The sequence below is a fragment of the Copadichromis virginalis genome, linkage group LG2 (assembly GCF_057382275.1).
Source record: "Copadichromis virginalis isolate Kocher_CV1m ecotype Utaka linkage group LG2, C_Virginalis_male_GT1.1, whole genome shotgun sequence".
NCBI lineage: Eukaryota > Metazoa > Chordata > Actinopteri > Cichliformes > Cichlidae > Copadichromis > Copadichromis virginalis.
The window spans coordinates 34,471,170-34,597,676 of NC_140619.1; the positions used below are offsets into that span (position 1 = coordinate 34,471,170).

Here is a 126,507-nt window from a genome sequence, read left to right on the forward strand (position 1 = left end):
CAGTGTGACGTGAAGCAACAGAGCCCATAAAGATGTGGGGCAGTTAAAACAGACAAACAGCCAAAAATCTTTTTGGATCCACAGAAGTCGCCCTTGCAGATGTCAGGCATTTCACCCTGAAACCCTGAAGCTACGTCCATCTTTTATATTGCCTATGTCTAACCAGAATGCATTAAGTCACAGTTAAATCTTCTGCTTTATTGTAGCAGCTTATTGTTACAAGACAGCAATGTCTCCTCATGCAGCATCTCCTGAGGTCTATCCAGGATTACTCAATGAATTATCAGATGATTTAGTAGGGTATTTTTTCCCCTGATATAATCTCCTGATTTCATATACACCCCCACATACACTGATTCTTTCTCCCCCTATTTAAATCCTGTAAATCCCCGTGGTTAGCTTGAGGTTGAGGTTGGAGCTCTGCACAAGCTAGTCAGCCTCTTTCCCTAAACCAAAACTAGGAGCCTCATTTCTTTATGGAAGTATAAATCACATGTGGTCTAAAATAACATTGTATATTGTGCCATTAACTGAGAAGACTGATTATCAGACATGATGATCAGTCCTTGTGATTAGTCACAAGGAAAATTACTGGTGTCTCTAAAGGAGGAATGGTGAGAAAACCAGAAAACCTGTGTTGAAAACTTGGATGGAGTGTTTTTTTCGCAGTCTTTTAGCAGCCTTTGCAGTCTTAATGAAAATGCCTGTTAATGTCAGTAAACAGGAAATCAAGAGCAAGGCATGAACAGCCCCTGCTTGAAAAACAAAACAAAACATGAGGCCAGGGTGTCTTTATATCTCTGCATATACAATGCAGGCCTAAAATCAACTCACCTCCTAATCTCTAACCTGAAAGCAGACTAACTGAATAACTTTCACATGCAAAAGCTGGAAATGCTCCTTTTTTAAACTCCAGGTATCAGATTAATATCATATCAGATTTATATCAAAACTACCAAGACAAGGGTGTATTTATAGCCGATGCCTTAGAGCAAACTACAACTAACTACGTTGTGGGTGTCATGCTAAGAGCTTCTTTCGTCTAACAATAAATATATAAGAGAAGAACTGATGATAAATCAGATGACAGAGGACTTTTCCCAAACATAGGAACCTGTGGTAGACTACTACACGGACAACAACTACATCACTTAACCTGACCTAAACATACCTACTACACAGACTTGGGTTTATTTTGTATGTTTGTTAACTTCTGCTTTAAAATCAGTGTAGTTTCAGTTTCCTGGATGACATTGCTCATTTATTTTCACTACTTTTGTTGTTAAAAAATGTTTTATTTCACCTTAGTTCATTTCAAAGGTTCACACTATAGATTCGATAGTCCCCCCCCCCCCCCCCCCAAACTACCGTCTACTGTTAATTTGATTTGAATTTACTAAAATGTTTTTTGCTTGTTTTCTCACAGTTGCTTGAGTTTTTAGTTTAAATTTAGTTAACCATCATAACCTCAGCCAGTGTGGGCAGGGGCTGTCTACACCAAGCAAAATGTCAAAAGTGGGAACCTGCCTACCCACAGTCATTTTCAGTGATATACCAAGAAGTGCTGTTACAGTACAAAATACTGTTTTAAAGGTGAAGATTTATTAATAAGACTGTAAATGTGTCTTTTGTGGGCTGGAAAATAAAAGTATTTCTCATCTGTTTTTCTACCATAAACACACTATTTTGAACAGGTATAGCTACCTTTATAAACAATGCCAAGATAAAAAAAATATATTTTACTTTACCCAAAATAAGTTGAAAAGAACCTATCCTGACCTTCTTGCTGTACTAACCTTCACAGCAGGAAGGTCCTGGGTTTAAAACCACTGGGCAGGTAGGGACTTTTTCCCTGTGACTGGGTTCCCTCTGGATACTCCAGCTTCCTCCCAGTCCTAAGACATGCATGGGGTTAGGTTAATTGGTGATGCTGAAGTGGCTGTAGGTGTGAATGGTAGTGTGTTAGCCCTGTGATGGGCTGGTGTACCCTGCCTCACACACCATGACAGCTGTGGTATGTTCAAACCCCACCATGACCCTAAAATGGATAAACAGCTAAGAAAGAAAAGTAATGACTTTTGTAAAATTCCACAATCAGGAACCACGTACAGGCTTTGTTGGTGGTCTAAACAATATAGCACCTCCTAATATAACGTAAAAATAAGACATAAAGCCATTCTCCTTATTGAATCTTTTTCTTCTTCTTGCGACAGCTCTACTTCTGTCACAAATCATGCCTGACACTCTTCTCTACCCTCTCTGCACTCTCAACTTCACCTCTCTTGTGCCCCATCTGTTGCTTTGGATGGTTGACTCCAGGTATTTAAACTCGTCCGCCTTCACTACCTCTGCTCTTTTTAGCTTCAGTGTTAAACCTGTCTCCCTCTCATACACACGTGTCATTTCTTGCTTCTACTGAGTTTCATTCCTCTTCTATCCAGAGCATACCTCTTCCACCTCTTCTCTACTCTCACTACAGATCACGAAGTCATCTGCAGACATCAGAGTCCACAGAGACTCCATTCTGGCCTCATTTGTCCACCATCACTGCAAACAATTAGGGCCTCAATGGTGATCCATGATGTAATCCCACCCTCACCTTGAAGCCATCTGTCACTCCAGCTGCACACCTCACCACTGTCTTGCTGTCGTTATACATACCCTGCACCACCCTCACGTGCTTCTCTGCCCCTCCACTCTTGGTATTGATCATACCCTTTCTCTAGACCCACAAAGACACAGTCCAGCTCCTGAGCTCCTCTACACTTCTCCATCAAAAATCTCAAAACAAACATCACATCTGTATGTGCCCTCTTGGCATTGCTAATCCCAGTGTCTCTTTTCTAAACCTAACTTTAACACCTTTCCCCACAGCTTCATGGCTTAAGTGTTGCTACAACTCTGCACATCACCCTTGTTCTTTAAAAATTGGCACCAGCACACTTCTCCTTTCCTCATTCTTCAAGATTGCGTTAACAAATCTGGTTAAAAAGTCCCTCTCCCCTAGACATCTCCACACTTCTACAGGCATTCAGTTGCATTTCTACTCTTCCTCAATCTTCATAGCTTTCTTCACTTCCTCCTCACTAATCCTCTGAAATGGATAAGCAGTTAAGACAAAGAATTAGGATGCATCTAATTTCCACCCTGGCATTATTACATATAATCGTGTTTAGTATAGTGCTTTGTTTGTTCTCTTGTTTGCTTTTTCTTCTCCTTGTTTGTCTCTTTTTCTTTCATCTGTGGACTTTTTTGCAGTTCTGTTTATGATGTTGATGAAAATAAAGTTGGGGGAGGGGAACCTGTGCGTTCTTGAAGTCTTTAGTGGCAGCTAAAATAACACGGAGTGCTCCTTCCTAGTAACTTTCCCGTCCCAGGGTAAGTTAGTAGTCCAGCCCCGCGGTCTGCCCGGCCTGTTTTCGCCTCTCTCTGCTCGGTTGTTTGCAGATGTTCATTAGCATTTGGAGCTCCGCCCCCCTGCGCTCTGATTGGACGCACTGTTACTGGAGCTGTCAGCTCAGCTGCAGGAAGGTTTTCGTCTCAGTCCGGTCTGCAGCTACAGACTGACAGAAGCCAGCAGAGGCTCTCTGCCTTTGTTAGCTAGCTGGTAAAGCACCAAGAAAGGACGTAGCCGCATCCATGAAATAGCACACTTTTTTGGAAAATGATCTTCTGTACGAATAAAATGGAGTACCCCCTGAGAACCCAGTGCCAGCGAGTCCAGAAACAGGTAGGTTATAAGGTTAGCTGAATTTCGACAGAGAAGGGGGAGGGGGGTAAGTTAGTTTTAGGACAATTGAAGCTAATAGCGGCTAACTCAGTAGCGTTCATTCATTTGCCTAAGGGATCATTTATATCAAAGAAAACATCTCCTTTTTTTGGCAGCTCTTGAATTCACTCTCAATGCCTTTTAAAGCTTAAAACGAGGTGATAGACGACGGCTAGCTTGCATTTAACTGTTTTTCAAAGTTTTTAACGAACGGTTGGCTAACATTAGCGACCAAAAAAAAAGGAAAGGGAAAAAAACAGTCGCAGCAAACTTACGTTGTAGCTCGCTAACGCTTAACAGTTCACAAAGAAAACTAGTTTGACTTAGATGACATTTTGACGGCGGAGAAGTGGGGTTTTAGTGGTTGAATATGGGGGTTAGGACCGCACTGAGCTCGGTTTCCATCTCCAGCCGTTAAAGCGTCACGTAAAGCTTGCAGCGCTTTCTCGCTGTTTTAACGCTTAATTTTGACCGATTAAAGCTACAAATTTACCTGTTTCTCTTTTTGGGTTTTTTTCTGTAAATAAAACCAGGCCCGAACACATTACCCTAACCGCACAAACTGCGAGATGACGGCTCTGCCTTTGTTCTGCCACAGGAGGGAGAAGATTTAAACGCTTCCTTTTAATATTTGTGTTAAATTTGGCGTCGCTTTTGCGGATTATTAATGTGTCCGTGCACTAAGAGCCCGATAAGACGGTGCAGTGTGAGGAGAAAGCTGCAGGTGACGATGACATCATCTGAAGGTTTGGGGAGAGAAGTGGCTGTGAAGTAATGCAGCACCATATATTTACTCCTAAATAACACACAAGCACGGGTTTTGCAGGACACATTCAGCGTGTAGACATACCTAATCCTCAAGGATTGACGGGCATTGTGCGGGTTTTGTCGCTTGCGGTGCCTCTAAATGTTGGCAACTTTTTTTTTTTTTTATTGTGCTGTTTTTTGCTGGCTTCAACTGGACTGCCAATCAAAGTTGTTTTTCTCCTCTGCCGGTGTTTTTCCACTTCACAACAAAAGGGGGGCGCTGTCCCAAGTTGTAGCCAGAAAGAGACGTATTTGCTGCAGATTAGAGGTCCAGAAATGGAACAAAACAAGCAGGAATGTGAGCAGCTACTTTGTGTTTAAAGACTAATATGCGTTGCTTTTTTTTGTTTGTTTTTTTTTGCTTTTTTTTTTTTACTGCTGCTATACTTTTACATAAATTTGCTGCAACTGGAGACAAACGATAAGCAATATATGCTGGCCGTGCATTTGCCTTTTGATTTGATAACCTTAAACCTTTTGCTTGTTTGTGAGACCTAATTATCAGGGAAAGTCTTTTCTACCCCTACAGTGTCCTTGCTCTACCTGCATGCCATGTTTTCTGACAGGTCCCATCATTCATGTGCAGTATGTATGCTCGCCTTTGTTCCCCCCCCCCCAATCATCCTGCAGCAGTGTTTTGTTTATCTTGGTTGTGTTGTATGTGAAGCTCCAGCTTCTTTCCCTTCCTTCTCCTTTTCCAATCTTGGCTGCAGCTGGTTTGTTTTGCACTACTCCCCAAGTTCAGGTTGCAAGAGCAACACCTCCCCACCCCCCCAAGCTGCTTCTTCTGGTGATAAAGGTGGGCGCATGATGAGGTTGAACCCCTCCCAGACTCAGTAAGGAATGCAGATTGAATGTCCTTCTCCTATATCTGCAGCAGCCCCCTCCTGCAGCCCACCACGCACCAACACACTGAAGCGGCTGCTGGTGTAATTTTCCTCTCTTTGTGTGTCATCTTAGTCCAGCGCTCTCCTTCCTAGCCTTGCTTGTTTGTCAGCCAGCTATCAAAGCCTGTCTTTGTCTCCCTTTACCTTTCCTCCTCTCGGTGACGTCATCCCTGTTTTTCATTTCATCCGTAGTCCTCTCTGATCAATACACAAATTATCTGTCCTCTCCCGTGTTGAGGAAAAAGGAGATTTCTTTTGAATGTCAAATGATCTGCACCTGTGAATCTTTTTCTTTCACAACAGGCCCTACTGTGGGTTGTTTATGTTAATATTTTGCAGGCAAGCCACAAGTTTGACTGCATCTTGTGATTTGAATACAGCAACGCTCTAATGTCACCCCCTCAGGCCTGTTTTTGACTACAAAAAATTGCTTTGTTTCTGCGTGTACTGTAAGCTGAATTGATAGGCTTCCGAGTGTATATGTGAAACCACAATATGCTTTGTAATAGCATACACAGTTGCAGACATGATGCTGCTTTATATGACCACCCACCCTTACTTACCCTTTTTTCTCTCTTCTTTCAGTGCAATTTTTTTTTTTTTTTTTTTTTTTGTGTTCATGTGGGTGGCCAGTAAGGAGTATATCGCCTTGTCAAAGCTATGTGCAGCTTCTCTGGGTTGTTATCAGGCAATAACAATAAAGCTGGGTATTGGGACAATAATACATCTGCCTAAAGCTTTTCCCACAGCGCATATAAATCAGAAAATGTTGATTAGTTTGGATAAAGATAGATCACTTTCAAGACAGAGCTAGGACATGAAAAAAATAGCAAAATTTAGGATTTTTTGAAATGAAATGTATTGATGAGCATACTGTAAACTCTTTGTTTTCTATTTGATTTCTGCTTCTGTGTCCTCAACAGACACCATAAACCTGTAGGATGTGTCATTTCCTGCTTTCTGAATGCCTTCACATCCACTGTAGTTCCTGTTTCAGTTTGACTTATTACCTTGTATTTGTCCAGACATGTTTGAAAATTTGCAAAATACCAATTTCCTCTTTGATTATGTGATGGCAAATCCCATCTCCTCAGTCTCTAAAAGAGTAGGTTTGTTGCTTATTTTACTTCAGATTTGAAAATTAACAGAATATGACAATTAGAGGGTTGCTTTTTCTGATTTCTGTGTGTTTCTATGAGTGTTGTCAGTATTTATCTGTGTGATGACGAATGCAGGGTGTTTGCTAAAATTTGACAATACTGCTTAGCACTGTGGGTTTTTAGTTCTTTGCACAAGTCCTTAATTTTGGCTTTGACTTCTCTAACGGTAACCTTTTTAGCTGAAGTAATCACACCGAGAAAAGATGCATCAGCAGGGTGAGTGTCAGTGCCATTTTCAGGGTTAGTTTCCTATTTTGCCGAGGGTTTGTCATAATGTTGATGGGATTGTAGACTGGTGTTTAACTGTTAACCATACCCATCTCTGATTTGAAATACTTTCCCTTTTATATATGTTTACAGTTGCTTATTTTTCTCATGGGAGTATTTAAAATATAAAATCACACCCTAGCATAGACAGGTGGAGATACACAAACATGGAGATGGCTTCAGGCTCTAAAACGAGAAGCCAGTGCATTCTTTCTCACAGCTGACAGTGTTGTAAAAAGATTAACGGTCCTATAGAAATGGATTGGAAAACAGCCCTTGGACCCTCTAAATCATTAGAGCTGTTTTATAAATTTTGGTCATTTTAAGTGTTAAAAGGATAATCCAGGATATGTTCATTGGTTGACAAGTTGTGATTGAGAAATTGTGAGGTTTGCTGCCACAGTCAGTCTCCTGCTCATATAACCTGGTTTTAAAACACCAAACAATCGGCTGCCTTACATTCCTATTTTATACTGTCTGTGGTGTGGCTGAGCTTGCTGAGCCTCGTGCACAGTCTGAGGGGTCAGAACAAGATTTTGTTTTTGGGGTTTTTTGTAATATACTGAAAAACTTCCAAATGGCAGCAGCCACAGCTCCTTTCTTGGTGGCAAGTTATTTTGTAGCCTCTGTGCTCTCCTCCATCATAATCCTAACCCATCCTGAGCCCTTTCCAGCTTGTTCCTGATGAAATGGTGTCTCACTTTCTTATATCTGATTTATGTAATATGAACTGTGAGGGAGAAGGGTATACACTTGAGGCAGGATTCCTCTTTCATCGCAGGTACTAGTGCATAATAATATAAAACAGTAATTTTAGCAACTTGAGTGTCCCCAGTGGGTACTTTATCTGTTCACTGAGTTGGCAATATTTCAAAAAGTCACAACAGTACATCTTTTATATTGTCCAGCAAAATTACTTGGAAAATAATTAGTCCTATAAAGAAGTTTTCTGTGCTTGCACAGCTTGGTCATTGTTTTTTGTATTTGCCTAAAAGTATGATCGATCTATGTTGGAGTCCATTTCATGCCGGAATGAAAAGACTAGGGAAAAAAAACAGGCGCAGATCTCCTTACATGTTAATTATTTGACTGGTGCAGGCCCCATCGAGCCAGTTAGTGCTTTGATGGAGCTGTAACCTAGATTCTGCAGCTCAGCATACTAATCAGACCTACTCTTGTGAATGTGCTCTTGTCAGGTTTTGATTGGCAGGCACCTGTGCACTCTACATTCCCATTCAAACCATTTCTCATGTATGATGACAGATAAATGAGGGTCAGGGTTTGCATCTAAGCTTGCGTTATTCACTGCCAGCTCATTTTATTCCCTTGCATTCTCCTTAGAGTTAAAATAACTCGTAGTTTATACAAATAAGTCAGTCTCAGTGTGACGTTTGTTAAATCTGTGTTGTCTTGACATGTTTTTTAAGATCTGAGCATGGAGTCTATAATAGGTCAAGAGGTGGAGCCTCCTTCAGGATCAGGAGGAAACCCTGGTCGACTGCAGGGAGAAGTGAAATACCACATGGAGCTGAATACCAAAGATCTGTACAAGGCTAAAATTAAGCAGCGAGTCCTTCTAGTCGCCATTTGCTACGACTATCTGTGACATAAGCTGAGGCGTCTGTGATTTGACAGGACAATAGTAATCCTTGACAGACGTTCAGCTGTTAAAGGGAGAAGTCTTTGCCAAACTGGAGTGAAACATTTGGCTTTGATGAGTGCCGTCCACACTCGGGTTTCACATACAGTGGAGCTGATTCCTGCTCATGGCTGAGTTCCCAAACACCTTTTCCTAGAACCGATTGTAAGATGGTGACAGAGGCTGTGCCCATGAGGGCGATCCAGCTCCCCTCTCCGCATGGGTCTGTTTCTCTTGGCCTCTGGCTCCTGAGCCCAGTCGCTCCCTTGTTTGTCTGTTAGGGCTTATGAATTTCTTTGCTGCTGCTGCTGCTCATGAGCTTCCCTCTTCAAGGCCTCTTAAGCTCAACTTTCACATTAGTTGCTTCGTCTGTGCTTCCTCCCAGCATGTAAATCCCCTTTTCTAAGGAAAACATGGGTGTTTTTTTTCCCCCTGTAGTTTTAGCAGGCTGCTGTCCATTTTCATTTCACAGAAGTAGAAGTACCTTTGGAAGAAAAAAAAAAAATCCACAGTGCTGCTTCTGTGTTTGATAATAATGAAGTGGTGTTGAACTAGGAAGCATCTGGCCCTGCTGCAGCCAACCTGCCATGGTGTCTGTTTGTCTGACGAGCTCTCAGCTGAGCTACTGTTGTTTGCTTGTTTTATTTGGAGAAGGAATAATGCAAGGAATGCGCTCACTTGCCAGTGGCGCCTGTATCACTGCTGTTTTCCCAAGGCTGTTTTTCTTTCAGCTGATTTATGGGGGGATAAAACAAGTTCGGTCCATGTCACGGACACAGAAGTCTAGCCTGTTTTTTCCTACAGATCTAACGATTACTCCAAAAGAAAGTCATCCTCGGGTTACTGAATTATTTTTATTTTTTGTCCCATATATTTATTTATTGCCAGTTTTAAATAATAAAATGTGTTCCCATTGTGGATTAACTGATTGCTTTGTCTGTAAAATGTCAAAGTCGCTCTTTAGTGACGTCCAAACTCCACCAAAGAGCCAAAGATTTTGGATTTACAGTGGTGTAGTTCAGAGCAGCTTCATCCAGCATAATTTTAAGATTTTTCACAGCCATTAATGTTCTCATTTTTTTTTTCTTCTGTCAGCACTTTGTTTCAGCCATTATAGCTATTTCCCACAAAATGGGAGAACTATATCTTATGGTACAATATGGTTTTAAGGTCCCTCTTCCAGAAACCAACAGTCTTTCTCGTCCTTGTCACTGTTTCTGCAGATGATGGTGAATGGTGAGAAGGAGCGAGTGTCACTGCTGGTCAGCAGGGGGAGTGTAGATGCCGTGTCCCAGCAGATGGCGTCTCACCCTCAGTACTTGGAGAGCTTCCTGCGCACACAGCATTACATCCTGCACATGGATGGCCCCCTGCCGCTGCCATACCGCCATTACATCGCCATCATGGTTAGTGACCTGGCTTTTCTCTCTAGGATACATCCAAACCCCTCACCAGCTGTCATCATGCAGCCAAACATACACAAAGCTTTTTTTTTTTTTTTTTTTTTTTTTGAGTTTTCATCTTTGTTCCTGTGACTAACAGGCTGCAGCACGTCATCACTGCAACTACCTGGTGTACCTGCACTCAGCGCATTTTCTGAGGGTGGGCGGGGATCCCAAGTGGTTGCAGGGTTTGGAGGTGGCACCCCTTCGCCTTCGGCTCCTTGACAACATTAACAAAGTGCTGGCCCACCAACCCTGGCTCACCGCCTGCTCGCATATCCAGGTACAGCAAAGACAGACCACGGATAAAATGTAACATTTACATAAGTATTTAAAAAAAAAAAAAAATACTTTGATGCTTTGCTTTATTTCATTTCCTCGTTCTAAATGTGTGTTTGTTTTTGCCTCTGCTCTCCAGACGCTGCTGAAGGCGGGCGAGCAGTGCTGGTCACTGGCTGAGCTGGTGCAGGCCGTGGTGATCCTGGCCCACTGCCACTCCCTCTGCAGCTTTGTGTTTGGATGCGACACAGACGCAGACTTTGTCCCTCTCTCCTCCAAATCTCCCAACGGTACTCCGCCGACCTTCTGCCCCTGTGACGCTGCCAACGGCAACACCAATGTGCCTCAGTCCCTCGCCACTCCCTCCGAACACATAACACGACGACGGGTAAAAATATACTTATATACATATCTGAAGCTATAAACTGAAATTAGTTCATAAATAGTTAGAATAGCTTTAAAAAAGGGACCAATATGTGCAATACTGGTATCACTCAACCCACTGGTGCTTGTGGAAAGGAATAAGAAGAAAAAGGCCAAGATAGCCAAAGTAAATATCACCAGTTTTACCAGATGAAAATGTATTTTAGGAGTGTATTTTTTTATTTCACTGGCCTTACATCATATAATAAGGATTGGAAAAAATGTTTAATAGTGTAAAATGACCGATTAATTTGTTCAGTATTTTTCCTTTGATAAATATCATCAAATTCAGTTGGATATTTTCTGATGTTGCATACACAATTAGATTATTTCTGTACCCTTAGCAGTTGCTTTAATATATCAAACTTGATGAGATACTTTTTTTTTTATCGACAGTCTCTGGACTCAAGTGGTGATGTGACGTGTCTGAAGGAGAGGATCCAGAAGTCCCAGGAAGAGCGTGAAAAGCAAACACTCCAGCAGACAGGTAACACCACCGAGACATTCCCACTCACTCTTCGAGCATTAGTGAAGTCGCACAGTGTGAAACCTGAGCGTTTACCACTCCTTACTTAGCCTCATCATCTCCTTTGCTTTCATCATTTCTTTTAAAGACACGGAGGAGGAGGAGGAGATGATATGCCTCGCAGATCCTTCGCGTTTTATCACAGACCCTGACTTTTGCTATCAGGAGTTTGCGCGCAAGGAGGAGGACCACTTCCAAGTGTTCAGAGTTCAGGTGAGTGTCTTTATAGCAGTGAACGTGTCAGTGTGATTATGTGTAGGGTTTTGTTTTTTGTTCTGAGTTTCCGATTGTCTGGCTGGTGTCTATTAAAGACATTAGCACAGTTTTATTACTCTCCACTGCTGAAGTGCATCTGTGCCACAGTCTGAAGCACTTTGAGATGCTGGTAGCCAAATTAACATGTAAATTTGGTATCAGGCAGCCCGAGGCAGAGTGAGTTAATCAGTACTTTCTTTGACATTTTAACACACTGCTTTGGCTCACAGACCAACAGGAGAGGAATAACTAACAAGATGTGAGCTGAAGTTTTTTCCCCTTCATATTTTAATTAGATGAGTTTTCTTAATCATGGTCCAGTTCATAAGGCACAATATAAAATGAAAATAGATATAAGAGCTTTTAGAAATGTAAGTTTTGTGTAAATTACCAGAAAATCTGTATTTGTTAACAGGAGAAGAAACAGTACAACAGAGAGCTAGGAGTCTCTTTTCTCCAAGTCCTCTACTTTTTTTCCTACTTTCACTATAAAAGCTAAATCCCACAGCTCAAGCTGCCCCCAAATGGCATCATTTAACTTGTCCTCCATTTGTGCTTGTTAGTGGCATCATGTCCTCTCTGTAGGGGCGGCTGAAAGATGTTGAGGACCACCACAATAGAGACCTGGCTTGTGAGGCAGCTGCTCAGGAAGCATATGGCAGGAAGAGCCCGAAGCTTGTAGTTTAGCAGTTACTAAACACTGAAAACAAAGCGAAGGTGATGTCCGCTAATAAATGTATCGCAGAAGGCATAATTCTCTGATGGGAAGCAGCACGGTGACACAGTTGACTGTTGCCTCAGAGCAAGAAGGGCCTGGGTTTCTATCATCTGGCCAGGATCTTTCTGTGTGGAGATAGGACTTAGTACATATCTGGGAGAAATCTTGAAGAATCATAACAAAATCATATTCTGCAACGCTTTTGGATCATTTTACAAATGAATGCCTCTAAAAACCACAAAATGAAGAACAGCATGGTACATAGATTGGTGGGGCTAGCCTTAGGGGATCATCATAAAACAAAAGTAGAGCAAATAAAAGCATTACTAATGCTGAAAAGTAGTTTCAAATATTTACTACTTAAGCTCTATAGATTAAAGGTTTGGCATCAATCACGAGGAAAAAAATGTTATGTTCTTCTATTTGACTGCAATTTTCAGAACTGCTCACAATGAGGAAAACTCATGTGACCCCTTTTTTTCCCCTCTAGGACTATTCCTGGGAAGATCACGGCTTCTCCTTAGTCAACAGATTGTATTCTGACATTGGGCACCTCCTGGATGACCGGTTCAGGAGCGTAGCCACCCTCTCCTCATTGCACAGTGACGACCTGAAGAGGGCGATCTGGAATTACATCCACTGTGTGTTAGGAATACGGTGAGGCTGCCACTTCGTGCCGAAACAAAAATAAAAAATACAAGAGACGTACAGAAACCTGCTTTTTTGTGTGTGTGTTCAATAGTTAAAGTTGTGTTTGCTTTTGGTCGCAGCTACGATGATTACGATTACGGTGAAGTGAACCAGTTGCTGGAGCGAGATTTGAAGCTGTACGTCAAGGCTGTGGCCTGTTTTCCGGACTCCACCAAAACTCCAGTGTGTCCGCTGAGATGGACTCCACTTAAGACTTCAGAACGGGTAAGACTATTTTTTCGTGTTACGAAGAAAGTTGTCATGTCTGCAAACAACGTATGACGCTAGAAGTGAGAGCCGCAATATTTAATTTGGCACAAATGCAGCAAAACAAGGATCTGGCAGGATCAGCAGAGCTTTCGCTTTTGAACTGAGGTCATTATCAACTAAAACTAAACCAAGAAACGCTAAAATCAGGTGGGAAAAGAACTGCATTGACTCGAGCCACATTGATAAAGGTTTATACTTGGTCTAAGGAGCTTAAAAAGAAAGCGACTTAAGTTTCTTGAAGATGTTTCACCTCTCATCCGAGAAGCTTCCAGTTCAGGTATTTTATGCTCGTACTGGTGTGCCTGCATTGCTCTGGGATTTCTCTCTCCAAGCTGGTCAGTTCAGCACTTTTTCTGCCAGCTTTTTTCTGAACCAACTGAAGAGCTGGAAACAAGAGTACTGAACAGGCCATTAAAGTTGCAGGATGTTGCAGGTGGATGTCAGGGTGTAGGGTTATGGTGTATCTGCAGTGTAGATTTTTAAATATATTTTGTGATTTTTAGCTTTTAGATGGGAAAGCAGGGACAAAGTGCAGAAGGATGAAATGCATTGTGGCTCATGGTTTACATGTTCAAACCAGGGAGTAATACTGGCGCCCCCTACAGCACAGATTTGAACTAGAAGCATAACTCCAACAAATGTGCGCATTCCCCGTCACATCAACCTGTCCACTCAACACATTCCCAGAAACTGTTAGTTATCACTAGCATCAGCCCTCGGTGTTAATGTTTAGTTTTTTCTCTCCTCAGATACACATAAACTTACTAATCATGGAGGCCCGGCTGCAGGCGGAGCTGCTGTACGCGCTGAGAGCCATCACTCAGTACATGATTGCCTAAGAGGATGTAGAGGCACGTCATTAAAACTCTTCGCCGGTACAGAGAGACCCGGAAACAAGAGGATGAAGACATCTGAAGAGCAGCCAGTGACGTGGGGTGAGAGCGGCACTTTTAAGGACACAGAGCTGCACTGTTTGCAGCTGTGCCTCTTTGAATGTGCTTTTTCTCCTCAGATCCAGTATATTTAAACCATAGCGTGCCACACCCCTCCTGCAACTCATCTTATTGTGAAGTCCTCTTATCAGACATCTTGGCTCTCGAAGGTTATGTGCAATTATTGCTAGTTATTTTAATTTTTACCTGTCGTCTTGTGTTCCAGTCGGTCGCAGCAGCAGTGTGTTACCAGTGGCCAATACTCTCCTCTTTAGTTTGAGAAGTCTCCTTTTGTATTAACTATGCTTTTCCAAAAACATATCTTTGTGTACACGTTGAATGAATGTTAATGGGAGACCAGTTCTTTGGGGGTTTTTTTTTTTTTTTTTTTTGTGGACAATCCTTGTCAGTGTTGGAGGAGGACTGTGAAGGACGACCGTTTTGCTCTCCCTGACATTTCGTATTAATGCTGGTCAAGAACAAAAATGAGAATGACACTGCTGGAAGTTATCACATCACTATAGTTTCTTTTAATAAGCACTTTTTTAAACTTTATATATTTATAATGCAAGGTAGCTAATGAGTATACATACTGAGTTTGTGGGTCTCGTCTTTATGACGTGTTTTAAAAAAAAAAAAAAAAAAAAGAGAAAAAGATTTGACTGTTTGTCCTCAAACTTTCAGACTCTGCTTTTGTTTCCCAGCCCCGATTTCTGAGTGAAGGTACGCGTTTCAGGATATTTTAGTGAAATATTGCTCTAATATTTTCAGTTTAGCTCTGGCACAGGGACTCTGAAACTAATCTGAAGAAGTCAGTAAGCTGTTTCTTACAGCGACGAGTAAGCTGAGCCACGTTTTTTTTTTTCTCTCCCCACTGACACGCTTCAGAGACGATCAAATCAGAGACTAAATGTTAGACCACGGGTCCTTTAAGACCTCAACCTTTCACAAAAGTACAAAAAATCAATTGGAGCAATTTTAAAAATAAATAACACTTAAGGTTGATCTGTGAGTTCAGATTTTTGTTCGGGGATTTGTGTTAAAGCTTTTCTTTCTTTGTGTGAACTGTATCGAAGTAGATCATCACAGCAGAGAACCCGTGGTACACTTAGCAGAGCGATGTGCAGAGCGATGTGCAGAGTAGCTGTTAATAACACCTGTATCTCCTTTCTGTCTTTTCTTTTTACAGTTTTTTTTTTTTTTTTTTTTTTTTTTTTTGGTAGTAAACTTTTGGAGTACTTTTTGTTTTGTTTGTTTCTGGGTGACAGTAGGACCTACTTGTCATGCTGCGGCCTGGGTAGTTGTAGAAGTGTGACAGACTGTAGATTTAGAATTGGTAACTGCAGGATATAGAACAGAAACTGAAGTCCATATCGACTAAAGCAAAAAGCGCTGTTAACACAGGTGCCTTCAGGCTAAAACTGGAGTGCTGCTGAAGTGGAAGGATGTGACGACTGGAGGCTGAACGTGGGCCGGAAACGAGCCCGGCTGACAGGCGGGAAAGCTTTTCCTGCCCGAGTGGGAACAGTTCTTGTTTTTCTTTCTTGGTGTAGGTCGGAGCCGGTTCTGATGAACGTTGCAGCTGTGAACGCCCATGTTTTCTAACAAGACACCTTCTACAAGCCCCAGCAACTCAGCAAGAGCCTTTGACACAGATGGATGTTAAAAATGTTCAACTTTAGTAGACTTACAAAAAAAAAAAAAAAAAAAGGACCTTACCTTAAAATAAATAACCTAAAAAAGAATAAGTGCAAAGACAAAAAAATGTTTTTTTTTGGTTTTTTTTGGAAAATGTGAAGAAATGTTTTTCTATAAAGATGCTCTATGAAAAATAAATCTGCCTACTGTTGTCTGTTCCTCCAAAGAGAAAAGCCTGAGGCTACTTAGTTTAAAAGCTCTGTGGTCCACCCAGACATTTAATTTCTTATAAATCCTTTTGCCAGCTGATACCTTTGGCTCAGTTTTAACTCTCTGATTCACAAGTCGTATTTCAAAAGGTGTGATTTAAATCTTATTGGTTTCTTTTATTTGATTTTTTTTCCCGTTTATACTTACAGTAATTGAAAACATAATTGTATAAAAACATCTATTTTACATAGGCCACTTGCAGCTTCTTGAATGCCCACTGGGGGGCAGTGCTATATCAGTGCTGCTGCTATCAGTTCAGAAACAAGCGCTCATAGCCTGTTTTTCTGTTTTCAGCTGTTTGATTTGATGTCTTATCACTTCCTACGACATCAAATATGTTTGAATTACCTATTTTTAGGTAAATGGGGCATCACATATCATCGGCACAATCTGAGGTCACTGCAAAGAGACTGCTTGCTTCTAGTGATAGATTTCATCAGTGATAGTGCTGAGTGCCAGAGAACTGGCCAGTGTACTCGTGATAATATATGATGATATTTCGATCTCTCATTTCTTTATATTTTCTATTTGGGAAATAGGCAACGGAATGTATTGAAAAGTACAAACATGCATGGAAATACAATATGCAAGGCAAAAACAGTGTTTGTACGAGTCAATATTTAGTATGACCTTTATTCTTCAACACAGCCTGAACTGGTCATTTCTTTAAGTCGTCTTCAGGAATAGTTCTCCGGACTTCTTCGGATGTTTGCCGTGTTTTTTTTTCTGTTCTCTGTCAAGATTTTTCAATAATTCTGAGGTTCTGGGAATGCCAGTCCAGGACTGAGTTCAATTGTGAGTTTTTCTATCCAGGTATCCTTTTATTGTATTGGCATTGTTTGGGATCACTGTCACGCTGAAGAATTAGGCTGTTGCCTATCAGATGCTTTCCAAATGGTATTACATGGTGGATCCCAAGACCAATTTACAAAGTCCTTGGAGGCTCAAGATATTTGCATAGCATATCCTCCTAGGAAAAAATATTACTAGGTCCTGGAAAGAGTTATAATTGTAGGCTTACAATAAGTCTTTGAGGTTGTTTTTTGTTTTTGTTTTTTTGAATGACGGTGTTTAAGTTTTAATTTGTGCATACTCAGGAAGGCTGTGACGTGGTTTTAAGATGAATAACTACCAGCACAAAGTGCATACCTGTACGTAAGTGACGGGATCCTTGGATCACAGCGGCCTCTAGTGGAAGACATGCACAAGTGCACCATGTCTGAAGCGTCACAAGTCATCAATGAGCAGGAAAAGTGGGTTAAACAGTTTATTGAATCGATTTTTGCTGTTCAGAACTGTTTGTCATCTCTGGCTGACTTTAACAATGTGTAAAGAAAGAAAACTAATAAAGAGGGGCGCAGGGGATGAAAAAAAACTATCAACATGATTTAAAAAAAAATCATTAACATAATTGGCTTATGCACAACTTCCCACCCTCCCCAATGGAAAAAACAATTTCACCCTTACCAAATGCTACAATACTGTATCAAATAGGGGCGATTTAAAATGTAAAAACATGAAGGGACTAACTGCTACTTAAAAAAGCTGAAGGATGAAGAATATTCACAAAGTTACATAAGGGGAGACACAAGAGAAGTAATAACATCACACCTGACTGCTTCAAGGAGGCAACAGTAAACTAGAGACATCAAAGTAGATTCTCACCAACCAGCCGCCGCTCCTTTAGTCAGATGTTACTAAAATTTCCCCAACTGTGGAACTCGGTTAAGGAAAAAAAAACAGAAAAAAGGGTGCAAAACATAATAACAAAAGTAATCGTGTTATGATTCAAAATAAGTGCAGTTACCCTGCTTTTAGATTTAAAAGACCAGGTTGGGTCGGGTTTATAAAAATAAAAATAACAAGGACGAGGAAAGTATGGAGTCTTTTTTTTTTTTTCAAATCTTGTCTGCAAAATATAAATTACTAGTGCACACAAGGTAAATAACTCCTGCAGGAGATAAATAACTCTTGCACGAATTAAAATAACTCCTGCGGACATAATTAACTTGTGTGCACATGATAATATCCTCACACGGCACAGTAGGGGTTCTGTATTAATTCCTACTGATTGCGTGTGAACTTCTACCATAACACCAAGTCGTTATCCTTGTGCCGTATACAAAAAAATTCCCCCGATATGCACCCCTTGCATTGTGGCATATTCCAGGATAACATCACAACTGATATGACATCTAGCACCATTACAAAACCAAACAAATGAGAATTTTAAAAAAAGGAAATATTTGTGGGTGACAAAAACAAAACAGAAAGAAGAAGAGTGCTTTAAACATATCAGAGGCTAACATATTCACACAGCTACAGCGAAATGATGAATAATAAACTCCAGGGATTTTTTAAATTAAATTAAAAAAACGAAACAAAAACACAAAAAGTTAGTTAAGAAAGGGGAGAGATGACAAAATAAAGCGTCGCTACAGAGTAAAGTCGTGCTATAGTGTTTTCAATATTGGCAGAAAAACAAAACAAAACAACCGAGGGGACAAGCTAGCTGTGATTTACATGGCTGAGAAGCTAAAATTAAAGGTGAAGTCAAATTTGGGATGCGAGGGGGGGAGCTGTGAGTTGGTTTCCAGTCTGCATACAAGACAAATTGTGCAAAATAAAGTTCATTTATTCATTTTTGTTTATTTTTTTGCCGGCATCTGATTAGGTCTGTGCACAAGTGTTGTTTTTCCTGAGAGATAACGGTTGCATGAGCCTCGTTTTGAGATGAAAGTTTTTTTCCTATTTGATGCATTTTTTAAAAATCGTTTTTTTTACTTGGACTCAAAGAAAGAAAAAAGAAAACAGGAAGCACGAGGCAGGCGGCTGGAAATCTGCTTTAAAACTGTCAAGTATTTGCCTCTTTCAACTTTTAAAGTCACCTTACAGGTATCTCTCGCTTATATATATATATGTATGTATGTATGTATGTATATTTGCTGTTTTGCAAAGCTTATGTACACTGAGTATACTCAGGCCCAAGCGCTCCCTACATGCCATGCCAATGCAAATATTAGTGTTCCTTTGGTTATGTAAAAAAAAAAAGAAAGAAATCTACATGCATCTTATTCTTTACAAAAATAAAAGTATAGAAAATTACAGTTAAAAATGATCTGAGAATGCTTCTTCCAATGTGTAAAAAAACATCACTTGTCATTAGTAATATATTCATACGTATTAATATCTGATTTCCATCTAAACTGTATATTAAAACTATCATCAAATATATTCTTTTTTTGTACTTCTCACACAGTGAATTAATTTTTCTTTTCCAACGTTAGTACTGAATAATAAAAGAAAACGTCCAACAATATATCGGGAAAATGTTAAATAGCAAAAACAAACCCTTGAGGGAGGGACTTTTTTTTTCTTTCTCAAATTTCCTTCAAAAGATAGGTCTGCATAGCATCGTGTACCTGCGCAATTTGTACATTTACAGGATCATAAACTCTCTTCTTTTGAGATGGTACAACCTAATATGGATGCATCTTTTAGTGTGGGGTCCCTGTGTTGCAGGAAACCTAAGTGCTTTGAAAATGCACAGGCTCGAGGGAAATAAAGGAAGAAGAAGAAGAAGAAGGAGTCAGGTTGGACAGTGGAGGCATGTCAGCTGTCTAGGACAATGTAATACTTGGCCAACCAATCACTCGTTAGCGTATGGATTTACCCTTGAATGCCCCGTGTGTAAATTCACAAATCCCATTTCTTCATTTTGTTAGTTCAACTGCACATCAGAGATTAAAAAAACAAAACAAAACACCCTCTATCTGACATCTACCTTAACACAATGGATTGAAGTAAAAAAAAAAAAAAGCCAAACTGCAAGTACATACCCTCTCAACTCTTTTCTCTAAAATCATGAATTTAAAATCGTACATTTAATCAGGGCAAGATGTGCAACCACATGTTTCATGCCTCCGGCCGTCCCATCTTTATCTTCCACCTGTTCACAACAGTCCTCTCGCTCGCTTTATCTGTATTGAGGTCGGTGCAGCAGGGCAAGTGTACCTCATTCAGACGAGCATTTGGTCTGGCAAGTCACGCCGAGCGGGAAAACTGGCCATTTCTCCAAAAATCAAAACAAAACAAACAACAACAACAAAAAAACAGTCCATCAAGTCTCTCAAACCAGCGCCTTTGAGATCCGGAGTACCATATCCGCCCTAAAGCTTTTGTCGTGTAACATAACTAAAGTGGAAACTCATTCCAGCCAGAGGGAGGGAGGGAGGAGGGGTGGGGACGGGGAAATAGGTGATTTGTCTTGTCAATCTAAAAAAACAAAACAAAACCAAACCAAAAACCATCAAGTCACACATTTTAAAAAAAAATCAGTTTGCAGTGAAAAAACAAACAAACAAAAAAACAAACAACAACAACAAAAATGGCTAGCAGCCCAATCGTCCGAGTGTTATTTAAAAACCCCCAAAACAAAACAAAATAAAAATAAACAGAAAGTTGTGCATAGTAGCCTGAATCTCCTCCGCTTCCTCTGCATGTCTTGGCACGTGATATGAGTGAGGTCTTCGTTTGTAAAAGTCCAAGAGAAACGGCGCGCTTTGAAGACAAGCATCTTCGGCCAGCAGGGAGGAGGGATCAACCGGTGGTTGCGTGACGTTATCTTGATGGGAGATTAGTTTCCTGCAAAGACGATAGAGAGGATCATTCACCTCGCTGTCGCTTAAAAAGGCCGTTTGAGAAGATCTGTTAGCCATATCTGCATGCAATGCTGTGAGTAATGAGCAGATCTTTGTGAAAAAAACTAAAAGGGGTGGAAATATTCAATCTACAGTGACAGAAAAAAACAGAATAAAGATAAAAACGCTTTAGATTAGAAAGTCGGAAAATACTGAAAATATTACGTTTTTTTCATTTAATATAATATAGATTTTTTTTAAGGAACAGTTGATCACCGAAGGTCATTTTCACTAAATCCTGAATTAAAATGCTAAATATTCTCTAGATTTGCTGCTTTTCTTTACTTCGCACCACCGTGAATTGAATATATTTAAGTTTTCAACACCTAAAGACAATTTTTTTTAAATTCTTTAGACTAGTAAATAGTTCGTGTCTCTGACAGTGGTTGGTGTACCTGGCTAACACCGTGTGGTCAGGTGAGTGATTAGCTGGGCACCCAGTTGTGAGCGGAGCCCTGCGTGGTGGTCGGTCCCGGGTAGCCTTGGCCTCCAGGCAGCATGGGGTCGAAGTTGAAATCGAGGCCGTCTCCGTCCATGAGGTCACTGTTGATTATGTAGTCCACATCGCAATCCAGGTTTTCGGTGAACATGTCAATGTCCAAGTCCGTAGGGAGCCGACCCGGACCGGTGGAGAAGCAGGACGGCACTCCAAACTGACTGATTCCCGGCAGGGTGGTGATGGGCCCCCCGTGTTGCGAGCCAACGGCTGGTAGCGCGGCGTGTTGGGCTTTGAGGGCAGAGAGCTGTGACGGGTCCTGAGACAGACCTGAGAGGATCATCCCCAACTCCATCTGAGAGTGATGCTGGTGTTGTTGCTGCTGCTGCTGCGCCGGTGGTGGTGGCTGCTGCTGCTGCTGGTGGTGAAGGTGATGCTGCTGAGGCTGCATCTGTGCCTGCAGCCCGATGGGGGACACGGTGTTCGGCTCCAACCCCTTACCCAACCTCACTCCTGCAACAGACGTGCCCAAACCTATCATTCCCACCCCTCCAGAATTCGGCATGATGGAATCCACTTGGGCCATCAGGACATCGCTGGGAGGAGGGGAGTCGGAGGTGAGCAGCGCTTCCAAGCTGGAGGGTACGTGGGCGCTGTAATGGCCGCTCCCACGGGAGCTGGGGGTGGGCATTGGGTTGAAGAGGGAGTTGCTGAACGTCGTCTGCTCTTTGCTGCCGGGCCCGCAGGGAGACACGGAGGTTGTGGCCCTGGTGTGGGTAGGGGCCTGTGGGAGGCTGGATGAAAGCTGATGGAAGGAGGGGAAGCTGGAGCCTCGAGGCAGCAGGGTGGAGGCGGAGGGCAGCGGAGTGGGAGGTGCTGGTGGGGCTGTGCTGGGACTGGCCCCTCCCTGCTGTCCAGTCATCAGAGTGAGGCCATCGATCAGGTCCAGCTCCTCCATGAGCGTCTCGGTGAGGGTGGGAGTCAAGTTACTGGCAGAGAACCGCCCCAGCAGGCCGTCATCAGGCAGGTTGTCGTCATCCTCCTGGCCCGGAGCAATGGGGGACAGACGTCCGCTCAGGGTGCTGGCGTTAGAGCTCGTGCGCGGGCGGAAGGTGGTCCACATATCCGTGTCGTCCAGGCTGCCGCGGGACGAGGGGCTGCTGCTGTTCACCCCCCATTTGGAGAACTGCTGGGATGAGTTAGGGCTGTCCGCGCCCGCCGAGCCCGTGGCACCATCGCCCTGCAACACACCTGCGGTGCCTCCCAGGCCGGCCGCTCCCGCCTGCTTCTTGGTCTGCTTGGCCCTCATGCGGCTCTTCAGCAGCTTACTGCTGTTGTCCATAGATGCAGCCCGGCGACGCGGCGCCTTGCCGGTCTTGCCTCCTTCGGGGTTGAGCATCCACCAAGAGCTCTTTCCGGTCGATTCATTGTGTACCCTCAGGAACTTGTTGTGGAGTGACAAATTGTGGCGAATTGAATTCTGAAAATCAAAAGGTAAAAAAACAAACAAAAAAAAAAAAACACAAAACACAACAATGAAGAGAGAGTCATGAATTGAAACTCACAGGAGAATCCAGCAATAGAAAAGATGCCGACTGAATGAAAACTTTCAGGATTAAAAAGCATTTTAAACCTTATTTTGGAGCAAACTTTTCTACTTTTTTTGTGTTTTTTAACAGATTTGACTTTTTATTCCGTGAATGCATTTTTACATCCAAGTAGCCACTGAAATTAAAGTTTATTTATTAAATAATGCTTTACAATAACTCCCCAAAGGTGTTTCAAGTTGGTTGCAGAGTGGTGAAACTTGCTTTTATTACACTGGTGATTTGCAGATTAATCACTTATCTTTAAATGAGAATAATAAAATTAAAGTATGGCTACTGTGGATATAATCTTTAGTAAAGGATTTTCAAAATAGTTTTTGTCTCATCTTGGATGACACAAAATGTATTTATTATCTTTGAAAAGGGTTTATACCAAAACAGACGATCTTAGACGGTAATAAGCCCGAGCAATTACAACTTTGTTTCGAAGGGTTTCACACCAACGCTTGCTGGGAACCACCCGTCTGCTAACAGTAGTACAAATGAGTGTGGCCTCAGCTTTAGTTTTATTGAGGAGGTATCTGTCTCCTCCTAGCATAACAATATCAGAAGAGGTATTAAAATACAAACTCAACATGCTGTTTAGGCAGCCGGCGTGACGCAGACACCACAAGTATGAATAAACATCTGCACCAAAGCCTCCTGGTGCTTCTTGTAGCTTGACAAAATTGTCAAAAGTGTAAAAATGAAGATGTTTCCAGTGCTTTTTATTTAACTTGGACTGCTTCTTATTGATCGCTTCTTTACTCGAGCACTCAAAGCATGTACACAACATGCCTCATTCACACCAGCACTTCTTTTTCTACCTGGGTGCCTCCTATCTAACATTCAGGCTGTTCAGGCCCAAGGATAATCAGAAGGTTGGTGGATCGATCCCTGGCTGCTCCAGTCTCCATCCCAAACATCCTTGAGCATCCCTGATGCAACCATCAGAGTGTGACTGTTAGATAGAAAGCACTTAAGCGTTTGGGGGGTGTTTGTGTAAATGAGGCATGTTGTATGAAGCGCTCCCAGTCCTCAGGTAGAGTAGAAAAGCATCTTTTTTCACCCAGTGACAGTCAACAACCAATGCCAACCACCTAGCAACTAGTAGCTGTATCACCTCCAAAATGTTTACAACTTTTAACAATGTGCACGAGGTCACGTGATTAACCTCAGTACTGCCTGTAAATGCCATCCAGGGGTTTTCCTGCCCACTAAAAGGAAAATAAGCAGAACTGTGATTAATAATATGTTTAACCACTTTTCCCAAAGCTTATTTACTTAAAGTTAAGTATTTTCGTTTATTTTTAAAACTAGGACAACCAGAATGGCTGGCCTATGCACAAACTTGGGTTAAATAAGGAAACACACACACTCTCTGCCGTAACTCTTAATGCAGCTCTGTGGTGTGCCAGGAAAAACTCTTACTGACACATTTACCTGGTGGACCTAAGTGTTTATTTTATTACAGTTCAGCTTAACTCTTAAAACTAAAAGGCCCATAAACATAAAGATAACCTTGGCTGTGTACTGACTCAGATGATTCCCTGCAGATGAAGCCCTCACCTTCCAGCCGGCGGAGCTGTTGCTGTCTCCTTTGTCTCTGAAGTAAGGCACAGTTTTCACCATCCACTCATATATCTGCGCTAGCGTCAGCCTCTTCTCGGGTGAGTTCTCGATGGCCTGGCTGATCAGGTCCGCGTAGCTCTGGTTCCCCCACGCGTTGCGCCGGGAGGATCCTTTGCGCGGCGTCGCTCCGGGTCCGCCCACGCCGGCCACGACCCCGCCCTCCACGGACGCCGCAGCCGCTTTCTCGGGCTCGGACGCGATTTGCTGGGGCTCGGGCTTGTCCTCGTCAGCGGGCGGGGTCCCGGCGGCGGACTCGGCGCCGTCCGCCCCCTCCGACTTGACAGCCGTGATGTCGGGCCTCGGCAGCGGCCACGTGCAAGAGCGAGGTCTGCTCTGCGGCTCAAAATCTGGGTCAATCGGGGGCACTGGCGACTCCTCCATGGCGGTCCTCTGAACTTCCACTCAGAGAGGTGTTCAACTTAAAACATTTAAAGTTTGACAGGTAAGTTTGAGCCGATGACACCTTAAGAGAAAACAAACACACCACCTTTAAAATAAACAAACAAACAAAAATAAACAAACAATATACTTCACCCTCCGCGGGGGTGTCAACCGAAGGGCCTAGAAAAGAGACGTAATAATCTGAACACGCCAATAGCCTCGGTTAATCCTCAGATTGGAGATTAGGGAACCCAAATAATCTCCTTAATAGTAACTATCATAAACCTTCAGATTTATATAGAAATAAGGAGGGCTGGGGCGGGACTCTCTTTGTTTGAATGAAATCTAAAAAGATAGTCGCACAATGACAATAAGCACCAAAACATCTGGACCTAGACGGGGTTTGGGGCCGCATCTGGAAATTATTATTATTAATAATAATAATAATAATAATAATAATAATAATAATAATAAGAAGAAGAAGAAGAAGAAAAAAAATATATATGTGAACATGTGTGGCTAAAAATAGAAATTGAAGCCATTTAAAATCGCTTACATTGCTATATTTTACTTTCAAGGAGAGAGTGGTTTATATGCGGGTGGAGATTTTGTAATTATTGCGGATTAAATTTGTGAACTCACACGTGAAGTTTTCTTGTGAAACTATGCAGTATGCATGCGAGGATTAGCTGGCTGCGGTTACAAAGGAGCTTCTGGCTGTTCTTGTAAACAACCGGGCAGTCTGAGGTCTCCACAAGACCAGAAAAAGGGAGAGAAAACGACCAAAGTTCATTTATTTATTTATTTTAAGTTCCGCAGACATCCACTAACCGGTGCGGCTTAGTCAGTCAAAGTGAAGATGTGCGGCGGCTGACTGTCCGAGCTGGCGGTCTGTTCAACACTGCCCCGGTACGCTGGCACACGTCTCTGTCTGTCTTCTGGTGGGAAAAACGAGCCTCCAGCGAGGATAAGATGTCAGTAAGGACGCTTCGGGATTTGTTTATAACACTAGAGAGATGACAGAAATGTGCAAAGAGAAGTCCGCGCCTCAGGTCTGCACGGTCCGCCACATTGCGGTCGGGCGCATGTCACCATCTGCCATGTTTCCCCACAGTCCTGCCGCGGCACACGATACTCGAAGAAGCGGGTTTTAAAAAGCCCACTCGACCGCAGCCCGGAACTCAGCCGACCCTCGTCTCGTTGTGTCGCTAACCAAGCCTCGCAGTTTCTCCGCAGGCGCTTGGGTGAAACTGGGGTCGCCCGCAGGTCTGTCGGCTCCCACTCGCCGCACTTTGAAAACAGCACCGATAGCCTCCGTAACGTTAGCCGCTTAAGCTCCTGCTACTCCAGAGTTTACAATCCGTGGAAAAGTCCGTGAAAAGCCTCCGATAACTTCATCCAAGTTGCCGTTTCTAGTCCGCGCTGACTTTTGTAAAACTTCCTGTTGTTGTGTCGGTACAAATATTCACTCCTTCGGGATCTTTTCGACTTATTTTGTTTTGTTTTGACTCGAGGCGAAGACTCCCTTCTGACGTCTGTTTACCACTGTCAGGCAACGCACTCTGCGCCTGCGCACAATGGAATTCTGGGAAGGCGAGTCCTGTGTGTGGCAGACGGTTCCGACGTAAACAGCCGCGCTCGATGGCAACATGTACCTGTAGTGGAACATTATGTAACAGTTTATGAAAGTGTCCTAAGTACTCTTAGGCCATTTAAGGTATTACCGGTAATTAGAAACACGAGACAAGAAAAGACTGCAAAATTACATTATTTCCAGAAACAAACAAACAATAATTATAACCTTAAATTTTAATGTTTACTCATACATAAAGGTCCCTCTGAATACCTCCTCAAATTTCCAGTTTTTAATAATACATTTAGTAAACTTGTATGGATTCTGTTTTATTTAGCTTTGTTGAATTTGACTGTGCTTTATTACTTTATTACATGTGATATTGCTTAATAATTTGTTTTAACTTTAATGTAGTTATTTGTGATTTATTGTAATTTTCAGATTAGTTACATTTTACTGAGCTATATCCTAATTTAAGCTATTCGTTAATGCTATTTAAAAACATCTTGTCTTATTACCTGGGAAACGAATAAATAAGATTTTATGGCATTTTATAAATAATTATATTAATTAGCAATATGTACACTCAGGAGGAGTAGAGACACCAATCTATTAGGTACTGCATCAGTTATGTGTAAAACTGTGCCAAATCAAATATGCAGTTCTACCCACTGTGGCTACTACAACTAAAAAACAATTTTGCATCCATAGGTAATTCAGAACCCACCTTAAGTGTGTTAAAAATCTAAATCTATCCATTTTCTTCCACTTATTCAATTCAGGTTGGGTTGGAGCCTATCAGTTGCCACAGGGTGAGAGGTGGGGTACACCCTGGACAGATTGCCAGTGTATCACAGGACTAACACATAGAGACAGAGAACCATTTACATTTACATTAACACAGACACGTGAAGAACGTGCAGACTCCACACAGACAAGGCCCCAGACTGGATTTGAACTTTAAATATGAAATCGAAATGGATGAAGAGCGACATAGTCTTCATTATAGGCCTCAGGCCAGAGTTAAATGCAAGGATTTGGGTTGGAATATCCAGTTTGGCACAGGCCATGCCACCACTGAAGGTCTGTGGTTCAATAACTTGTTCTTTCAGTTCACATGTTGGAGTGTCCTTGGGCAAGATGTCGCACCTGATGCAAGCACCGAAGAGTGAGATAAAAACATTATAACGTGTACCGAGTAAAGCTTTGTATGAATGTGAATGGCTGGATGTGGATACTAAATACCAGTCAATTAAAATTAAAACCTTGATATTCCTATTACCAAAAACATAGGTATATTCATTTATTTATTGGTTTATTTATATATCATGACAGAGTAATATATGTGGAACAATAGAGTAGTCTGTGTTATAAATGGAATGAAACAAGAGATATGAGAAGGGCACTTACATTAAACCTCATGAAAAACCTGCTCTATTTTCAACTTAAACTTTAAGACTTTTTGTGAATTGAAAATGTGATTATTGCTTTTAAGTTTCCACTCAGGCACAGTGTATCTCTGCATGTATTCTGTAAGTTATATGTTCAGTTATTTAAAACATTAAAAAAAAATGCTTGGGCCAACCTAGTTTTTAGGTCTTGGATGATCCAGGTATGCTACAGGTGTGTGTCTTAACCACCGGATACCCGATGCTCCGTGTGAAGCTAATGCATACTCAGTAACCTAGGCTCATGGCTGTTAATCCAGCTTTCTTTTACTAGATTTATGCTAGACTTTAGTCACAGAAGTCTCCTCTCTCACAAGCCAGAGTACTCCCTGTGCTGCCCGGATAAATGGCAGGGTTGTGTTAGGAGGGGTATGCAGTCTAAAATCTGTGGCACATCAAACACGTGAAGACCCCTGGGGAAATAATGGAGCTCCACAGAACTGTACAGAGGACATGTGGCATCTTTATAGAGGGAAGGGACAGAGTTGTTCTTCATGCTTTGCTATGGCTTTCACTGGGACAAGACCTCAACCCCAATAAACACAAAGAGGAGATTTTTGGATCCAAATCAAAAAATCAGGAAATATCTTTTAAAGAATGGTGTTGCATCTCTTCAGGAGACCTCCAGAGACACTTTATAGGGTTTTTTCCTTTAGTCTGTCACCCGTCTGACTCATGAAGCAACGACACATAATCGAATACAGAAGCATTTTTTTTAAGAAGACTCAACTCTCAGATGGTGTTTTCTGTGTTTTGGTCTTTGTGTGGTGGGAGCTTAATGAGCAGTGAAAAACTTGTAAATTAGGAAGTGAGAAAAGGCTTAGCTTACTCCACCATTGTTTATTAAAGGCAGGTACATTAGCCCGTCTGATCTCTCTTTGAATGGTTCGTGCTTTCACCTCCACATACCTTTTTTTGTGGTAATCCTTTTTCATTTTGAATACTCGTGTGGCTTCCTGCTCATTGTGATGAAAAGTAACACACCCCACCGATACTGCGCTTAATCTCCATCTTTAATGTTTGTCTTTAAATCCTGCACCCTTCCTCATTAGCTGAGTCATAATTCAGAGGAGGTAGGTAAAAGGCTTCCTGTGTAAAATGCTTCAGTGGCACCAAGTGTCTGACTGCCAGGTGCAGACAAAGTTTGTCTGCCGCTCTGCTATGACTAATGCTCTGTAAATGTACATGCTCAACATGTGCAATCAACATGTCGATTAGCTCTGTCTGTGTGTGGCTGTGCACCCTTTAACCCCAAAAGCAGACTCGGTGTGAGCATTTGTGGTGTTTTAATTCACATTAAACACATTTTTGTAATTCAGTTTTTTGAAGTTAAGGCTTCAACAGGGGCTTACAACAAAAAAGGTGAATGTAGCACACAGGCCATGAGTCTGCACAGGAAAGGGGTCAGAAAAAGCTCCTCTATATCACTGGCTTATTTTATCCCATCTCATTTAATTACTTGGTCCACTGCCATGTTCAGTATTGTGCAAGCCTAAAATTTGATAACCTGGTTCAGCGGGAAGTTTCACAGTCTATTAAAAGCTCCAAGTGTATTTTGTATGAACACTCTTCCTCAGCTGTCATCTGGTAATTCTACTGCAGTCCATTTATATGAGTTTACCTGATAACACTATATGGAGCGGCAAATAAAACATCGGTGATAAAACCTGTGAAAGTTTACTGCCCTTAATTTCTTTCTGGGGAATTCTCATAAAACAGATAAAACATTCACTGTACCAACGCTTATTTTCTATTACTCTGTCACTGATGTTAAATTAGTGCAGCTTTGAAACTGTGATTATATCTCAACGCCTTGATTCATACCATTCAAGTGGCCCTTAACAACTTGCATGAGGGTGGGTCAATAAACCTCAGGACCACTTTGAACGAGACAGCCCCGTGGTGGCAGAAATCTCTTGAATGAGAAGTGAAAAACATGCATACCATCATTACTCAGTGATCTCCTGATGGTGGACTTGTGAACAATGGCATTACTCAGTGCGATAGAGGCCTTTGGTTACTGGAATCCTGTGTTTCCTTTTTACATCAAGGACTTTTACAACCTTCAGCTACTCCTGTGTGACAGTGACAATGATGTGGATTAGTTGTGATGATCAGACCGATCAACACACCTGATTCTAAATTCACCTTCAAGTTGGCTGTTCATCCTAGAAGTTCGCGAACTTTTGTTTATATTGGATCATTTCATACCAAAGCTTTCATCCATTTGTCTAACTTTATGACTTAAACATTTCAAAATATTTTGGGTCATATTTATGCATAGATATGAAAATAATGCATTTAACTGTATTTAACCTTTAACCATCAAAAATGAATAAACGTACTTTTACTTACTTAGACTTAGTTCCTCCTGTGCCGGATGGCACATTAGGCGGCAAGGGATCGCCAACGAGCTCGGTTTGCAGCCACATCTTCAGCCTCGTCCCATGAAAGATCGACCGCTTTTAGGTCCTCAATGAATGACTGTCTCCATGTCTGTTTTGATCTCGATACGAAATCTTGAAAATCTGTCGGAGGCTGCGCTGTTGGAAAACATTCAGTCATCGGGTGATTGTTGCCGTCGACTTCCATGTTTCACTCGCATAGATAGCCATTGTTACGACTATTGTATTGAACAAACGGACTTTGGATGATATCGAGATGGTGGTCGATCTCCAAACCAGATTCAAGTTGCGCATGGCCAATGCTGCCTTTCCGAGCCAACAGGCGATGTGCTTGTCCAAGCCACCGTCCAGTGTTATAACACTGACCAGATTGGACCAACGTTAACTGGAAGGTCATCCACGGGGCGGAAGGCGTGTTGTCGACATAGGTGCCGGTTGATTCAGGATTTCCTCGAAATGCTGGACCCATCGTTGGTCTTGTTCCTCCGCTGTTGTTAAGAAGCGGCCGTCCTTGCGCTTGACTGGTACTCCTCTGCCGCTTGGAGCACCGCTCAATTCCTGAACGATTCGATAAAGCGTTTTGGTATCATTCTTGTTTGCTGCCTCTTGCGCTTCTTGTCCTTTCCGTCCGATCCAATCCCGTTTGTCCCATCTGCAACTCCGTGTGACGATTTGATCTATCAGCCGATAACGCATGTCCACTGCATCCAAGACTTGTCCTGGTGGCTCTCGTTCGCATACTTGCTTTACCTTGTTCCGCTCATCAATAAGGTCCCCCGTCCAATCAATACTGGCTGGCCATTTCTGGATCCCTGAGACGAGTGACATCGAAAGGCTTGGGGCACTGACCGTTGGACACTGTTCTCATGAGCCAGAGTCGACGCTTGGTGATGAGTGTCCGCGCCCCGCCAACATCGCACGTCGAGTAACGATGACCGCAATAGTCTCCGTACACAAACGAAATTGGTTTTGTTTTCGTATGTTCCTCCCGGAGCCCGCCACGTCGTCTTGTGTGCTCTCTTGTGTTGGAAAAAGGTATTCCCAAAGCAAAGGTCGTTCGTGGCGCAAAATGAACAGAGCTGGTCGCCGTTATCAGTCGTGCATGCCCCCAATCCATGGGGCCTGATGGTCGATTCAAATCCAGCCCGGTCCCCGTCCAGTTGTGCGTTATAGTCGCTAACCATTAACAGGTGATCGTGCCATGGAATGGCTGCTAAAAAGTCTTGGAGCTGGTTGTAGAAGGCATCCTTGATTGTATCGTTCGCCCTCCTCCGTGGGGGCATAGTCCTGGATGAACGTGATCTTGGCCAAGTTCGAAATCAAGCCGAGACGATGCGGTCGGAAACTGGTTCCCAACCGATCAATGCCTTTGAAGCCAACTTTGAAGTTGGCTTTGAAGCCAACTTCAACAAGTCGATAGTCGATAGTCATCGAAGGCCTTTAGCCTTTGCATGCGGTATCCCATTCGGTAGAGTGATCTGACATTCCATGTCCCGATACAAGTCGATATTCTTGCATTGAGGAATGGTCGATCCATTGAGAGAGGGATGGTCGCGAGACTTTGGTCCGTCCTCGTCACTAGCAATTGACCTTCCTCTCCACTGATTGCTCGTTGGTTTTCACTTGTCGTTTCTGTAGCATAGCAGGTTTTTACAGGAAGGGGTTGCTAGCCCCGACCAAACCCTCCTCCTTTATCCGGGCTTGGGACTGGCACTGGGAAGCGAGCTACCCAGAGGCGGAGTTAAAAAAAAGAAAGAAAAAAAGATAAAAACAAAACAGATATAGTTGTTGACTGAGATTTGCATGTTAGTGTGAGACTGTGATGTCTGGGTTTCTGGGTGTTTTGCGACCGCTGGAATGAGGAGGGAGACATGTCAGCCAGCAGATCAGCAGATAACAGAAACCCCTCGGTATTCTCCCTCAAATATTAACACTGAGTCAGGTTTTGTTTTGCTGCCAGACTCTGTGTGTGGTCTGTGATTGCTGTGATTTGCAGTCTGCAGATAAAGTCTGGTTAGTTACAATTAAGTAATTTTGGGCAACGCTATAAACAGTAGTAGTAAACCAAATAGTTTGACTTTGACTTTGACTTTAGTTGTGCCGTAATGTCTTATTACAGATCCATAGCCACAGTTTTCTGGTAGCTTCTCTAAAGACGGTTTATATTAATATGTTAATGTCATCAATCCTGCTTGTTAATAGTTTTTAATATTTTTAACTTTATTAATAAAAGTAGGGCAATAATGAAACAAGGTGTGGATATAGACCATGCAAAACAAGACAAACTGGGATAATCAGGACAGATGAGGGGATATTAGGATGTGTATGGTGTGTGTTGGCTTCCACATTTAAAGTGGTGCTGAGCATGTTAACCGTGTTCTGACCATGGTCAAATGAGATAAAGAAAAAGTAAAACAAATAACAATATTAATACTATCAATAATACTGTGCAAAAATCTTAAGTCAAACTTCCTTTCTTTGAATTTTGGTTCTAAGCAACCAAACTTTCCTGTAATTTGTAAAGTGGTACAGAATATATTTAATGTAATGATTAGAGATGGACCGATCCGATATTATGTATCAGTATCGGTCCGATACTGACATAAATTATTGGATCGGAGAGAAATAAAAAATGCAATCGATCCATTAAATATCAAAAAAGCACCTCACAAAACTTGCAACATGGCATAACTCGCCTCATAACCGTTGCACGTTGGAGCAGTGTGCTCACGTGATAGAGCGGCTGTGTGTATTTGTAACCTCGCTACCAAACCAGCATTTCATCTCCGAGGAAGTTATCCCAGAGAGAAGTAAAGCAAGTGTGTAAGTTCATCTCTGAATGTTTGTAAAGCATTCCCACGTTAACCGATATATGGATATATTCTCTCTCCCTCCCTCTCCTGCTGCTACTTCAATCATGAAACTGCTTAATGATCAGCTGATCAGCTTTTCTGTTGCGAGTCCGTTTCTCTTGTTTGTTTTTGGCCCACTTTGCACCAGAAAGAGGAAAACAGCGGCTGAATAACAGCAGCACGTTTAAACTTGATAAACTGTTGTTAGAATTTATTTAATATTACTTTCTACACCAGGATCCTTTTCTACGTAGCTCAGCGGTCTCCAACCTTTTTTGCACCACGGACCGGTTTATGCCCGACAATATTTTCATGGACCGGCCTTTAAGGTGTCGCGGATAAATACAACAAAATAAAACTAGTACCGGTACCGAAAAAAAGAAGATTTATTCATAACACACGTGAAAAGACCAAGGAAAACCGAGTAAACGATAAAAACGATAACAAAATAACGCTGAAAACCGATAAAAACCCTGAAAACCATACATTTCACACCTGAGCCTCAACTCTCGCGGCCCGGTACCAAACGACTCACGGACCAGTATCGGTCCGTGGCCCGGGGGTTGGGGACCGCTGACGTAGCTGACGGCTGGTAACTGTGCAGGGGCGGATCTAGCAAAGTTTAGCCAGGGGGGCCGATAGGATAGGGCATTAACAGCGAAAAGGGGGGCACAAAGACATACTTTTCTTTCTTATTCTCATTTAAAATGTCGAGCTTTTAATAAATAATTATCCGAATCTTACACCCAAAGTTTTAATCTGATGTAAAATGTATAGAAGTCCATTACTGTATATAGTAACTATTAAGTCTAATATACCCTAGTAAGCTATACTACTTTTTCCTTTGGGAAGATACCATCTGTGCAGTCTGCAATTTTGTTGAAGAAAGATGTTGAATCTATTTAATTATTCTTGAAAAATAATTTAATTCTGTGTATTTTTTTTTCACACTGCATCAAATTAAAGTTGATTACGTCGATTAAGCATCATGAGGGGGGGGTGGTTCCCTATTTTTTTTTGCTGGGAGTTTACAAACCTATTAGTTAGGTTGCTTAATATTTCTGCTAAGTACTCTTCAAAATACCAGAATAGGGAGGATGGAGCAGGTTTAAGTTCATTAGATTGCTCAGTTTTGCTGAACTATGAAATATTTTGGGTGCAGTGTATTTTTTTTACATACAGGTATAACAGAATAGCTTTAGTGTTGTTGTTTATTTAAACTTGAGTATGAACTTATACAAAATGCAGCAAGATATTAAAAAACAGTTTTATTGATTAAAAAACACACTATATTGGATTCATATCGGTATCGGCAGATATCCAAATTTATGATATCGGTATCGGACATAAAAAAGTGGTATCGTGCCATCTCTAGTTATGATACAATAAATAGTTGTATATAATAGTGTTTTTGTGGATATTTTGTTGAGTCCATTTACATATAGGGGATTTTAGTATACTTCACTGAAGAGCTAGGTGCCACCCTGCCTAGAGCTCTTGCCCCTCCTTTTCCACCCAATCTAAAATTCTCTATATCTGCCACTGATGCAACAGAAGACAGAGTCAAAAATATATGAAGGAATACTGCATCATTCAAGACTGCTTTCTATTGTTTTTGTTTTTTTGTTTGTTTTTAGATTTTTATTGTATTTTCTTTTTACTTTTTGGCTGGATGGGTTGGATTCAGGATACATAAGTATACACAGCAGATGATATTCTGTAGAAAGTGTTTTTTTTAAATATACATTTTCCTGTCACTCTAAGTCTTTATGTCATCAGCCCACACCTCTGTTTCCAAGATGTGACATATTATGGTCAGCTATTGTTAAATATATCATCATATGGGACTTCATTGTCATTATTGTCATTATTATTGTTCACTTTACCCTTTTGGTATAGCAAAAAAAAGTTCACAAATATGGGATGAATCAAGAAGACCCTGGAGAGACTCATCCTGGACCAGCTCCAGGCTGTGGTCCACCCACTGATGGACCCACTCTAGTTTGCCTACCAGCCCAGACTTGAATTTAAGGAAGCCATTCTTTGCCTGCTCACCCATGTCTCTACCCACCTGGACAAAGCAGCAAACACTGTAAGAATCGTGTTTGGGTTTTTTTAACTTCTTCGGTGACTTCAATGCCATCCGGCCGGCTCTACTGCCTGATAAGCTGACAGTGATACTGACTTGTATGGTTGACTGACTGCCTAACTGGGAGACCAGAAAATGTACTCCTACAGCACTGTGTGTCGAACAGGGAGGTCAGCAACACAGGAGCCCCGCACGAGACCCTTCCATCTCACTTTCTCTTCACCCTCTACACTATGGACTTCAGCTACTGCTGGCAGTTCTGATGGCAATGATGGTGTGTGTGTTTGTTAACTTCTGTTTTTGTTGTTGTTTTTATTGCCATAAGACACAGTAGACCTGCATAGTTTCTTCTGTTTTATCTCTTTTGTTAATCACACTGAGTTCGCATGTGATGGAATGTGCTATATAAATAAAACTGACACTAACAGAATGGCACAGAAAATCATTCCTACTTGTGGCCATCAAACTTTATAACTCCTTGTGATATGTGGATTATATAATACCTTGTCTATACTCGGTATTGTTTTAACTTTGGAATATAGAGTTTTAATTTAACATTTCACTCTAATCTTGGTTGTAATTTGTTTTACATGTTTTCATCTAATGTTTACGTTTTAAAAAGCACCACTGAACGACACAGGAAATCATTCCTGCCCTGTACAACTCCTCCATCTAATACACTGTAAACACTGCAATAGTTACACCCTTTTGCACATGCTCTACAGTCAAATGACAAAGTTCACAGGTTAGAGTTAAATGTCAATCATGTATATTTTTCTGTAATATACGTGACTTTGTAATATTCTTGATATTTATAATTGAGCAATTTGTATATATTAGTGCTATTTCTTAAATTTGTAAACTGTGTACTATATTGTCTTATTTAATTAGTTTAGTCTGTTACTGTTACTCTCTTGAAGCAACTGTAACCCACATAATTTCCTTAGGGATTATTAAAGTATTCTGATTTTCGTCTTTCATATTTATATTTTTAGTCTGAATCAAACCCCCCCCCCCCCCCATTTTTCTGCTTCTTATAATAATAATAATAATAATAATAATAATAATAATAATAATAATAATAATAATAATAATAATAATAATGATAAACTATTTCTCATTTCTATTATATTTTCTCATACTTGGACTCGGACTCCCAGAAGCCTTTGTAGTTCTTCTCTGTGTTTACTACCAGCTGACTTCCGGTGTATTCCCGTCCATTAGCCTCTGATACCCAGAGTCAACCATAACGCCATCCATCTACACTCGATCATTTCCCCATGGAAAACGTTTCCCGCTGACTGGTTGACTCAACTGAATGCAAAATTTCATCGTATTCATCAGATGCAGGTGAGGCCCACAGCACGGAAACCGTCCTTGGGCTGTTAGCCTGCAGGTAGCCATCGACAGGAAGATCGGGCTAACATAACAGCTAATGCTAACGTTAACAGCGGTAGCTTGTTTAGCTCGCAGGGCTTTGTTTATACACCTTATCTGGGTGAAACTCTGAGGTGATCGGTGTCTCCGGGCGAGACACACTCCCACCTAATGCACCGCTTCAGCTTCCAGTAAATTTATGAGCCGTGATGCCTGAATGGGATGTAGCCCCCTAGCGTAACGTAAGGCTAACTGTGGGATTAATCTTTAAAGCTCGTCCTAGTTTAACACGCCAAGACTACTAATTTGGGTTAGTTAAATCACGGTGTGGTAAAATACAAGTTGCTCGGTGCTGTTGCGGTCCAGGCAACTAATCGATCATGTGCAGTTTCGACCGATAGTGTTGTCATGTTAGTTGCAGCGTTAGCCTCCTTCGAGCTCGGTGGGTAACAGTTTGTGAGCGGTGCAATCTTATGGTGTCAGGTTTTTTTTTTTGTTTTGCTGTTTTTGTGGAAGTCAACCTGACAGTGTTGGTGTTTGTATCAGGGCTCTGGCCCCGTCTCCAGCTGCTGAAGCACACCGATCCTGTCCTCTCTGCTCCCCGTCCACGGCCTTCCTCCTCGCTGAGCCATGACCACTCAGAGGGATCTTGATATGGTGAGTGAGGCTCTGTCATAGAGCTGGGCGATATGAGATTTTTTCATATCACGATATGTTTTTTTCATTTCAGGCGATAACGATATCTATCACGATATAAGCCAAATAACTATATTTGTAAGATTTAAATGTGCCGTTGCTCACAAGTAAAATGTGAAATAATCAGCAGCTTGTTTTTATTTAAATATTTATTTCCCATAATAAGTTCAACAGGGTAGATGTACTTAAGGAACATGAGACTTTTTCAGATAAATAAAGGCAAATATTGCAAACTACACAAAAGGCAGCCGCTAAAGCGTTTAAGTTTCAAAACAGAACAAACAAAACAGACTAAATTGTCAATTCCACTTAGAAACAAAATATTAATTCTAAAAATAAATCTTAGTTTGTTTTACAGAAGAACAGACAAAACTGACTAACTTTTGTCAATATCAAATAAACTGAGAACTAAAAGGAAATTCTCAATCTCTCCTTGTTGTATAGCTGAGCTTTTCAAACAGTTTTAACAGTTACTTTAGTCTGACAAAAGCCGAATGACGAATTAGCGCTTCCAGTCAGAGACTGAGGCTACGTCCACACGTACACGGGTATTTTTGAAAACGGAGATTTTCCGTTTTCGTTTTAAAAAATAATCCCGTCCACACATAAAGGCAGAAATGAAGGAAAACGCTGCTATGAACATGCCAAAGCAGCAGGTGGCGCTAGATTCCTAACCGTGCAGAAATGTTGGCCAATCAGAAGTCTAGAAGCCTCGGTGGGAAAAAGTAAACAAAGCTGGGGCATAGAAGCAGAACCGAGTCGTATGTGTGGAGGGACAGTAACTGTGTGTATATATGTAAGCATTTAAACACTGCAGAGAGTACAATTAACAGAAACAGTATTGTAGAAATTCATTTCACCGAAACAATAACGTGGCGCACAGTGTGACGCATGCACCAGTTTATTGTATTTCCAGACTTGCTTTCGGCACAATTTACAGTGCACGCTACTCTGTTTTTTGTCAGACTTGAAATAGCCGAAATACCTTCACACTACGGAACTTCTATGGCTCTTCCGTTCGACAATCTCTCCGGCATTGGAACCATCATCTGTTTTCTCTTCGGTCACGCTCGGTTGATTTTTCTAGTCGGCACACTCATTTCCTCCATTACGCGCTGGCTCCATCCCAAACAAACCCACGTGCGGCTTGGCACTTGTGCTGTACGTAACAAGTCACGCGACGTGACGCTGCGGCTGTGATTGGTTCGGCTCTGCGCTACTTAATTTAGATTGGCTGACCTTTTTTTTTTTTTTTTTTTTTTTTTTTAAGAGGACGAGAGCGGCGAGGTCTATCGCGATAGCTTAATTTCTCTATCGAGTAAAAGTTATATCGCGATACATATCGTTATCGTTCTATCGCCCAGCTCTACTCTGTCACATTTCAAAACACACAACTGAGGCGATGCTCTCTGAGTACTCAAAACATCATTTAACATTAATACGTTTGATTATCTCTGTGACTGGTGTAGGTGTTTGTATGGGGGTGGGGGTTGTTTGTGGATTAGCCAACGTGCACAAACACTTAGCTGGATAGTGACTGCTGTTCCTGTGAACACCATCTGTCTAATCTGAGTTAAAACGTTGGCCTACTTTCCTTTCAAGGTTTAGATGCCAATTGATTGCACCCTCTTATTACATCCTGCCCCCATCTAATCCAACCCAACCACAGGAATGGATACAATAATACAAGTTTTTGTTGGCTTTGTTTACTTATTAGTACCATTATTACCAAGAAAAAGATGACAATTATTTGCATTTTGGGGTATTAAACTGCAGTTTGTCTGTAATTTTTATGTAATTAAAAGTTCTGCTGTAAATAAGAGCAGCGACAGTATCAGAAATTAGAAGAAATAAAAAGTCAAAAGAGGCGACATTTATCAGTCAGACAGGCTGATGTTTGTCTGTAGTTTTAGATCAGTTTGTTTTATTTATGACACAATAATTAAATAAATGTGCCCGGTTCAAATAGGATTAACAAAGAACAAAGAAGTAGCACCATGTCACCTAAGCTTTAGAAACAAAGGTAGCCACTTCTAAACCCAAAAGATATGAAACAGCTGTTTCTTTCTGTTATCAACTGCTCACCAAAACATAAAACATAGATATCTGGAGCTTGTCATATTAAGGGCAATGCTAAATGCTATTTCTCTTGAAATAAAATATTTTCATATGGGATTGCCAATTTTTTGTTTTTTAATTCAAATGTTATTACTGGCCCACATTTTTACAATTGCTGTCTCCATACTGAGTTCCTAGTATGAAAATGTACAGCATTGATCACACGTGTGTGCATATTTCAGGTTTTGGATTGTTGGTGAGGCAAAACATAACTTTTTAAGGACAATGATTCAACTTTTTGTGTTGTTCTATGTTATTTTAGTGTTATTTGTGTCATTTAATTTTATATATCTGAAGCGTACGCTTTATTGAATAAGAAGAGTGTTAAACTGCAGATATTAGAATAGGGGTGCCAGACATAAAGCCCTTAGGCCAGAACTGGCCCAGCAAAGACTCCAATCTGGCTCACTAGGCATCTTAAGAAAATGTGAAAGCATGGTTAGTTTTTGAATTTTTAACTCTATTTTCACAAGTTTTCAGCTTTTCCTATTGCTCCAGTTATACTACACCAAAGCACAAGGATATTCTAAAATTGTAATTACAGGACAATCCAGAACCTTTTCTGTTACTTGGTAGTACTTTTGCCCACTTCACATCAAAGTGGAATGTATGTTGCACATGATGTAAAATGAGTTTGACATCCCCGTATTAACGGAACCCATGTTTAGTTTTTAAAAAAGAATAAATGTTGTCAGATGTTTTATGTAGGACACCAACATGAGGTAAAACCCACAGGAGGCCAGAGTGGGATTTAATAGATCATCTCTCTTGGCAGCTATCCTGAAGCTCGTGGCTGACTATGTTTTTAGGAAACTTGACCAGCATGAAGAACAGATAAGCCTCTGCTATTACCTTTAACCCTTAAAAAGTAATCATAACGCCACTTGGAAGACTTCCTTTCGATTGGTGAACCTCAATGACTTTGTGATGCAGGATGTTGCCATGGCAGATTTGACTTTGTTTTTGTTTTGTTCAGGATGAGGGAAGGGGGACAAAGCTTGTTAATAATGACATGGGTATGCAATCCCACATTGAGGTTATTCAGTTCACAGGGGGATGGGTGAGCAGGGGACCACCGAGAGGAAAGGGGTGGGGGGGTGGGAGGGTGTATTTGTAAACAGATCAGAGAGTAGGGTTGTCCCTTCCTCACGTCACACCTCGTGATTAAGTCTCTTTGTTCTCTCCTCTGTGATTTGTGAACCAAAGAAAGTTCATGTTTCTTTTTTTAAGAAGGGCACACGTAGGGGGAACGTTCCCCCATCTGTCAGCTCTGAATCTAGAGTAGAGATGTCCCAGCAAAAAGATTTAGTATTGTTCTTTTTGTATGTTTTTGTGGAGTGATTGATCAGAGATGAGAGCTCAATGAGGTCCAGTGACAGAGGTCCAAAATGGGCTCAAGATAATTATTCAGTTAAGGGTGATGTTTTTAATCCTGACCACGAGCCTACCTTCATGTAGTCTAATGTTGGTGGAAAAATTTGACTAAAATATTCACTTTTTTTTTTTTATTCTTTTTTAAATTTAAAATAGTGTGTGAGGAGGGTGACACATGCAGCAGCAATGAAGCAGTCAGCAGAAATGAAGCATTATGGTGGAAAATGAAACTATATTTTATAAAAATGCCTTAAACAGCCTAACTGTGGGTACAGATACAATGAAATTTTTGTAGTTGTTAAACGGCTGTAAAGAATAGAATGAAATAGAATAGAATTGCCCTTTTATTGTCGTGAAACTGTGTTCTATTAAAATATAAGTAGTAGACAATTAAACCAGAGTTACTCCACTAGTCATAGTAATCATAGTTTTCTCTTGGTTAAAACGTTTTACACCTTTATCACCTGGGATGCCACACATGTTAAAGCACTTGCTGATCACAGTCTGCTTCATAGAAGCTCTACACTGTCTTGCTTTAATCTTCAACATTAGTTTTGCTTTACTATTTTCCATAAAAGTACACCCAACCATTTTCTACCACTTATCCCCGTCTAGGTCGTGATAGTTTGTTGATAGGAAAAGGTGCAGGATCTACATTCATGAGCGCAGCCTTGTGACGATTCTCAAGAAAATGCTGTTAACTGATTATTTATTACATTAAACAATTTCTTTCAATTGCAAAACCAATGAATAAATGACAAAGAGGTTTCTGTGCGTGAGGGTGCAGCTAGCCCCTGACTGCTGGGTGATTTATGACTTTAAAGCCAGCGAGTTTCAGCTTTTATGGAGGAGCAAGTACACTTGGTCAAAGTCCTGGTAATTTCTTTTTTTTAATTGCATATGCAGGGAAAAAAAACTTGAGGTAACTGTTAGTGAAAAAGATTTTATGACACTTTGTTATGACCTTCAGTTGTGACATATACTCTGTTACATTCATTTTCAAGCTTACTACTTATTTTCAGATACAGATTTTAAATCTAAATCAACCGATAATTTATGTGATACTCTTATATTTTAAGTTGGCGCCAATTAAAGTAATTAAATTAGCTTTTTTTTGGTGTCCTATTAATAGTCTGATCTTCTGGTTCCAGTGGGCATAAAATGTTGGACACTGCTTAAAGGCATGTTGCCCATGAAGTTTCCCCTTTTATTTGTTTTTTAACAGATATCTTTGTGTAGATGCCCAGAGGATTTTTTTTTTTAAAAAAGAAGAAGAAGGAAGCCCCTCTGTTAAGAGACCTTCCCACACACACTTGCACGAGTCCCCCTTGGGGCTACGCACTGGCCATGTAAATTTAATAACATGGCCCAGAGCTGTCTGGGACACCTGGGGTTATCGCATTAGGCCGACAGCCCGGAGAGGAGCAGCAGCACCCTGGAACTAAAGGCCCAGTGTTCTCCCCCCTCTGCCCCACCCTTATCTGGTGTTATCTCCAGCAACAGAGGCTCACTTCACCGTAAGCCCTCGATGAATGAAGTCGCCCAGTCAGAGGGTGAAGATCTGGTGTGGCTAAATCTAATTAGACTGGAATGTCCGTCTGTTCGCACCCTTCAGAAGGTCACCTCATGTCTGAGGAGGTTAGAGGAAGTGAAGGGATTTCGCCACGACTAATTGAGAAGAATTTTAATGGAAGTGTGGCTGGCATGACATTTCTATGGACCCATATTTGAATGCTTTTGTTTGTCGCTTTAGGTACACCTCCGCCTTATCCTGGTCAGTGGCAAAACACAGGACTTCACCTTCTCCCCAAATGACTCGGCCACGGACATCGCCAAGCACGTATTTGACAACTGGCCTGCAGGTACGTTTTAAAGGGTTCAGTCTCCTGTTCTTCACTTTTAATATATTTCACACTTTGAACCTCAAAGTCAGACTGATTCAATCTCATACAGTTTGCCAGTTTCTGCAAATATTTAACAGATGTGGAATCAAAACCTGATATAATCTCTGTTTAAAAATATGCAAGTATTCACACTCGCTGATTTAAACAAACTGACAAGCTTTCGAAGTCCAAAGCAGACAGGTGAGTTTGTAACAGTGTGAGGTGGGCAGTAAACTCTGCTTTTACTGCCTCATCCAGGGGGACAGATTTGCTGTGCACAACCATGTGAGTGTCAAAAAATGGCAAGCATGCTGCTGGGCTTGCTCATCATGTGACACGCAGCCTTTGGACTTAGAAACTGCAGACTCTTCAAATGAAAACTCCTCGGCTGAAGCCTCTCGAGACTTCATGAATTCATTCATGAATGAAAGCAGCGCTGAACTGCCAGAAACTGCAGTTTCAACTCAAGAGCCACTTGAGTCAATCCCCATAGACTCCCATGTTTACAGCCTGGTAAGACAGCGATATTGACCTCAGTGGAGAGTTTAGCTCTTCATAATAATTCTGAGAGTTATTGTGGATACTGGAGTTGGGGACAAGGCTGCAGTACAAGTGGTCAGGACAGGCAGCCATGCTGAAAGTCATCCGGACCTGCCCAAGGAGATTATTGCGAGGTTTTTGAACTTTTTTTATCACCCTAATTTTTGGATCACACCTCGTGTTATGGTGTTGGATGGGGGAATTAACATTGGAGCCAGGGCAATAAACTAGCCAGGCCAGTACATTAGCTAGTATTAGCTCATTGATGTACTGGGTACCAGTGTGCATGCCAGCTGATTAAAATACAAGAAACTGCCAGTTTGAGTTCATTTGGAAACAGAATCCAGAACTTATTTAAAGGTTTAAATTGTAAACTGTGGGCTTTGCATATATCACAGTCTTCAGAAATATGCTCAGCAATCTGTATCTTGGCTCTTGTGTTTAGTGTTTCTAGGACAATAAAATACTGCTGGCTGCATCAGTTGGGAAAGTGATACATCTCTTCTTTCCCTCCTTGGCAGGGTGGGAGGAAGAGCAGGTGAGCAGTCCCAGTATACTCCGCCTCATTTTCCAGGGACGCTTCCTTCATGGCAACGTCACCCTGGGAGGTAAGACCATCGCTGGCCAGAGAAAGCATCAGAGAGAAACAGAATGGCATCTTTATGCTTTTATCTTACTGTAAACGCTGTTGTTAAATTACTAATGCCAAAAACGGCATGCGGGCATATCTAGCAGCAGTACACAAAGCTCTTAGTCTAACGATTTACAGTCATGAACTTCTGCCAGTGTCCTCAGATTCCCAGGCAGCATCCTTCCTCCTTTGCTGCTGTTTGGATTATTTCACTGAACCCAAAACATGAACTGAAGCAGACAGTATTTCCTGATTGAGAACCAGTCTCAGTGCTTCTGATCTCTCACACTGGCTGGACATTTCCCTTTAATCAGAGCGATGTGACGCAAGGATGTGTGTCTCTCTGTTTCGTGTAGAAATAAATGGGAAGTGAAATCGAAAACAGCCTTTATCTTCTGAGACTCATCTGAGAATTATCTGCTGGTATGAGTTTTTATTCATGCAGTATGCAGCGGTAGCAGTAGGTACCATTTAGATTTTATGAACAAATTATACTTTATTAATACCAGAATTTGTAAACTTGTTACATTAGCTAAAAGACTGAACACAACCTGTGATAGCTCAATAAAAAAAACAAAAAAACAAACAAACAACCCAGAGTGAAATGGCTCAACAAGAAATCATATAAAATAAATGCAGGTATTGTGGTATGAGGCAGTGAAGATTTCCTGTGTCTGTCCTTGTGAAATGCATCTTAAAGTGCTTCGCTGCCTTCCAGTAAGTGATGCAGAGGATGGTCCATGATGGTTAACAGTTCTTTAACCTCCTCTCCAGCACAGCCTCAGTCATTTGGATGCTGGGTTTGCAGGCTTGCTCCAGTGGAGCGAGTGATGCCAATACTGAAACTGCTTATCAACAATAATGGGGTAATATGACCTGATTTGTTTTATGCATGTCCGAAAACGCCATACCGGAAACGTGAGCTTTGTCCACACATACGAAATGGGCTTCTTCCTGTTCCTTTCACAATAAAGGTCCTTGACATAGTCACTGCTTGGCTGTTGTACATATAATGGCTTAAAAAGCACAACAGATTATGGGATTAGTCAAGATTTTTCTTTCTTTCATTTCAGTACTTATGGGTTTTTTGTTTTTGTTTGTGTTTTTAAATAAACCTTTTTTTTTCTTCTTGTTTTAAGAATGTCTAATATAAGACAATGAAAATCGCCATGTCAGAAACTCTTTTTAAGAAGCCAGTCTATGAAGCTGTTTTTGAGATCCATGAAGAAAATGTTGGTTTAGTTGTATAAAGTAATTATATTGCATTAAGCGTGGCTTTAATTCAAGCTTTACTTTATAAATTTATACTTTAGAAAACACACAAAGTTCAATGTGCAATAGAAGAAATCGAGTCGGTCAGATAAAAGAAGATCTCTCTGTAAAAAGATACAAAAATATAAAGCTTACATTTTTATATAACGGCAATATTCATAATATTCAGATGTCCGGTAACATCTGTATATTGTGTCGCTGCCTTCAACAGCCCATCAACTTCTTTCTTCTTGTGATTTGTTGTGGAGTCTTCTGATGGTGGCTGCAGTTCCTCTTTCTGCGTTTCTGTTCAGAAATTTTAATCAAACAGTACCAGGAAATCTGCCTTTTACTCTGTAACCGTGACAGGAAGTGCACGTATTTTTGCTCACGTGTAGAACAAATTGTTTGCCAGTATGAATCATGGTAGTGATCATGTACCTCTGACCGCAGATTGCCTACATTTAAAAGGCTATCCGCTGAAGAAGGTGTGGCTGCTGATTGTCTTAGCACTCATTAGGAACATTTAAAGAAGTCCTGAGTTTATAAGTCAGATTAAACCTTCTAGAATGTGACCTTGGTTTGAGATTGAGAATCCCATCAGCATTGTACATGGGAAGCTGCACTGAAGAAGCTTAAGCTACTTAATTCTGAAGTATGTGGTGTTCTCCACCTCTACCTGAGGCCTGTCACCCTCATCACTCTTGTGGAGACTTAGAAACACATTTGGGCTTGGCTTTAAAAGCAGAGTTTGATTTTTTTATTTATTTATTTTTTTTTTTAAAGGGTTGTCTTTCTCTTCCAGTTGGAAAATTAGTGTAGATACAACCTAGTGCATCAACAGTTGATGGAGGTTGCTTGGTGTTGCTAGGTGAAATCTGTTGCAAAGAGAGTACTGCACCATGGTTGCCTGTCGTTTGTATGGAAGACACCAGCTGACTGCAAACACTCGCCAGCTGCACTCTGAGTGGTATTTAAACTGTAAATGTTTGAAGGAAAGTGCTCTTAGTCTCCAGCTTTTGTTGAACTTTTCCATCTGAGTAATCTTTGTCTCTGGTTTGCATCGCATTTTTTAAACCGTTTTACTAGTGGTCAAATAGTTTGCAAATGTTTGCAGACAAATCAGTGTCTTCCATGCAACCTGTTGGCAACCTTTGATCTCATCTCCTGTGTGACTGAGGAGCTTTAAACTCTGTATATCACAGTGCACTGCGATTCGTCACTAGTGTCACATCTGGTGCTCATCACTGTTCTGCAATCAAAAAAAATGGCTGGTTTTACACGTTTTCTTGTTCTCAGGTCTCTTGTAAAAGATTTTAATCTCAGTGAGGTGAGACTGTCTGATTAAATATGTATAACAGAGGAAACGGAGGAGGTTTCTGGTGCAGCTTCACTGACTTCTAAATTGCAGAGAGTCTGAAGAAGTGAAAGCGACAGCAGCACTTTTAGTATATAGAACAGTTTTTTTATGTGACCATCTCATTTCAGCTTCAAACCTGATGCCAGGTAGACTTATTAATATGTGTAAGGAAAGTTTTTACAATTAAAGATATTCTAGTGGCACATGTAAATATTCATGATCCAGCTTGGTTAAATGAAGGTTACGATGTTGAAAATAAAGTGATTCCTAGGTGAGACAAATATAGATACTGACAAGGTCATAATTCATAGCATTCGTATGCAGCTGTTGTTGCTGCCACCATTTAATTAGATGGGAAAGTACAAGGATGAATCCTAACGTGTTTTATGTGTTTTCAGCTCTAAAGCTGCCGCCGGGCCGAACAACTGTCATGCACTTGGTTGCCAGGGAGACTCTTCCAGAGCCCAACTCTCATGGTGAGGAACTTTCATCTGCTCCTTGTCTTAGTTTTTTCTCGAGGTGCCAAACTATTAAAAAAAATTGTTAAACTGTCACTGGCTCTAATATACCATCATGCATAAACCATCATGCTTCTTCAGTACTTTGATGTAAAAGTTCTCAGCTGTATGTTGGATGTAATCCATCCCGTCACTACCAGCAGCCAAACTCATGACAGGCGTGTGGATGCCAGCGTGTAAAGAAAGAAGATGAGTGCTGCTAAAAAGACTAACTTTAGCCACACTCGGCTAGCTGAGGCTAACACACGGTTTTCCTTAGCAACAGGTGGTTGCCAGTAACTCGTCTGTACACCTGCATGACTGGGAGTTCAGCAATCATTTTCCTAACAATTGCACTCAACCAACAGCAACCGGATGGAGAATACTCATTTTTCCCTCAAAACCTGTGGTTATCAGATGGTTGCTGACCAGTCTCTAGGCCTGTGTGACTCTAATTCACTTGATGCTACATTGTCACTGTGATTATAGCTACGGACATTTTTTACACTGTGCACAGTGCAGTGGCCCACACATTTCAGCAGCTTTTTGTATGTTTTGATTGTTGAAGAATGCGTAAACAGTTTTGAGAAGCTTTTAATAATGATCAGGTGACCCCCACATGAACAAACTCTTTGCAGCTGTCGGGAGGAAGAACCCCCTTCTAACAGGAAACAGATCCCAGTGAGGTCTGTCTCATGTCAGCTGGATGTTTTTGTGGGTTTTTTTGTCTCACCTCATCTCTCTGCTCTCTTGTCTTTGTAGGTCAAAGGAACAGAGAAAAAACAACAGAGAGCAACTGCTGCCTCCTCTTGTAAAGCTACAGAAACAGCCCCTTCCCTTCCTTTAATTACGCACACACACATCCACACACATGCACACACATACACACACATATATATATATATATAAAACACACACATTCAAACAAGCATACACTCCCTCTCCGCTCTTTCCTGCCTGTCGTCCCGTCAGCTGTGGATCTGGAATAAAATGCAGGAAGTCCGTTTGGGGTCCCCCTCCCCCCTCTTTTTCTTTCTCTCTCTCTCTCTCTCTCTCTCTCTCTCTCTCTCTCTCTCTCTCTCTCTCTCACACACTTTGGTTGAACTGTCCAATCTGAGGCTTTTTTTGTGCCAATAATGTTCACTTTTCTGCCCCCAAACTTCTACTGTTGTTACTACTTTTTCTTTGAACATCATGACATTGAACAACATCGCAGATCCCTTCACTGCTGGAGACATTTTTGAAGAGCTGTCATGTAGTGAAAAAACAAAACAAAGCAAACAACAACCCAGGAACTCGCCTCTCTTCATGGACACAGAAGTGCTACAAAGGATGTGTGGGCTTTAACCCTTCCATACTAGTCACTTGGATGTTTTCCCCAGGTCTTACTGAATGGTGTTAACCCTCTCGTTGCACTTAACCAGTTTAATTCTAAAGTGTTTGCTGTGTTTCATCTCCTCCTCCTTTGTGGCTTTTTGTTTTTGGTCAGATGAACAGACCTTAACTCCTCCCGAACCCAGGTGGTAGAAAACGTGCCATCCTCTTCACAGACTGTTTCTGCCTCTCAGTAACTGACGGTCAGTAGGCCGTCACCTGCGTCCGTTCATGGACCAATCGAGGAAGTACTTTTATCTGGAAGAGTAAAAACACCTGAGGGTCCGCGGGAAACGGGAACAGACTCCCCGGCGAGGCTTGAATAAATGCGGACAGAGGATTTCAGCGGATCATGTGCGCGCCATCAGATGTCGTGTTCGTTCCTCTGGTGGAGACTTTAATGACTAGGCTGTCGATGCTCCCTGGTGATGGGAGCCGGCACGGCGGGCCAGTTAAACGCAGACAGAAGATGCGAGCGGGTATCGGTTCCTCCTCTACAGGACACTGAAAACGAGGCTGAGTTTCTCTCGTTGGATGACTAGAGAGAGAGAAAAAAAGGAAAGTTTTGGAAGTGTTTCGCCTCCTTTTTTCATTTGGATGCTGTCGTTTCTTCTCGTTTGCCTTTTATTGTGGAATTCAGTAATATCATTAATATTGAAATTTAAATATATCAATTTTTATCTTGTGTATATGTATTTGTTGAATTTTTGTGCGGGTGAGTTTGTGTGCGAGTGTGTCTGAGGGTGTGTGAATGCGTGGCATAATGTGGACTAATTTGGGGGGTGGGGGGGCAAGTGGTCTTTAAAAAAAGAAGAAGGTGGTGCACTGGGCGTGTTGATGGGCTGTGGTTTCTTCAGAAACAGTCGGAAACCTTTTGATTCCTTCCATCGAGTGTCTTTTGGTTTGTGTTTTTGTCAATCAATGTCACTGCTATGAAGATTAGCTCAGTATGAATAAATGTAAAAACTAAAATGCAATGTGGTCTACATCAAAGCTTGTATTATAAATTAATAAATCTTTACATAAGGCAACTTCTTCTGCATATTTGACTGTTTACTTTCTTTTGAGTAGCTTTGCATGACTAATGTTACTAAAGGCCCTTATTGATCTTATACCGCACCTTGATGGTTCAGCTCATGCTCTGAAACATTTCAACTGCTGCTCCTTTAAGACCGTATTGTTGTGATTGGCTGTCCTCCACATACAGAAGGTTTACAGCAGGTGGGAGGGGCTAGTGTCCTGCAAGCGAAAATAAGGTGTGTTTTAAGGGCTTTGTGCTTTTTTTTTTTTTTAATGTACACATTTCCCATAAAACAAGCCTATAAAGAAAAACTCCACATAATCTGTGTATGCAGCTACAGGATACTGAGTCATCAAATGATGTGACTGACAGTGAGGAGGTTAATAAGGATGAAAAGAAACTAAAAAGGAGGCAAGTATCACAAAAACTTCGCCTACAAGCTAAAAGAGGCACCAGGACCAAAAGTCCCCTTGAAGGATTTCACAAGAACCTAAATGTTTTGTGAAAGTGTCTGATAAGATGTTTGGAGGACAAGCACACTACATGGACAGAATTACTGAGCCATGTGCACATTATACATACAGGCAGTACTCAGCCACGATGCTCCCAGCACAGAGTGTTTATGCCAGAAGATTGTGGAATTAAGAAAATGAAATGTCACTAAGTGACTTGTGACAGCAGTTGCATCCCATTACAGATTTCAATGAGCTCTTTAGACCAAATCTTTCACAAGTCATTGTAAAGTCAGACTGTGTGGCTAGGCACTTGATCTTATACACAATGGCAATGGGACTGAAAACACTTGAATTCAAATATTAAAGAGGTGTTGCCTAATACTTTTGTTCATGTTGTTGATGTGGTAATGGAAAAACTTTTGCAGGTATTGTTTTCGATGTTAACTGTTTCACCTATAAAAATGACATGTGACGAGCTCCCCTGTAACCTTGAGGATGAGTTTTCCTCAGTTCATATCAATGAAGACGTAGTTTGATAACCATCAGAATAGAGTTTTTCCAAGGGTAGCTACACAGGCAGAGGCCACCCTCACTAACGTCTTATGCAAACTCTGTCATTCTGTTCTATAAGCAGGCCTGAGCTATGACAGAAACCACTCAGTTCAGGAAAGAGCTTCACGGATTAGTTCTAGTCTGTTTTCAAGTTGTAAAAGTTAAAGATTTGACTTGTTTGTACTCTGACCTTATTACTTTAAATTCCGGTCATATCAAATAAGAACATGGCACCACTGTAAGAGCAAATGTTTATGACTAAAAATAAGGAAAAAGATAATAGAGTTGCCTTAAAATATTAACCATAGTTTTCAATGTAATATGATCAACTGTCATACTCTGAATGAAGAATTTTAAGGAGGCAGGGTTATCCCTTGGTTAGAATGATCAGTGATTGATTAGATAATTTATTTAATCACAAAAAAGAAACTTTTTTCTTCACATAAAAGTTGGCATCTAGATTTTTTCCCTCTGATCTGTGCTGTAATCTTTGTGTTTTTTGTTTATTTAACTGCACAAAATTGAAGTAAGGGATGTTTTTCTATTATTGGGGTTAAATTAACCTTGAAAGAATGGTCTACACGGATATTTCTAAAGGTTATAGTTGCACAAATTTTCTGTTTGGAGCTTTAACGAGAAGGAGGCCGATGGACAAACTTCTAAAGATCTACTTGGTAGTATTGTTGCAGTTTAACGTCTTGACCTGTAGGTGGCATTGTTCCTCTTTTTGCCTAATGAGTGAAGGCTGTTAGAGGCTGCTGGTGGAGGGTTTAAAAGTACAAAGCGGTGAGGAGTGTTTCCACGGATGGTTTTTGAGACTGCTTGAAGTTTAAATGAAGTCGTTTGAGGGTTAAGTCTGACAGAACCAAGGGAAAGGAAACAGCTTGCGACCCACATGCTGTCATCTCCATCAGCTCCAGTCACTGCTGTGTTGTTACATCGGGGTCATGACTTTGTGTTGAGCTGATTTCTCCTTGTCTGCCTCAGGAATCCGCTCCTGACGTGTCGCTGCAAGACATCCAGGTTTCCAGTTGACACTGGCAGCGTAACGTAGGAAAAGTGCAGTCCACCCACATCCCCCTGAACATACTGCACTTTTAAACCTGCTGCTGTGCAGAAGCCTTTTTTCTTTCTGTGTCCCCTCACCTTTTCCCTGTGACCTCAGTAGTTTTGGGAGTTTTGACAGAATTCAGTGGAGAGAAGAGCCTGAACAGGAGCTGACCGCAGAGGAGTCCAGGGAGGCAATCTGCTGAAATCTCGGCTACTTAAGACCACCACATTCACAGCTGCTTCTGCAGGATGAATTGCTTTCTGTGGTCAACATGACTCAAAGCACGCATGCAGACAGTTTCTTGAGTGTGCTGCGGTGTGCTGCACTCAAACCACCGTTCGCTCGTGGCATGTTGTCCCTCTGAGGGCGGACTGCACTCCTGAAATGTAGGGCTTAACTCCCACTCTGACAGCAGAGGTTCTTGCTGCTTTCTGCTCCAGGAATGTCATGTTAAGTCGAAACACTGCTGTAGTTAAACTGTATTATTATTATTTTAGCTTTTTTTGTTAGTGGGAAGAAAACAAACTAGGCCCGTAAGTTTGTGGCTTACCTTATGTGGACTATCACAGAGGATTTTAAATCAAGCATCAATCTATGATTGAATGCAGACTTTCAGCTATAAGTCAAGGGGTTTCCTAAATGCAGCCATATTTATTCAGTCTCCCACTTTCAAAGGATCAATATCAACTGGACAAACGAACAGATTTTTAAATACTGGAATTGTTTTTAATAGTAGGATGAAAATCCTTTGCAGTCGACGACTGCCTGAACTCTAGAACACGTGGACGTCACCAGACGCTGCGTCTCCTTTCTGGAGACTCTCTGCTCTGCTAGGCCTTTACTGCAGCCGCCTTCAGTTGCTGCTGGTTTCTGTGTCTGTCTGCAGTCAGTTTTGTATTTAATAACTGAAAAGCTGCTCTACTAGGCTGGGATCAGGTGACTGACTTGACCATTGAAAAATAAACATTTTATTTGCCTTGAGAAGCTCTTGGGTTGCTTTTGCGGTTTGCTGTGGCTCATTATCCACATGCACTACTAAGTGCTGTTTCTCTCCACGTCCATACTTTTCTCTTCCCATCATTCTGGCTCCAGTTAATTGTGGTTTCATCTGTCCGAAGATCTATTTTTTTCCAGAACTGTGCTCGCTCTTTTAGATATTTCCTGGCAAAGTCCAACCTGTCCTTCCTTTTTTGTTTTCTTGTCTTGTTTGCACCTTGTTGTGTCCAACCCTCTGTTTCCATTCATGAAGGAGTCTCGTGCTTGTAGACCCCGACAATGACATGTTTACCTCCTTGAGTGTGTTCTTGACTTGTTTAGAAGTTTCACCATGGAAATAATTCTGCCATCATGCACTTCTTCTGTGGTCTTTTTGGTGTTGCTTAAGAATGCACCAGATTCTAATTTTTTCTGTCTCTCTGCTGAAGAAGGCCATGAGATGTGATAAGAAGCTATGAAACAGCTGCTGGACCATATTTTCTGCTGATGTTTGATAATATTAAACACTTTGCCAAACTTCAGGGTAATTTTGCAGACTTTTGTGGGCGTGTAACCTCAAATCCATTCATTCATCTTTGCATCTTTGTCGTTTCTTTTTATTTAACAAATTTAGAGGCGGTGGCACAGGGGAGGTTCGTGGATGTAGCAAAGGAGGAGAGTTTCTTTTCGTCCCATGCAGAGGGTCACTGTGACAGATGACGATGCCAGGGACAGGGTGAGATGGAGGCAAAAAGGTCCTTACTGTACTGACCTTGAGGTGAAATTGTTCTTTTACAATTAGAAGCTGTTGCCAAGCTCCAGAGTAAAGTTTTAAGGTTGAAAAGAAAAGAAAACTTTGGTAGTTTTAAGAAATGATCATATTTGCTCATTAATGTCCCTCTCATCTCTGAGTGTAATGCAGGACAACTGAAGAACAGGAAATGCAGCTTCACATGAAGACTGAAAAATAAAAGCTCACTTTAGTTTGTTAGACTCATAACTGTTCAGAACTTCTGCTTTCTGTGAAAATGCACATAGTAGCTGGACTGGATGGAGAGAAAAGAGCTGAATGCCTGAATCCACAGGCGACTCTGATATATGTGTTATTTTCTTTGATGGTATTTTGAGCTCCAAATCCCCCGTTCCCTTCATTGTAACTCATTTTCTAATCTGCCAGTTCCTTCTGTATTAAAACCAGCTGTGACCAGCTGTTAACACACACACACACAAAAGCAAGCACATACCGCAAGCGACTGATACACTAAAGTTAATCGTTTGGAGGCTGAGTTTATGTTTTGACACCTTTCATACTGCATAGTATCATTTTTAGAGTGCAAATTCAGCTACAAAAACATTATTAAAAAATTAGAAACATGCCTAAAATTTGACAAATGTTTTATTGTAATTAGTCAAAATGTTTCAGGGTTATAGAGACTTAATTTCCTCTCTATGCTTTGTTTCCTTTTATATTTAATTTTGCCATTTTTTTAACCAAAATTTCACCTTTTACAACAAACACGCGCTTATACATGTTAACAAGCCACTTTATTAGGTACATGTTGCTTGTTCTGTGTTTGACTGATGGCGTGAATCTTCTGTTCCACCTCATCCAAAAGGTGCTCTATTGGATTGAGACCTGATTATGTGGAGAACATTGGAGTACAGTGAACTCGCAGTCATGTTCAAGAAACCAGTTTGAGATTATTTGAGCTCTGTGACATTGAATCAGACTGTGGTCATAGAAGGGCCGACATGGTCAACAACGATACTCAGGCAGGCTGTGGCGTTGCAGCAACGCTCACTTTGTACAAAGAGCCACAAAGAGTGCCTGGAAAATATTCCCCACAGTGTTAAATCACCAACAGCCTGAACCACTACTAGAAGGCAGGATGGATCCATGTTTTCAGTTTTTATTACGATAAATTATCGCCCTACCATCCAGATATCTTAGCAGAAATCGAGACTCATCACACCAGGCAACATTTTTCAAATGATCTATTGTCCAATGTTAGTGAATCTACGCGAGTTGTAGCCCCCGCTCTTCTGTTCTTTGCTGGCAGCAGTGTACCAGGTGTGGTCTTCTGCTGCTGTAGCCATTCTGGAATCAGAGATGCTCTTCTGCATAGCTTACTTTGGTTCCAACGAGGGGTTATTTGAGTTAATGTTGCCTTCTTATCAGCTCAAAGCAGTCTGGCCATTTTCAATCAGAATCAGAATCAGAATACTTTATTGATCCCTGGGGGAAATTATTTTTTGTTGTTTGTTGTTTTATTTTCTTCTGACCTCTGATATTAACAAGACACCCAGAGAATTTTTGCTCTTTTTCGCACCTTCTCTGTAAATCCTAGAGACAGTTATGATGGAAAATCCCAGTAGATCAGCGGCTGCTGAAATAGTCAGACAGGCCGGTCTGCCACCAACAGCCACGCCAAATTGAAAGCCACGTAAATCAAAGTCAAGCACTTTGTTTTCTTATTCGTCATATTTTTGTCACATGTGAGACGCTGGCAGCTCTACGTGTCCATTATCAACTTTTCCCTGCTTTGAGTCTATTTGTCCACACCAGAGGTCCTCTGATGGCATGAAATGAAAGAGTTCAGTAGGCCAGTGTGAAAACATACACACTCATGCAGGGGTTGAATTAACCCAGCAGGGTGTTAGCAAATGAGCAGCTTTCATGCTGCTTCCAGAAGCTGCTGCTGTCTCTCTTCATCTCCAGCCCTCCTTTCTTCTCCTAATTGGGAAAACGACACTGGTTCCTGGTTTCTGAATGAAGGGAATGTAACCGGTACTCTGAACCAGGTGTGTGTTTTACCTTTGATGTTTCCATAACCGAGCTGCAGCAGAAGCGTGACTGAAGGATGGGTCGGTTTATTAACCGTTTATTTTCCCAGATGGTCCCCAGTTTCTTGTAATGTGCTGCTGTGAGGGAGCCATGGCTTTAGCAGGAAGGTCAACTCTGTGCATGGGAGAGAGAGAAGGAAACCTCCAGGGATCATATACAAGATGGAAATCTAAACACTTCTCTGCAGTACTTTGGTACAGAAACCTCTAAAGGTGCAATAAAAAAGAAAAAAAAAAAACAGACTTTTGCTGACTCCTTCAGGAAAAAAATGGCCAAACGTCATGGCTGATATGCTTGTATATAATTTATAGTCTGAAAAATAATTTTATCATTATTCTACAAATAGTCTTTTCTGATTTGTGTGCTTGGGTAAAAGTTCCTTCAGTCCAAAACTGGGGTGAACTTTGACCTCTTTCACATTGTCCACAGGTTGCAAGTTTGCACTCCTTTAATTTTAATGCGGTTAGATCTACATTACTTATTAATGTACGTATTATATGTGTCACGGACCCGGATCTGGAGGACTCGGGGGTCCGTGAGCAGGATGGATTATTATTATTATTATTATTAGTGTTGTTGTTATTTGGGGATGTGTGTTTTTCTGCACTATGCTGTGTTCGGGTTTCCACTCATATGTAGAGGCAGGGTGTGTACATGTGTGGCTGGAGGATGGAGAACAGCCACATGCAGGCCTGATGGGTGTGGCCCTGCAGGAGGACTGGCCACACCTGAAGTTCCTGCCACACACCTGTTGGTGATCAGGGCTCGTCGGGGGAGCTACTTAGGAAAGTGTTGGAGCTCCCACGGTGCGGGATCATTAAGCTAAGACTCCAAGTCAGTGTGTAGCAGTAGGAAGTGTGGATCGTGTGTGCGCGCGGGTTCAGTGTTTAATGGCTGCTTCTGTATTGTCCTGCAGGTGGAACGAGGGACCAGAAGGGCAGCACGCACAGGGTGTGCAGAAACACTACTGCCGGGAGCACGAGCACGGACGTCGGAGGGGAACACACATATGGGAGTCTAGGGAGCAAAGGGGATTTATTGGGCATCTGTTACCTTCACTGTAAATAAAGTGCACTGTTTCCATCGCAGAGTCTGCGTTTTGGGTCCTCATTCCCCCCATAGCCCCACGGTCTGCCAGCCAGACCGTGACAATATGTGGCTCATGTGACAAATAATCCAGAAAATATTTACTGGTATGCTTTAAAGAATTAGAATTTCAAAATAAGAGCATTCTGTTTAGCTTTTTTAAACTTCTTATTGTCAAATATTTTGTCTCTTCAGCTTTTTTTAGCCACACCTGTTGAGTAGCAAACAACAAACTCAGCAGACAACAATAAAAAGACCTCTGAATTTCTTCCAGGCTGTGTAAAGTCTTTCAGTTTATTAATGGAAGATAAATATGCTTTGAAAAATGCAAAATCTTACAACTTAAGCCTCACCAGACAATGCAAGAAGACAATAACTGGCAACAGCAACAATCATACTGCAATTTTCTCCAGAAGCTGCACAGTCTAATCTTTAAAACTAGCCTAATTTTCAAACATGTTTCCTGGTTTTTATATTTTTAACAAAGTGGGAAAATATCAGATTATAATAATAACGTTTAAAAAGTTTAAAACCTTCAGCACCAGTTATCAAAAGCTTTAAGTGTACAGTATATGTACATATATTTATGTATATTTGAGTCTGTATATATCTGTGTGGATTAGGGAAAAATCAAATAACCAACCAAAAATCCAAGATAAATTAAAACTTGCACCCAATTTTTGTTTTTTTAAAGTCATTAAAGAGGTGTGCTGTACAATCATTCCACCCTGTCAAAACAGACAGTTTAAAGAAATTATTAAAAGCCCCAAATTACCAAAACCTTCATGCCTTTGATGAGTGTAAGTAAACTTCAGGTCTTCACAGTGCAGTTTTCATGCTCTAGTGAACGTTTGCCAAAAAATTCAAAGTTTAGCTGGAGGCTAAAGGTGTCGGTGGCAGTAATAAGGTTTTAGAAACCAGTCGGCTCATTGAAACTTTATTTTATAAGCTGCAATATTACACATCAGAACCCGATAGTAAAACCAGAATTGTAATGGCTCAGATGATTCCAAACACTAGAAATCTTTCCCCCATAGGAACGCTTTTCTGTTCTTCTTGGCTCCAGAAATGGTGTCCTCATTGTTTTGTTAGGACAAGTGGTCACTGCCTTTATTTCCCTTCGACTGAAAAGCACAAACTTTGAGGGGAAACATACTAAAGTGATTACACTCAGAGCCGAGGCCAAAATGTGGAAAATGGAGCCCAGAGTAATTCAGGCTTGCTCATTACCCATAATCTCCTGCTGATTACTGCTTTGTTTGTGTACCTGCGACTTGGATACCTGAATTATAGGTCTTCTAATGATCACTGAATTTATACGCGAGCCTTGCTCAGCTCTCCTCAGCACGTGATCGGCCTTTTTTCCCTTTCCCTCCTTTTTTACGTTGAGGATCAGGGTTGCGATTTGTGTTCAGGTGTCTCCGATTTCTTCACCTTCATGCTCCAACACCCGCTCTGATCACTCTCCAGACATCATTAAAGTGAATAAATTTCCTGATCTCCGGATCTAGTCCTTGAATTATTTCTCGTGTTCATATCGTGTGTGATTATTGCTCAGTGACACCAGATGCTGACCCAGAGCTATGTTACCCTTCTGTAGGTCTGAGAAGAATGTAGACAGCCCCCCCCCACACACTCCTCAGATTCTTTAATTTCACTTTAAAGATGATGACTTGTATTAAGACTCATGAAGATGCACTGAACTATAATCTCCACCAGTTTTAAAAACCGCCAAGCTGCATCTGTCCCAACTTCAGCTCTCAAAGTGTTTCTTACTGTTTAACATTTCCTGTCTTCGCTGTGAGCCGTCGCTTGTTTGAAGCGGTTTCTTTGCTGTCTGCAAACTCTGCTGCTCGTTTCAAATTTATAAGTGCGCCTTATTGGACTTGTTGCTGTGTGTGCATGTTGTTCATTAAGACATCAAAATGCTTTACAGTTCATTGCTCTTTTACACTGCCCGCTGGAGCCGGAGCTGTAATTCCAGTTAGTTAGGGATCAGATGGAGGTCACCGCTGGCCTGTTGGGGGGTTTGCAGTGCACCACACGTCCATCAGACCTCTCTGGACTACATTACAGCTTTTATCCTCACTAATGGGATCTCTTGGTGGGGAATCCCAAGGGTGGTGGGGATTAAGATACCTGGCCATGTGGGGCACAGCAAATATGTTGCACATGCTCAGACTTCTTCTCCTGCTGCTGCTCTAACCTAAACATCTTCTGGATACACAAAAGTGGAAGGGGAATTACGTACTCACACCCAGATTGTTAGGGATCTATCTTACATGCAGCCTCTCCTTGCACATTTGCAGCATTTCTGCCTTTCCACACCTCTGACTCCTTGTGCAAGTCGCTGAGAGAGTATCAGATGATGGAGCGCTGGGACACCATCTGAATGTTAATTTTCTACTCTGTTTGACTTGAGTGACATTGTTGTATGTGTTCTGGGGTTTCCCAGCAATCCAGGGAGGGAGGAAGAAAGAGGACAGAGTGAGAAAAACTTAACTTGGAGGACAAATAAAGTGTTGAGGCGAAAAAAGCTGTGAAGGAGGAGACCGGCTGAGAAAATCATCCCTTTTATCGAGATATTGCAACAGAGCAGGAATTGTTCCTCTCAGCTTGTCTCTGTCCTCTTTTGTGTATCTTAAACCTTCATCACGCTCAGTCGCTACAGTCTGTGTGAGTCACGACTTAACGCCCCATCTGTGGTTCACATGGCGTCTGGGCGACTCTTTAAAAGCAACAACACAGCTCAGTAATTCTCCACCTCCTCCTTCAGCGTGTTTGTTTCCATGTTGTTCATCAAATGGTTGATGAGAAGGTTGTGTGTCAATGACAGCAGCCAGTTATAATAAAGCATACTGTAGCACGTAGCTCGCGGTGCTTTCACACACTCCTTGTTTTGTGTTGAAACAGCGCGCTCATGCCCGTAACCCTGCTGGGCTGCACAGATCATCAGACTCACACCACCCTGCAGCAGCAGCAGCAGCAGAGGCGCTCTGGTGCTGAGAGCAACAACAAAGAAAGGTCAGGTGGAGTCCATTGTTACAGAGCAGCAGGTTCACACTATTTGCGGTGCCCTGACTCACCCACTATTTCCATATTTTTGTTTCATATACAGGAAGAGACAGATAAGATACAGACGGGAAACAGCGTGCAGACCCTGCAGAGCGATCGCTGCACAGTCTCACTTTTGAACTTTAATCATAGCAGCTTTAGAGCAGAGCTGGAACTACTATTTACTATCAGTCAATCTGCTGAGGCTGTACTTGAATTGCTGTTAAAGTGTAAACATGCAAAGCATGGAAATGGTGCATGACAGAATACTTGATCCACAGGTTGGCTGTGGATTAGTGAAGTCTAAGTAGCATCTAATAAATGTTTATGCTGCTTATGAATATTATTCAAAAGAGGGGTTAAGAGCTTATTACGCTGCTTTTATAAACATCTTTTTTGAAAGAAAGTGTATTTACATATAAACCGGCCACTTTGTTAGTTACAGCTTGTTAGTATCTAGTTGTCTTCAGAGCTGCTTTAATTGTCCGTGCTGCCATGTAATGATTAAAGATTTGTGTTAACGAGCAGTGGAACAGGCGTGCCTAATGAATGAAGATGTTTCAGATAAAAGCACAAGAACATCTTCTTTGTGTTGAAATCACTCTTGATTACAGTATTATATGCTCTTGTCCCTGAGCTTTTTTTGTTTTTACAGCTCTCTTCTGTTTCATTTCTCTGTTGTATGGAAGTGACACAATGTAAAACAAAAAGAGCGAGAGAGCGAGAGAAATAAAATGAAGCATATAATGCCCATTTATAACTATATTTACCATTCCGTCTGCAAGTTACTTCTTATATTGTCCAATTCAAACCTGAAAAATAATTGGGAAGTTGAAGGAAGAAATTTACACTTTATTCTGCTGAACAACTTAAAAAAAAACAATCTTCGAGTCGCATCTGTGAACGATCCAATTACCGCTATGTTGTATTTACAAGGTAGAAAGACTGGTTTGTGGTTTCAGTGTTGCTGATTCGTAGCAGTAGGACAGGGAGTGACACATTGTTCGCTAGAGTCAACCTTAAACTACAAATGCAACAATCAGCTGTGAAACAGGGTGCTAAGAATACCACAAAGTCTAAATAAAGTTTTTATGAGCCGTTTTAAATATAATACTCGTAAAGTGGTTTTTTGTGTGCTTTTTTTCACCTAATGTTGGGGACCTAATGACGACACGGTTCAGGTTACATCCTTTGTGCTTTGTATGTGTCCCCGGGGGGAATGACGGGGTTGCTGTGGGTGACTTGGCGGCTGAATGGAGTTGCTTTGGTTTTACAGCAGAGTTGGTGAACTGCTGCTCTTTAAGTTGACAGTCATTCAACACGCTGCCAAGTCACAGACTCATGATTCAGAAACACCTTCTGGCTCCAGAGGCCCTGCATTAGAAGAGAGGGTGACGACAACACAAACCCTGTACCCAGCGCAGAGCGGAGCTTCAGAGAGACGTAATGCAGCCTTTACATAATGAGTAACAAGAAACAAAATATATACACTGATTAAATTAAAGGAGGAACCCAGAGGAACTTTATTGAAACCATAGTTTGTTTATTTATGTGGACTCTGTGTCATGACTTTTTCTGAAGATTAGGTTAGTTTACCCACAAACACTGAGGCACATTTACACAATACAGGATAATAATGGGAAGCTAGAGAAAGCCAAAAAGCTTTAATCTCTTCTCAAATTTCTGTTTATGGTCAATGTTAAGGTTCAAACCTGCTTTTATAGGCTTTAGCCCTGTTGCACAGTAAATCAGTATCAGAGTGGGTTTTTTTAATGCAAATGTATACCTGTTATAGGCTACATAACACAGATTGTATATAAAAGATGGTCATAGCTCCTAGGTCTGAAAAGTAAAGCCACCAAGGAAAAGCATGAAACCTGCAATTTTTCTAATGAACAGTAGGGGGCAACTGATCCACATGAGTAACGTAACCTCAGTAGCCATGTTACCAATAAGTTTGTGATCTCAGTTATTACTTTCAAATCCTAATGGATGTAACATGGTATGTATTTTAGTCAAAGAGGAGGGTATCCTTATGGCGTAGCTGTCTTGTGATTGGCAACTCGGCTGGGCGAAAATCCTCCACAGTCTATCTTGAGTTGGCTGCTTTCGCAAAAACTACTAGGGTCAAAATTATTAGCCCACCTGATACTAATAGTCAACTGTGTATCTTATTTCTTGATAACACCCGGAAGTTGTTTGTTGTAGTTTTCAGTAAGTCTCCCAGTGCCTCCTGAGCAATTCCAGTCTGTTCTTTATGGTGGCCCCTAGAGACAAACACATACAAACTCCAAAACATGTACAAACCCTGAAGCACGTACAAACTCCAAAACACCACTGAAGTCCTTCAGGACACTAGGGGCAGTGTTGAGCTTGATGTGCAAAATAAACGGCAAGTTTGTTGCAAACACATGGAGTTGGATAAAACACCTGCAAAGATAGAACAACCACGCTTTATAAGAAAGGATAATGTGCAAACTGTTGTTCGTTTAATGTTTTTTAATTACTATGAACGCTTGCTTTATGGTGGAGTGAAATCTGACGTCAGCTAACAGTCAGTGTGCTTTGCTCAGAGAGAAGCTCAACACTGCCCCTAGTGTCCTGGAGCACTTCGGTTGTGTCTTGGAGTTTGCACGTGCTTCAGAGTTTGTACGGTATGTGTTTTGTCTCTAGGGGCCACCGTAGTTCTTCAGTGAATCTCTCAAGCTGAACACACTTCAAATATGCTTCACATTTCTTGAGGTTGTCCTTAGGATACTCCAGTCTGGCTTAAAGGTGTTTCTTCTGCAGAACTGGAGTTTTTCTTGGTCTCTAACCTCGCAGTACGTTACTGTGCACGCTTCCAAAGATTTTCTTCTTTCAGACCACAGTCCCAGACTTGGCTAAGTCATTCACAAGTGTCTTGGCAGTTGTTCCGGGGTCTTTAGTACCATCTCTCAGTAGTTGTCTTCCCAGAATCTTCGTACCTCTGCCAGGCTTGTTCTTTACTGTTTGTCTCTCTTTGAATTTTTTAATGATACTTCTCACTCCAGTTCTTAATACGTGGAAATGCTGTGATAACTTTGGATATCCATCTCCTGCTTTGTAGCATCAACAGTTCTGTTTCTCAAGTCTAAACTGATTTATTTTGGTTTTGGCATGCTTATTTTTTTTGGAGTGACAGCTCAAACCCTTGAAGACCCTGGAAGATAACCCTCAATTCTAACTTGATTTCTACAAGCTTTGAGCATTGCAAGTCAAAGCACATCATTGCACAGCAGTAGTTTGTGCATTTGCTCAATAAAAAACTAAATTTTTGTTTTTTTCTGAAATAATTCTGCTGTTGTGTGTATTTAGAAATAGTTTATGTTTTCTATCTAAATGCTTTGAAAGAAAACACATGGGGAAAAATCTGACAAAAATGTGCATGGTGGTGGCTAATAATTTTGTCCTCATTGCGTGCATCAGCGAGCTGTCATCCTGCATTTCCATTGGTCTTATGAATGTACATCACATTGCACAAGTGCTCCCCAGCCAGTGCGCTTACTCAACGCATCAGGAAACCATTATTGTGCGGCACAAACCATAGAAAAAAATTGGTTACAGAGGGCATGCCATTTTCTATGAGAAAGGGCCCTCAGTCAGAAACACTCATCATTCCTGCATCCAGTGCACTGTTCACAGCAACACTTTCACCCGCCAGTGGGTGATTAGGCCTGTGTTTTATAGACGGGCTGTGCACCCAATTCACATCGGTGTTGACCACACTGAACACACAAAGATGAAGAAAACAAAACAACAAATATTTTTTTTATTACTTTTTATTACTAATTTTGTGGCCAAGCAGTGAAGCCCTTCTTCTATCGTTTCTTCTTCCTGCCATTGGAGTCTATAACAGCTCATGAATCCTGATGTAACCATTGAAAGCTTGGCCCACTGACTGTGGATACTCCCTGACTCTTTTCACCGAGTTTCATGTCTGCACCTCTAGCACAAGCGTTTTGAAGTAAAACTATACCAAGTTTGATTCCTTGGATCAACCTGAGATCAGGGTTTTGTTTCTAATTTATGTAATTAAAAAAAAATCTGAATATTTAGGTCATAAATTTGTTCTAGCATTGGACATCTACAAACCTTATTTTTTTTGCCTGCTAACTGGATGTCCTGAAACATCCTCAGCAGAAAAGTGATGGAGCTGGTTTTGGACGACCTCAGAAGAGGCTTTCCAAGTCATACACCAAGCTTTGGTGTCACTACATGCTGAGATATGACCTAGCTTTCTTCTTCATTTGGCTGTAACAGACAAACGGATTTGAAAATCTGAAATCCTGTTAGCGTTTGTGAGACTCTATGGCCTGTAAAGGTTTATAAAAATGTACTACATTTTATAAAACATTACAGACTTAAAACAAGACCATACAATATAAAGGTCTTTAAATGATAATATTCAGTTATGGGACAGCTGTTGCTTGGTGTCTCTCTTTTTTCCTCTTTTATAATTGCTTTAATATGTGGTATAGTACATTACAGCATCGTCAGCTGTCAGTATGCGTTAGAGTTCAGTATGGATTATGAGACAACGGTCCCCTGGGCACAGTCAGACTCAGCCTACAGAGGAACAAACAGGATGTGTGCATCCTGTAGTTGATCCTACTGGTCTTTTTTGGAGCTTTTTGTGTCTCTGCGGTTATTTTTGCTTCCTTTTACTGTCATTTATTCTTTTTGTTGTTGTGTGCATTGTTTCTGGTCTCATTTGTGTTGTTTTGCATTACTTTCTGTTATAATATCAGGCCCTGTGCCTCCTTGAGCCCAGGGCCTGTGCCAGGTAAAAATCCAGCTGAGTAATGTCTCAGTCTAGTGCATTAGACAGGTCTATTTATCATGCTAACAGTTTACATCTGCATCCTTGTCCGTGTAGTTAATGCAATAATGAAGCCATTTACAAATTGTGAACAGACACATGCTGCAGACACATCAATAGAAAAATAAAGACCCCAGCTTTGTGTAAATGTATACCACAGTGCATTTAGGTCCAAGTGTCAGTGGGAGCAGGTCTTGGCTGAGTAACAGTGTTACTAATCTGGATCTAAAGGGGAGTTGAACATGAGGACACACAGCTGCAGCCCAGCCTTCTCTTAGCTGAGATCAGGCCTTGGCCACCTTGGCTGCCTCCTTGCGTGTGTCTCTTTTTCAGTGCGATTTCAGACTGTTGTCACCCTTCCCACTGCCTGCTCCGTGCCTTCAGACATTCAGGCCGCCTTGCATGCTTTTGGGAAAAACAGGAACAATTAGTGTGAGATGTCAGAGGAGTTTCATCAGTGGGAGTGGGGTGGTGGGAGGTATCAAAGTGATTATCATGGGTTGTAATTTTTCACAGGATTGCACAATAGTCACTTACATAACAATTAGAGAGTGAGATAATTGTGAACAGTGGAAACTAAAATGTTTCATGGGTTCAGAAGAGGAGAATAAAATAGAGGAACAGGTAGACACGACTGCAGCGCCGATTAACTGCACACACTGGTTTTGGTGATACAGGACATCCCCGCCAACTGGATCTCCGGTGTTTTCTCCAACTTTTCTTTGGCTCGGAGTGTTTTGGATCCCGTCACATTATTATAAACAGACACGGTTTAGGAAAAGCTTTTGTGATCGCCACAAATCAAAGGGCTCTGAGCTGTTTGTTCTTCTAGCTTCGTATAATCTTTAGATAAGTTTACAATTAAACAGTTGTCGCTGGAATGTTTTGCAATTGCACTGATGTCTCTTTGGAGCTGTAAATCTGTTGCACCTCCTGTCTGCTGGATTTATAGACCAGAGTCAGCTTTGGATTAAAAGTTGGTCAAAACCAAAAACAAAGCTCCAGCTGTGCACAAAGGAGAGATGTGCCCATGCTGGAATCTAATTATCAGCTGCATTTTCTTCATGAATCTGTCTGCAGCTGAAAGGAGTACAGGTTTGGGGGACAAAACACTGAGTCAAAGCTTTTGGCTGGTCTGCGCAGAGAGTATTATTCTCAGGAAAATGAGCTCCGCTGTGTTCAGAGGTCTGTTACAGACACTTTGTTCATGTGTTTTATGCAGTGTTTAAGGATGAAACTGTGGGTGTGTAGTTGCCCTGAACACTTGGACAGCTCTGAAGCCCAGTCTGCGGCTTCCCCATTCAAAGCTCACTGGGACAAGTAATGGACGGCCTTGTTATTCCCAGGCGAGCAGGAAAAGGCTCCAGTAAAAAAAAAAAATGAAATGCACAGCCAAACCTCAGTGAATTCCTGATGAAGGAAAGAATGCGGCAGAAGAAGCCACGTTCTTGTCCTTCTTAGACTGTTTTTCAGCGTTCTCACTTTTGGCTTGCACAGCTCTGCTCATTCACTTGCACAGCTCTGGCCTAGTCATGACCATAAAAATCCTTTGGCGGTGGGAGGAGAGAGGTGAGCGGTGAAAAAAATGCTTTAATTTCAGTGAGAGCAAGCCCAACACATGCACTGGTAATTAAGTTCTTGTTAGGAACTTTAATTTGCTCGGTAGAGACAATGATTGGGGTTTGTCTGGCTCTTGAATCCAGCCCAGTGGGTTTTTTTTTTTCATTCACAGAGAAGTTGTTCAGTATTTTGTCAAGGAAGTGATCTTGACAGCCGTTACCATCATGAATTTGGAGTTGATTAAACAAAGCGAAATAACAGAATTATAGAAGAAACGTACAATAAAAGAACAGCAGCTTTTTCAGTGAAGAGGGGGAAATGCCAAGTGTATTAAAAGGCCAGAGGGCAACTTGCACCAGTGTGATGGAATAAAAATAAAAGATTTTTTAAAAAAATGCTTGTGTGAATAATGCATGTTGTATAAAGTGCTTTGAGTGCTCAGAGACAATAGAAAAGCACTATGTAAGAACCGTTTACCACTAGCTTTCTGGGACGTTAGTTTATTTAAGTGAAAGAAATGTCTACATGCAGTATACTTTCAGCTGTTCCCTTATTATCAGATGGATCTGCATATTTGATTTTACACCAAATGCCCCCCTACGCCAATGCATCCATCCCTCCCATTTATCTGGGCTTGGAAGCAACACTAGGAGAATCGCTGAGGTCAGGTCTGTGTCTTCTCCTGGAATAGAGCCAGGGCTCTTTCAGGTGTAAGATGAATGTGTTATTCATTATTATCTGCATTACGATAACAATCAGTGTTATCTGAGAGTAACTCCTCTGTGTGGATATAAATGCAGCAGTTATCTGTGTTTAAAACTGACTTGTAACTCAGTTTTAAGTAGATGATTGCTCTTGATGAGGGATAGACATTCTTTCTAAAATTATTTATGCTTTTCTGAAGTTACTTTAAGATTTTCTGGTATGTGATTTAGTGAAGCAAACTCTGAAACTAGTTTAGCTGGTGACCTTCAGTCCTGACTGTTTTACAAGCATGAACTGCTTTATTTCTAAAAGGTGCTGTTGTGTGTTGTGTTTGGTGGGCTTGAGTAAACACACACACACACACACACACACACACACACACACACACACACACGCACACACACACACACACACACACACACACACACACACACACACACTCCCTGGATTCCTCTCCTCAGTCCAAACTCCACACAGTGGTCGTTATCAGGGCTTCTTAGTTTCCCAGCAACCGCACAGTTCTCGTGGGTGGGCTCTTTGTGAGTTCTTCAGAGTGGAGAACTGTGGCGATAACATTCCAGAATGTCGCAGAACATTCCATTCAGGACTCAGGTACCCCTCCACCACCACCACCCAGCCTCAGGCTTGACTCAGTGGATGTAACTGTCCACTACATGATGCAAGACTGGAAAACATCACGTTATTGTTTCTGTTTTTTTAAGACATGTTACTGTGTGAGACATGTAAACCTTTTCTCTAGTCTCCAATAAAAGCTTCAGTAAAATAACACTGAATTAAAATTGAATCACAATCAACAGGCACTATGAAAAACACCAAAATTGTTTAGGAATTACAGCCATTTTTATACAGGACCACACTCAGCTACCTTGTTGTTTCGTGACAAATGAAGCAGACATAATATACAAAGTTTATTAATAGTGTTTAATTTCTGTTTTGTAGCTTTTGTAATTTTAAATATGAGGACAAAAGAGATATGAGTGCAAGTGGAGGAGGTCAAAGAGACAGCAAAAGTTTTAGCAAGTCATCAGTCTGGTGCATTCTTAGGAAGAACGAATGCTCTGGCCACCTCAGCTACAACAAAAGGCCCAAAGGACCACAGAAAACAACTAAAGTGCATGATGGCAGAATTATTTCCATGGTTAAGAAAAACAGCTTCACAACATCAAAGGTAAAAACAGTCTAGAGGAAGTTAGGTATCACTGTCAAGGTCTACAATCAAGAGTTGCGTTTACAAATACAAGGTGCAAACCACCGGTTACACTGAAGAACAGAAAAGGGCGGATTAGACTTCACCAGAAAACATCTAGAAGGGCCTGCACACCAAAATCCAATTTTTAGTCAGATGAAACCAAAGTATACTTGCACCAGAATTATGGGAATGATTCAAGACATATCACAAAGTGTACGACATCTTCTGTCAAACATGGTGGATAGAGTGTCATGCCATGGACATGTATGACTGCAGACAGAAGCAGAGGGATGTACTGACACCGATTCACGGTGCAAGTGGATAACGACCCAAAGGAAGCTGCAAAAGCAAGAAAACAAATGAGATATTCTTCAATGGTCAGTCACCTGATCTCAGCTCAACAGAGCAGCTTTTCAGTGAATGCAGAAAGAAGCACCAACAGCAACTAAAAACGGTCTTTTTCCAACAAATTAATGGCCTAACTGTATATGACATTTTCTATATTTACAACACATGCTTGTGTTTTCAAAACAGTCCACCAATTAGCACTGTTAGCATCTAAGAAGCTAAAGAAGTAGCGATGTCCATCTACTACTGGATACGCAAATTAGTTAGTTCTAACACTTTCCCACTGCAAAGCTTAAAAGTTGTTTTTTTTAGCTTGTTTCTACGTCCTTTATCAATCTATGCAGCCTTAATTAACATAATTAATCATGTTAGTGAATCAAAGGAGCCCATGCATGCTTTACTCTTTGTAAACTTACTCATAAACAGTGCATAAAAAAGATTATTTATCTATTATCCATAGGCCTGAAGCTTTTTACCAAGACTGATTATACACAAATTGGCAATACTTGTTAAAGAATATCAAATATAATAAATTAAACTCAAAGGAGCTCATTTGGTGCTCCTGGTTACAAGTTTAGTTTCATGGAAACTTAAGCCGGTTTTCAGGGCAGGTAGGCAGAGATCTGAAGGAATATCACGCTACTCAGAGGGTCAAGTGAGGACATGCAGGTGGATCAGAGGGTATTTTTAGCAGCAAACTCATCAGTGAAACTCTGCTGCGCCTGTGCCTGCACGAGAGATCCACACAGCCAGAGTGTCAGTGGGAATGTTCACCCCGAGCCTGTAAATATTTGAGTGTGTTTACAGAGTGCTTCACACCAGACTTGTTCCTGCGCTCGAATAGCTTGAATGCTTTTTGTCTCCATCACCTCCGCAGAAACAGCTTTAGCTTTAGTGTGATCCATCTTTTGTGGTCAGATGGTCTGCAGTCGCCTGCACTGTGTTCCTGTCACAGACTCTTTTGATGATCTCTGGATATCCAGACTTTATTGGTGCGATGAAAGCTCCGCACTCAGTCGCCCTACTTGAGACACATGTTTGCATTTTGCACAGCATATCCACGCCTGTCTTTTCCTCCAGATACTTTCGCTGTTGTTGACAATTGACAATTCTGCATTAAGTCTGGTCTCACCAAATACCTCCAAAGATTGCCAGCATTCCTTTGTCCTTCTGGTATAAATTACCCAGATATTCAGCTCTTTGGTGCCTGCCACTCTTGAGTTTTATCAAATATTCTAGGAGCGATCTTTTAATTTTGCTTGGAGATAGCTAAGCTGAAAGCACAACTTATTTACTTGTTTTTAGGGTCAGGGTTTGTTCAGGGTTAAGATAAAACAAAAAAAAAAAGTGTTTTCTCGTGACGCAGCAACAACTAATGCAGCAACAATCTGGGAGGCGATTTTATAATGATTAGTGGATTTATTTTCATCATTTTTGCTCCCACCATCACTTGTAACTTGATTAAACAAACAGATGCCCTTCTCCTTTCCATATATCCAGTTCAAAGGCTGTTAAAGGAGGCCTGAAATCGAGAGCCGGCTGTTTGGGATGACTTCCACACTCCCTTCCACACTCTCTGCCCAGAGTGGTTAGAGATATGAGGAGGCACACTTTCCTCGTCTCTCCTGACGGATTTCATCGCAGTCAGTTTGCATTCCTTACTTCTGTTTCTGCTAACTGTGTTTTTCCCCCTTTTTTTCTCCTTTCCTCTTACAGCTCGTGCAGCCAAAAAATGAAATGACATCATGCCGAGGGGAAGTCAGGCTGAATGCGTACCCACAAGGCCCTGCAGGAGAACCAGGGACTAATGGCAGGAAGGGTATCTGCTCAACAGGAGGATGAGGTAGTTATCAAAGAGGAAAATCTTACTTCTGAAAAGGTCATTGGTGGCACAGATGAAGCTTTTAGTGAAGTGGGAAGCGCAAGGACTGAAATATGGAAATATCTGCTCTGTTTTGAACAGATGATGAGGAGAGACAGATGGGATGAAAAGGGAAGGAGTCAAGACGCAATAAATATATCTGGATGGAAAAAGGGGGCGGGGGGGATAAAACACTGAGCCACAGGCTGGAGGGGAGAAGTGGAGCACTCTTTCCTTTCACAGCCCTGCTCTGTAAACGAGCTGCTCTCTAATAAAGGCTCCAGTTTGTGTGTTTTCAAAGTGACAGGAGGGCCCAGCCGAGATCGTGTCAAGAGCATCAGGACTGTTATGAACAGTTCATTCTAAGGTTTTAAAGCTCGGGTAGTTTGTTTGAATTTGAAGCCAATTATCAGATTAAGGAGTGCAGAGAAAACCCTCTGATCCTGCTAATAAATCCCTCGATCTCTTAGACAGACTGTCGTGGGGCCCCCACAGCATGTCAGCTGAACGGTCACACATATCTTGATCTCTCGGCCCACCGTGCTGGCTCGATAATAGGAAAGGAGACTGCATGCTGGTTTATTTATTTCAGCCTGAAGTGCAGGTGAGGAGACATATGTTAGGAATGAACTCTGTTTGTACAGTATGGCGCTATTACAGGTTTTGACATGTGTTCAGTGCCACAGCACCACTCTCAAGAAAATTTAAAGTATGCATGCACACTGCTGTACTGAGCAATGAACTCTGCAGGCTGAATAAGCTCAGCTCGAACTGGTGGGAGTGACAAGATTTATTAGATAGCCCTATTCAAACACAGAATTATAGATAAAAGAAAAAAAAAACTGACACTCATACTTTCATTTTCAGTGTCCTGTATTTGTTTTCTTCTCTTTCCTCTTCAGGCAGTGACAGACTAAGCACTGAATTCCCTTCACAGTGGTCAGGTGCAAAGAGGAGTGTAGAGTCAGGGCCTTTATTTACTTAAATGAATCATCTTGGAAAGTGTGAGTGTGGGTCAGCGAGAGAGGTAGTTTTGAGAGCTCCTGGGGTCAGCTGGGAGCTGAGCAGGGAGGTCACTGACCTTCAGGAGCCAAGCGTTAAAGACACAAACGTGAAGTTGAGGAAAAATACACCAGGAAACTATGTTAAACATCTGAGATATGTAATGTTTTGTGAATTTCCACAACTAGTCAACAAAAAATATTTTTTTTGTACTTTTTCTAAAATTAGCATTTAATGGATGGAGGAGAAAGTGCTCACTCATCTAAAAAGGACTTCATCCACACAGGTGAAATAGGTCTCATTTAAGGCGGACTCATCAATGCAACGGACCAATCAGAAAATAGTCAAGTTTTTCTAAGAAGTGGTTTCTGACTTTTTGAACTTTTTGACCAGTTACATCTTTTGTAATGAGTCCTTGTTTACTTGAGACCAGTTATCACAAGTAAATTAGAGTAAATCTTTCATGCCTGACTGTTTAATCTGAACAGCTTTTGGATGTGGCATTTGCAGTCTCCCAGTGTCTGTGTGGGTGCTCCACCTTCTTCCCACAGTCCACAGACATACATTTTAGGTTAATTTGTGATTCTATGTCTGTCTCTCTGTGTTAACACATCCACTAGACTGGTAATCTGTCCAGGTTGTACACACTCTATGACAGCTGGGCTACTAAATTCAATTTTATTTACATAGTACGAATTCACAACCACACTCACTTCAAGCTGCTTTATATTGTAAGGTAGACCCCAAAGTATTAGAGGGAAAACCCCAACAATCTGACCATTCCCTGTGAACTGCATTTGGTGAGAGTCTGAAGGAAAAATTCCTGTTAAACGGGAAGAAACCTCTGGCTGAACCATTTTCATTGAAGGAGCAGTCATCTGACACAACCGTTGAGGGTGACTCCTGGGGAAAGAGAAGAGCTGAAAAGAGAGCATAGAGAGAGGACAAAATTTAATGATATGTAGTAGTAAAACCTCCTCCCAAGGAGTCTGAGCCTATACCAGCATAACTAAGGGATGCTTCAGGGTTGCTTGATCCAGCCCTAACTATAATCTTTATCAAAAAGGAAAGTTTAAAGTTTGATCTTAAAAGTAGGAATTCAACTTGGGAGTTGGTTCCAATGGAAGGCCCCCCTGCCTTCCATTGGAACCAACTCCCAAGTACTTCTAGAAACAGTAGGAACTTCAAGTAAGCCTGCTGGGATAATATGAAACTATGAGCTCTTTAAGACTTTGTATCTGATGAGGTTTTATTATCAGAGAGACATGAAAGGTACCTACCGCCCTGTGACCCTAAATTGGTTAAGAGGTTAAGAAAATGGATGGGTGGATGGTTGCATGGTATAGTATATATGCTGTGTTGGTCAAATAGCTCTTACATCTGGTCTGTGAAGGACCTGGTGCTTAGACAAAGAATTTCCACTGAAGTGAGGGTCCCACCTGGTGTCCATGTATGACAAGCATAATCTGTAACGTGGCGTTTGAGGTCTGCAATGCAGTGGGAAAAAAATCTGTCTTCTAACAAAGGCAGCAGTGTGTCAGCATCATTTGAGTCTCAGTCCAGGAATTTTCTTTCATGTGGAGCTGACGTGTTTCCCCCAAATAGCAAAAACATGAAACTCGGGCACTTTTACAGTCTAAAATATGCAAACTAGTCTAGAAACGTGTTTATTTTCACTCACCAGCACCCAAAGCTGGCAGCTTGGTTTCCAGGCTTTAGCCCTTTGTGACCTTTGACCAGAATCGGCAGGTACAGCTTAAAGAATTGAACTAATGCTGGCAAGCATAACAAATGGTTTCAGAAAGGAAAGATATATCACCACCATCTGTTTTTTTTTAACAGCTTCTTCCTTTAACTGAATATAGCGGCTGTTCCTTTTCCTAAATACTGAACCATGGACAAACTTTGAAACATGTGCTTAACAACGATCTGCTAATCAACCACATTACCAACAGGAGACAGGTGGGACACTGGGAGGCTTTTTATACACACTGATTTATGCAGGATAACAAACTGAGTAAATTGTACCAGAGAGTTTCAGTCATGTGTAATAAATTTGAATACAGCTGAACAAATACAGGCTATAAAAGCTTTTGGTGGAAATCAGGTTTTCTACTTCCTCTGAAGGGCATATTACTCTACTGTAATTCTACTTTAGCTTTTGCTAACACACCTAGTAGCACACCTTTTTTCTTCAATTGAAGGATTTTTTTTTTCATATTTTGAAAGGTAAAATCACACCTTTTATCTTAGTCCACACACAGCACCTCCAAAGTTCACTGCTTGTATCACATTTATTTAATTTGCTTTAAGTGTAGAAGGTGAAAAGTTATCTGTGGAACTTCTAAAGTGGTGTAAAAATACAAACTATGATTGTTATTATTATGCTTTAGCTTTTGCAGAGATTTTGTGTAGCTGTAGAGTCTGTTGGTAGATTTTATCACTTGTGGTTAAACGATGGCCATAGTGGAGATGATACAACCTACTGACACGACCTTTGACACTGCACTCACACATTGTTTGCACACAAATTACCACCGGCTGCAGCAATCATCAAGGAGAGAAATAAAATCGTTCTTATTGAATTGCAGGAAACTGCAGAGCCAACAGTTTATATTTGATTGTGCATTCAACGTTTCATAAAAAATGCCTGATAATGTTAAATGATTGTGTATTAATTACTGCACTTAATAACAAAATTATGTACAGCTGGGCTGCATAATTACTGGTGGTTTATCTTTCTAATCATGCATGTAAACATTTGGCATGCAACATGTGCAGTGATGGTTGAAAATATAGATTTACAACAATATTATGATGGTATTTACAAGTTTTGATAGTATTTTATAGTACTTGCCTGTAATTTGCATGAAGGCCACCAACTTGTCTGCAAACAGTCACCAGCTACTCACCAAGCAGTAGTTGTGTTATTGTAGGGTCATTGCCTTACAATATAAAGCACCTTGAGGCAGCTGTTGTTATGATTTGGTGCTATATGAATAAAACTGAACTGAAATTGAACGGAAATAGTGGATCTGTAAAAAATGCTATCCGAACTGGAAACTGAGAGCATTAAAACCTGTACTGCAGTACTACAGCCAACACATTTGAAAAAGTGCAACTTTTACTTTGAAAGAAAATGGTCTCCGTTTCCAGTTTGCATCGCATTTTTCACAGTTTCACAACCACTTGGAGAGTACTTGGGGAATGTTTGCAGAAAAGTGGGTAACTTCCGTTTGCTAGTGCCCAAAGCAATCACAGTGAGGTTTTTAAACCATCTTTGCAACCAATTTCACCTTGAAACTCCCGACAACCACTTGCCAACCAGACTGGGAGTACAGATTTGTGGTTGCCAGGGGATCACTGACTGGTCTCTAGGCCTGTCTGACTGGGGCCTGATCACTTGATAGTGTCACACGTCCAAAACAGCAGTCATAGTTATTGTTGTGTGGTTAGCAGTCATGTGACTGAACAGAAATTACCCCTTTATTCCAGTCTTTGTAGTAAGCTAAGCTAACGGGTTGGTGTCTGGAAATCAATACTTTGCAGAGGGGTGTTAATCTCCTCATCTCCGCGCTGGCAGGAAAGCAAACAGTATTTTACATAATGTTTCTGGTAACATGTGCATCTTCTGCCCTGTTTAATTTGAGCAGAATGTTTTGTGAGGAACATTGAAAAGAACAGGACGGAAAGAGAGAAATTCCAGAGAGAAACATAAGCCAAGCTGCTTGGTGCCAAACACACACATGCGAACACACAAAACTTCTTGTGCTCGCTGCCTGTAGCACAGAGACAGGCAGTGATACCATCTTGCTTACAGAAATTGCATCAACACTTCTCTAGCTTTTTGCATGCTATCTTTCTTACCATCCTTCATATCTCAGAGGGAATATACCTTACACTCAATCTGTCAGCACCATAGTTCTCCCTGAGCACCAGCTGAATGTCTAATTACAGAGATGAGGAGCGGGTTGGGTAGGTGTTCTTCTCGGGTGACATTTGCTCTGAGGACAGCAGCGACAGACAGACTTCTGTCTTTGGTGGGAGATTCTTTGGCTTCCCTGAAAGCACCGTCTCTGTGACTGGGAGCTCTGTTTTCTGCAACAAGTCGTCGAATAGTGTCACTCCAGGGCTTCCCAAATTCCACAGGTTGACAGATTCGAAAGACCTCTGGAAATCAAGGTCAGAGGACGCGGTGAACTCTGCAGCTAACATGCCCTAACAGGTCGTCTGCCTGCCAGCTAGAGTGTCTGAGTGCGCTGAAGTTGGTCTTCAAATTTATCTATCTTTTGGCACGCATGAAAAGTGTGATGCCAGGAACAAGATTTTTCTTGCTATGGTGTAGCTGTGGGCTACAAAGCTCAACACCAGACACTTATTATGATATGAAAATGAACACTTATATTCTGTGACTAAGTCGGTAGAGGAGAAACAGTAATCAGGAATGGTGATTCATGGAAGTGAATGTTAAGTCTTCATGTCACAACAGAGCTACACTAAAGATATTACAGTGGGGAGAGTGTTATGGAAAGAAACAGAAAGAGTTTTTCTAATAAAGGGAATTTCCCATTCCCTCCAAAACGACATATATAAACTATATGTCCAGTGAGACTTATATAATTTCCCCCATGCAACAAACAGAATGCTCACATATTTAATACTAAGTCATATAATTACATGTATAACAAAAACTTAAAGTAGGCTGCTTTTATTGGCGATTTATATACAGTTATGCTTGGCAGCTCACGTGCACTCACCATGGGCATGAAGTTTGAAGACCAGACTTTAAAAAAGTGGTGACACATCAGAATAACTGGTACTGACATGTTATTTTTTAAACTGATGATCTTGAAATCTGCAGTTGTTTAGAAATGGCTCAGCGAGACCTTCCAAGCACGTGTAAATCTACAGCTCTCCTTCTTATGTCTTCACTGAGGTCCTTGGACTTTCCCATTGTTCTGAGTTTTGGTTGATACAATGAGTGCTGTCAAACAAATCCTTTTTCATGCTGGCAAAGAGAAGCTATCAGTTGTGTTCAATCATGATCACCAATGAGACTCTAACAGGACAAGTTTAGAGATATTGTAGAACCTTCTGCACCACTTAAAAGATTTAAATTATTGTATGTATGTGACCCTGTGTGAATGAGACACAATCTAAAATAAACGTAAACTTATGCACACATTGTTTTTTAGAGTCATTAAAAAAGCCCTGTAAAAAGCCCCAAATTACCATGACATTCACGCCCACAATGAGTGCATGCAAATGTCTGACCAGAACTGAAAGCCTTAGGAGATTTACAATATGTACTGTCGCCAATATACTGCTTGCTCAAAGGGAGTTGTTTGATTTTTGGGGTTTTTGCTCTATTATTGTATTACAATATGAAGCACCTTGAGGCAACTGTTGTTGTGATTTGGTGTTATTTAGCTAAAATTGAATGAAATTGAATTGAACCGAAACTTTCTTGCTTTAAATTGAAATTTGTGGGCAGCCTGAGGAACATTCAGTAGAAAGATGATTTGTGATTTGACATTTATCATGTAAAACTTTTCATGTATTTTTTAAAAGAAGGAAAACTTTATAAACCGTTTAAAACCAGTACCATTCAGCACCATTCAGTCAAAAAGTCCGTTTAACTTTGTCTTATGATTAAACCTGTAAAACTACAGCGCGTGCTGCCCCTCGGCACCCTGGCAGGCGGGAAGTTGAGGGGCACTAGGACCGCGAGGCCGGCCGGTGCATGAAGAGAAAACACTTGTTTTCAGGCTCGAGGTTTTATTTGTGGCGCTCAGGCTGAGCAGAGCAGGTTTCACGGCACGCCCCGAGACTCGCTCCACACCTGGAGCTGCATGTGCACGCGCTGTAAAAGAGCCTATGAGATTTACCTGTCGGAGGTGGGAGAAAGTAGCTAACCTGTCAGCGCAGAGGTGGAGGACAACCTGGGGAAATGATCCCGAAGGAGTCGTCTGATGGGGAGGAGAACTTGACTGGGATGTAAACACGGACTATCGATCTGTAATCAGGAGGTAATAATGGGAGGCTTGGCTGAGAACTGCTGCTGTGTCTCTACTGGGACACATAAAGCGCTAAACTCGAGTTACATTCACATTTACGAATTATTTTTGTACGTGAACAATTTCCTGAATGAGGTGGTTGAAAGATTTTCTAAGAAGTTTTTTAAGCAAACTTTGAGCTACGGTCCATCTCACTGCAGCATATGATCTATATGGACTAGATCAGATGCTGATCGGGAAGTTTTCTGCAGGGTTTTAGATACTTGCCTTGGATGATTGTAGATATTTAAACTGTTCTAAATGACTTGTTGACCTATAATCAGCTAAACAAGTCTCTCACGAATGATAACCAGACATTTCAGGAACAAGGTAAAAGCTGAAATCAGTTTTTGGCAAGGTGATTTTTATATATGCTTTAAAAAATCTCATTGAGATTAAAAATCTTCTTTTCTGGAAAGACCTGGGGTCAGCAGAAAGGGCAACAAATATGATATAACAGCTCTATAAATATATTTTAAGTGTAAAAAAAGGAAATGGATTGTTTGTAATGTAGGACACAGCCATTTCTTTATCTTATCCTAACTGCTTACCAAAATAAGTAAAAACAAATCCAAACATCAGGACTCACTTCCTGTAAGGGCTAGACTTTGATATGCGATACAAAAACTGTTTGCACTTGGTCTGCTCAAAGACACACCATGATCTCAGGTTACTGCAGTGGCCACAAAGCCACACCTTTCCCACCATCTTTCCTCCAGATTAATGTGTCTTTTCCCGTGTTTTCATCTTTATTTATTTTCTATCAAAATAGTTCTCTAAAACATTCAACATTAAACAAAAGGCTGTGAAAAGACAACTATTTCATTTATTTTACACCCTAAAACGTGGATTACACGTCTTCCCAGGCTGTTACCACTTTGAATGTCCTCACAGCTGCCATGGAAGGATATTTGTACTTTCCCAGCTTACAGGATCCCTTTGCTGCAGCTCTACCTCCGTTACAGTGCTTTATGGGGCAGCTCATAGGTGTGTGGACAGGCCCCACCCTGTCTTTAGTTAGGAGTAATGCTCTGTTCTGCTGCCCTGCCTGGACTTGTAGCCTTTTCACTTTTTTTACACACCTGCTCTCTTCGTGCCATGAGTGCCTGGGGATCCACAGTCTTTAAAGGGGATCAAGTGTCTGCTTATCCCTGCTAATCTGCCCTGAAAGCCCGAAAGCCTTGTGTACGCTGTAACATAGTTAATGTTTAATGAAAAATACCTCCTTACATCCGAGTGCCTTTAAAAACTCTCAAGTTTGTTAAAGAAGTTTAACAAACGTGAGTTTTTTAGAGCTTTTTTTTCTGACTCTTTCACTGACTTTTCTTTGTAATTTGTCATACATTAAACCACGTCTCTGCTTCCACTGGGCTGAAATCCCATTTTCCTGGTAATCTATATTGAAGGAACAAGAGGTTCATTGTTGCCTCTCCACACCACATGAAGTTCAGGCCTGCGTTGCAACATAAAACTTTCTAAGCTGACCTCACTTGTGGTGTGATTTACAATCAATAATCATCTGAAAACAAGTGCAGATTTATGAAGGGATTAGAGTTTGTGTATTTCTGGGGCATCTTGTTTGGGAATGTTTTCCACATTTGTCGTTCCTGTCAAACGTGCAGGAATCCATGCGATCTCAGAGATGCCTGATCATTTTCTGTGTCCTTTCAGTGTTTTCCATCACCACGATGACGCCGTCTGGGAGCTCCCTCCTGACTCACCTGTTTCTTCAGCTCCCCCTCACCTTCTCTCTCCTCCACCCTCCTCCAGCCCACGTCCCCACGCTGGTCCCTCACGCTCCGACGCCTCTCGCCCGCTCCCGCTTCAGTGCTTACGCTCAGCTGGATTTCACCACTCACTGCAACGCAAGTTGCTTCCACAGAGGAGAGCAGGAAGAGCAGCTCATGGAGAAACTGGCATTCGAGACCCTGTACGCCGACGGCTCGCGCACTCTCACCACGGTAGATGTGGAGGATGACGCAGAGTCAGGAGGAGCTCACCCTTCGCCCTGGAGAGTGAAGCCCAGGCGTGTGAGACGGCAGATCTATGGAGCGGATGGCCGCTTTAACATACAAGGTGACAACTTCCTGTTGGATTACCCCTTTTCCACAGCTGTGCGGATCTCCACCGGCTGCACCGGCGTTCTCGTGTCTCAGCGGCACGTCCTTACAGCTGCACACTGTGTGCATGATGGGAAGGATTATGTCAATGGGGCGCGAAGGCTCAGGGTGGGCTTCCTGATCCCTCCATCTATCAACGGCACAAAAACACACTTCACTTCTGCCAAGAAGCCTCTGGTCCACTGGGTGCGGGTGAGACGCACCCGTGTGCCAAAGGGCTGGATCCAGGGTCCTCAGGAGGTTAGCATGGAGTTCGATTATGCCCTGCTGGAGCTGCGTTGGCCTCACCGTCGTCCCTTCATGCGTCTCTCTGTGGCTCCGTCCTCTGACGATCTGGCAGGCCATCGTATCCACTTCTCCGGTTTCGACAGCGACAGGCCCGGGCAGCTCGTGTACAGGTTTTGTCCCGTGGAAGAAGAGTCCAATGACCTGATATATCAGCACTGCGATGCCCGACCTGGAGCCAGTGGCTCTGGAGTATACGGCCGAGTGTGGGACAACAACTTAGAGCGCTGGGAAAGGAAGGTCATCGGCATCTTCTCTGGACACCAGTGGCTGGAGATAGATGGCGAGAACCGGGATTACAATGTGGCCGTGCGCATCACTCCTTTAAAGTTCGCTCAGATCTGTTACTGGGTTCATGGAAACCGGCTAGACTGTGTCCAGGACTGAGAAAGACCAAAGGCAGGAGGTTTAAAGCAGAGCATGAAAAACACAATAAAGCTCAAAATGACTTTAAAAAAACACACACAGGGTCAAATATCTGATCCATTTCAACACTGAGTTATTTCTCTCCTGTCTTTAATTTGCTCCCTGTAACCTCTGGGCCTATTAAATAAACCAGCCTGTGAGATCATCAGAACGGCATCTTTTAATATGTTTTCACTCGCAGTCAGATTAATAAGTCAGTGTTTCCACAGCATTAACAGAAGCCACTTTTAACAAGAGGGGGAAAAAACACTGTAACTCATGTGTGTGTCAGTAGCTGCACATTATTTTCCTACTGTGGACAAATGTAATCCACCAAGGCTGTATTTGCATCTTTCCTGCTCTGGCTTTGGGGACTTGGTTTTTGGTATCTTGAGAGCAGAGACCGTTTGCTGTTCTTGGTCCGGACTGGAAACACAGAGTTTTGACTTTATTTTATTTTTAAAAAAATGCTTGGTATATTTTAATAAACAGAGATTTATAACTGTGTGTGTCCATAGTCTTGACTCTGGTTCAGGAGTGGTGCTGTGCTGCCCTCCTGTGGTCATAACACCTGCTGCCGCTGTGGAGGAGTGATGATCCAGTTAGAGGAGTCTGCAGAACTGCAGAACAGAAGAGGCCGTGCCTCAAGCGGAGGCTCAAACCTGTCTGACGGGCTTTGCAAAATGAAGGCGGTGTGCATTTTGGACGGTTCTCATACCAAAGCACTCTATACTACAAACCACATTCACTCACACATTTATTTGTTTTAGTCTATGCTTTCAAGCACTTTCTAACTATCATTCTTTTGCACTGGGTTCAGTGTCTTACCCAAAGCTGGAGATCGAGAAACTCAACATGTGATCGGTAGGGGACCGACTACTCCACTCTACAATGAACCATTAAAGACAGAAAATTGTGGTTTTTAAAGTCAATAATCCATAAAAGTTGCTGCTTTTCTTTTTTTTTAATTGTGGGGCAGAGTTTAGGTAATGAGCTGCCAGTTATTATGGCAGCATTTCTTCGTAATGTGCAAAAACTGAGACGTCTTACTCTTATTAAGATATCTCAGGCTAGGTGGGTGTCAGTAGTTCACATTTAGATGTTCAGATGTGAACATTTTCAAAATCTACTTAAAATTTGTTACGCTTAAATAAAGACAAGCAATTTTTTTCATTTGTTTTTTTTTTTTAAGGGTTATTAAGAGATAGTTTCGCAGACTGATCCTGATTAAGACAATTTCGGCTATACGTGGCCCAGGAACTAAAAAAAGATCGGCACTCCTTGTTTTAGGCTGAGGAATCCAACACAGGAGTGTCAACATGTGACCTGGATGGCTATGCAAACTAAAGACATTAGTGTTAAATTACATGATTTTATTGTATTTATTTTATGATCCGGCTCATTTTAAGGTAAACTGAGCTGTCTACCTGGCTCAGAAACTGCAGTCCAAATTCCAGGTTAGGACACTGTAAAATGCAAATAAAAACAGAACGGTTAACAAATCTCATAAAGCCATATTTTATTTACAATAAAAAGGCTGGGCTAAATTGTGAAGACTTTTGAATATTTCATTATCTACAGTACATATTATCATCCACAGATTAAGAGAATCTGAAGATATCTGTGCGCACAAGGAACAAGGCTGAAAATGAATATTGCATGCCTGTGATGTTCGGGGACTGAGGCAGCGCTGCTTTAAAAACACCCACGATTCTGTCATGGAAATCACTGCACAGGCTCAGGAGCACTTCCAGAAATTATTGTTTGTTAAAAAAGTTCACTGTTTAGTCCACAAATTTAGCTTAAAGCTCCATCATGCAAAGATGAAGCAATGGAAGCATACATTGCTTCATCTTTGCATGATGGAGCTTCATTGAAAGCTTGCATATTTCAGCAAGACATTGCTAAATCACATACTGCTTCTATTACAACAGTATGGCTTCACAGCTGTAGAGTCCGGGTGCTGAACTGACCTGCAGCCCAGACTTGGGAGTGGCTGAAGCTCAGGAGGTAGAGCAGATCATCTGTTAATTGGCAGGTTGCCATTTTGATACCTGCTTTGAGTAGAAACGTGCTATGCAAGAACCAGTCATTCTACCGCCAACGGGAAACATTTGGAGACTCCATGAGACAAAATAAATGAGAGGCTGATGATCAGCTGGAATCTTTCCTGTGTTCTTTTGTGAATAAATTTTGTGTTTAGGATTTGGATCATTGCATTATGTGTTTGTTTTTTCATTTTGATTTTACAGCATGCCCTCAGTGGGTTTATTTTGGTATTCACCGACTGTCGTTTGCTGGCAATATGTCAGTAAAGATTTTCAACATGAATATTTCATCAAGAAATATTGTTCAGTACATTAACTGAACATAGGACACTTTCATGCAAAATGATATAGATTTTCTTGGACTGGACATGCAGGTTGTGCTTTAAATACTGGTCCCCCATGACCATGTAGCTACTAAAAATAATTCTGTGTCACACATCATCAAAAAGCCAAAACACTGTTGAGAGTAAACAAACTCAAGAGCAGCACGTGTCAGTAGTTTAGTGCTTTTTATTAGAGATAAGGAGACGATACAAAACATCCACCATTCAGTATTCAGTCTAAACTCTGACCACTGGTCTTTCATATACACATCGCTCCCCATCAGACCTTCATAACACCAAAGTTTTTAAGTTGAGGAAATCCTGGTTTTAACGAGTACAAGGAATGTCTGTTCACTACATCAAATGTCATGTTTTTTTCTCACCCGGAACTGGAAATATAAAGGAATTGCTCAAGTTTTGGAACCTTTCAAAAACAAAAAAAAGAACAATGGAATAACAAAACAAAGAAAAAAAATTATATATATTTAACCGTGTTCCCCCAGAGTGTTTTTATACAGCTCCTGCAATCAAATGAATTAGTTCATTACTACACCTACTCAACTATACACACTTACAAAACTTAACTAGAAGTTTGGCAAAAAAAACAAAACAAAACAAAAAAACAAAAAAAAACGTAGTTGGAACAATTATCTGTCAGGATTCAGTGGTTGGGAAACTAGAAGGTTTGCTGACCGTCTCTTTCTCTGCAGTCAGTCAAATGGAACCTGGAAAGAATGAAACCCTGTCCTTAAACACGAACTGTGTGTATTTAAGTTTTAATCATCGTCATCATTTTCCTTCTTCAGTTGTATCTTAATGTTTTCCTTTGTGTTTTGTTCATAATCTTTACGTTGCATGAACTGGAATGACAGTCTGATTCGTTGTTGTTTTATTTTTGTTGTTGTCGTTTTTTAAAACTGTCACTTGACCCCAAAAACCCACCCATGATATCCCTCCCCGAGAGTCCCACGAATTGATGCTGGTTCTGCTTTTGCCCTTCTCCACACCACACTGGAATGAACAGCTAAACCCGACAGATGTGTCTGAAAGGCTTTAATCGAAGCCGGAGAAGAGGGGGAGGGATATTTATAAAGGAGCTCCTTCCAGACTGACTACCGATGAGCCACCGAGCTTTTCTGCCAGAGTGTGCCGGTCTTTAAGATCTTCAAAACCGTTCACCTGCCATTCGTGCTTAATACCTGCAAAATAGACAGGCAGAGTTATGCATCAAGGGGGGAAAAAACTCAGCAGGTGAGCTCATTTGATGAATGTACACTGACAAACAAGTTTAACAGGAGAAAATATTCACTCATCCTACAAACAATGCCTGACATTTGGAAGCGTTTCAAATCCACTTCATTTTAATACAAAATTACTTAAATAACAAACAAACAAACAAACAAACAAACAAACAAACAAAAACCTAAGGTGGACAGACACACAAAGTCCCAAATGAGCTCTTAAAGAACTCATAGTATCATATTATCCCAATACAGCAGTCCGCTCTCAGACTGCAGCCTTACTTGTGGTTCCTGAGTTTCTAAAAAGTAAAATGGGAGCCAGATTCTTCAGCTATTAGACTCCTCTCTCAGTTGGGTTCAGGGGACAAACACTCCTCTCTGCTCACAAGATCAAGCATTAAACTTTCCTTTTGATGGTTAGAGCTGTATCAGCGGACCCTGAACCACTCTCACTTACACTGCTATAGACTCAGACTGCTGATGAACTTCCCATGATGCACTGAGCCCTATTAGATGCCACTACAGCATGCCATTAATTCTTGTCTTTTCTCTCTCCTGTAGCTTGGCCCTGTTAGTTTCTCGTGTTTTCTGCTCCTCTTTTCATTTTCTTCTTTCGTCTTCATGTCAACCATCACCAAGCATTTGCTCATAGGGCAGTGGTTCTTAAACATTTTATGGCTTGCAAAAAAACAACAAACAAAGCTCCTTCTTGTGTCACAAATCTTGTTTTTAACCTTAATAAAATACTGGGACCATGATGAGTTTAAAATCATATAAAAGCTGGGTGCGACACCATCAGCAAACTTATTGATCAAAAGAAACACTTCAAGTCATGTTTCACTTTATGATCGTCTCTGGCTGACTGCAGCCCGGCAGGGGGTACCTCTTTATGGAAGTGCACTGTGAAAATGACCCTCTGTTCCCTCAATCTGAGACCTCAGTAAACACATCCCAGATGACTTTACAGACTTGACCACTAATTTCATATGTTAATTAATAAAACATGCAACTTGTGATCATTATTAGAATCAGAAAGCTCGTTGGCTAATAAAATGACAATCATAAGTCTTGTGCAGTGCTGGGTTTCACAGTTATATCCACCCTCACTAAACACCACAATTGCAACAGCGTCTCTACTCACCAAAAATCTTATTTTCATCTTTAAGCTCACATGTGGCCACATTTAAAGGATCCACCCATCGCATCTATGAGCAACAACATCCAATACATAATTTCCCTATGGATCAATAAAGTATTGTGATACTGGGGACTGAGGGCTCGTCACTTATAATACTGACATTATTAAAACAATATTAAAACAATTAACTCAAAGATGCATTCATCCTTTGTGAGCTGAGGGCGACAGCAGAGTCAGGTGATACCCTCTGTTGTGTTGTCTCGAGAGCGTTTACATAATTCAGGTTTGAGTGTGGTTCAAGATCAAGTGTGAATACTTGTTTCTGATGATTCTCTGATCACAACCAGACACTCACCTTCAAATTTCCTCTTGATGGCATCTTTTGAGCTGGCATAGATCATCTTACTCTTCAAGGGAGCGCTATCTGGAGCCCTGTGACGTAAGGAAAACAATTTAACTCTAATGTCAATTTAATGAAGCTCAAAAACTTTTAAATGTGTAATAACGGTTGCTTTCACCAGAAGATAAAGACGAGGTCCTCCTTCTTTGTTTCTTTGGTCTCGTAGGTGGCGTCATACAGAGCATAGCGGCAATCGTTTGGGGGCAGCATCTTCACAAAGTGCTGGTATGGGTCCTGCACGGTGGTTCCCAAGTCGCCCACGAGGATCTCTTTGCCGTCGTCCAGAACAATGTTCTTCAGGTCCTTGCTCAGGCAGAACAGGATGGCCTTCTTCCTCTTCTTCTTCTCGTCCTCATTTGGCTGAGCCTTACGCACCTTCATGTCATTGAAGACCGTGATGACTTCATCTGTGACTTTCACACCGGAGGCCTAAGGATCGAACCATGTGTTAATACAGAGTCTCATATATCAAAATCACAACAGCTGCCCTAAAACAACTCTTGAAAATTCAAGTAATTCCCTAACATGCCTGAATAGCTTCAGTACAGTATATAACTCATAATTCACAAAATACGGAGAACAATACAAAATTAAGAACAAAATGTTATTAATGTGAACTGACTAATGCTTCTACTCATCAACAAGTCTGCAAAAGATGCCTTTAACTTTTCAAATGTGAGTATTATCCACATAATAAAAGATCGATGCAGCCACTGATGTCATCCACTAGTTTATGAAGGCTTGTTATGAAGCCTTGAACTAAGAGTCTCTGCCATCACCATCTTTTGAAACCAGATGCGAAAAGCAAGAGGCGGATCTGACAGAGAAACAGGTTATCCAGGATATTACCTCATTAGGAAAGTTGTGATAACAATGTTTTACCAAACTAACTAATACTAAAAACTAAAAAGCCATTTCCTCTAAATTTGTTTTTCATTTTGTTTAGTGTTCCAAGTTCATATACATCACTTGAGGTAGCTTTAATGTTTTTTTAAAGTATACTTTTTATTTCAATTGTTTACAATGAATTAAAAAACTTTTTGATCATTCAGAACATAAACCAAACACTAGATAGTTTACACAAATATGTTATTCAGACTGGAAAAACATCCAACAGAGAAAGTTCAAAAAAGGTTCCGAAACCTGTTTCCTCGCCCATCACTGGAATAATTATTAATTTGTTTGTCTGACTCTGCACGAGTTTCTTCAAAAAAACAATGCCATGAACATTTTGGCATGTAAAACACCCACGTTCATTTTTATTACAATTGTGTCCTCCCTGATACAAACCAAGCAGAAATGGCTTCAGGTCTGCTGGAATTTCTTTTCTTCAAAAAAAAAACCCTGGAATTTTTCAGCACCTCTGCATTTACTATAAAAGGTGATGGTATATTTTTACAGTAACTGTTTAACTTGGCAGGAGATGCACAGGAACTGAATGTATTTTACGCTTGAGTCAAACAAAAGGGTGGGTTTTTGTCATTTTCTATAGTCACTGCTTCGTCAACGCGAGGCTGTGGTCTTCAACAGGCCGAACGTGACAACTACAGTAAATACAGACATCGTTAGGCTGAAGAATGGCCTGAGAGGGTGGCATGTGACCATCACACAGAGAGAGAGAGCAGGAACACTCCCAGTGACTGATGAAAAGGCTTGAACGCACAAAAGATGTGGTGATTACCAGATGTGGGCTGGATAAAACAAAACTGAATATTTTCACGAGTTTCAATTAAATAAACACTGATGATTTTGTCATAAAAACACAATTTCCTCAATAATATATAACAAGGGAATAGTGAAAACAAAACGGCAAACTGTGGCCAGTCTAGACTGTCCAAAGTCCACACTGAACATAAAAAAACCCTGTAAGTTCAGCTAACAGGTGTGTCTACACTTCTGTGACTATGACTGGACGAGCAGTTATAAAACATTACCCAGCTTCGGCCTTTCTCCACGCAACAGGCATCTCTGCTATAAAGATGACCACGTGGGTGAGGGTGTGGTCAGGATTTGAGCATTTCAGCGTCGCCCTTAGTCATGAACAATGAAGCTTCTGTTGAAATGTATAATACAGGCTACCCAAGTTCACTGTCACAATCATGTCTTCTGACTCTGTTTAAGGCCCCTTACAGGAAAGGAAAAAAAAAAAAAAAAACAGATCCCCCAAGCAATGGGGGAGAAAAAAAAAAGACAATGAAAAGGAAATAATGGGGCAGGAAACATGGAAAACTGGGGGAGCAGCCCGGGGCAGACATTGTATGTTTGCTCAGGGCGTTAAAGGCCTGTAAGATAATGAGAATTCCAGAGTAATAATTAACCAGTGAGCAGCCCTACTTAATAAAGTAAGACTGGTACTGCACCATTTCTCCGTGCCTTTGCAGTTTGGTCAAGTTCACACACTATTTTGCACATGAGAAAGCACAGTCATCTCACTGCATTCTTCCTCGAAGGAAGGGATAAGGACTACAACCACCAAACATGGCCTGCAACTGTTAAATAATAATAAAAAGAGATGGTACTAGTTTTTTTTTTTTTTGTGGAACCGTTATGACTGCGCTCAGACCCAGCTCTAATCTTATCTAATGATAATCACTGACGCCAAGGTTCAACTGAATCAGTACAAAGGAGTCACAGTCCAAGTCTTCCTTATCAGGATTACAGGCCTCTCACCTTTATGCTGCAGGACAATTTCACTGGAAGACCACGGCAGGCTTATGTCTAGACTCTCGGGGTGATTTAGTGCACGTCTGTGAGGATAGCGAGGAAAATGGCGATAGTACTTAGATAAACATTATTTTTCCCTTTGGGGGCGGTGGGGGAAAACTATCCCTGCTTCTCTAGTGTTTCACATATGAATGAATGAATGAATAGACATCTATTTATTTTCCCCCCGACCCGCGTGAGTAAACAGCTGTATGAATTAGATGCGCAGCGCAAAATAAAAGATGCGCAGCGCCGAACGTGAAGACACAGCGGCCCCGCTAGCTTCTAGTAAGCGGCCCCTAACGCTGCCAAATTGGTGTTTCATAACGGTAATAATCCGGTCAAAGATGCGGTTCCTCCCTGAAGAAACGGAGTAAAGCTACGGGGGGGCAGTTGCGATAGGTCCAATCTAATCGCTGAGACATAAAAAATAAAAAAAATACAGCCCCAAACAAAATGGTCTTTGCACCAAATTCAGGGTGGGGCCATGAATGCAGCACACGCACATGTGAACGCTAGCTTGCTATATAAGGCAAAACTGCTCTAAAAGGGACCGGTCGTCTGTCAAATCGCACATTTATTCTCACGGCGTCCCTCCACCACAATCATGCGGTTTGTGCTTTTGCCCTCACTGTGGGATAATATAATAATAATGCTTTACGAATGCACCTGCACTTAAAACAACAGCGTCAGTATGGGAGCCGTGTACAGACAAAGAAGAAAATTTCAGCTAGCGCCAAAATGGGTGTCATTTCTGGCTGCACTGTAACGCAGCTACTCCGGCTAACAATACAGCTAGCCGGGCAGCCCCGGAGGCACGGGTGCTGCTGCACCTGCCAGCGCCGCAGCCCTGTGATGCGGGAACACGGGCGAGCACAGGTGAAATAACTGAAACATGATGCAGTGGAAACACCGGAGCAGTGTCATGGCAACGGTGCGGACGTTAACTCAGACAGGGGCCCCTTGATAAAGCGGCTTTTTGTCGGCGAAACACTTGGGAGATGAACGAAATGGCGCCAGTGGCTTTTACTTAAAAAAAAAAAAATCGTTAGTGATTAACCTAGTCTGTTATCTCCATCGTGTGAAAATTGCCGCTCGGAAAGTTCACTGAATGCGAACACTGAAAGACTACACTGCGTTACGGCATTATTAGCCATCCAGTTTCCTAGTCAGCTCCCCAGCCTAGCCAAGCGCTAGCACAGGCTCCTGCGGCATACAGCCGGCTCGAGTGACGCTAAAACACTTACAAATTAAACCCAGTTAAAATTCCCCGCGGGCTTAAACTGAGTCATTATTAGGCAGAAAAGCCATCGAGAATGCATAAAAAACACAAAAGTACGAAAAGGCTGTGTTAAACCTACCATAGCTGTAGCTCTGGATTCGTCTGCGTCTCGTAGAAATTGAAAAGGCGATTGAATCGTCGCTCTTGCTCACAAACACTGGATGCGAAGCGTGAACGCGCCCTTAAGCGCGGCCCCGGTTAGACCAAAGTGCACGAGCGGGAGTGAATGTCTGTTAACCGCGGTAGTCCGGCTGTTGTGCCTACTGGTCAATAACAAACATGACGATAACACAGAGAGGGCCTCGAATCTAATCCACGCAAAATGAAACCAGGCACTAAGTGGCGCCTGGTTTAATTGTCAACTCATTTTTAAATATATAATATTTTTAAATATATAATATGTATCGTTTCACAATTTTCCCATTGCCATCTGATATATGTATATTTCATTAGGGTGGTGGCGGCAAGTGTACGTGAACAAATCAAACATACCAAACCGATAACAGAGTGCATTATGGGAATATGTGTTTTTCTTAAAATGTGAAAAAACCTACAAATCTCGGCAAGTGAGACCTATTTAACCTTCAGTGGTACTTAATGATGAGTAAAATTAGCACGACTGCAGCGTTTATTCCAGTTGCCATTTTTAACTGCCCTTTAAAAGCCGTAATAATTATTACATAAACCGCGTGAGGGGTGTTTGATAGTTGAGACCAGTCTGTCACTGTTTAATGACCGACATTCATCTCCCAGCCGGACGCGGAGCGGGTTTCCAGAGTGGGAGGAAAATCTTCATCATCCATCCTCTCTCCTCTCCTCTCCCCTGCCCTCCCCTCCTTGCGGTTTTTGTCGAACTCACTTCCAAATATGGAAGCGAACGGTGAGCGGCGGCGGCGGTTAGTGCACGCGCCTCGCTCACAGTTTCAGGGAGGGGCCAGGCTGCGACGCTCATCACCATATAAGGAAACAAGGAACCCGAAATTCGCTGTAGCGGAGTTTTTGTACGGACGGCGTCGGCACGCAGTCAGGGAGAGAGGAAAGGACGAGGGGCGGATGTTCAGGCAGAACGAAGCCAGCGTGGAAAATGAATGACGAGAATGACACGTGAGGCGGATAGCAGAGTCCATGCATGTATACAGGGTGTGAAATGAGGCAAAAATTTCAGTTCGTGCACGCAGACTTATGCGGAATATGGGTCGAGTTACGGCGATGCTATGTAAACACGCTGCTTGCAAACTGACCTACATTCATTACGCGGAATAAAAACAAAGATGGTGTCATGGCCTTTCATTCATTGTTTAAAAAAAGAACAACACTATATATACATTAAAGACTACAAGAGAGGGCAGCAAAGAGGTGGACAGTGTTTCCTTTATCGCTGTGGATCTAAGTCATTAAAATGAAACACATGTCAACAAAGCTGTCCTTTCTTATGGCTTGTATACATCCCGAGTTCCGTCACTGGTGGGTTAATGCTTTCTATGAACATATAAAAGGAGAAGTAAGGCTTTCACTTATTCAAAAGCATTATATTGCCTATAATTTTAGGCATCTCTTTTACTGCCAGCTGGGAATGGCTCCAGGAGGAGAATTTGATATATTTTAAATACAACATAATTATTCTCATGTGATGTTAAAGTGCTACAGAAATGAGTAGCCATTAGTGGAATATCTTTCCCTTTATGTGGGGAGTAAAACTCTTGAAAGGATTAAGAATTTTTATCTTATCTGCAAGTAAAACTTACTATAAAATCCCTGCTTTCTAAGGGCCTAGACCGGGGATGTCAAACTTTTACATTATGGGCCATATTTCAAGTGGGCCAGACCATCTAAACTCCCCTTTCTGTCAGTGTAAAGAATTTTAACTACACATTAGAGTACTGTTTTTAGTAGTAAGTTCAAATTAATGAAATAAATCTGTCAGTGGGACTCTTTGGACTTAATTTGTAAGAAATAAATGTGTAAAATTACAAACAAACAAACTGTTGCCTCATTGCCTAGACTGTCCTGTAATAAACAAATTCGGGTACAAGTTAATCTTGGTTTTATCTGCCCATGCGTTTCCTGGTACATTGTTCCAAAACCTCTGCATTTCCATTCATGAAGGTGTGGCTTGAATTTAGACCTTGACAATGATACACTTACCTGCTTGAGAGCGTTCCTGACTTGGTTTGATGGTATGAAGGTGTTTTTCTGAAGCATGGAAACAATTCTGTCATCATGCACTTAAATTTTCTTGTGTGGTCTTTCCAGCCTCCTTCACCTATACTGACATCTCCTTGGTCCCCATATTTAAAATTAAAGCCAAAGCTGTAAAATATAAATTTCACACACTGAATCAGGTTCACACAATGTTTGCTTCATTTGTGATGAAATAAGAGGGACCAGGTTTAACCTGGCCATGAAAATAATTGTCAGTCAACTGTCCAATTAATTGTTATCCTCAAATTTGGGAAAACGGGGGACTGTGTATAAAAAAGTATTGTAATTTCTAACCAGTTAATGCAACACTTCAGATAAATATCTTGAATTAAAGTCTAAAATCCAATCCCATATTGATTGATTTAAAATCCACCGTGGTGGGGTACAGAGGGGAAACTATAAAAAATACAGTTAGTTTGTTGGACAAAGATGCAACACATATTAATGGAGACAGCTACAATAACTCATACAGTAGCCTACAATTTATTATTGTTCATATTGTAGCTACATACCTACCACATAGTACCCACTTTGTATTACTAGTACATATACTTTACACGCTACATGACATACTGTATTGACTCATTGTTTATGTGCATTACTCGTTCATTGGACTGAATATTACATAATGTAAACGGCTTGATTATTTGTACTGTAAACACACATGTATCCTGTACTATTACACTTTCTCTTTATCAGTGTTTTGCTCATTTGTGCAATAATCCGTGTTTAGAAGACCTACATTCACTTGAGTACTGCTTGCACTATGTAGTTTTATGAACAGCATTTTGCTAGGCTCTCGCTGCACGATGACAACAGAGTTTAATGTGATTTAATCTAATCCAATATCATTCAAAAGCAATCTGTGGCAATCAATTCTTTGGCTGCGCAGTTACATCAAATGCAATGGCGATGTAAGAGCTTTGCATAAGTAGTATTTTTGTAACTGTGCTGATTTGCTTATTCACAGAGGCAAGCCTGCTGGTGGAAAGGGCAGAGAAATGAACAGACCAGAAACGCTGGATCAACAGTTTGAGGCTCCTGTTTATTCTTTATAAAACAGCACTTCTCAAGTTAAAGCCACCATGCACCTGCAAGAGATGACTGCATTAGCTGGGACTACTTGCATGCATTTGCTCGCCTTTGGAACAAGCTGTGTACAAAAAGCACCAAAGAAGAGGGGAAGTGCAATAATAACTGCTTTTTTAAAAACAATTTAAACAGTTCCCTCCTCTTGTGGAAAGAGACAGAAATGGAAAGTGCAAAATGATGGTCAAAAATCACAAATATTCAATATCATATTCAATTTGGAAATTTTTGGCCCTTTACTATGTGGATTTGTATCATTAAGAGTAATATGGTATCACTGTGAGAATAAAGCATCACTGTACAGCTTTTTGGAGATTTTTTTTTTTTGGAATAGTTATTAAAGTGCATACTGCTGCATAGTTACAGGAGCCATCTTCATGTTATCATGCACGTTATCATATTTAGAGATGTAGGGCATAGCTACAAATAATCATCGTCCTTTAATCCACTACCTGATTTACTCTGAGCTGGCTGGAGCAGCCCCTGCTTGGCCCCACAAAGACAAACTAAAATATAATAAATCCACTGAGTGGTCCAGCTTTTTATTTCTCAGTACAACTTGCTGATTTGCTAAAGATTAAATGTTTAACTTGCTGCATGCAAACAAGAATGTAAGAATCAAGCCCATATTGATTATTTTTCTTTCGCAGTAAAAGTCAGTCATATGAAATGGTAGTTTTGAGCTGAACTGGGAGCCAGGTAAATCCAAGTTTTACCTCACACAGCTTAACAAATATTTAAACAGTCTTTTTATAGAACAAATTAATGTGAAGCAGTTTAAACATTAATTTAACTTACAGCTATTTTACCAGTGGGGCTTTTGAATAGGGTGGGGTGTCACAATGTTATTTCTCTGCTGACAGTATAGACCATTACCCGTCACTTAAAACATCACAAGATCATTTGAGGGGAAAGCATGACTAACAATATCATATGTTACATGATAATAATCCGTCTAAGTGTTGCAGCCCTCGGAAAAATGAAACACTTGTACAAAAATTCAGGATGACAGCTGTGCTACAGTTTTCTGCTCATTTCTCCTGCTTTTTTGTTCTATTCATACATTTTGCTTGCCATTAGTTTCACGTATGTCTCCAATTAAATTACTAGCATGTTTAAATGTCTTTAAAGAGACAGAATTATCTTGTTTATGCTGTGGACTGTATTATCGCTTAAACTCACTGATTTTTGACATGATTAAAATTTTACATTAGCGCTCACAACATAATGAAAGCAGTTTATTTGGTCAATCAACAGTTATCAGCATTCTAATACTGTCTTTCCTTTGGAATTTTTTATGGAGTATATATATATATATATATATATATATATATATATATATATATATATATATATATATATTTTTTTTTTTTTTTTTTTTTTTTTTTTTTTTTTTTCATATTCCATGTGGTCTATTATTTAGTACTCAGATCAACAAAGTATAGCATATTTCCATAAAAGAACAAACAAGTGAATCTCCCATTACATACAGCCTCCATGCTGTGCTGTGTAGAGCAAAAAACTGTTTACTCTCCCCTCAAAGCCTCCCAAGAAATGCTAGTTCATGTTAAAATATGAAGCCAATCTACAAACAAGCTGGAATGTTTTAAAGTCAATGAGTGAAAACAAAGAAAACCTCACAGGAACCTGAATAAATGTATACGCTTTAAAGCTAGCATTTTAGGAAACTATTTCAAGATACACTGCAGAAACTCTGTCTTAGCAACATACGGCCAACGAAGATGCATTAAGCTTGAAGTAGAAAATAAAAGTGTTTTTAGGTTTAAGGTAAACTTTGACTTGTCTATTAAGACCAATTGTAAACTTGTAAAGTGATGGCAGTGTCAATTTAAGACATAAAATACAGTTTACGTCCCTGCCTTAGAGAATAACAGAACCGTTAACAGGCAGAATATTGTGCATAATAGAGATGCTGGTGAAGTGGCATCATCTCGCTACCCCGTGTCAGTGTTGTTGAGTTTGGGTGGCATGATAAGGCTTTTTGGGTGCTGACTGTGTGTTTGCTGTGGGCGCCGTTTGCTTTGCATTATGAAGAGAGTGTGGAGGTCTTTTAACGGGTTTTCTTGTGCTCCACCATGCTTGTCCCTCTCGACTTGTTCAGCATCACAGTGGCCTGAAAGGAGAAAGAACAGGAGAGAGAGAGCTGATATGAGTGCTTGCAGTGTTCACTGACTTCAGTTCTGGTTGCTGTATCCATCACCGTTTTTAAACTCTGCCAGCGATGGCACGGTCGAGGAACTTGTAAGGAAAGTGAACTCAAGATTCAAGAATGGACTTCAGACAGCCTCTGAGGGCTGGAACAACTTTTAAATATAAATTTATTTTGCCAGAAACACCAGAATCTCAGGTTAAACCTCACAAAATCTCAACAACCACCAAACAACTTAAACAGTAAAAGAGAGCAGGTACAAGGATTCTGCACAAAGACGTAAACACAAAGCGCGGACCCACCGATGCATCAGAATCAGTGAGATGTGGCTTTCTCACGCCGCTGAGGCTGAAAGCCGACTGCTCACGGATTCTGATGCGTTGGCGGGTCCGCACTTTGTGTTTACCATTTTTTCGCGCTAGATTCTGAAGCTGCAGGTTGTCTCAAAACCAGCAGCAAAAGAAGACCTAAACTAAGCTTCACATTTCGCTTTACATAAACATCGTCATGAATTCCCTCTTACTTTTGCTTCCACCATGATAAAAATCACACTTCCTGCACAGCTCTCTCTCTCTCTCAGTGTTCTTCAGGAACAGTTTCCCATCTAAAAATCTGTTTTCTGCATTATTCACTTGCTTATTACGCACCAGTCTACTGTTGTTTACAGCACTGTCGCTGTTTGTTTGTTTGTTTTAATTTAAATGATTTCCAACAAGAAAGCCTAATTTCTGCTGTTCAATACTGAAGAAAGTTAAACTTTTTAAAGTTATGCGAAATTGCAAAATGCTTAGCTGAGCCTCTAATTAAACCTCTGCAAACCTTTGCTCTGCTTCACTTCAGCAGCATCAGGTAATGTTTGTGTGTTGATTCATGGTTTTCTTCCGTTTTTTGTTCTACTGCCGAATATTTTTACGGTGGTAAAAAGCCAGGCAAGGAAAATCCCCTTTGGGGTTGTGTCAGGAAGGGTCTCCAGCATAAAAACCTGACAAATCAAACATGCAGCGCTACCCGTACAGACCCCCTTGTTAATAAGCAAACAGCTGAAAGTAACTTCTACTTTTACAGGCATTTCAAACTTTCAGACTTCACGTTACCAACACTTTCCAAGATCAGCTTAGTGAGGGAGCTCCACTTAGTGTCCTCGTTGCTAAAGTTTTTCAAGTTTACTCTGAAAAGGTTTGAACGCACTTTATTCAGGCTCAGGAAAACTCCTCGGGCACAACCGCTTTAACTAGTTTGTGAACTTTCCCCAGATCCCTGAAGCATTTAAGCTTAACATAGGACAAAGCTATCTGCTCAGACACTTAAACCTCTAAACTAGCACTAAAGTGGAAATTCACACTATTCAAATGTGTTGTATAAGCCGTTTTTATTTAGAGAACCAGACTTTTTATTTTTAATCCTGGTGGTTTTGTTGCTCTCTACAACAAGCACTCCCTCTAGTGGCTGTAACTGGTGCATTACACTAAAACAGAATCCAGCAATGAAAGCTTTGAGACACAAATGCCTCTCTCCCTTTATTCTCACCTGCTCCAGAACGACGCCGGCAGCCTGGTCGATGGCTCCTCCCACATTTCGGTACCGACCCGAGTAGCGGATAAAGGCCCACGTCAGCATGGCCACCATGACCGCACCAAGAGTGCAGTCGCAAAACATGGCGAAGGTGGACAGGCCGATAAAAAGAAGCAAACCAGAGAGCACGTAGAGGAGGCACACCAGGACAAAGAGCACAGCAGGAGTCCGGAAGGCGCTGAAGAGGTTTTTGGACTTTGAATACAAAGAGAAAGAGCAAGTGATCAGGAACAAAACTGAAATTAAATCATGTTTGACCACGTTTTACCTTCATTAATTGATTTTTATACTTAGATAATAAAAGAGGGTAAAACAAACCACTCTTTACCTCGTTGTGCTTCAGGTATGACTCCCACATTTCCAATAGCTCCTTTTCCAGTTTCACCTGGTAACGGTTACAAAACTCCTGCCCGCCCATCTTCTTGGTGGATGCAAAGACGTGAAGAGCCTCCCGGAAGAAAAACTGATGTTTCTCTTCCAGGGAATCTGGAGAAACATAAGGCAGGTCTCCTCCACACACCTTAGTAAAAGCACAGAATCATAAAGAGGGAGGGTGTTTCAAATTCAACATTACAGATGATATATGTAACCCCCTTTACTCTGTAGATTACTGAGGCAACAAGCACTTTAAAGTAGTGACTAATGGGAATGATAATAATCAGGGATCACCACAGAGATTAACATGAACTCACCTTCTCCATGTTCCTGTAATACTGGTCTTTGGCTGACGCCACAGCTGCCAAGTTATTGGCCTCTGCTGTGGCCTGGTGAGACAGACACACACATGGTAAAGATGATAAAGAGTGACCTACTCAAGAGCAACACTAAGTGCCTGGTCAAACTGGCGTAAACAGTATGCGTACCATGAGCATAGTCTTTGGCTGCGGTAGGTCTTCTCCCTGATAAATCTTGATATAAACCTGGTGACACAAAACAGAAAGGACTGTTCAGACACAGATATGGAGAACCCTGAGTAGAGAAATCCATGACAGCAGCTGTCTAGAGAGACAATCATCTACTTTGTAAGAGCTTACCCAGGAACCATATAATCCACTCACACACACACATCTGTTCCACAGATACCGGCAAGATGGAGGTACACTTTTTCTTCTTCTTAGCATAATATAACCATAACTTGAAATAGATTAGACCTTCTTTTGTGCCTGTGAGATAAGCCACAGATGCTGACCGTGTTGGTGTAAATGTAACATACAAGGAAAAAGTTTAATAAAACTTAATTTGAGCTTTTTTAAATATCCTGGTGGCTCTTGAAATCACAATTATGGTTTTCTCCCCCCAGTGGGGACAGGCTCCAGCACCCTCGCAACCCTGAACTGGGTAACTGGAATAAGATGGGTGGGTGGACTTCCTTACTACTTACTTCCTTACATACTTGATCTTGGTAGCTTGAAACCTGTCCAGAGCCATTGTTGAGATTCCTGCTAACTGGCAAGACATGTTTCTATTTCTACAACTGCAAAGCAGAAGGAAAGTTTCTAGAAGTAGACGAGCTGTTTGAACCGTAAAATCATAGACTAATATTTAGTTACAAAAAACATGAGGATTTTGTGCCTTTTCACTGTGATCTATAAACAGTAATAGACACAGGATGGCAGTAGACTCAAAACATCTGGCAAATTTTAAAGGAAGTGGGCTAAGACATGTTTTCCATTCCCCCCATTGTTTCTTTTTTAAACCCTGTCTCTAGCTCAGGTGAACAGCTTCAAAATGAGCTTCTTTATACTCAGAGAAAAAGAAAACTTCAGAGCAGGTAAAGTAAAGGAAATATTTAACATTTCTAGCCAATGAACTAAAAAAAAGGGGGCCTGTAAATATCTGATTGTGATCTCACCTTGAAAAACTCGAGCAGGCCGCTGCATGTGACTTTGTTTCCATTTATTTCTTTCTCCACCAGACGGTCTGGATGCAGCAGTTTGGGAATCAAAATCTTCAGCTGGTCTCTGAACTCAGGACCAACATCTGACAATAAATAACAATAAATTAAGAACAAAAATCTAAACTCAGGAGTGCACTCTGCTGAAGGCCATCCAACTAAAAATATCACAAAAACCCGAAGACCTTACCGCAGAGCTGTCCCTTAAAGGCAGGACTGGTGGCAACTTTTAAACCAGGGTGAGGTAAGAGGAAGCAGGATATGCTGGTGAAGCATGAACGAATGTGCTCCCTGACTGTTTGCAGCTCCTCGTGTTGAGCCTCCTTAACCTAAAAAAACAACAACCAACCAAGCAAACAAAGAAATAAAAAACAAACAAACAAGCACTGCTGAAACTCATCATTTCAGATCAGTTACATAAAAATTCACAGCCACAGTGCATTCATGATACTCTGCCAAATCATCAACACGTGGCTGGTACCTGTAACCGTTTATCCAGGAATTGATTCCCGCCTTTGAACCCGTAGCTGTACTCGTAGGGAAAGCTCCAGTCCCTGATCAGAAACATCAAAGACTGCAGGAGGAGAGAGAACGTGTTAGAGAACAAGAGAACAAAAAAACCCCCACAGATCACTGAATGTCGTTGTTTCTCATACCTGAAAGGGCTTCTGAAAGATCTCATCCATGGCGAGACGACCATACTCTGTGAACAGCTACAAGGAGAAAGAGGAGGAGGCGATGCCCATAATGGAAAATTAACAGTGAAATTAAAAAATGTGGCACGTGACTTATGTTAGGCAGTGAAATTACTTCCATTAGATGCAGAAAAACTTCAAGTATGAAATAAAACGCATGAGCATAACAGAGTACACCAAACAAAACTGTTTAAAAGTCGATTCCTTAAAGTAGCTGCTGTGAATGAATGAATACAATATCAGAGCCAGCACCACGAGGAAAGTATTATGTGTGAGAGTCTAAGTCTAAATAGTAACTAGATTTAATCGTTTGGAGCTTAAAATCTTTGGTGGGATTTTCCAAACACCAATCCAAACTGACCTGCAACTGCTGCAGGTCGTCCTCCTGGATGTTCTGTGAGAGATTGTAGAGCTAAACAAGACAAAAACATGTTGGCACACTTTACAACAGTATCAAGAAAATACTGATTTAGTGATGCTCGGAGCAGATCGTCACCTGTATGGAGCTGGTCATAGTGCTGAGGGCAAAGATGGTGGCACAGTCCTTCACAGTGGACTGGTCGTCAAACGCTCCCTGAGTGTCCATCAACACCACAGCCACCTGCAGCAGCAGAGAGGGAGAAGATGGGGTAAATGTAGGAATCACGTGCTATGACATGTGCTCAGATTTCAGATTTTAGACTGGCTCCAGTTTCGCTCTGAAACCTCAACAAGCTCAGTGCAGTGGCATATGAAGCAGTTCTCCATCAGCTGCTGGTACAGCTTGCAGCGGTTCAGAGAGCAGAACTACCATCGCAGTTCAAGACAGTGGCGTTAGAGGGCATCTGACTGCAAGATAAGAGACTCTGCATGATATTGAGGACCTGGGCAGTGAGCCAGACAGGAGTGAAACATAGAATGAAAAGGTTTTGGACAAGCTAGTTAGCAGTAATAATAATTTACAAATAATATTGAGGGGATCTTTCACAGTAACCTGACCAAATATGGCGATGGATGAGAAATTAGACATAAAAAAAATTTCTAAAACAGGTTTGACAAATATACTTTAACATTCCTTAGTGGACCTAGGCAGCTTGGCAAAGTTAACTCTATGTGAGCGAAACACTAAATACAAGGAGGCACAATACTCCAAACAGTAATGTGTATTAATGAGTCACTGCATCTGAACCACTGCCCAACCTTGCTTTCATTCATTCAACTTTTATACTGATCTGAGGTGTGGCAGAGAAACTGAAATATGCAGAACATGCATGCAGAAATGAGGAATGCAAGGAATTTAGAAACAAAACATGATTATAGACTCTATAATGATTATAGACATATAGAGCTTACAGATGGCTGACCTCTAACCTTGAGGTCAAGGTCATCAAGGTTGTGATTGGGTATAAAAAGTCCATCTTAGCTGCTTTCAGAAAAAGCAGCTAAAGACGCCTGTAGGCAGATGAACCGCTTGGTCTAAATTTAGAAGATTGCTTTTAAACTTTGCTGGAGGCTGACAGAAACCAGCTCATCTCTTTGTAGCAGTGACATTTGCAGCATGCAGGGATCTGTCCACTGCACTTATAAACCTTTGTTATATAAAATACAAACCTACAAAATGTGCTTTATTCTTATACAGCTAGAGTAATAAAGTCATAAGCACAGACTAAAGGTTAGAGGAAAGGCTGAGACCAGAAATTACTGTGGCACTGAAAATCTAAAACAATGAATGAACATCAACTCAATATTTCAATATGAATTCCATTAGTAAATCTGAGTGCTTACATGTTTACTCTCTTAAAACAAATAATCACACATAAATGTTCAAGTACCTCTTCACCATCGCTCTTTTGGACAAGGAAAACTTCGCTCCACAGCTGGATGCCTGATGTTTCCGGTTCTGACCCTCCTCTCCAAGAAAACCCGGTCAGAGGCTCGTCATCGTTACCCATCCATTTCTCCTCGTCCTGATACAGAAATGCAAACTTCACTTTTAAACCCCCATCACAGCAAAGCCGAGGCCTTCAGGTAAAGCTTCGGTGCTATTCACTCAGCCATAACCTAAATTATGAATGGAGATCCCAATTGTGTTGAATAATTTACATAACAAATAAGTACCCAGTGGAGTGTAAAGTGTTCAGTGACTGAAAGATGTCATAATAGTCATGTTGTGAGGCCAGACAGTGGCACTATGGTAAAAGTAATGAATAAAAGTAATAAAGTTAAGAGAGGGCATTCACAGACTCTAGTCCTTAGTGGTCATGGCAAAATTCTCATTTACTCCTAGTCAGTAAACTAGTTAGTTCACATGTTAGTTAGTCCTCATGCAATCCACACACCAGGACTAATTCTGCAGGTTATCACACTTTGAGGACAAAAATCAGTCTCTAGCATCCTGCTCTGAAGCTTAGTGAGAGTCCAGCATCTGATACTGTAAGTGCACTTCAGCTGATCTCTGAAGTGAACTTCAGCTGATCTTACAGAGATATGGTGATGAGACACGCTGAAGGATCGGGTTACAGCACAACTCACCTGTCTGTGCATGTATCGAAGCATGAAGTCGAGCACAAAGCTCTTCCCCTTCCTGAAGGCTCCGGCCACTGACACCACCACAACACGTTTGTCTCGGACCTTGGGGTTCAGCAGGATCTGACTCAAAGCATTGATCTCCAAGGTGAAAGAGTGATCGTCCTTACAGACATTGACAATCTGAACTGGGCCTGGTTCGCTCCCCATTATTCTTGATGTTCTGGTCCCTGTGCGAGATCACAAACAAAGAAACACCAAAATAAAATCAACACTAATTATTAATTTTTTTATAATTGAATGTTTTTCTTTTTTTCTTGAAAAAAAGAAAAAACAAGTTTATACTATGCCATTCTCGAACAGTAAATCAGAGAAAAACTCATGAAGCAACAGATGAAATTCACCTGTGACACTGCCACATGCAATATGACACGATATACTCCAACATATTGGGCAATAGATTGGTGCATCTTAGCTGAACATTATTATATAGCAACAATCATACTACTTGGAACATTAAATTGTTCTTGGTATTTCAGAAACTGCTGATCTACTGGGATTTTCCCACATAACCATCTGTAGGGTTTGCAGAAGATGATATGAAGGATCTTCAGGAAAAAGAGAAACTATTCAGTAAGCAGCAATGTGCTTGGTGAGGCTGGAGCAGAAAAACAAGACTGTCTGGAGATGACAGGAAGACATTAGTAATAGGCATTTGTTACGACAAAGGTATGCAGAGGAGCATCTATAAATTTATCTTGTCATCCTGCCATCACCCCAACCGGTTGCGGCAGATAAATAGGAAACAGGGGCTACAATTCACAGAGGCTCAAGAATCTTGCCGGGGCTGATGACGAGTCTCGATTTCTGCAGCAAAATTTGGATTGAAGGATCAGAATTTGGCATAAACACCAATAAAGCACAGATCCATTAACAGTTCCAGCTAGTGGCAGTGATGTAATGTTGTGGGGGATATCTTCTTGGCATAGCTGAGCACTGTTTAAATGCCACAGCCTTCCTGAGTGTTGTTGCTGACTATGTCCATCCCTTTATGACCACAGTGCAGTGCATCTTCTGATGGCCACCTCCAGCAGGATAATGCAGCATGTCACAATGCTCAAATGATCTCAAAGAAGTTTTCTAAACATGAAAATGAGTCCATATTTGGCCTCTACACCATATTGAAGCCAACAGAGCACCTTTAGGATGAAACAGGAGATTCGCATTATGGATGTGCAGCCAACAAATCTGCAGTAACCGTGTGATGCCATCATGTCAACATGGACCAAAATCTCTGAGGAATGTTTCGAGTACCTTGATATGCCACAAAGATTTAAGACAGCTCTGAGACCAAAAAGTAGGTCCAACTCAGTAATAAAATGGTCAGTGAGGGTAGTAATAAACTGATTTTTAAATTCTGGGCCTCTGTATGTTTTTTGTTTTATTTTTAAATCTTCTCCTTTTTGACAGGAAAGTGGTTCAATTGTCTTTACAAATAAATAATACCTCAACTGTATTAAAGCCTTTCAGTTCTTTGTTGCACTCGTCTTGTAGAGTTTGCCCACAAAAACCTGATATACCGAGTTACAAAATCAGCCAACATATTTGTGCAATACTGATACAATCCTATGACATTTGTGCTAACAAACTAGAGAAGCTAACGAGAAAATATCTCCTATGTCTGCCTATCACCAGAAAAGAAATCATTCAAAAATGTGTTCAAGTTGGTCATGAGAAAACTATTAGGAAAGCTTCATTTATCATTAGTTAGAATTATGATGACAACAGACTTCTCCAGCTTCACTAAGACTTTACTTGTGCTTCCTGGGCTTGCTGACAGAAATCAGGCATGCACTGGTCCCTCCATCAGGGACAATATCAGGCTCTGTGTGAAGCTGACGGAGGGCTCCTCTTATGGGTGTCACGTTGCTTTGCCTGAAGCATGCTTTCCCTGCTACTCTGATGGTTTCAATACACTCCACTGTCGCTGATTTTGCGGGGTGGATGTCTTCTCCCGCGATGAGTAAGACAGGGAGGTGTCTGGATACAAGTTCATAATGCCCAGAAGGCAGGCTGCTTTCGGTTAAAGCTCACTACCTCAAAGGTGTGGCGGTGAGGAGCAGCATACCAACCATTTCTCAGCAGTGACTTTGTTCATACGCCTCGATGCTAACAAGCAGAAAAAAATATGCAGTTCAGACAAAATCTGCTTGCACTTTGCAATCTAAACACGAGATAAACTAAGTTTACGAGACTGATCTATGACGAAGCTACATGATATTAGCGCTAAACTGACAACACTGCGAAGAGCACAGCTAAGCCGAACTGTACTGACATCGACGTGAACTTCACCGAAAAGCTAAATAACAAACTACAGCTTACAACCACTGAGCTAACATACAAGTTAACGGATGCAGCTAAATTCTTGTGTGGCTACAAGCTTTCAAACACCAGCAAAACGATGACATACGTTACCGTTGTTAGCTAAAAAAGTGGTAAAACATCTGAAACTAGCTTTTAAAAACGCTTCTGCGTTCCTTAGCTCCTGTTTAGTGATTTAATGTTACCTTTGGTGTCTCCAAACAGCTTCAGCACAGTCTTCTGAGAGTCGCCAAACCAGAGAAACGTAACTTTTTACACTGGCATGAAAATAACCATGAGAACTTTTTTCCATCAACAAACTTCCACACACTTCCTGCCTCCAGCCTGCGAAACGCCACACGGGAAATGTAGTTTTAAAACAAGTTTCCCTGCCGGCGCTCCAGTGTCTCTGTGAACTACACGTCCCAATCAGCCAAATATCCAACAGCTCTGGGAAATGTAGTTTTTACCTTCAAGTTACGAATACGGAACTACCAGACAGGTAATGTAAAACAGTGCCGGGTGTTTTGCGTTTATACAAATGATAGCCTAAGGATTTGCGCAGAGGAAACCGAACATACATAGCAGGTTTCCAAAGGGGTTTGTTTTGTTTTGTTTGCGTTGTTTTTCATTGTCATATATGTGTGTCTGCGTTAAGTAAGCCGTGGCTTTTGCGCCCTCTCACGGTGCAGCCGATCACTGTTTCTAAAGCCACCAGATAAAGCTCATCACACAGAGACACCGAAACTTATCCAGCAGCATTTTAAAGCAAACCTGAAGCCGATAGACTCAGAAAATTAACATTTAGAGCTAACAAGATTATTATTTTTAAACAAACAGTCAAACTAACTAGAAAAGAAACAAAAACCAACCACAACGACATACAGAGGGAATCGTTCCTTCCTCATACCTGTAGTTACTTTGTTTTTTACTTGCTAAGCTGCCTACTGATTTATAATCACATTTGTATTCACTGGGCTCTTTTATTTTAATTCTCCTGTTTATTCTATTTATGGATTTTTCTAGCTATTAACCCATAGCCCATTTGGGCTTTAAAATATGGACTACTGGACCCTTTATGTTATAATTTTCAGTTAAAAACAAATATTGAACTTTTAAAAAATTCGATTTGTACAGTTCAGGCATCAAAAGTGTTTCAGTCGTGGATCCTTGGTGCATCTCACCAATACCCGAAGTAGACAATTTAATAAATGATAGCATACTTCATTACTAAATACTTATTCAGTTTCCGATAAAACGTAATTTATATCAATTTAAGAAAATTTTGAAATCTAACTTTTCAAGAGTCGCACGTTTTCGTCAGTAATTTCTGTATTTATTTTAAAATCTTTGCTCAAATACAATCTTTTATATAATAATTCAAGCTATTACAAAGGCAATAGTGGTAGTATTAGTGTTTTCTCAGAAAAAAAAACAGATGGCATGTAATGGACTGAAAGTCAAGGATAAACGTAGTTTTTAAAAATAAAGGAACCTTTCATTTGTCCTCTTCTGGTAAATTGGGTAACATGGTTGCATTAGTTACAATGACACATTCAATCTAATCAGAAAAGTCAAGAAAAATGCAAAAATGTCAAAGAGAAGTGACCTTTGGTCTACCCATGATGTTCATGCCACTTCCTCTTTGCCATGCCGGCTCACTGTTTTATCTCTTCCCCTTCCAGGCTACATAAGTTCCGGTCACAGGGTGGGACATAACTTGCAGTTCATAATTACTGATCTTTAAAATATGTTGATCTTAAAGAAATCAGCAAAATAATTATAAGTGTAAACAAAATATTGAAACAATTATATACGAAAAGTAATTTGGTTATCAAGAAGTTGGGCCAAAAGATAAATGTCCTTTTTTGAGGTGCTGAAATAATATTTTGGAACCACTTTTTCAACAACTGGGTCTGCATTTTGTCTCAGGTGCACACAACAAATGTATGTTTAGTATTTTGTGCATGGACTATTTTCAAATTCATGGCTGGAAAAGAAAATGTCCCATAATTGTAGAATAGCTCTTAAGCTGTTTTGGGGCAAGTGCCTCATGTTTAGGCGTTAGCCCACAGAGCTACATGCCCACCACTCACATGTAGGGGTCCAGTGCGGTACACAGAGGCACTGGTGCACATATTAAAACTGTGAATACACTGGCTGCACAAAATGTTTTATTTGTCCTGTACAAATCTATTCTGAATTTCTTGAATCATAACTTTGACATTATCATTAATACTAAAGACTTATTTTAACCAAGTCAAACTAAACCAAACCAAGCAAACTCACTGAAGCGGAAAACAAACATTAAAAATAAAAATAAAAACAAAACTATAACAACCAATGCACAGCTCAGAAGAAGGGCATCACATATTTTATTTATTAGATTATAAAACCCAAAGATGTTGTAAATACATACAATTTATGAAGAGAATTTCAGTGTAACCGACATGTAAAGTGGTTAAAATGGCAGTGAGTCAATCAAACCTTTCCTGATTGAAGACATTGTGCAAATAAAATAAACTCAAGCAAAGATAATCTTGAAAATAATGGACATTAAAAACCATTAGAAATAAAATTCGAAGTACTTATTATAACGGAGGGGTGAGGTGGGGGCACTCATAAAAAGCCAGGCTATTGCCGGGTTGCCAAGGTAATGTATCTATGAAGCGCCTTGAGGCGACTTTTGTTGTGATTTGGGGCTATATAAATAAAATTGAATTAAATTGAATTGAATTGAATAGAAGTGCTTCCCTGTACTTCTTAAGTACAATCTAAAATCACAGCTACATTATAAATTATTTTTATCTATTGTCTTCAACTATCAAAGCAACAGTGTTGCTGAAAACAACAAAGACTGTCAACTACAGTTTACTTTGAATGTCCTACAGAAACTTTCTTAGAAAGAAAAGATGGTCACTGCTTAGAACAACTGAAAGAGGGTAACACATACTCATATTTTACTGGTAACGATGTGGAAGTGAGTCAATGTGCTGTTCGCTGTACATTAAACGTGAAGATTTCAACAGCGTGTTAGTCACACCTGAACTTGGGAAACCTCTCAGTCGAGAAGCAGCACTCTGTATTGAGCTTGAAGCACTCCTTCCACCCCTGAGAACGATGTTAACATGTTAAAAAATCACTGTGGAATCACTTCATTTTTAATACTTTTGTCTCAGTTCTACACCCTGAAGGCTCTGTTCAGGCTGGATGGGATGCTATGGTGATATATTCAGCTTGTGTACTGGAAGCCTGAAATTATGTGGAACGATACTCCATCAGTTAATTCGATCTATACTGTAATATCACTACAGGGCAGTAAACAGGCTATAGGGCAGTGTTGTCATCCCAGGACGGTTTCTTTGAGGATCTGAACTAATATCCACCGCCTGCGAGGTCCAGCAGTGACCCGGCGGCCTCCTGGGCCTCGGCATCAAGCTGCAGGATCTCCACAGTCTCCAGGTCGAGCTCAGTGTCGTCCGGCAGCACAAGGTACTGGTACTGCTGAGACTCGTAATAGTGCAGCTCGATGTAGCCGCTGTCAGACAGGGGGTCCTTCTCCATGTCTTCGCACACCTCCTCCTGCTGGTATTCCACAGACTCCATGGTGACGAGCTCCTCGTGATCCGGGGTCAGAAGGCACAGCGGGTTTTCGGCTAAAATCGGACTGTCGGCGGTAGACAGGAGGAGGGAGTGAGAAAGAGGATCTGCATGAGAAAGACAACGTTAACATTAATAACCCATCGTCCTGCAGCTTGGCCGAACAACCACTTGCGGGATTCTTTAGCGAGGACGTGGGCCCGTATGGCAAAGAGGCTCGGAAATAAAACGGAGGGGTGGGGTGGGGGCACTCATAAAAAGCCAGGCTATTGCTGGGTTGCCAAGGTAATGGAAGGCAGTTTCCATGAGAACAGAACACAAACACAGGAACAATGATGCATGCTGGGAAAGCTGCAAAGCTACAGACAAGCTGCAGGTGATAAAAGTGTCACACAGGGCTGTTACTCTGCAGATAAAACGACTGAAACAATTTCATACCGGGTCCAGTATGTAGGTCCTGACCTGATATTTCCATCGAATCACACGCAGCAGGCATCTTGTAGCTTTCTCCCTCCAACCTGCGCACAACACACATCACAGCAAGAGAGCCATTAAAATGTAAAATTATTTAGAAACACTCCTCCACTAGACGCATATTAGATTTTACTGATGTGGTGGTTAAGGAGAGAAATATACTGTGTTAAAAGAAAAATAGCATGTACGACGACAGCTGTAGATGATATTTCATCTTACTTCTGCAATATATCAGTTAATATGTTTGCCAATTTTTTAAAAAAAGGCAAAAGATAGTGAAGGAATACCCAAATATTTAGTTCAATAAAGTCAGCGTTTTGCATCACCTTCAGTTCCAGTCAGAGGAGACTCCAGTGCAATGATTCATTTACAGGTGCAAAAAGACTGCATCAGCAATGACATGGAGACCAGAGGAGTTGAGAAAGGTTTAACCTGGGACCATTGTCACTCGAAGTCACTGAATGTCATGACTTCTCTGAAAACCACATTGCTGCGAGTCACTTCCTGTGTGGAAGCCCCTTAATGTTTCACCAGCACCGTGTTAAAAACTCATTAGAAAGGCAGCAAATCCTTAAGAGAGGTCGATGCCTGTAAATGTTTGCATATTTTTCTTTTTAAAATTAAAGATCCTTTACACATCAACTACCGTATCATGCAAAAATATTGAGCCACCCTCAAATTGTTATTTTGCTTCCATGTAGCCGAATTTACTTTAATTTTTAAAATTAGTCTTGTCCAATAGTTCTCGCAGCTCTCTGAACGTCTTTCAAAGTTTTTCTTTGGACACTGGCTGCCTTTTCAGTCACTCACACTCCAGGTTTTGTACCTGACCATTTTCAGAAGAATTTTTACGTTGACCTATGAATCATTCAAGCCTTAAAAAGTACCCATATTTCCATGTATGTCTGCACATATTTCAATATATCTCTGTCTGTATTTCCCCATTTTCAGAGTAAAATATAAAGAAAAGAAATGTGACTCATTTCTTGTTGAACACTTTGGATTTTCTGGCCGTTCCTCAGTATGGGGCACTAAAGCTAATTTTTACAAATCCATATTGCAGATACTCACAGTGCAGGCTTGTGTAACAGGTTGCTGTTATTGCTGTGATAACTGTGGGTCTTCCTGAGCACTTCTAGGAGCGCTGGCCGGTACTCTGGACACACACACCACAGTGATCCCTTCCCCACTGACTGCAACAAAGAAACAAATCCATGTAACAGATGTTAGTCTTCAAAAACCCTGCACGAGTCATTTTTGGGAGTTGTAACCAATGTTTTGAATTCAGACCATCTGGATTCAATGAAGAGTTCACTTAGATCAATGAGTTTGGTGCTGCTCTGTTATTTAAGCACTCACCTGGCTCTTGTCCCTCTGAATGCGTCTGAAGCTCTTGCTCAGAGACAGATTGTGTCTGACAGAGTTCCTCCAGCCACCCGTTGCCGTCCTGTAGTAGGGGAAATTGTTCACAATCCATTCGTAGATGTCCTTCACTGGAAGCCTCTTTTGTGGCGAATCTTCTATTGCCATGAAAATCAGACTGCTAAAGGAGTACGGCGGCTTGGACGAAGCAGCGGGAAGAAGCTGGGAAGCCACGGAGGGCTCCTGCTGAGGCAGCAGTGTCATTTTGGTGAGGGGCTGCAGTGGCAGCAGATCCCCTCTTTGATGAAGCCAGTTGAGACAGGTGAGGTCATCTTGGTCAGCTAGGCTTTGTCCTTCGAGGCAATGAGACACTGTAAAGTGTGAAAGAGGGGAGCAGGAGTGAACAGACTCTGCTGTTGCTGGGGAAAATGAGGCTGGGGATGGCGGGAAAGAGATAGGCGAAAGTGGCAGTGAAATGCGACCATTTGAGGAGGTATGCTGGGGTGAGGAGGACAACGGCAGAGGCCCTCTGATAGTGGCGGGAGAGGGGCACGAGAGTGGCAGTGTATGAGAGCTGTTTTCCATCTCACTCTCAGGGCGAAGCTTCCAGGGTCATGCAGCTGAAAGATGAGGTTGAAATGAATCAGAGAGAGGAGAGATGAAGTCATCAAGATACAAATTGCTTCCAGGACAGGCAGGAACAGCAAGGACTGTACCTGTATTTATGAGTTGTTGTTTATTCTTTTCAGGTATAATATACCTGACTTTAACTGCTACCTCTTCATAGATGAAAATAAAAGCCAAACATACTAGATCACCACACACACAAACAAAAATATTGAAAATGCTGGAAAATAAGAGCTCCATAGCAGGTAAATGTTTGCCACCCGTTCCCCTCTGATGAGCATCCACTAAACGTCCAAAGTCCACTCCTACTGCTCCAGTTTAATAAAGGCAAACGAAGTCAGAGAACAAGTGCAGGTCCCAGAGAAAGTTACTGCTCATCGTAATCTACTGACCATGACCAGGATTATTAAACATTTAAAAAAACAAAACAAAACGAAGGCCAATAATACACGTATAGCATGTCTAATTTACTCTTATAAGGCTCCGGAGGTTTCTGTGTGAAGCCACATGGTTCTACAAAGCAGTTCAGCGGGGAAATGGCGGAACAATATAAAGTTTCATTTAGCTATTGTAGAAAGCCGCCTTTCCCCCCTCACAGGTGACCCGCTCGGCGCTGTTAGCTAGTCTTTCAAACGTATAATATAAACTGGTTACTCACCAAATCACCAAAGCAGGGACTATGGTGGGAATTGCCTCCTCTTAAATGTCGATGTCGTTAAAAAAAAAGTTAAAGGTGAAATCCTGATGTTCAGAAGTAGACTTTCATTCGGACACCTTTCACTCCGCTCTCTGTGGCGGTCCGTGGTTTCCATGGACACCATAAGGACGCTGTGCAGGGTGCGCGTATCCGGGCGCGTTCCCACAACATTTGGTCTGACACCAGCCACAGGCGGCAGACAAGGGATATTAAACATACGGTCCTGGGGCTAGAAACGGCTCGCCAAAGTGTTCAGTCCGGCCCACAGGATGGCTTTGAAACACGTGAAAATTACAGAGCAGAAGGACATACATTTTAAACTCCTGACTGTATTTTGCGGCTACAGATGAGTCATATAATAAGAGTCTGAACATCAGGAGCCAAGAGTCTGAAAAGTGGTTGTTTTACAGGTCTCTTACTGACAAAACCATCCCTTATAGCCTACCATACTACACCAATATATAACACATTAAACAGGAAATCCATCCATCCATTCGCTTCCGCTTATCAGGGTCCCAGGGGGCGCTGGAGCCCATCCCAGCTGTCTTAGGGTGAGAGGCGGGGTACACTGGTTCTTTTTTATTATTCATTTGTAGAAATCATTCTAGCTTTATGTTTTATTGACTGGTATTTTTCATTTTTCATAGTTAATAATTACAAACTCAATAAGATTGTAAACACGGGCTGTAAGATTGGATGTTAGCAACTTTGGGAGTCATGAGTACTGAAAAACAGATGAGACATCCTCAGAGATCCATCACAGCCTGTTCATGGTGGATTCACTTTACTACCATTAGCATGGAAGTACACGGTCCAACCTCTGCCAACATCTTGTGGCCAGGGGACTTGTAGTATAACTGTAAAACAAATCCAGGTGAGAGTATATGATGTAGTGTGATATGGGTGTCACTTACACATCGTCGTTTGCTTTTTGGTGATGTTACAGCAGAACTTTCTTGCCATTTATGTCTTTATTGTTGGTAACTGTGAGGTCTCTACTGTTGTGATTACATTTGATAAAAGGCACAAATGGAATTTCCAAAAGGACAAATAAATCTGAATCTAATGCCAACAATTACATTATATTACACTACTTGTCTCCATGTTCTGCACGGGCAGAATAACAGTGCTCTGAAATTTTAACATACTGAGGATATCTCAGGAATTTGTGGTTCAAACAACATTAGTTAGGTTTACTGTTATATAACATGCTAAATCTTGTGTAATTATTCATTTATGCATTAATGTCTTAGCAGCAATTTTCCAAATGCAGGTTTGGATGTTTTGAATCTGCAAATGTCAACCAAACACCCGGTTTAAGGTAAAACTAACTGCTGTACGGTTCAATTAGCACTAAATGGAAAGAGAAGGCAATTTCCTTCAGCTGCTCACTTCTTTACTGAGTGGACGCCACCGCAGCTGATACAAAATACTTGAGTACAATTCAAGTAACACCATTATAGTCAAGTGCATAATTGAGTTAATGAAGGTTAATTTAACCTCTAGTAAAATTAATGAATTCTAAATGTAGGCTATTACACCTTACATTGCCATTTATACTGTTAAGACCTGAAGCAAAAAGCAAAAAGAAGCAGTCTGAATTCAGTACACAAAGCTAAATATATTTATTTTTTCTAGAAAAATCCAAACATTGTCGTGCTTTGTCAAATGTAGATAAATAAAATAGAGGATTCAGAAGAAAGGGAGATAATGCAGCAGCATTACCGTTGAAACAAAATATGTTACTGGAATCATGTGTGCAACGTCAATACTGAAAAGCATGTTGCGAGCCTTCATACAAAAGTAGATCTGAACCATATCGGTTCTGATCAAGCAAATCTCTCAGTGAAAGCCCTTTTGTTCAAGGTTAGGTGGCAAAAAATAAGCGTCTGTCAGAGTTCTGTACAGTTACGGTGGATGAGACAATTTCCGTTTCACACTTTCTTGTTAAATCAACAACAAGCTCAGTGCACGCTGCACTCAACACCATCTATGTATGCTTTGAGTTTAATGACAAAAGAGCGTATAAAGGCAGGTATACAAACACTCACAACCACATTTTTTTTGGGGTCCACTACTCCTGGACTATAGGCTATTGAACACCTCACAGTCACCTGACCAAGTGAGAGGTTAACCAGTAAATAATGATTGGTTGAAAGAGCGCAGATGCAACAGTGATATAAAGACGGAGCTGAGGTTTGGCATTCGATCCCATTCCCATAGAGTCCGAGGACAGCGAGGGGAGGATCTTCATTTTCAGAGAGCGAACCTGTGGAAGAAGGAAAATCTTTAGAAGTACATAGATTGAAAGCAGATTCAGTCTGTGTCTAACAGCACGTCAAAGACAATACTTACCAATGTGTGATAGCAGCTTTAACCTTTATGCAAACTGATAGTATCTTTAATGAGTTTCTGCTGACTAATTCTCTGCATCAGCTGTTCCCATACTTTAAGTCTTTGCTACTACTATTACTCATTCAACTTTTGACATGAGTAGGGAATGACATGCAGCAAAAGGTCCCGGATTAGACTTGAAGGCGGCCTGCTGTATTGAGCCTTGCAGCATGCAGTCACCTGCTCAACTCAATAAGGCTAAACTGGCACCAGCTATTATTAATTCAAATATCAATACAGACCCAGAGCTTTACAATCAGTGTGCCACTAAAGTAAACACCCCATCACATGATAAACTGGAAAAACAACAAATATCTGAAAAATGTATGGATGTGTACGCATTCTGCATGAATGTAAATGTTGGTTACTAATCTGCTTTTTCTTGCCTTTTTTGGGTATTGTTTCTTTTTTTCCATTAATTGTAGTTTTAGTGAGTTAAATGATAAAAACATAACTTTGAAAATATTTTTTAAAAGGGGCATGATTCGTTACCATTTATCATTCTCTTTTTAAAAGTGTGAGAAAAAGAAGCTACTCCTTCTACATAGCTGGTTTCTTATTCACAGCGGTCACCATAGCGGGTAAGCACTGCATGTTTAATTTGGCAGTTTTTATGCCGGATGCCCTTCCTGATGCAACCCAATGGGATTTTTGTCTCCTCCTGGGATTGAACCGGGGCTCTTCTGCTTGTTAGGCAGTCCGCCTGGAATTTTATTCAGCCCACTGCACGGCTTTGCAAAAAGAGAAAACGGCAGGGGAGCGCACAAAATTTGAACTTTGTACTGTCTTTTGTGCCTAAGTATCGGTGAAGTAAGAGACAATTAAATAACACAGGAAAAAGGAACAAGAAATAAAATAAGGGCATTTTTTTTCTTTTAAAAAAAAAAAGATTATCAGACAATAGATGTAGCAGTGTGACTCACTTTACAGTCTGGGCCAGGAAATCAATTAAACACAACTCATTTAGACTGACGAAATGTAAATACTCCAGTGCATCAAACTTATAAACTTTAGATTTGAAGAATGCCGTCAATACAGACTGAAAATACTCACAATGAAGAACATGAGCGCAAAGGAGGACCAGGCAAGCGCCACAAAATAGCCATCACTGCCAAACAGCAAGCCACACAACACTGTGAAGATCATCCTGGACGAAGACATAAACAGACACATTCCCTCAGTAAATTCAGCATGATTTATTTAAAAACAATACATGACTGGAAGAAGCTTTCGCAAATAATTTCTAAATAATAAAGAATCATTTTGCAAATATATGTGCATCTGTGATTTATTTACCCAACATATTTGTATCCACTGTAGGCGATGAGATCAAAGGTGGAGAGGTCGGTGTGTACTGTCAGCAGATATAAACTCAGCAACATCACCAAGACCTCGATGATGACCCACACGAGGGCAGTGCTGGCACACAGGCCGAGGACCTCTGGACTGAACCTGCACACAAAGTCAACATTTGGCTTATCTCACATACACCGATTCTCTGTGAGTCATAAAACAAATGAGTGGAAGAAAGATTAGTCACCTTTTTTGAATGCCAAGAGCCATTCCAGCAAGTAAAATGTAGGTGATAAAAGCCATCGCTAAAAGATTTGAATAACAAAAAAACAAACACTTAATATGTTACACAAACATCCCAAAACATTATGCCTGGAATGATTTTGTGTGTACATGAAACTGACTTGGTATGTAAAGGTCTGATGCATTCACATCCTGTCTTGGAGTCAGTGGAGTGTCGCGATGATAACGAACTTCCCAATCCTGCCAAGAAACACAAATACAAAACACAAATACGACATGAATCACCCCCAGAGAAGAAAAAAAAATTTAGGTCCAAGTCAGCTTGTTTTAATTACAAGGAAAGCAGAGCACTGCAGCTTTTTAAAATTGACAATCGAGCAGTAGTAGGCCAGTTTTAGCTCAGCATTTGCAGCAGCAGGATGATGTCCAAAGTGAACTTTAATCCACTGTTAACCACAGACATTAAAAAGTAGAGACAATACACTCAAAGACTCCTGAATGGAAATTTTTATGGGAATGCCTTAACCTCAAAAGCCAAATCTTTTGGTTTATAACAGCCAAATTGAGACACCTTTGTGTTGTTGCAGTGAAACACCTCCCCAAAAGGTTCTAACTGTGCAAGAGACTTCTATTCTTTATCATAGTAAAGACTTCTAATCTACTGATTTATGCACATGAATAGCGTTTTCCCACCCTTGCATTTGTGCTCTTAAATACCTTTTTCATCTGTCCAGTTTCACATGTACTGACTCCTGCCCATATTTGCATTGGATGGACTGATGGAGTGCATCATTTTGCCTCTCTAAACAAAAAGTTCATTTCCAGCAATAGACATGATGGCATTTTATGTTTCCTTAGGATTATTTTTAGCACATTCTTAATTCAAAATGACGATTTATGTTTAGGATTATAAACGATTCAATTAGGTTTGTTCATGGACAACAACTTGGTTAGGTTCATAAAAAGCTCTGGGTTCAAATACAGTGGTTGCCATATCTTTTAAAACTTTTTGTGGTTGTCAGGGTGACACATAAAAGCTGATATACGTATTGAAGACACAAGCTTCTTACCAAAATATAGCAATTTCAATTCATGTTGACCATTGTGAAAAACAAACAGATGTGTGTCTGTGAACACAAACAAATGGAATTGCCAGTCTGTGTACATATGTTTTTAGAGGGTACTCTATATGGAATAACCTGAAAATGAGCTACAGTTCTTGTGTCTCGGGTGTTGGATGTTTGTGAGACTCAAAGCAGTGGTGTCCCATTTTGTCCCTATTGTTGATTTTGAGCAGCTTATAATCACTACATAGCAGTTAACTGTAAATACAATGTGATCCTGGTCTTTTAAGGAACATCTGCATCCTGCATAGGCTGCATATTATCAAGGCACATATTGTTTGGAGTGGTGTCACATTTACAATCTGAGTAAGTTACACTGTGCAGGAACTGAATGAGCTCAGTGTGTCTTTATACCCAAACAAGTAGTCAGAGCATAATAATGTTCAAAAATGAAGCTGCAGAAGTGATAAAGTGTCTGATGTGTGTTTCAAAACATATCAGAGAAAATTATCATGCAGTCTTAAGTTTGATAAATGTCATGTGGTCTCCCTTATGTTGACTCTGAGAAGGCTCAGAGCTTACCTGATGTGTATAAGGGAACATGAGGATCATAAGTTTCTTCAGTACATATCTGGTGTCGACAGCAAAGAAGTATTTCAGCTTGTTCACAGACATGAATCTGCTGATCTGAAAGCCAGAGGAAATGCAAATATTAACAAAAACAGACATGAAAGGCTGCCAAAACGAATAAATACAGTGGAGTCATAATCATTTTTACAAGAGGTTGTTCCTTTTCTCAGCATTATGCATCATTCTGGCATGTTGTGCATTAAAGCTGCCAAACCAGTAAAACAACATCTTCATTATTGATATGCTGCATGTTTTTAAATTGCTCTTTCCCCCCAAATTGTTAAGACAATCATCAACTCTTATTTAATATTAAAAAGCAGAGCAGAAAATAGTGTAGTTGATGGAAAACATGTCATTTAAAATGGCAACCCCAACACATTACAGTTTCAACCGTGAAATGGCTTTGGATATGACTAACACCAGAATGTTTCAGAGTACAGGAGAGTAGCTGGAAAGCAGGACACATTACCCCTGTGTCAACAAAAATAACTCATCTCTGTGCTCGTGTGGGTTGGTGGGAAATACATTATGAACTTATGAACAACAGCAGGGACACTTTAGGGAACAAATAAACAAAACAGAACAAAAATAACCATCTACACAGGAGAGTGCATTAGTTCTGTCCCTGCTGAAAACAAAAGTGCTGTATTTAAGATACTCTAGTCCTACTTAGAACCAATATCCTAAAAGATCCCAGACGTTGGGAGGTTACTGTGTTATAGATGCCAAAACACTGAACACAACCTATACCAGAAGAGCTTAAATAAAGTACAGTAATTGAATAAAATTAAATAAAATATGGCAAAACAAATAACTCAGCAGAGGTACAAAAGACAGAAGATCAAATTAATAAATAGCAAAAAAATAAAAACTACAGAGAAAAATGTGTGGCAGCTTTAAAGCTGGACCATTTACCAGTCCAGATCTTGATCTTAATTACGAGTCCCTTGGTTAGCACCCTATCTTCCATTCAGTCACATTTGGTGCTACGTATCAAGTCTCAAACGGCCCCAAATAGGAGACTCACCTCTTTGTTTACCATATCCTTCCCCTGGTTGGCTAAGGAGGAGCCGTACATCATCGCAGCATTGGCCATAGGGTCAGCAAAGAGGTTGTTCATCCCACCACCTCCTTGCATGTCATTTGAGGGTCCTCCCATATTGTACCCAGAAGTGTAATACCCCTGACTGTTCATTGCAGGAGCTGCTGAGCTAGTGTCTTCAAACAGGACGGAGTCACCTGCGGTGGGGGCTGCACGAGCTCTCGGCTTAGCTGTGGAAAAATGGACACAGGAGGGTAAACGGAGAGTATGACAACATTAATATTTAACTGACTGAAACATTCAGGCATGCCACTTATTAACCACTGACAGTGAAATCCACTATAATATGTTAATGAGATCACAATTTAGTACTTCTCAAAGCAAGAGAGGCATTTTAGTGGAGGGCAAGATAACACGTGATTAAATAATAAGAAAAGATATCCTTTCCTCATTTAAAAAAAGAGGATTGTTTTACAACAGCCAAAACATTAAAACACAACCTATAAGAAAATAGCTTAAAATAAGAAGGGCTTAATAAAATAAAAAGTGGCAAAAAACAGCCCAATAAGATAAAAATTAGAGTCAAATTTAATAGAAAGAATGGAAATGAAATACAGTAAAAGAGTATCTAAATATAACAAGGAGCTTAATAAGCGAAAATCTATAAAAAAAAAATACAAGTGCCTGTTTAAAATATTAATATTAATTTCCCAGTGACCCTCAAAGTCCTCCAATATTTACACCTAGTTAGTAGTAAAGTACACAAGAGGAATTGGGAACATCTTTTCCCTAAGCAACATTAAAGAACAAGCCAAAAGCACTTCTGGGCATGACACCTTTAGTTGTTTTTTTATTTTTTGCTTTGTGTTAAACTCCACTAGTATCCAACCTAGATCCACAACCTCATTAGACATTTTCACACAATCCAAAAAATATCCTTTCTGTATATTGTTAAGATCCTCTGCTCTTTTTCAGAAGGAAGTGTTTTTCTAAGTAGTAATTAACTTCCCACAACAAATGACGCACTTAGGCTGAGGCCCATTGACATGCCTGAAGCCTGACAGGTAGAGACAGGTAAGTCTTTCAGTAATTTTCAATGTCTTGAGTTGGTTTTGTGTGGTTATGCCCACACAACAAATTGATCCTTTTTGCTTTACCCGACATTTGACGTACACTAATAAACATAAATGTCCTTCATTACTTTTTCTGCAGCTCCAGTAATAATGATTTGTTGATGCAAATCTCCTGAGATACAGCAGGATTGCTTCAAGTCCCACCAGTGTTCCTCATCATTTTTCAATAGAAAATCCCACCTACAGCAATTTCCTGTTTTGGGTTTAATTTGCCTTGCATGATACTCTTACGTCAAAGCAATTATACCAGCCATTTTGTTAGGTACATCTGTTCAACTGCTCGTTAACTGAAATATTTAATCAGTTTATCAAGTAGCAGAAACTAAGAACATTTAGGCAGGTACACATGGTCAAGAAAACCTGTTAAAGTTCAAATTAGCAGAAGAATGAGGAAGAAGGGGGATTTAAGTGACTTTGACCATGTCATGGCTGTTTGTGTCAGTTGGGCTCATCTGGCTATTTCAGAAGCTGCTTATGTCTAGGGTTGACAAAGAATGGTCTGAAAAAAGGGTAAATATCCAGTTAGCAGCAATTGTCTGGGTGAAATTGCTTTGTTGATGTCAGACATGACTGGCCGAATGGCTTCATGCTGAAAGGAAGGCAACAGTAACTCAAAACACCACTTACCAAGATAAACAACCCTCCATCTATAGGTGCACAATAAGATGTGCTATTCTCATGGTAGTATCTGAATATAGTGTAAATAAAATGAACCATGGCTCCATCCTATATTGTATTAATGGTTCATGCTGGTGGTGATGATATTTTCTGAGTACACTTTGGGCTCCTTGGTGCCAACTCAACATTGTTTAAAGTAAGCATTGTTCCTGACCATAGCCATCTTTTTACAAACAGAGTGTCCTGGACGTGCACTCAACAAATCTGCACTAACTGTGTGGTGATATCATATCAACATGGAGAAAACTCTGTGAGGACCATTTCCAGCACCTTGTTTAATCTGTGCCACGCAGAATTGAGCCAGTTCAGCCAGCAAACTGCACTAGCAAAGCAGACCTAAAAAAACAGTGGCTGGTGAGTGTATACGGTAATCGTATGTAGCACTATGCGATCATATAACAGTTATAACCTACATCAAGACACGTAAGTGTACCAAATAAACTGGCATGTTTGATTACGTGACAGCAACCAGCTGAGTTTGGTGAACCCTGTGTGACCAGAAAAAAACAGGAAGTGAGGATATTTGAGAAAATTTTGCAAATACAACAATACATGGTGATTCACTTACTTTCTCGGTACCCATGATGTGGCAAGTCCATTGTAACACTCGCTGACGTTAGCTTGAAATAAAGACAATGACACGTTAGCAACAGTTCTGCTTACTTAGCATTAAATCTCTGTGCATTACGCTAACGTTAATGCTGACATTGGGTTAACACCCTAAATGTTACAAGGGACTAGCGTTTCTCTAACACCTGCTAGGTACGCTGCTAACACATACTTACTGTTGCTTCCACTTAATGTTAACCAGCTGCTACCTAGCCAAACTAGCTAAGTTAACATCATCCTCTTTTTAGCTCAAACTAGGCAGAACAAGGGAGCCGATATAAGAAGCTCTAGCAGTAGCGTTAAACATGTCCAAATAGTCTGTCTGGTCTGGGGAAAAATATATTGTTTCAATTTTTAAAGAAAATTGTGAGGATAAGAGCACTTACCTACACAGCTAACGTTGGTAGCTAGCTACGTGGCTATCAGAGACTGTAGATCCCACCCATCCACTGCGGTTGGTGGACCTCAGTGTGCCTGCGTGGCAGAAACGGTGTAAGTACAAGGCAGAGTACACAACACAGCACACAGTTCATAATAGGAGTAGTTGAGTGTTTCTTTTCCTTATGTTGAGTTACTTTCAGGAAGCAACAACTTAAAAATCGGAATAATGCAAAATAGCTAGCAAACGGAACGTGCAGTGGAGTAAAAAGTACAATACTGTGCAGAAGTCTTGAGCCATCCGTCCTTACACACACACACACACAGTGTTGTTCAAGTTACTTGAAAAAAGTAAATAGTTACTAATTACCGATTGCTTCTCCAAAAAGTAATCCCGTTACTGATTACTAATTTTCAAAGGTAATTAGTTTCTTAGTTACTTTTTAAAAACATGATACACAAGCAGTAGACCTTTCAGCCCAATTCTATTTTTATGCATAATCCATCATATAAAATTGAATCAAATGGAAAGCCTCTTTTTGTTTTATTAGTTTTAACCTTTTAATTTTGAACACATTAAGCAAAAAATAGATTATATGCAACTGTCTTTGTCTTGAAAATTTTTTTTAACATTTAAACCTATTTTCTGCATGTTTTGTGTTTACACTCGCTCTTTCAAATAGATGCAAGCAAAACACAGCAAAATAAATAAATACAATCATAGATGCAGCGGCACTAAGTCCTGTCGCTCTTAAATCTATTTTGACCCCTTTAACTTTTTATGGAATCAAACTCAAAGTAATGTAAGTATGTCCACACTTTAACCGCTGCATGGTCGTACTCTCTCCCGCACTCCATATCATCTATTGTTTATCTACACACGTCTGTTGCTACCACTGACATTGCACGCGCTTACGTCATTGTCACGAGGCCCTCTCATCGCGACGGTTTAGTAAGGCAGTAACGCAGCGTGGTTACGGGAAAGTAACAGTAATCTAATGACTTTTTTTGCAATAGTAATCCCTTACATTACTCGTTACGTGAAAAAAGTAATTGGATTACGTGTTACTGCCCAACTCTGATCTTGAGTCCAGAACCGCTGAACTAAATCTATGAAAATATATTCCAAATATATCACAGTTTGGCAGGCGTAAAACAATTTTTTGCACCAGCAAAGTGATTCCCAAAAAACTATTAGCTGAAAATGTGTCATATCTCTGCATGGTGTGCAGTGCCGTCCTTAAAATAATCTGAGGAAACTGGAGTGGAGGACAAAAGAAGAAGCAAAATAAATAAATAAATAAATATCTAGAGTAGATGAACAGTATCCAAAAGTAATGTCTTTGAGAAATAGAAAATAAAATCCAGCGAAGACCTGATACAGGACCTGAGAGATACATTTTCAGTTGAGTCATCACCAAAGCAAATGGTCTCAGTCAAAGGGTGGCTGTTAGGAGGAAATGAAACAGAGAGAAAAAGCTGAAATATGCCTAATTATACAAGAACTGGACTGAAAATTGGTACGAGCATTTCCTATGGAGTTCTGGATCCAAATCAGAACTCAGCATTATTGAAGCCGTTTGGGATCATCTTGATAGAGAAAAGAACAAAAGTCAACTGATATCTAAAGTAGAGCTTTGAATTTCCTTCAAGAAGCTGCGTTGAAGAATATAGGTTGTCATACAAAATATTGACTTTCAAGCTCATTAGATTTGTACAAACTCTATTTTTGCCTTTTATTCTGTAATTCCATCTATGTTTTTGGTGTTGAAAATAAATCGCTGCACCTATTTTATACTTTCCTAACAAAATATGATAAAATAAGGGGTGACTTAAGACCTTTGCATGATTAAATGGAAATGCAAAGAAAACCACGCTCAAAACTACACATGCTGGTACAGGATGAACGAAAGAGACTGGGTAACTAAGGGAGAAACTGTATCACCCACTTTCTATTTGCATTTAATCTCATCACTTTTCCTCTGAAAGCCAAATAAAATTTTTCCATCAAAATATGTGATACTAATGACTTAATGGATTGCCAGCCACCTACACATTTGTATTCATTTGAAGATGTATTCACTTTTGTCCTGCTATCTGTTGAAATAGTGTAATAAACACAATTCAGCATAAATAAACCAAGTAAAGGGTTAACCTAATTCATCAGGGTTTATTAGGCCAGGTATTTTTATGTGTTTAGAAAATGTTGGTTGTATTTGTTTCATCTACGCTTCAGTAAGAGATATGCAAAATAGGTAAAACTATCAAATCCCAATTCATGGAGATATTAAATGCAAATAGCCTGAAATATTTTTTAAATAAATAAATAAACACTAGCCTATATAATGTGTTTAATGTACCCCAGAGCCGCCTTTCCAAGACATATTTGTTATTAACAATTATTTCAATTCAGAATGTTACCAAGCCTGGTATATTCACTGAAGAAGCCACTGACTACTATGACTAAAATGTATGTACAGGTATTTGTTATACTTCATTTCTGATGTGTCAGATGTGGTTGTTTGGTTGTTGGGAATTTTTGGAGCAGTTTCAATAGCATCACTGCTATAAACTGAGTCATTGCTTCATGGCTATTAGTTACTCACTTATTAAGATGATCTCATTAAATGCAAGCCAAACATTTGTTGGGGTTTTTCAAATTGCACTTGGGCTGATATTAAGAAAACTGTGATTCATTGTATTTTAGATTCTTCAAAGTTATTTGTTTTTAACTTTTAGTCTAACAGCTGCTGCTAACAAAATATGTGCGTTACTTTTTCTGTTAGCCTTGCTCCTTTTTTACAACCCACTTTGATCCTAAGTGGGCTGCATCACTAAAACTATCACTTAATAACCTCTTTTCTTTTTCAAAAATAACTCCAAATCATTCATCATCGAGAGGTTTGAACATGAATTATTTGAACCATTTGCTTAAGGACAAAATACAATGTAAAGTCCCAAATTTTAAGCCTTCCTCATCTGCAGTTTTCTCATTTTCTAAAAACACTAAGTGGCCTACTTTAGATCCCTTGGCAGGCCAGAGGTTTGATACTCTTCACCCAAAACTAGGCGCATCAAACTACTTAGTTCCTGGGCAGCATGTAGCCTAATTTGATCCTAAATGGGTTTGATCTCCTAATTGGCTTAAAAAAAAACCCAAATAAACTCCAAATTGTTTGTCTTACTTTTTGTGCAAAAAGGTTTAAGTGTATCATGAATTTCTAATAAACTGTTGAGTCATAGAAAATGGAAAATGAACAGAATGAAATGTCTTCATCTAATCTCAGTTACATGACAGGAACTCTTCTGTCATGTAATCCATTCCTAAGGACATAAAAACAAAAGTACAAAAGCCCTCCTTCTGTTCCAGGGCAGCATAACCGGGTTAAGGAGTTAGATATTTTTCCACTTGGATCAGCTGCACCAACATACTTTTATTTTCACTAACAGATTTTTTTTTTTGCCAGTAGTCCTTAATCTTTTAATAGTTAATTATATTTGCTACATAGCCATCCATTTCATACCGCTTATCAGCTTTCTTACCACTTACTTTGTACTTTAAATATTAATCTTTTGATTTTCTATTTAAAATTTCAGGCTTACAACACAGAAAAAAAGAATATTCCTAACTATTTTCACAGCAAGAAATTTGCATTAGTGTTATATTTATATCCACTCACATCTTTATTTGAGACCTGAGACAGTGGCTGGCACTGTCAATACTGTCCTGGCACACGCATGGCACGATTACTGTAAGATAATCTGCTTCATACTGCGTGATCATAAATTAAATGGGTGTGAAATGCAACATCTTTTGAATCAAATAAATTGAAGTTGCATGACAGTAGCGTTATACTTTGTGAAGCACGTATGTGGGATGTGTGTGTGGGATGTGTGTGTGGGTGGGTGGGTGTGGATATTGTTTTTTTTCAGGATGAGTAAATTGAAATGGAATCTACACTTCCCCCCTCTCCCCTCTTGCCCCTAACTTTTAGAGGGGAAAAGTTGAGTAAAACTGAAACCAACAGGTTTCACTCACACTAAGAATAAAAAATGTTACATTAAAGCACTACTTCCATTCTTTACACTGATGTTTATCTATTTCATAAATAAACCAGACTTGTCTTGATAAAATAACAAAAAACAAACAAACAAAACAAACAGCTTCCAGCTGATGAATGAAGGTGTAATCAGCCAGAAAAAAGAAGTTCAGACAAGTTGTGGCATGTCCCAGCAGAGTTACTGCAGGTGTGTCATCACTGCATTCCTGAAGCTTTAGTCATGTGATGCTCACCTTTATCCTACTGTCCCATATGACACCATAAACAGTGATTTCTGTCTTTATTATTACAGGGTGTAGTTTCAAAAATCTGAAACATTACGCTCATTGAAATGTGTCATTGAGCAACAGGTATTGAATCTGTAAAATGTCTGGCTGTTTCAGCTTTTGTTCACAGACTGTTGGTAAAATGAAATTTGAATCCAAACTTCAATGTTCAGTGTCTTTCTCTCACTCTTTTCTCTTGGCCACAGAAACACACGCATACTTTTTCTTTTTTCTCCCCAAAACACACCTTTTCAAGTAGACAGCTATCTGTCTTTGTAATTAACCTCGAAAAATACTGATCCTGGAGCAAGCACTGGTAATATGAGAAACTGATGCAACAGTCAGCAGCCGGGAACTCTGTCCCCAGGGACTGCAAGGTCAGCAGCTGCTGGGACATGCTACGTTTACCAGCTCTACACCATGTATTTCTTTTTAAAATCTTTACTAGCTAGAGATAGACATAGACTTTATTTGATCGCACACTGGAGAAGTTCATTTGTGACAGCAGTACAAGGGCCAGGAAGAAAAAGTAAATTAATTGAAAGTGAATAATTTTTTTCAAATTTGTGCATAAAATGGGGGCTGTAACAGTCTGCTGCTAAAGGAGCTGCTCAGGGCATCCACAGTGCCATGCGATGCAGGGGGAGGGTAACTTGGCTAACGTCCTCCTCTTACTCACCTCCTCTAAGGCATCTAGGAGACTGTCCAGACCCTCTATGCCAGTCTGTTAAGCTGTTTCCTACTATATTATCCTTTTAAGTAAAAAAACAGAAGTTCAAATGTGTGGTGAAGTAAGTAAGCAAGCAGTTTTTTGCCGTTTGACTGACTCATATCCACAAGCATGCATGCACACTGATGTGGTTAGAAAAGTGAGAGTGGCAGCCAAAAAAGTGCCGCCAACTAACCCCATAGGATACATGACACATTTCAAATATATTTATATATAAGATATAAAAATGTGTTTCACTTATCAGAAAATTTATAGCTTACAGTTGTGTGTTATTAAGATGACAGCAGTAGGGTCAAACACAATAATAACATGGACTGAACCACCACTCACAACCACTAGCACTTTATATAGCCTCTGTAGGAATTATATCTCACTTATCTTAACTGCACTACTGTATAGCTCTGTGTAAATAATCATTCTGTACATTCGATAATCTTTAATCCTACAACTGTTTACAACTTGCATAGTTCCCATTTCTGTATAGCTGTATATCCCAGATTCTGTAAAGTTATTTATTTCATATTCTGTATAGTTTTTCATATTTATATCCTGTTCATATCCTGTACATAGCTTGTACTCACTACAGCCTGTACATACTTATAGTTATAGAATATTCACAACATACTTCATACCGTGTACATTATAACATACCATAATAGACCCATTTCTGTAATATACTCACATATCTATATTATTGCTAATATATATTGTAATATATCTATATCACTAAAGCACTTCTGGATGGATGCAAACTGCATTTTGTTGCCCTGTACCTGTGCATGTGCAATGACAATAAAGTTGAATTCTATTCTATTCTATTCTATTTACCCCTGTTGTGTAAAGGTTTCTGTCATAGAGTTTTTGTTTTGTTGTTGTTAGGGTTATTTTTTAGGTAGCATCCTTAAACTGTTACTGAATATGCTTAAATTATGTTCAAATAACTTCTAGAAACTTGTCTAATCTATCTTCAAGGATATTGAAGGATTTCAGTTGAAAAATGTGCTGTTTGAATCCCCATGAGGTGTAAGAACTCAGTTTATACAAGTGGAAATAGAGTAGTACATAACATATAAAAACAAAAAAAAACATCAACCAAAAAAGTGTAAAATCAAGTTAAATTATCTTAAACAAAAGGAATCTGAGAGATCATTACAGAAAAAATAAAGTGCAAGTATTAATTTACATTGAGTTTAATGATAAAACAGTTTTATTAATCTCCTGTTCCACCACATCCCAAAGGTGCTCTATTGGATTCAGATCTGCTGACTGGGGAAACCATTTGAATACAGTGAACTCATGTTCAGAAGAATAGTTTGTGGTGATTTGAGCTTTGTGACGAGGTGCATTATTCTGCTTGAAGAAGCCATCAGAAGATGAGTACGCTGGTCAGGGATGGGATGGACTTGGTCAGCAACAACACTCACTACTATACTGTGGTGTTTATATGATGTTCAGTTAGAAAATATCACCCACATCATTACACCAGTATCAGTAGCAGCAGGCTGGACTGATTTAATCCACCTATCCATTAGTGTTCTCCTGGTTGTCCATGTCACTGGGTCAGCAGTCTAAGCAGAGATGCCTAGACCTCTCCACAGCCACCTCTAGCTCTTCTGGGGGAACAGTGAGGTGTTCCCAAGCCCATGGGAACATGGAACAAGACATGATTTCCTAGCCCAAGAAAATTACCAAGAGGTATACAAGAACCACCTGCTCCTTAGCCTATCTCTAATGGAGATAAGGCGGGGAGTTATGTCACACTGATACTTTTAGTCACTGTTTCATGTTTGTTTCTAAACAGAAATGTCTTAAACTTTCCATAATCCCTGGAAATAGAGGTGCACATCAATAAAAATAGATCAGTGTTTTTTTAAGTGTGAAAAAACAGATTGCTCAGGGTTTCTCACTGAGCAATCTGTTTGCGTGTGTGTGTTTTTTTCAAACTTCAACCCTTAACTGGTTACCCTTGTACTGATAACATGTACAAATTTCACTGC

At 40.8% G+C, this 126,507-nt stretch overlaps 8 protein-coding genes and 1 long non-coding RNA gene across 22 annotated transcripts; 4 read left to right on the top strand and 5 right to left on the bottom strand.

The window, feature by feature from the left end:
• Window positions 1-3,505: 3,505 nt before the first annotated feature.
• sesn4 (sestrin 4) lies at window positions 3,506-15,882 on the top strand. Of its 6 annotated transcripts, none has more exons than XR_014915105.1 (10): window positions 3,506-3,730; window positions 9,753-9,935; window positions 10,072-10,254; window positions 10,390-10,638; window positions 11,070-11,160; window positions 11,288-11,412; window positions 12,663-12,829; window positions 12,943-13,087; window positions 13,882-14,234; window positions 15,469-15,882. XR_014915105.1 is itself a non-coding variant. In XM_085431868.1 (9 exons), exons 1-9 carry the CDS (start codon window positions 3,665-3,667, stop codon window positions 13,969-13,971), a joined length of 1,299 nt encoding a protein of 432 aa, XP_085287994.1. In that variant the 5' UTR covers window positions 3,506-3,664; the 3' UTR covers window positions 13,972-15,069. The 6 variants fall into 6 exon arrangements, 1 of the variants encoding a protein (XP_085287994.1); XR_014915111.1 differs by having other exon boundaries at window positions 15,618-15,882; XR_014915107.1 differs by having other exon boundaries at window positions 13,882-14,067.
• Window positions 15,883-17,225: 1,343 nt separating this feature from the next.
• On the bottom strand, window positions 17,226-26,367 carry foxo4 (forkhead box O4). 2 transcript variants are annotated; one of them, XM_085431908.1, is made up of 4 exons: window positions 25,539-26,367; window positions 24,264-24,789; window positions 21,068-22,588; window positions 17,226-20,616 (listed from the first exon to the last, which is right to left on the bottom strand). In XM_085431908.1, exons 2-3 carry the CDS (start codon window positions 24,705-24,707, stop codon window positions 21,098-21,100), a joined length of 1,935 nt encoding a protein of 644 aa, XP_085288034.1. In that variant the 5' UTR covers window positions 24,708-24,789; window positions 25,539-26,367; the 3' UTR covers window positions 17,226-20,616; window positions 21,068-21,097. The 2 variants fall into 2 exon arrangements, with proteins under 2 accessions (XP_085288034.1, XP_085288024.1); XM_085431898.1 differs by having other exon boundaries at window positions 25,350-26,367.
• Window positions 26,368-36,251: 9,884 nt separating this feature from the next.
• On the top strand, window positions 36,252-48,072 carry ubl3b (ubiquitin-like 3b). The gene is made up of 6 exons (XM_085431916.1): window positions 36,252-36,424; window positions 36,998-37,108; window positions 42,393-42,501; window positions 43,584-43,670; window positions 46,703-46,780; window positions 47,564-48,072. Exons 2-6 carry the CDS (start codon window positions 37,082-37,084, stop codon window positions 47,614-47,616), a joined length of 354 nt encoding a protein of 117 aa, XP_085288042.1. The 5' UTR covers window positions 36,252-36,424; window positions 36,998-37,081; the 3' UTR covers window positions 47,617-48,072.
• A 26,584-nt stretch (window positions 48,073-74,656) lies between these two features.
• On the top strand, window positions 74,657-80,102 carry prss23 (serine protease 23). Of its 2 annotated transcripts, none has more exons than XM_085431937.1 (2): window positions 74,657-74,922; window positions 78,468-80,102. In XM_085431937.1, exon 2 carries the CDS (start codon window positions 78,485-78,487, stop codon window positions 79,586-79,588), a length of 1,104 nt encoding a protein of 367 aa, XP_085288063.1. In that variant the 5' UTR covers window positions 74,657-74,922; window positions 78,468-78,484; the 3' UTR covers window positions 79,589-80,102. The 2 variants fall into 2 exon arrangements, with proteins under 2 accessions (XP_085288063.1, XP_085288054.1); XM_085431928.1 differs by lacking the exon at window positions 74,657-74,922 and adding an exon at window positions 76,523-76,769.
• A 2,044-nt stretch (window positions 80,103-82,146) lies between these two features.
• On the bottom strand, window positions 82,147-88,961 carry cfl1 (cofilin 1). The gene is made up of 4 exons (XM_085431971.1): window positions 88,821-88,961; window positions 84,875-85,185; window positions 84,712-84,788; window positions 82,147-83,176 (listed from the first exon to the last, which is right to left on the bottom strand). The coding sequence occupies exons 1-4, from the start codon at window positions 88,821-88,823 to the stop codon at window positions 83,064-83,066; spliced, it is 504 nt and encodes a 167-aa protein (XP_085288097.1). The 5' UTR covers window positions 88,824-88,961; the 3' UTR covers window positions 82,147-83,063.
• Window positions 88,962-89,618: 657 nt separating this feature from the next.
• On the top strand, window positions 89,619-93,017 carry LOC146717854 (uncharacterized). Its single transcript, XR_014915128.1, has 2 exons — window positions 89,619-89,845; window positions 91,914-93,017. It is a non-coding gene; the product is annotated as an uncharacterized LOC146717854 (long non-coding RNA).
• A 525-nt stretch (window positions 93,018-93,542) lies between these two features.
• Window positions 93,543-103,640, bottom strand: LOC146717855 (atlastin-3-like). 2 transcript variants are annotated; one of them, XM_085431959.1, is made up of 15 exons: window positions 103,436-103,640; window positions 102,684-103,037; window positions 100,875-101,098; window positions 100,175-100,309; window positions 98,860-98,964; window positions 98,725-98,775; window positions 98,325-98,381; window positions 98,150-98,242; window positions 97,859-97,997; window positions 97,627-97,754; window positions 96,638-96,694; window positions 96,467-96,538; window positions 96,103-96,294; window positions 95,730-95,969; window positions 93,543-94,166 (listed from the first exon to the last, which is right to left on the bottom strand). In XM_085431959.1, the coding sequence occupies exons 3-15, from the start codon at window positions 101,076-101,078 to the stop codon at window positions 94,104-94,106; spliced, it is 1,536 nt and encodes a 511-aa protein (XP_085288085.1). In that variant the 5' UTR covers window positions 101,079-101,098; window positions 102,684-103,037; window positions 103,436-103,640; the 3' UTR covers window positions 93,543-94,103. The 2 variants fall into 2 exon arrangements, with proteins under 2 accessions (XP_085288085.1, XP_085288075.1); XM_085431949.1 differs by lacking the exon at window positions 102,684-103,037 and having other exon boundaries at window positions 103,436-103,639.
• Window positions 103,641-105,581: 1,941 nt separating this feature from the next.
• Window positions 105,582-110,097, bottom strand: LOC146717856 (uncharacterized). Of its 2 annotated transcripts, none has more exons than XM_085432001.1 (5): window positions 109,951-110,097; window positions 108,663-109,285; window positions 108,375-108,496; window positions 107,292-107,347; window positions 105,582-106,936 (listed from the first exon to the last, which is right to left on the bottom strand). In XM_085432001.1, the coding sequence occupies exons 2-5, from the start codon at window positions 109,248-109,250 to the stop codon at window positions 106,605-106,607; spliced, it is 1,098 nt and encodes a 365-aa protein (XP_085288127.1). In that variant the 5' UTR covers window positions 109,251-109,285; window positions 109,951-110,097; the 3' UTR covers window positions 105,582-106,604. The 2 variants fall into 2 exon arrangements, with proteins under 2 accessions (XP_085288127.1, XP_085288119.1); XM_085431993.1 differs by having other exon boundaries at window positions 107,268-107,347.
• Window positions 110,098-111,590: 1,493 nt separating this feature from the next.
• On the bottom strand, window positions 111,591-120,313 carry yif1a (Yip1 interacting factor homolog A (S. cerevisiae)). 5 transcript variants are annotated; one of them, XM_085432022.1, is made up of 10 exons: window positions 120,273-120,313; window positions 119,462-119,549; window positions 119,035-119,086; window positions 116,641-116,885; window positions 115,566-115,670; window positions 114,081-114,159; window positions 113,924-113,981; window positions 113,680-113,835; window positions 113,437-113,530; window positions 111,591-112,258 (listed from the first exon to the last, which is right to left on the bottom strand). In XM_085432022.1, the coding sequence occupies exons 3-10, from the start codon at window positions 119,063-119,065 to the stop codon at window positions 112,100-112,102; spliced, it is 927 nt and encodes a 308-aa protein (XP_085288148.1). In that variant the 5' UTR covers window positions 119,066-119,086; window positions 119,462-119,549; window positions 120,273-120,313; the 3' UTR covers window positions 111,591-112,099. The 5 variants fall into 5 exon arrangements, with proteins under 5 accessions (XP_085288148.1, XP_085288156.1, XP_085288140.1 ...); XM_085432030.1 differs by lacking the exon at window positions 120,273-120,313 and having other exon boundaries at window positions 119,466-119,713; XM_085432014.1 differs by lacking the exon at window positions 120,273-120,313 and having other exon boundaries at window positions 119,462-119,713.
• Window positions 120,314-126,507: the final 6,194 nt, after the last annotated feature.

Excerpts from the sequence above, each read along its gene's own strand:
- prss23 (XM_085431937.1), top strand. The coding sequence starts at position 78,485 with ATGACGCCGTCTGGGAGCTCCCTCCTGACTCACCTGTTTCTTCAGCTC.
- foxo4 (XM_085431908.1), bottom strand. The coding sequence starts at position 24,707 with ATGGAGGAGTCGCCAGTGCCCCCGATTGACCCAGATTTTGAGCCGCAG. Across the intron at positions 22,589-24,263 it reads ACAGCTCCGCCGGCTGGAAG|AATTCAATTCGCCACAATTT; the intron begins GTGAGGGCTTCA and ends TTTGATTTTCAG.
- LOC146717856 (XM_085431993.1), bottom strand. The coding sequence starts at position 109,250 with ATGGAAAACAGCTCTCATACACTGCCACTCTCGTGCCCCTCTCCCGCC. Across the intron at positions 108,497-108,662 it reads TTCAGAGGGACAAGAGCCAG|TCAGTGGGGAAGGGATCACT; the intron begins GTGAGTGCTTAA and ends TCTTTGTTGCAG. Across the intron at positions 107,348-108,374 it reads CTGTTACACAAGCCTGCACT|GTTGGAGGGAGAAAGCTACA; the intron begins GTGAGTATCTGC and ends TGTTGTGCGCAG.
- ubl3b (XM_085431916.1), top strand. The coding sequence starts at position 37,082 with ATGACCACTCAGAGGGATCTTGATATG. Across the intron at positions 42,502-43,583 it reads ATTTGACAACTGGCCTGCAG|GGTGGGAGGAAGAGCAGGTG; the intron begins GTACGTTTTAAA and ends CCTCCTTGGCAG. Across the intron at positions 43,671-46,702 it reads TGGCAACGTCACCCTGGGAG|CTCTAAAGCTGCCGCCGGGC; the intron begins GTAAGACCATCG and ends ATGTGTTTTCAG.
- sesn4 (XM_085431868.1), top strand. The coding sequence starts at position 3,665 with ATGATCTTCTGTACGAATAAAATGGAGTACCCCCTGAGAACCCAGTGC. Across the intron at positions 3,731-9,752 it reads GCCAGCGAGTCCAGAAACAG|ATGATGGTGAATGGTGAGAA; the intron begins GTAGGTTATAAG and ends CTGTTTCTGCAG. Across the intron at positions 13,088-13,881 it reads CACTTAAGACTTCAGAACGG|ATACACATAAACTTACTAAT; the intron begins GTAAGACTATTT and ends TTCTCTCCTCAG.
- yif1a (XM_085432022.1), bottom strand. The coding sequence starts at position 119,065 with ATGGACTTGCCACATCATGGGTACCGAGAAA. Across the intron at positions 115,671-116,640 it reads AGGATATGGTAAACAAAGAG|ATCAGCAGATTCATGTCTGT; the intron begins GTGAGTCTCCTA and ends TCTGGCTTTCAG. Across the intron at positions 113,836-113,923 it reads GCTCTTGGCATTCAAAAAAG|GTTCAGTCCAGAGGTCCTCG; the intron begins GTGACTAATCTT and ends CTTTGTGTGCAG.
- cfl1 (XM_085431971.1), bottom strand. Across the intron at positions 84,789-84,874 it reads GACCTCGTCTTTATCTTCTG|GGCTCCAGATAGCGCTCCCT; the intron begins GTGAAAGCAACC and ends CTTACGTCACAG. Across the intron at positions 83,177-84,711 it reads CATCAAGAGGAAATTTGAAG|GTATTAAGCACGAATGGCAG; the intron begins GTGAGTGTCTGG and ends TCTATTTTGCAG.
- LOC146717855 (XM_085431959.1), bottom strand. The coding sequence starts at position 101,078 with ATGGGGAGCGAACCAGGCCCAGTTCAGATTGTCAATGTCTGTAAGGAC. Across the intron at positions 98,382-98,724 it reads ACGACCTGCAGCAGTTGCAG|CTGTTCACAGAGTATGGTCG; the intron begins GTCAGTTTGGAT and ends TTCTCCTTGTAG. Across the intron at positions 94,167-95,729 it reads CCGGCGTCGTTCTGGAGCAG|GCCACTGTGATGCTGAACAA; the intron begins GTGAGAATAAAG and ends TTCTCCTTTCAG.